Raw genomic sequence first — 130,372 nt, 5'->3', positions numbered from 1 at the left:
TACCCTTCGTATTAAAATAAAAGATGCTCCCCTATTTTGAGACACGCATCATATGCAATATTAATAATAAATAATAAAATACACAATTTATGTATCACCATTTTCGAAAAATACTACCTCTAGGGCGCTTGATTGTGATTTTATCGGGGTAAAGGAGATTGAGGAAATTATTTGGTAAATAAATGTGTTTTTAGTATTTCTTTCTAAAGATCATCTCACTCTTACTGTTTTTAATCACTGTTGGAAGAGTATTTTACATCATCGGCCCCACTACAGCAAAAATACCTTCGCCAAATTTAGAGGCGCTGGTTGCGATCTGGTAAATCACTTTACCCATAACATTTGTTGTAGCTGATCGAAGCGTAAGACGCCTATCAACCAATTCGTCTGAAGTACATAGCTCTTTGAAATACTATACAGCCATGTTATGTCCTGATTTATACATGAGTAGACAGAGATTATACTCAACCCTTTCGGGAAACCGTAACCAGTGCAGTTAGCGAAATAATGGGGTAATGTAAGTGAATTTAAAATTTTTAAAAATTAGTCTCGTTGCAGCGTTTAAAACTTATTATCTCATAACATACATGAATATTTCAATTTCCAAATCAAAATTCTACTTAATAATATTCTATTTATTAGCATATGGTTAAGTAAAAATGTATCAACCTAGCTTATATATTTTGAGATCTTCCTAATAAATTCACGTCTCAAAAGCTTCCAAACGTTTGATAAAGTTATCGTTAAGGGTCCATTTACCCTTTTATACAGATAAAAAAGAAAGTAACGGGAAACATTCATGACATATCCCAGAAGTATTTTTTTAACTATCCAATATATTTTATGATATAAAAAATAAAATACATTCTATACTTGTGTTAATAAAAGTGAATTTGATGTTCGTTTGTTAAAAATTTTAAGTCTCCAAAAGTTATCCATCGATTAGTTTGAAATATTGACGCAACTTTCCATTTAAATACATGCGTGTATATATTTGTATAGCAATTAAAATAATAAAATAAATATTGGTTTATAATTAAAATTGAACTTTGTTTTAAAGTCACTTAAAATTTTACAGTGATTTTAAAACAAAGTTACATTTAAATTATAAAATAGAAGATCACAAAGTTAGTGCTTCAAATATTAATTATATAAATATTGGTTTGCACAAAATCGTATATCGTCTAAAGCTATTCTTTAAAGCCATGTAATTTTAACACAACGTTGAATTTAAATTTCTGCTTAAGATGTTTTTACTTGTGACAGGTAAAAACATGTTTCTTTAATAGTTTTTTTACTTCAATGGCAACATTATCTGTTGAATGTAACGTCAATACATACAAAACTAAACATGACTTATAGTAGACAGAGTGTTTCTTGAGAGCTGATTAAATATTATAAACCCACAAGAAATGTAAAATTTATCACATAAATTTCATTTATTGATTCGGCAGTCACTTTATGGTACTTAACATTCAAATATGGTGTTTGAAAATGGTACAAAATGCATCGAAACACACGTCACAATAGATTTTAATAAATGGTGGCATTTACCAAGTAAAACTAAAATTAAAATATTAGAAATTGTATGCTGTCCCCTTTCTTTCTTTTCTGTTTATACAGATAAACTCATAGAAATCCTTAAGGGAGTAGAACTAGTTATCAATAATTATGAAAATATACATATGTAGGTACCTAATCATTGATTAATAAAAACGGTTATATTTCGCCTTACCTTAAAATTAAATATGTTGAAATAATTTAAAATTCTTTTTATCCTTAAATTACGGTACTTTACGTTGACACAATATATTCCTATTTAAAAACATAAATCAGGGACGTACGTTTTATCTACCTTTGAATTCCAGTTCGTTTCAATAATAAAACTCGTATTTTTCAATTTAGGTGGTACATTTTATTACAATACACGCAGGCTGGCGTAGGTACGCACCCCCGATCCTACAGTATACTCTCATTCAAATGATCCGCATTTCATCCTTAGGAAATCTCGATATATACGAGGCTCATAAAGAAAGCTTTTGAATTGTTTGCGGGGAAAAGGATTTCCAATATATGATTTATTAGGAGAGAGCGGAATATATTATCATCCAACCTCTTTAAAGATGACAACCGTTTTCAATGGACCTATATACTCTGATAAACGTATGGAAAATGAATCTTTTTCTTTTTAAATAATCTGAAGGTTATCCAAAAATTTTGTGAAGATTCTGAACGATACGTTTTTCGCGAAAAGCTTTTGAAAGAATTTTCGAGAACGAATATTATTCAGCGTTAGCGTCGTAAGCGTATGCTTTTGAGAAAAAAACCATATAACGGTTTGTCTGAAAAATCGGGTAATTTTTTTTTCAAAAATTTCTCAAAACATGAATTATAATGAAATTGTAAATGAAAACACTTGTTTTTTTATCACTTTATGTAATTTGGTTTATATTCAGTATACATGCGTAGATGTAAGCATTTCTAGGTTCGAAACTAGTCGTTAAGATAAATTAAAGTGATAAAAAACAACTCATTTAAGATTTTTTTTAGTTAATTATCTAGTCAATCAATTAAAAATAATTAATTAATTAACTGATCAAATTTTAAGCTAAAATAATAAATAAGAAAATGATATTTTCTGGCGTTTCTAATGAATGTGATTTTAATCCAGGATTCGTACCTCATATACTTGATAAAAGAGTTTCTGCTCAATGAAAAGCTTCTTTTCATCTCACCAATAAATGTGTAGTGAAGTTCTAGTGCTTCAAGAACAATGTTTCAAAATTAGTTCATATATATATAGAACTTGCAAAAATTTGAGTAGTGTGGTTGTCAATAATGGATAGAATTGGTGAATGTAACACGTGCGTAAAGTAATGAAAGCCAAAAACACTCATTATATAAATGAACTCATATTTCAATATTGTTTAGTTGATTGGTAGTAAAAACAAATCATGTTATAGCAGTAATCATATGAATAAGTCATATTTTGGCTAATAAAGTACCTTTAAGATTTTTTTTTATTAAATTGAGCTTTCTAGAAGTAATCAAAACGAAATAAAAAAAATTGGGTGGATAGGTATTATCCAATTTTCTCCCAATCGGCAAACAAAATTCAATTTGAACCGAAATTCAATTAAATTTCCACCTTCTTTACCGAATTGTGTAAACATTTTCACAAATCTGGAAACGTAAAAGGTTTTTTTCAATATTTTTAATATTTGAAGAATATCGGCAGTGTTTGTTCAATTTTAAATCTATTTGTGTAACGTGAAAATCCTTCATCAAAATATTCACAAAAAGTAATTCTTTTATATCTCAATGTCATTCGCAGTGAAAATAAAACGTATTTTATCGCTCAGCTTTTTAGATTTTCCCAGACAATCAGGAACAAAAAGCGTTTAGAATATTAAGTTATTTTGTTCAATCCCAAATATTATACTATTTACATTTTTAAATCTTAACAAAAAAAAATATGGAAGAATATCTTCATCTTTGGGATGTCAAGATGTAAGAATAACTCCTTACTAGAGAAACCCAGATTTGTGAACAAGTGTTTTACACACCGAAAAATGGTAAAATAAAATATAAAACTATCCAATAAAATATATAACTTGCAAAAAAATCATGTTTTCAGGCGTGTCTCATTATTTAAAAGAATCCGAGTTTCAGATCTTGCATGTTGTGCAAGTAAAAGGGTCTAAATAAAAGGGTCTTTGCCAAATAAAAGCTTTCTCAAACCAATCGTAGATGGCTATGTTGTGAACTCAATAATGAAGCGTCTTGAGATTAATAATATGTAAATAGCTCAGACGCCTTCATTAAAAATATCAACGTTAATTAAATTTCTTAGTCGCCGATATGTTTCAATGACCTTTAGTGACGTAAAAATTATGTTTCTTTATTCAATAAATTATCTTAAGCTCTGTGCTTAGGTAAAAGAAAAAAAAATAATAAAATAATATGTATACAAACTACAAACCAATACTCAGTTAATGAAAGCATTCGTTTGGTAATTGAATAGTCTCAAAAGTATTTTTTATGGAAAATATATATTTAAGATTGAAAATATTTTTAAGCGCATTTTAAAATCCGATTTAACCTTAAAAGGTTTTCTTTTGAAAAGATAAGCAAACAAAACGAAAGCTCTAAGGCGGATCTGAAACATTGGAGGTCAAATGTACGACATTTTAAATATTTCATCAAGATTTTTTTCTAGACAAGGGACAATAAGAGGGATTTTTTATCATCCCCATTTCAGAGGATTTCATTTTAAAAATATCACTTACTCACTGTTATATTAAACACTAGAAAATTTACATTTCATTCAGAAAAAAAACTCATTTATATTCTTATTTCTTAGAATGTTTTGTAATGACATTTCTCGGTGGAACTGAATTTAAACGTAGAATAAAATAACAACTTTAAAGTAATAATAATAAATAAATATTTGTGGGAAAACCCTTATAACTGTTATTTTATAATAATCTTATTTCTATTTTTTTTACCAGATGTTATTCGCTACGAAAATTTTTCGACATTGTCATAAAGTTATAGGAGTCAATGTCGGAAAAATTATGGAGTTATTTGGGTAGGAGCAGCTAGATCAAGTATTTGAATACTTGCGGTCAGGTAAGAAGTTGGAATTATCAGCCAGGAATGCACGAAGATGTGCATTAATGAGGATTAGGTGAAGAATGTTTGCAAAGAGAGAGTAGTACGGAAGTCAACCATATTCTCTCTGCCCACCCCTACGGAAAAGTGGCTTGATGGATGTTGATTAGGATATTAGAATATGTGTATATATATGTATATATATATATATATATATATATATATATATATATATATATATATATATATATATATATATTTTCATTGTTAAATGAATTTAATGAGCAAATAATTTGGTTTTCTGAATATTTTTTTATTGATTGGGTTGCTTTATTTAGAATTTAGAAATTAAAGTATCATATGTTTAATAATACCAATTTATTTTTATCATAATAAGTGATTATTCAACAATTTCGAAAAAATCTTAATTTTTAGTAATAACACCCTTTGCTGCGATTACAACCTCCAAACGTCAGGGCATACTTTTTAATGCAGATTTTTGCATTGTGCCAGAGATTAGGGTTATTATGCCATACTCTGATAAGAGTTTCTATCATTTGCCGCTTGGTGGTGATGACTTCTTTAGCAATCTCACGTTTCGTTAGTTCCCAAAGGTTTTCAATGGGGTTCATATCCAGCTAATTCCCCGGGTAAGGCAAAACACATAGGTTTTTTTCAGCCAGGAATGTGATAACACTCTTTGCTTTATGACACAATACCGAGTCATGCATTAACACATACTTTTCATCGCCAGGGAATTATTCTTGAGCCTCGGCTGGAGTCGACTTTTCAGTACTCGCTGGTACTGGTCTTGCCTCATGGTCCCTTCCATGATAAAGAGGCATCCCATACCCTTAAATGAGATTACGGACCACAACATTATGCTAACAGGGTATTTTTAACCATCTCCACAACGCAGTCTGGGTGGAATTTTTCTCCTGAGCCACGTCGGAAAAATGAAGTTTTTCCCACCAAAATTTTAAATGTTGACTCGTCCAAGAAGCAGACCTGTAATGTATTACCATAATTGCAATCATACATATATTTTTTATCTTCTTAATTTATCATGCGAATACAAACCATAAATATTCGAATCTAGTCCGAAACATTTACATTCCGGTGTTCTTTGGCCCATAGGTGTCGTTTTTTCTTCATGCCTCAGTCAGGCGTAGTTTTTTGGTTGGACGTCGACCCATTAGATTTACTTCAACTAAACGTCTCTGAACTGTCCTTTTGGATACGTTGATTCCTTCATCGTTTATCAACAGAAATCAACAACAATTAGACAGTCAACAGACTTTTTTACGATTTTGGAAATAGATGTCCCTGATTTTATGGGCACCAAGCGGAGTTTTGATGCTTTTTCTGCCTTTTTTTCCGACGTGGGCTGATTCTAGACGCAGGTTTTTATCAATTTTTCTTTAAATCCGATGGACTCCTGAATTCGAAACATCTGTAAGTGCTGCTATTTTTCTCTGGAAATATGTGGAATGAAGTAGTAAGGTTATAACTTCCCTAATTTTTCTCGGAGATATGTTTGAAGACTTGCCCATACTTAAATTAAGAATATTATGGTTCAGTTCAAACTAAATTGAATTTTATTTAAAAATTCATTGAAATTAACTTATTGAATTAGCAAAACTAATAAATCATTAAACAACACTTACGTTTTTATAGTCTTGAACTCAAAAAACTTACAGAAAAATGGTTTTAAAAAATATTAACTGAGCTCACACCAATATCATTTTTCACTAATCAACATCCAAATGAAAAAAAACTTACTTTTTTATATTTCACAGTATTGATACATCTTCAAAACAATAACTATGATATCAGCAACAAAAATACATAAGAAAAAATAGTTAAAACTTATTAATTTGACCAAAAAATTCATTTCAACTTGAAAATTACAAAAAAGTACAAGTGTCCCTAATAATTTGGCCACCCACTGTATATATATATATATATATATATTTATATACATATATATATATATATATATATATATATATATATATATATATATATATATATATATATATATATATATATATATATATATATATATATATATATATATATATATATATATATATATATATATATATATATATATATATATATATATATATATATATATATATATATATATATATATATATATATATATATATTCATATATATATATATATATATATATATATATATATATATATATATATATATATATATTTATATATATATATATATAAGAATATATATATATATATATATATATATATGTATATATATATATATATATATATATATATATATATATATATATATATATATATATATATATATATATTTATATATATATGTATATATATATATATATATATATAAGTGTAATGCTCAAAAGTATTTCTAACGAATAAGGGATTGACAAAGTAAAAAACAAATTGATATACATACAAATATCCAATTATCTTTTATAAAATTGTTTGCTTTCAAGGAACTGGATCATTATTATCAGAGCCTTAAATCTCTCTTCAAGTACCTATGATCTTTAAGGATTCAAATAATATCTCAGTACGTATCTGACATCAAAAGGCACGTAGGTTTTGACTCTTCATATCCGTACAAGGAACTAATGCTTATATATTTTTATAAGTAAAGAAAAAATGAGTCTTAGTTTGTCGCATCCCTAGGTGCAGCTCGTATCATTCCTTTGTTCCGTCCAATATAAGCCGTCAGCTTACTAGGAAACTCCAGGAATGGTAATTTTATAAGAGAACTCCTTCTTTCTCTAGGGCGCTTTATTTTTCAATTATGTTCAGCATTATTTTTCTTTGAAGACTCCTCCTGCCTCTGACGTTTGTTAAAAATTAATTCGGAGAAAAATCCTAAACATTTGGTTTTTATTTTTCAATACTAATATTACAAGTTAGTTTTTGAGTTGAGATTCGCTTCGAGGTTAGTAACATCTAGAAAATAATTAAATTATAACTTCATCAAAATGAAATCGAAAATTAATTTTGAGACTATAAATTTTGGCTTCAGTTTTCATATATTTTTAAATTAAGTTTTACTTTGTAAATGCCACTATAAAACAGTAGTTTTTACTTAGTAAAACTTAAAATAATAATGAATAGATTTTAGCACAAAGTGTCTGGAAAATCAATCAATAAAATCATATCATATCGTAATACATAACAGAAAAATCACCTGTTCTCTTATGTTTTTTTGTTTGTTGCTCCTAGTATAAACAATGCGATCTCTCTAACGAACATGAGCTAAAACAATTTATGATAGATGCTCGAATCGTGATATGATAAAAGATGCAAAGAGTAAGATAAGCATTATCGACATAATTAAGTATAGGGAATGAGTGAAGAAAGAACAGCGAAACAAATTTATGAGGCGAATGAAGTTGAAAATGTTAACAGAGGAACACCAAGGAAAATTTGGCATAATCAAAAATTTCAAATACTTAGAAGTAGTCCATGTCAGGAGTCAGAATAGTCAGCGGGTATATATGTGAGAAGATACATTTTTGTAGAACGAGCAAAGATTATTTGCGAAATCAGATCAGTGTGGCCTTCAATTCATTCTGCCTACCACAGGGAATCAGCGTGTTGGTTGGCTATTTTTTTTCTTAACCATGAAATGTGTCCATAGTTCGAGACATCCCAGTGATAAGAAAGTTATATATGTAATTAAAAATACGTTAATATGTATAAATTAAAATGAGTAAAAATTGAAAGCATAATATACCATAACCATTATTTATTATATCGTAGTAATCCCAAAAAAGAAAACTAGATCTTTCTAGATCCACATTTTATTGTTATCCCTATTCTTTCACAATAAATTAGAAAATATAATTCTAAAACAAAGGATTCTGTAAATTTGTGGCTCATTCTAGATATCCAGCAATCTGAAATTTACTCACGATCCTAACATGATAATTTATATTTCTTTTTTTCTTTTGTACGCACAAAGTTAATATTTATTTCAAAAATACAGAAAAAGTACATGCCAACAAAAATTAAATATAATAACGTGACATATTCATGAACCGTTATTAATAAATTTTGTATCTGAGTAATATTTATTCTAACTAGATGAACTCCTTAACTGTAATTGATTGAAAACTGTCAAAAGTGTATTTTTATATGCTACATTGGTGAAAATATTACAGCGTTCGGTAATTTATATTGTAAATATTTACTTAAAGTATTTAAGATAAAGATTTTTATTACTGTTGAATATATATTTTTTTATAAATATATTCTTAGCTAAAAAAATTGCAAAGTGTAGGTACATAACACATGTTTTTTGGAATCAAATAAAATATAAGATTGGCTATGATACACATGTTACGAAATTCTTTAAACGATATATTCCTGGAACAAATGCACTTATAAAACACAATATCACATTAACACACACACACACGCACACACACACACACAAATATCTATGACAATGGTTGTTATATCACCCGTCGATTCAGTATAAACGTTATGTTAGGAGAGCTAGCATTTTATATGAAGGTACGTGTTTCTTCATGATATGTTTTAAAATAAGACTTGAGAAAATTGATTCCAGAAAAGCTTGTAAAGAATGCACAAACGGATTAGTTTCCGTAGTAGTTGTCCGCAGACACATTAGTTCTAATTAGCGTACACAAGGAACCTAATGAGAATTTAATGGAGTTGGTTTGTTCATGAAATGAACGACCACAGTTCTAAAATGAATATTGCATTCTGTCCGACTGCTAGAACGCGTGCAGCTTTATAACAATATTATCCATGATAAGAAAATACAGACGTAGACTGTCCAAATAATTAAATTATCAATCTTAAAGCTTCGTTTTTTGTGATTTTATAATCATTATAAAAAACAATTAAAAGCTCATCTTTATGTTAGCAATATAACTTCATTTATTATTTCAATTTCACCAGGTAAATACCACGTTTTTTCCACATTCCGCATCATTATCAAACACCGTTTTAACGAAAATGATGCGGATACATCAAAACGCGAGTCACAACAAAGACAGTTGTATAAACCAAGTAAAATTCGCTTATTTGAATAAAACGTTGTATTAAAATTTCAACAAAACGGTAGATTACTTTAAGAAATTAAAGATTTTGAATGAACGAAAAATTATTTTTTTACATGGATTTGATTGGATTGCCTTTCAAATTTGAGATAAGAGTGGTCACATTCAGGTTTTAACAAACCATTATTGTCAATCGTTTATAAAAATATTCTTAAATTATACCGTAAAACCATAAAAATATAGAATTTAAAGGTCTATAGTATATTCCTGGAAGATTTCATATATTTCTGAATAGCATTTGACCGAATCCTTACCCATTACAAGAAAGTATTTTATATGGTTTGTAATTCCCTTAAGGTGCCTTGTTTCATATTTTTCAATTTAATATTATATTAATATTTATATAGAATAAAAAATATACCATCTAACCTTTTCGTCGTATATTGAAATGTATGTACGTATGGGGTAGGTTTGCAGACTCAAAATGTTGTAAATAAATTAACTGGTCAGATTATAAGCTAAAATAAAAAAATAAAAAAATGATATTTTCAGGCATTTCTCATGTATATGATTATCATCCAGGATTCGGACCTCACATACTAATATAAGAGTTTCTACTCAATAAAAAATTAATTTTCATCTCACCAATAGATGTCTCTAGTGAAGCTCTATTGATTCAAGAACAATGTTTCAATATTGGCTCATATATGTAGAACTTCCAAGAATTTGAGTAGTATAGTTATCAATAATGGGTAGATTGGTGTGTGTTACGCGTGTGTAAAGTGATCACTTTACACACGCGTAAACCAGCCGATGGCGGTCGTCAGCCCCGTAAATGCCCAGACTTACATATTCTTCTTCATCTTTGATGAAATATCGAAAAATAATACTTAACAAATTAAAATATTTGTGTTTTTGAAATTCATTACTTCGACCTTTTATTTTAAGGGTAGCAGAAGCGTGTTGGGAAAATTGAATGTTTTCAATAACATGGTAAATTATTTTTGTTTCAGATATTTTATTAGCAACGTTGTTGATCTCATCAACAGAAGAGCAGCTGATAAATAGTGACTTCAGACTGGAGATCATCTGTTCCGATGCCAACGAATATCATGGGTGAGTTACAATCATTATTCCACATATAAATTTCTGCTCAACAGTATTATTTTAGCAAATGAAGGAAATTTAAAAAAATAGAAATAATACAAAATAAGCTATGATAAGAGTTCTTAAGTAAAAAAGATGTAATAATATAGAAAAAAAGAGAGGAGAACTTAACTGGTTATCTATGAAAAAGAGACTAAAATTTAATATGCTGATCTTTATACATAATTTTTTAACGATAAATTACCAAAATATTTTAAGAATAAAATAGTTTCAAACAAAAATTGTCATGAGCATTACTAGAAATAAGGATAAAATAAGACTGCCATTGTTGAAAAAACTGAGTCGCAAAATTGTTTAATGAATAAGGGTTAGAAAATGTATGATGAGATGCCTGAATGTATAAAGAATGAAAAAAGTCTGAAAGAATTAAATTCTGAGAGAATATAAAAATAAATGTTTTGTTTACTCTAAGGAGATGTATAATAAAGAAGTAATAATAAATACATAACATAATTAAAAAAGAGCTGTGCATTTAAGATGACTTGGCTGATAGACGTCTCACATTTCGATCGAGGCTGATGGCATGGAATCCTCCTCCACCAGCAGTTAGGCACAACAAGAGTGAGATGGTTTTAGAGGATCTTATTTTGCGTTGCTGTCTTCACTGTTGAGGGTCGTGATCATCCTCTCTCTTTGTCGTCAAAGTATTTGGATTTATCAAATTTAAATTGAAAGACAATATTTTCAACCCATGCCATGCACATTAAATATTGTGAAATTGAAATAATCACTATGCCCAGACTTGGGGCCGCACGCTATCTGACCAGTTTTTATGATCCCGCGGTTCGGGCTATACAGACGGAGAGGTTAATGTAAAACATTCTGATATTGTAACATACTATTTGTAATATACAAGATACACCATTAACTTATACTAAATTTAATAAAAAGAGAAACAATTTTTAATAAGTAAGCATTTTCCTTAATACTGAAAATTTTCTTGTTTATTTATGATTGGAGACTGGGGATTTCTTTTTTGTTATAAAAAACGTTCTTCGCCCGCCTATACATAAATTAGGTATATGTAGCTTGTAAGCATACCAACGTTTCCCATCCCTTTATATTTTACCCCTTGATTTGATATTAATTTGAAATCAACAGTGCATGCTAAAATACATAGAAACGATATTTGTGTTCACTTACCGAAATTAATAGTCCTCTTATAATAATTTGCAGATATAATCGTGAATGTTTTTTGTGTATCTAAAAAATACAAGTTAATAATAAAATAAACAAAAATAAAACAATCACAGGATACAAATGAAAATAATCACAAAACACAATGATAAAAGTTACTTACACAACGCGAGATAACTAAGTTGTTCATATATAGCGTCTGACGTGTACATCTATAACGTTTGCATAACGTTACTAACGACACTTTCTTATTTTATTGTTTTGTATAGTTTGTGTACATGTCGATTTCTTTTGTTCTACCGTGGCATCAGGATGTATAGATCTCTTTCTTCTTCTCACAATATCACATCTTTCTTCTCTCTCTCGTCACAAAATGTGCCCAATAAACGTGATGCCTTTCCATTCTAGTCCAATTACTGATTATCGAATCACCGTCTAAGAAGTTTTACTATTTATTTCGCCCATTCACATACAAATATATATTACATCCATTGTATGTGCAAAGAAACGAAATTAAATGAAATAAAGATTGTTTCATTTCAACACACTTACCATTCTACTATAGCAGCGGATTGATAGCTTTTGTTGATATTAATATGCACATTACTTGCTATCGAATAATTTATATATTGCATGTTTCTATTTCTCCAGATTAATGGGTATAAAGAGAGATGCATTCATAGGAAGCAAGCAGATGACGAACGTGAAAAAGCTCAATGACAAGGACATTACCTCTTTATTGGAAAGGAAATATATCGTAGTCGTACAGGAGAAAGTGACCAACTACCAAAACGTTCAGAAAATGTTCAGGAAGGCCATTTAAGTCACTTTTGTTTGGCAAGAAAATAAACATCAATGCAGTTAGTCATTGTTACTAAGTCAATATATTACCAAGTCAATATTATACTTCTAAGTTTAAAATCCTTTGGGATTTTTCAGGGCAATATTAAGCTAAAAAGATAGCAAATAGTCAATGATCACGTTTTTGTTAAACATTGCACTTGGTCACTTTCTCCTGTATGACTAAGATATGAGGAATAGTGGGTACTATAGGATTATAAAATAAATAAAAGGGTCCCCGACTAAGAAACTCAGGACTATATATTCATGCCCGTGGTAACTTTTAGAAGTTGTGCACTGCTAATATGGACAAGCTTATAAGGCTTATACGGCTGTGAAACATGGAACCTTACAAGGGCCCAGACCAGCCGTGTACTGAACTTTGAGAATAGGTTTCTGCGGAGAATTTTAGGCGTGCGGTGGTTTGACTTTGTTACGATTGAAGAGATAAGGCGTAGGACGCAGAAAAAATAGTCACAACTGTCATCGAGAAAAGGCGATTCAGTTGGCTTGGCCATGTAATCCGCATGCCTCCTGAGAGCCTTAATCAAGCTTGCCTTTTTTACAAGGCATCAGGTTCACGCCGCCTAGAACGACAACTACTGACAATTCGTCAGCAGTTCTCGCCAGAACTTCGGAACGCGGATCTGAATTGGGAGGATGCAAGGGAGCTGGCAGCCTATAAAAAAGCCTGAAGACCGTTTATAGACTCCATATGCTCCTTCTAGGGAGCGGATATGTTGAGGTCCACTGCTGGACAAAGGCCTCCCCCTTCCACCTCCACTCCTCCCGATCCTGCGCCGTCCCCATCCACTGTCTTCCAGCAAACTTCCTGATGTCGTCCACCCATCTCATCGGTGGACGTCCTTGAGGCCTCTGGTTCCTCGGTCTCCACACCAGAACGCGTTTCGTCCATCTGTCGTCGGTCATTCTGGCTATGTGACCGGCCCATTTCCACTTCAGCCAAGCAATTCGCTCTACCACGTCACAGACCTGTGTCTGGCGTCGGATCCAATCGTTCCTTTTTTTGTCTCTTATGTTATTCCAAGCATAATTCGCTCCATGCTCCTCTGTGCAACTTGCAACTTATGGGAGGATTGCTTGGTCAGAGTTATTGTTTCCGCGCCATAGGTTAGGACGGGTAGAACGCATTGGTTAAACACTCTTGTCTTGAGTGAGTTGGGAATGGATATAGTTTAATATGGGAGCGGATGTAGTTTAATAATAATAATATGGACGAGTCCCTTGAGTTAAAATATATCATAATGATTTAATCAATTTACCGCGTACAAACGAACATTAAAGAAACATATTTTGATGTTTATATTTACGTAGCTTGATTCAATATGACGTCAGAAGGGTACCAATATTATGCTTTGATAAAGGACGAAATAAATTAAAGGTTTTTTTTCAACTTCTGGTATTTCAATCGAGATTGTTCGAGAATCTAAACCATTTTAATTAATTTGTCCAATTATGTGGAAAATGTATTAAAAATAATATTCAGCGTTTCGGAAAAAACGCATTTCATTCCTTAAACATTGCTTGAAATAATTAAAAATTTCCAGAAAATATTTTTGTTGTATTTCATTATAAATTTACCAACGAAACAAATTTTCTCAGCAGATATGCTTCCTGTTTATTTTCTGTTCAAAAAAGTTGAAAATGTTTTTTGTTTATATATTATTACATCAGTTCGAGGAATATCATTGTAATGAAAAAAAAAACTAAATTATAATTATTGATTCTTAAGTTATTTCCATCATGTAAAATCAAGAGCCAACTTTTTATAGGGAAATGACAGACACCCTCAAACATTTCAATAAAATCAAAGATATTTTTAAATAATGCGGTTTTAAGTTTATTTATCAGATTTTTAATTAACATAAAAATGTCTTATTGTGACTAAATAGGGACTCTAAAAAGAAACACATGGTGATTAGAATCATTATAATTACATTAATAAACTTATGTTAACTGTAATCTCAAGATAAAATGAAAATTCCAATGTCTGGAGTTAAAGCCGTCTTTCTCGCATAACAGTCAACATAACGATATCTTTTGAAAAACCATATAATCCAGTCCATTTCGCAACAGACGGATGATGGAACAAACATATCCTCGGATCTACAAGAAGAAAGAAGAAGAAGAAGAGAAAAACTTTAACATCAGTTTAAGAAGACGAAAAAAAATATTTTGAATGTCAAATCCTGTAGACAGTACAGTTTATTTATTGACAATTTAAAGTTATTTATTATGACATTTTACTACGACATTATTTTATTTACATTTTTTATTTTCAGGGTTCAAGAGACGAGCGATAACAAATTGGAAGTATCAACCATTGACGAACACACACCGGATGGAAAAATGTATTTTTGTTACTACACATTTGTCGACACGAGAAAATTGATTGAAAAAGATGGTGAGTACCTTTCCATTTTAAGGGTTGTTTTCACGACGAAAAATAATTTAAAAGGCCTTGTTTCGAATTCGGAAACAACAACAATATTTTTGTTCCATAATAGAAACTTAAACAAGGTGGTATGGTAAAAAAAGGAAGTTTATGTTATTTATCTTACAAAAAATATGCATTAAATGTATTGTTGTCGCATGAATCATAACATCAAATAAATAATATACTCTCGTGGTTAATGCCATTATTTAAAAAAATCTTTTAACACGTGTTTCGATGCATTTTGCATCTTTTTCGTTGTTTTAAAATTATACGAAATCCATCGAAACATGTGTCATGTCGCTCACTCCTTTCAAGAACGTCATAAATCAAAAATCGTCAATTTTCAGTTGTGCATGTTTTCGGAATACCCAGAAAATGTACTATATCCTAGCAAAAGAGGTATATTTTTTTATTAATATTTACCCGCTACAGGGTAGAAAGTGTTTTTTTTTTTGCATTTTGAAGAAAAGGTATTGCTTGATTATTTTTTTAAATATACTAAATATTTTTCAAGAGGAGAAAAAATCTCCAGGTTTCACCTAAAAGGATCTGTTGCACAGTAAAAAGTTCAATAAGTGGCTTACATTGTATTATATTTTTAATCTTTGAAAACGTTCTCCTGACAAATCAAGTTGTATGATTTATGACGTTCTTGAAAGGAGTGAGCGATATGTAAAAGATTTTTAAGAAATGGGGGATTTCCTGAGTGAAGTTTAAATTGAATATGGATTATTAAATCAATGTGAAAAATAATGTTATCAATATTTTTTGGTATCTCAACAAAGATGAGGAATGCTATTGATATGAGATATTGCATTAATATGGGTAACAATCTGTTATTAAGTAGATCGAGTTTGAGTTAAATCGAGGTTAGAATGGTGAATGTTACACAAGTATAAATTAACCACTTAAACCACTAAATAATTGGTCTGGGTATTTGTAATGTATTTTTAACATTAACCTTCCCTATCCTTACTATCCTACCTGCAGACAAGCATAAGCTAAAATAGACGCTTTGCGGGTTATTCCTTTTAAAAAAAACGGACTTATACCCAGACTTTCATATTATCTTTCATTGAAGTTAGGATTATCAAAAAAAACAACTAGGTATGTGGAAAGAACAGACAAACCCAGAATTTGTGAACAAAGACTTCTACACATAAAAACTAAATGAAAATTTTGAAATCAGCAATTTATACAATATTTTTCTGTGTGTGGGAAAATGGCGTTCAAAAATCATACGAGGGTTTATACAAAAAAAAAACGATTTTATCATAATTCACGTTTACGATACATTTTATGTTCTTTGTTCGAGTTAGGTGTCACTATATTCTGTTGGATATTGGTTTTATATCCATTCCGCCATCGGGCTGTATTTTCCGCAAGACTAGCATTTTCAATAAGAAATCACTTTAGCACAATTCTGTTCCTATTACACGTAGCGAAAATGCACAAAAGAATTTTCCGAGCCGCCAGGTGTTGATAGCGCGGGGGTACTAAATTTTCAATCTTCCCTTAAATATGTTCCAAATAATGGATGTTATTTCTTTATTTTTAAAGCGTAAATTTACATAAAAGCGCAAAGTAGGCTCTTATTCTTAGTTACTGCCCCATGAATGGTGACCATGATAATCATGGATTGTTTTAACAATATTCCTATATTCTCGACAACCTGTACTCCCGAAAGTCTTCCCCAAAAAATAGTCGGTGTGTTGTTACTCTGCCAAAAAAGTGATCTTTCTCTCTTGTCTTCAACTCTCCACACTGTTTACCACAAGATTCTCTGTCAAGATTTTCTGGCCAGATGCCCGAAATATTGCAGGATTCGTCTGCAAGAAGAGCAAACAATGTCTGCTCAATAAAAAGTTTTTTCCATGTCACCAATAGATGTAACTAGTGAATTTGTAGTGATTCAAGAATAATATTTTAAAATTGGTTTATACATTAGACCTTCCTATACTTTGAGAGTTATTTTACCTGTAGTTTTTTTTTAAATTATTTATTAGTCAGTATATATAATTAAAAAAAATTAAAATACACTAGAGGTAAAATAGCTGTGTACATTGTTAAAATTATTTATTTGGCAGTAGTGTATGCTGGTCGTAAGCCCCGTAAATGCCCAGACTTCGATATTTTTCTTCATCTTTGATGAGATGTCAAAATTATAAACAGACAATGTTTTATACAATATCACAGTAAGTCGTCTTTAAGGTAGTATTTTACTTATATTACAAAATAAATTATCTAAAACTATCATTATTTTTATTTAACGAGATGCTCTAGGTTTAAATATACCAAATCCTTTCTCTTTTTTTTGATCATCTAAAAAATGTTTCGCAAATGAGAATAATAAAAAAAAGATAGCTACAAAATCTATGAAGAAAAGAGAAAATAACTAAAAGATAGCTTAATCCAAAGCTTATCTTTTCTAAGCTTATCTTAACAAAGACATTGACAGTTCCTTGATAAAAAAATAAAAAAATAAATAAAAATACAGAAAACGAATATCTTCAGATCTAGAGTAGGTCCCGAGAATTTAAAAATGGCAAATAGTTTGGAAAAGTAATTTTAGCAGCGATTGATGTAACCAATCAAATATTTACTTTATATTATTAGGTTTCTTTACTTGAGATGAAGCATCTTTCATATGTCAAAGACATTTATCGAGAGATATTTATCAAACATTTAACCTAAAATAAAACATTAATTAATATTTAAGATTTGAATCGTGGTATTAGTCAAAACGGAAACAGTGAAAAAATACACTATCTCACTTTTTTTTCAGTAAACTGAGGTATTTCAGAATAATACATATTCTAGACACGCCTTACTGTAATTCTACCATACCCCCATAATCTTTCCCCATCTAATACTGTATTTTTCTCCATCATTTATGATTTATCTAGCTGTAACTTTTAATTATCTCCAAGCTTTTTTTATATTAAGAAGGCACGTAGGTTCTTTAGATATTAAGCTTGGTTTTATAAACCAGAAGGAAACGTCGAAAAATTATAATTCAAATTGAATTTAATCCTAGACGTTTCCGGGGCGAATCTTCTTCATAACTTAAAGTATTCATCGCGTTTTATTTCATAATTACTAAGGTTGCTGAATTTTAATTTCCTGAATATGAAAGATAAGTTGCGGAATTTTCGGCTATTTTTCATAGTTATGGTTGTTGTATTTTAAAATGTATGAACCAGTTTGGTGCTTTTTGAAAGTAAACTGGCCCTGACTTACTTGAAAGCCCTATGTTTTCTTGTCCGTGGTCTTGGGTGTAAAAAATGGGCGAAAAAACTCTCTCAATTTTTAGTTTTTCGAATGGAAATGTAATACGTATAATTTTAAATATCTTTGTAATTTTTTTTTAATTTCTTAAAATTTGAAATCTTCTCAAGTTATTGACCGATTGATTTGAAATTTTGACACTTGAATTGGAACATGCGCGTATTAAATGTGTTTTTACCTTTTTTTAAGAATATACATTTTAAATTTTTTTTTTTGGTTACAGTGGCAGTGCGATCTGTTGAATATAAGAGCAACATACGCAATACAAAACATTGTTCTACAAATGTAATGGCCACGGAAAAAAACTTTATTAAAAAAAACATATTTTCGCTTGTCACGAGTAAAAAATCCTCTCACAAGTGTACCATACATGTATGGGTGTAAGTGTATGTGGATAGAAGCTGACAAAAAGCACGCTATCTGCCATAAACAATGTATTTACTCCGTCTCTTGCAGTGATGTTCAACAGATCGCATTGCCATTGAAGTAAAAACACTATTTTACCTGTCACAGTTAAAACATACTTGTATAAAAACATGTGTGTATTGGAATGGAACGTTGTATCAAAAACTCGAAACAATTGGTGAATTCTTTTAAGATATTTAAGATTTTGAACCAACCAACATTTATATTTTGATTTATATACATATATTAGAAATGGCTAATTTCGGTAAATAATATAAATGGTTCATTTTAGTTGATTTTAGGTTGGTACCATGATGAATAAAACATCCTGCTGTATAGCAACTATACTCGTAACCGTTTCATAACTAAATTTCAATATGAATACACCAATCACTCACTTCTTATATATCAACAACGTCATATCTATATCAAAAATCATAAATTTTCAGTTGTCTATGTTTTCAGAATGCCCAGAAAATGTACTATATACCAGCAAAAGCGGCATATTTTTAACTTAATATGTACCTGCTAGAGGGCAGAAAGTGTTGTGTTGCATTTTGAAGAAGAGGTACTGTTTAATTATTTTTTTTAATATCTCAAATATTTTTCAAATGAAAAAAAAAACACTTTTACCTTAGAAGATCTGTTGCACAGTAAAAAGTTCAATAAGTGGCTTGATTTTTAAAACATTTTACTATATTTTTAAACCTTGTTTTAAAGTTTTTTGATATATGACGTTTTTGAAAGGAGTGAGCGAAATGTACAATACATTTTACCTGCTATAATTGCGAATGTTCTCTACGATGCAAAAACTTAAGTAGAATAACGTGTCTCGGTGTAACAATAAAACTAAATGTATGATTTGACATATTTATAGCGTCATAAAACACATTTTTGAGCGCAGCCATAGTGTATCGAAACATAGATGATTTATGTAATAGGCCGGTATCAAAACGTAGCATAAATGCTCCGGCTGGCACTGTAATTTATTACTTTTCCCAATTTTTGTTTTATAATCACAAAGACCCTTATTACTTATACGGGTCCCTGCGAAATCGTTCGGGGAAAATTAGTCTAACAGGGTAACTTATTATGCCGATTCTTGATTTACGATTGCTCTCGACATGGAGTCTTGCGCATAAAGATAGGAGAAATTAATATAGTCCAGTTGATATGTAAATTTGAAAAATCATTAAAATATTTTATAATTTTTTTTTATATTCATTAAGGTATGGAGGGTTGTTCTGATAATTTTTTTATTTTTATATTTTAAATTGAAAACGAAATCTTTTGCAATCCAATCAAAGATGGTTCCAGTGAACTCATATGTACAGTGTCACGAGATTAATAATAAATAAATGTGCTCGATTTTATCGAGTAGTGTGACTGTCAAGCATGGGTAGAACGGTAAATGTTGTGCGAATTGAAAGTGATCACTTAACCAATATAAGACTTGGTCATAAGCTCCGTAAATACCCAGATTTCCATTTTCTTCCTCATCTATATTAAGATGTCAAAATTATAAAATACATTTTTTACGAGTGCATACAAACATTTAAAATACTCAACTTTAAAAAAAGAATATTTGTTAATTTAATTTAATTTCTTGACACTTCGTAAATGCAATATATGAAGATTATATTTCTTAAGAACGACTTATTATTTATATTATTTTTTTGACATCTCATCAAAGATGAAGAAGAATATGGAAGTCTGGGCGTTTACGGGGCTGACGACCGTCATAGGCTGGTTTAAGTGATCACTTTACACTACTCAAATTCTTGGAAGTTCTATATATATGAACCAATTTAAAAACCTTGTTCTTGAATCACTAGAACTTCACTAGAGACATCTATTGGTGAGATGTAAAGAAGCTTTTTATTAAGCAGAAACTCTTATATTATCTCAGATTTTGTGAACAAGTATTTGGACACACTCAAAATGTTGTAGACTTATTATTTAGTGAACTAAACCCAGGTTTGTGAACAACTATTTGGTCTTACTCAAAATGTTATGAAAATAATCGTACTAATATGTAATACATAATAAGGCACTGTATACTCGAGAAACAGTGTTATCTTGATTAAAAAATTATAAACCCTGTGCTTCTAGTCCAGGAAAAATGTTAAATAAATATCTGACTTAAAAATAACTTACATTTAATTTTGTCCCCCTTCCAATGGGAATAAAACCTGGAACCTTATGTACGGTAAACATACACCCTTACCACAACAGTGTGGAGGCGGACAAACTAACTTGGTTTCTTACTACCAACAAACTTTTCTAATATTGACCAAAAAATTAAATACTTTTAAATATAAATTAATGTTATTTCATGGATTTTTCGGATGATGTCAAGTAACTGGGCTATGTTAGGAGAAGGTTAATTAATAATGGAGTTAAATTTCTAAAGCTCTGACAATATTGATCCTTCATTGATTTATTGCAGAATTATATTCTGCGTAGAAAGTTTAAAACGTTTTCCATACAACTTGCGTAAAATATTCAAATTAGTTATTGAAATTTCTTGGAAGAAGAATATTGAAATTTATATGAAATAACCGATTAAATTTTTAATCCAGTTAAGGATATGAAAGGGAATAGAAGGGATGGGGTTTATTTTGTCGATTATTTTGTAAACCAAAAACAATATAAAAAGGAGAGGTTTTCAACTGAAAATATAAAAGCTAGTGTTTTTGCTAAGAATTTTTTACTCAAGAATTCTATGAGATTGTAAAAAATTTAATCATTAAGACTAAACCAACTATCACTTAGGCTATATATATTATTTATAAAATAAATATAAAAAAAGACGATAAGCAGTGTTTTATTAGCCGTAGGTAGAATTCGAAGCCATTTTGAAATTAATAAATTGTAATAAGAACTGAAAATATGGTAATATCGAAGTTATGTAAAAAAATAAAATATCGTACTTGAGAATGTGTTGATAAATTTTCCCATACGATTGATTTCAAATCGTTAAAAAATCTGTCACTATGATTTCATTTTATTCAACAATAGAATTAACTCTATTTCGATCTAATCAGATGCCCTTTTCACCCCTAGGGTGATAATAGAAGGTAAAATAATAAAAAGTTGGGAAAATAATTCAATTTAATGTAAAATAATGTATTTCTTTTAATTTCTCTTGACTGTGTATAGTGAAAAGACTTTTTTTGAAGTACTGTGTAAATTTCAGTTTTCACCATTGAAATTTAGATGAAAAGATGAACTTGGCTGAGGAAAAAAAAAACATAAATTGGCGAGTTTCTTATTCAGGAATCGCACAAAGGACCTCTTTAAAAATACATTTTTCCTTCAAAGTAGAAAATACTCCAGAAAAGCAAGGAGGTTTCCAATAATAATAATCGAACGTTTCAACAATGGTAAAGACGGAATAAATACTGCAGTATTGGAATAGTTGGGAGATTAAAAACGGTTTCTTGGTGTTTAAATATTGTCATGGTATAAATTTTGTTTTGCTAGTTTTATACTTAAAAAAAAAAGAAACAAACTGCTTTTAGTTTAATTGACAAGGGAACTATATTAAGGGGTTAATTCCTTAAGGGAAACAATTCTTTAAGGGACAATCGTTAAGTCAATAATGGATTCTATACCTGCATCCTAAAATCATTAACATTAACTTTTCGCTATTATTTATTACGTATTACATACATATACGTAATAAATATGTACGTGAAGTAAATAACCATACATTTTTTTTTCAATTTCGATTTTACATTATAAGTGATGTATTTATTAAAAAAAAAAAAAAACCTGTCTGTCCACCTCCGCGGCGCGGTGGTCAGCGCGTTTGGCTGGCGTGCTGGAGGTCCCGAGTTCGATTCCCAGGAGGGTCAAAATAAATATGGCCGATTTTCACTCTCATATTTATTTAATATCACCGTGGACTGGTACAAGAAGCGCAGGGCTGATCACCTTGCCTTCATGCAATTTACGATCAAGATAACACTGCGTCGCTACGATGCAGTGCCCTATGCACCTTTGGGTGCAGATAAGGGTTAGAATTTATTTTAAAATTTGTAAATACAAATTCATGGGAATAAATATAAAGTAACTCGTGTTTCGTTGTATTTAAAATCATAAGAAAATAAATCTTTAAGGGATGAATCATGAATTTGTGAGAAGATGTGAAATTGGTTTATATTTTGTATAATAAAATTATGAGATGTCAAAAAATAATATGAATATAACTCCTGTAATTGGAGATAATCCAGATTTTGTGAACAAGTATTTGGACACACTCAAAATGTTGTAAATAAATTATCTGGTCAAATTATAAGCTTAATAATAAAAATAAAATTATTAATGTCGTATTACACGAAGTAAACGATGAATGATAAAAAGAGTGTAAGATCATGTTACACATGTGTAAAGTGATCACTTAACCAAGCCAATGACGGTCGTAAGCCCTGTAAATACCCAGACTTCCATATTCTTCTTCATCTATGTTGAGAAATCAAAAATTCATCATTGCTGAAATGTTAACCTTGCATTAAGTTTTATCTAATTTTAAGCATAGAGTCTAAGAAGTAGCTTACAAAAGATCTATTGAATTTAAGCATAAATATAACTTCTGAAATATATTTTTTTTTACCGTCAATCATGGGTAGAATGTCACTTAAACTACCCAACGACATGTTGTTGGCCCTATGAATACCCAGACTTTTTTTTTCATCTATTTTAAGATTCATCTATTTTAAGATTAAGTTTTTATAATAAAGCTCTCGACCGCGATAAATTCAATATGACAGATATTGTAAAACAGGTTTGCGACTACCTCCCCATATTATTTCTTGGCAACGATTCCTTCACGATGCTCTGCAGGCTGCAATCCTGGCATTGAAATTTTTCAATTTTCTCGAAGCGCTCGTCGGAATATGAATTTTTTTCAGCATTGAAAGGATGAAGGTAAAAAACCTGAAACAATTGCTCGGGATTTCAATAATATTTCCATCTTCCACCAGACAAATTAATCCGAACATCCTGAAGCTCGCGTGACAAAACATTTCCGGTCCGTGGGGAGTGGAATATGTTACCTTCGTATCACGCCAACCCTCACACAGGGGATGTTTTATGACAGGTTCAGGGAAAACGTGATGCAAGAAAGAAAATATTTAGTAATTTGAAATGTACGTCCAAAGCAAATTTATTTTCTTTTTTTACCTTTGTGGTATGGTAATAAAATACTCTGTATATCATCCATCGTTCACTTTGTGACAAAAAAATTAAAATCGAGTTATGTTTAATGTAGTATTACACTGATGAATGATAAATCTTCACTTCAATTCACCTTGTGTAACAATTATTAATTTATTTATACTTCATGAACAGGAAATAAATAAGTAAATTAGCGGGCTTATTGTCAAAAAGCAATATCTTTCAACCAACCAAAAACAGACTAGTGATATTGATTAAAACGTTTAATACCATATATAGCTGTTTGTAATCTGAGGTTGATAGTACTTGAAAATAATAATAAAAAATATATAAATTACAAGTTAATGAAATAAGGACAGCAAAGGAAAAAGGGAGTTTAGGGAATGAGGTAGAGGAAAAAACTAAGGGAGGAAAAAACTAAGAAGGTGTTATTTTTTATCTTTCTTTTCTTCTTCACTTAGTCACTTAAAACACAATTAAAGAGTTATTTATTGTTTTGAAACGAATTTATAAGGCCAGCTTAGTAAGCTACAGAAATTAAGGAAGATCCAGAGAATTTAAGCATGATCAAGTGTTTCAAATACTTGAAAGTGGTCAGGTTAGGTAGTGTCGGAATAATCCACAAATATTAATGAGAAGATGCATGAATGTGGAAAAGAAAAATATTGTTTGCAAAGACAGATTGGTGTGGCGTTCTATTCTCTCTACCTACCCTTGTAGGAAAACCCTGTGTTGGTTACTAACTTAGTTTATTGTTTAGTTTTTAAACGAATTATTTTTTTTTAAATAAAAAAAAATGTATTTATCTTTTTCTTACGTCCCTTTTAATATGAGTCACGTTTGTCACCTATAATTCCAAATATCTTAGACCGTTCAGAAGATTGTACCTTAAAACATTCGCCTTACAAAGTTAAGTCGCTGTCACTCTAACTAGCTCCTCTTGGGATAAACGTCCCTAATACAACATTTTCAAAACTGTCCCTCGCACGCCACGATCTCCTGCGCTCCTGTCCTCCGGGTACATTTTTTATAATATTGAATCAATAATGAAAAGCGCCATGGCTTAGTTGGGTAGACAAATATGAAATTGGCAACATGAGTTTGATTATAGCCGTTCGCAAAATAAATTTAAATATATATATATATATATATATATATATATATATATATATATATATATATATATATATATATATATATATATATATATATATATATATATGTTTATATATAATATATATATATATATATATATATATATATATATATATATATATATATATATATATATATATATATATATATATATATATATATTAATATATATATACATTTCATTACAGTAAAAAAAACATTTGTACTGGTCAATCAAATAAAAATGAGAGTGAAAGACTTCCAAAATAAATATAAAAAACAACTAAACAGGTTTAAAAATATTTTCATGTAGATTTGTAATATACTTACAGTTTATTAAACACAAAATTCAAATGTGTTGTACAGAAGCCAGTTTTTTATCATGTTAGTAAAAACATCATATTTTCCTAAAAAAATGGGATGATACTAGATAAAAAAATCGACAAAGCTGTCATTGAAGAAGTAACGTCACGTGTAGTTAAATATGATGTACGTCTTGAAACTAAAAGAGTACGAATCATGATTGTATTTGTATCCTAAAAAGATACATTGCGACTAACCATATTTGAAAAAAAAAGTTTTCGTACTTCTATTCAGGTTGAAATTGTTTGCACATATTCTCTGGAGTATTTAAAGCAAAACGGGTTTGAGAAGTTAGTCAAAGCTCGTCGTATTTGCTATGCTTCGTATATTTGTACGTTTCTCTCGGAAAAGTCAAGTGGACGCTACTCAGAGCTTTTTTTACGTATTCAGATTGTACTCGGAAAGCTCAGTGCCCGCAAGGCATGGAAATTCATACTGCATGTAGACCGAATAGGTTTATGAAAAATGTAAGTGTCTTTTAAGAATGTTGTTAATGTTTTATTTACTCCTTTTTGCAATTTTAACAACAACAAAAAAACAAAAGGGTTATCAAAATATGAAATGAGAGTAAAACACACTTTAAAGCACAGTATTTTCAATTAAAAAAATCATATTTCGTATAAACAACAATGTTGAAATATTGAAAAACCTGTTTAAAGTGACAACAGCTGACAAAAAAACCTTGTCCTCTATTATTAATGTTTAGTTCAACGTGTGTTGATGTTACGATCAAAAGATGGTGCTGCGATTACAATCAAAAATATGTTTTTCACCATCACACTGAAAATATGTAACACAGGTATAATATTCTAAAACACGCACGTATTCTAATGGAACGTTGAGAAAAAAATTTCAAAGCACCTAGAAATTAAAAATATTGAACAAACTTACATTTGTGGTTTTATGTTTGTTCAATATACAACATTTTGAGTGTGTCCAAATACTTGTTCACTAATCTAGATTTTATCAAATTATAGGATTTATTTTTTTGATCTCACCGATAGATCTCTCTAGTGAAGTTCTCGTGATTCAAGAACAATGTTTCAAAATTGGTTTATATAATATATATAGAACTTCCAAGAATTTGGGTAGTGTGGTTGTCAATAATAGGTAGAATTGGTGAATGTTACACGTGTGTAAAGTGATCACATAAACCAGTCTATGACGGTCGTCAGCCTCGTAAATGCCTAGACTTCCATATTCTTCTTCATCTTTGATGAGATGTCGAAAAATTGTTTGTTCAATCTTTCCATACGGAATTGTATCGTAGACCTTCAAGATTAGTACAATAAAATATTTTAGGCATTCGAAATGTGCTTGTATCGTAGAATGCTACGCAATTCATGCACTGATATGGTCAGAAACTCAAATGTGCTCCAAAGAACAAGAGTAGAACGACAGTTGCTGACTGATATCAGGGTCCGGAAGGTGTCCTTTATGGGGTATCTTACAAAAGGAGAGAACTAAGAGCTATTGCACGTAACAGAGGGATGATAAAGTGTGAGCAAAAGGCATATCTGGCTCTGGAATATACGAGATTGGACAGGGATCAGAATCAGTTTAGGTGTTATTAAGAAAAAACATACTCTCAGATGATAATTGGCATCGAAAAGACCTGACATGACACACAAAGAAGAAGACGAAAAATAACATTTTCATTATCATTAATTTAAAACAAAAATACAAATAATAACGAAATTGAAAACTCAGAAATTCAAAATCAAGGATTTTCTCCCTGAAATGTATTTAGAGAGCTAAAAGATATCAATATCCGAAGATTTAACATTAAATTTTGATATTACCTTAATTTTGTATTATTTTATAAATTCGTTCTATAAAATGATTACAATTATTTCATGAAATGAATACGAGTATACAAGCCTAATAAGAAATGAAGTATTTTATTTTGTACATCTTTACAATAACATAAAAATTATTATAAAATATGAAGAAAAATGTAATGCCTAATAATAAATCCCTGAAACGTATTTAGCAAACTCAAAAGATATCAATTTTTTGTTTACTAAATTTAGATATGACCTTTATTATGTGGATCGTTCTTTAAAACCATAGCATTTGTTTCAGAAAATGAATAAACAGGCTTAAAAATGGAAGAAGTATTACATTTTGTATATCTTTCATCTAAAATTACTGTAATGTTTGGGGTACGACTGGGAAAATATTGAGGTTAACTCCGAGAAACCGCGAACAAATCGAGAGATTCGTATCTCGATTTATTTGCGGTTCTTTAAATCGGAAATAGGGCTGAGCGTTGTATCATACCGAAACGGAACAACGCCACCGCCTCCACTCAGGTTAATAAGATTCTTGCAAAATTGCAAATTCGTACGTGTCGCTCTAATTCGCAGATTCAAGCGAATATAGGGTAAAGCACCCTAATCTTAACACTTAACCATTTATTGACATATTCACAATTTCAATAACATAACAACATTTTACCCCAAAAAATTAATAAAATTAAGTATTTATTTAAGACAGCATTATGTTTTTAACATAATGCTGTCTTAACACTACTGTCCCTTTTTATACTTTTCATATTACAAAAAATTTATATTATTTCTGTATAAAATATTTATATGTAAAAAAAATAAGAAACTCAAAAGAATCTTAAAAGCCAATGTTTTATTCAATACATTTATCCACAGATTTAAATTAAAACACATAAAATACTAGTTATGTGCGTCAGTATCAATATATGGTTAACACCGTATCAATATTACGATAACAGTGTCAATAATAGGACATATGACAGTTTTACATTTTTTGGAAAGTTTATTGATGTGGATATTTTTTTTTATAAGCAATTAATTTTAATTTATTATTAGATTAAAACCAATATTTTTAGCTTTTCCACTTTTTTATTTGACCAGCGACCGGGTTTCGTCGTTACCGACATCATCAGACTGGTAACGACGAAACGTCGGTAACGACGAAACCCGGTCGCTGGTCAAATAAAAAAGTGGAAAAGCTAAAAATATTGGTTTTAATCTAATAATAAATTAAAAATGCAATTCCATCACGAAGTGTCAGTGGATAATATAAATCTATCAATTAATTTTAGTAATGATACAGTTAAAAGTAAGCATCTTTTATAATCTTATTCAGTAACAAAGTATGGAAACTCCATAAGGTGTCAATAAATGGGTGGTTTACCCTACATGGTTTCGGGATAGGAATTAAAGCGATCTTTAATAGGATATTATAGTCGACTCCGGTTTATTGAATCCGGTGTCTCCGGTTGGTAAAATTTTACATACCAAGCCCTGATCGGAAATCTCAACCAGAATTTTGGAATCGCATCTTAACCTATTTATCATATTGTATATTTCAGTACACTATATTTTTATCATTACTTAAGTTGATAAGGGTTGAAGGATCATAGTCCCCTTAAGGTGATTTTGCAAAATGTATGCGACAGATTTTAAATATGATTCGAATGACTTTTATTGCGTATTTATAAGTGATCATACAAAATTTTTGATTTTTATTAAAAAAAAATACTTTGTCAATAATAAAAAGTGGTATTTTCCATGTTGAAATGGATACAAGCATGAAAACATTAACACAAACTGACTTCCGAATTATGTTTTTTTTTTAACATTTTATTTTTTAACAATACGAATGATTGATTTTAAGTGCGCGTAAACAATGATCTACAAAATTTATTTTATTGTAGTTTTAAGTATGTTGTTTTCGTAGTTTTTCTCTAAATTTTGGATTTTCGTAATTTTTCTCTAAATTTTGTTGTTTTTTGTCATACATATTTTTAAATATCATCTCACTAGGGTAACTAATATTCTAAATGATAAAAAGTTAAAATCTGCAGTACATTTACTAATTTAAATATTGAATAATAAATATTTTGAAATGAATGATGAAATGTATTTTTTGAAATGGTAAATATTGTTTCTAATGATAATATAATTATTAACAGTTTACAAAACTTGAAAATATTTTTGTCGTCGCCCGTCAGCATTTATCAACTTCAGCGATCTCAACTCAGCGATCCTTCTATGTAGTAATTTTAGGAACCAAATTAACAAAATATTTTCCTTAAAAGTTCTTTTATCTTTACAATGTTGCGGTATAAGGTTAAAAATCAACTTTTTTAGTTATTGTTTAACATACATATACACACAATTGAACTTTTAAAATAATTTTCTTTATTTCTTGTTTACGTAAATTTCTACCATGTTATTTCATTTTCTCTTGATTCTGAAAGTTTTAAACGAAAGCTTTAAATCGTCTAAAACCTTCAGGAGATTTTATATTCTTTGAAATTCGCTGAAAAATATTCACGATACAAGGCTGCAGTCTGTCAAATTTGAATATTATAAAGCCGGTTCAAAAAGGCGACCCGCAAATGCACAACGTCTCATATCTCGCGATATGGATCACGTCAGGGTTGAAATCTCTAAGGGAACTCATAAGAGAGTTACCCAGGTGAGAAAAGGCAGAGTGCACTACATCCCTATCCCACCCTCTATCCTTCCCCGTGCTTCCATACCACCATCCTTTCATAAATGCATGGGCTTTCAGAAAATGGATTTACCTTCTTTAATATGCTGTTTTCCTGGTATACAGATTTCAGTGTATTCATTAAATTAATTTTAATACCGTATGTTTATCATTTTTAAAGCTTGTTTTAAAAGCTGTAAAAACGTGTTTATTTATTTAAGTCTCAAAACAACATTATTTTAATTTAAAATAATTTAATTTAACGATTTTTAAAGTAGGAATATAAAGTAAAAATACAAAACAACATTTTGAGACTGTCCAAATACTCGTTCATAGATTTGGAGTTATTTTTTACATTTTGAAATTTCTACAAAAATAAAGAAGAATATGGAAGTCTGGGTATTTACAGGGATTATGTTCTGTAATAGGGTGTTAAAGTAATTACTTTAGATGCGTCCAATATTCATCATTCTACACATGATGGACAGCCACACTACTCAAATTTTGGAACTCGTACATATATGATTAATCACATTTATCTCATGCGAATTAGAAACAACGAATCAATTCAATGCATGAATTATATGAAGTTTTTTTTGTATAGTATGTAGTAAAACAGTTTAGCAGTTTATTCTGTTTATATTTCAAGAGCCGTAAAATCAATATAATAATAAACTTTAAATCAGTACAGTAAAAAATAAATATACAAAGTATTTAACAACAATACAAAGTCAATATAATAATAAGTATCATTCAAAGGTTTGCTTACTCATGTAGTGATCAGCGCATATGTCTACCATAATGGAGGTCCTGCGATCGATTCCAAGGAAGTTCAAAATAATATGTGATTTTTCAAGCTAATATTCACTAAATGTCATTGTTGCCTGTATTGTTGAAACTAATACATGGAATAACATGAATAAACTAGTAGGTACATGGTTCTAATGAAAGCTTTTTTTTTTCATTCTCCACAAACTAAATCATTTAGTTGACACTTGTATGTTATACTCTGCACATAAATAATTTTCTTTATTATAAGTATCTTAACTTGAGATGAAACATTTATCGTTTTGTTTTTATATATAATCCAGGGTATTAATAATATAATTATCACTGCCCTGGATTGGAACATGAAGCGCAGGACTAGTCACCATTCATTCATGTGTTTAACGATCGAGCTAACACTGCATATTTATTTTAAAACAAATTGCATACAAAAGTCACATATATAATATTCCCGATGAGTAATTTCCATTACTGATTTTGAGATTAAGGTTAAAAAGACTGAAACACAAATTATACTGAATTTACGATGTTTTGATTTCTGTTCTTTGGGTACATTTAATGGGAGAAAAATCAATGGTTAAATTTATTAAGTGAGTCTACGTTAATCGCCTTACAATCGATTACACTGAAAAATATTTTGTGTTCAAAAGGTTTACGATTTATCATAGGTTAAATAACACATGGTTTTTGTTCATATGCATATATATGTACATTGTATATGCACAAGTCGTCTACTAAAAGTTCCGTTAGAAACGAGAGAGAAAAATATCCCCCGGCTTACGGCAAAAGTATCGTGTGACATTATTTACACCTCATTGTCATCCGATATTTTCGATGGTGTGGAGTTTGTTTATCATCCGAACGGGAGATGGGGTTATTCCGTCTCTATTTATAGAACATTTTTGAATTTCCCTGGAAAAATGGCTAGCAAAACTTAACTCAAAGAGATTCGTAAAAAAACCATATCGATTGTAGTAACATCCCTTCGATCTGATGGGGTATACTTTGAAGTAGTTAAAATAATAATTTGTTTTTACTTGGTAAAAACTGCTATTTATTACAACTTATTTAAACATGCGTTTCAATCCGTTCTGCATCATGTTACAATCAAAACAAGTATCACAATACATTTAATTGAAAAGTTTTATTAATCAAGTAAAATTTAAATGAAAGGCGATAGGTAGTTACCACAATGTAGTAACCATAGTACCACAATGAGACTGTCGAATCAATAATTGAAAGAAATTTTGTATATTTTTATGTGTATGTTTCTAAGAGATTTATTCACTTTTAGTTAAAAAGGAATATAGTGAATATGGCAGTAAAGTATAAACATATGTAAAAGAGGACAGAAAGAAATAAAATCACTTAAATATTTTTGAATGTCACCCTATAGTATTGTATCTTTGCAATGTACTGCCCTATACACCATTGGGTGAGTGTTTTTAAGGCTTTTCTGCAGGGAGAAAATAAGAATAGGGAAATAAGAGGAAAAAAACACTAAATCGAGAATCAAGAACAATTTGAGAATAAACATAACATAGAAAATTGCAAATAAATCTTCTAATTCTTAATTTTTTACTTAAATTTTACATAGTAAATACCATTATTTCTTTAAATACATATATGTGACACATGTTCCCATGCATTCAGCATCGTTTTAATATACAAATCATTTTCAATAACAATTATTGAAAATGATGCAAAATACATCGAAACACGTGTCACAATAGATTTTTAAAAAAATAGTGGTATTTATCAAGTAAAACTAAAATAAATAATGGATTGATATTACCAAAATGTAATTGCCAAATAAATTAATAAAATTACCTTTTTCATTTTCATCGCAAACAATCGAATCTCTAACCCCAATTTAACAGTCATACATGTACCTACGTCACGATGTTTTCGTGATGTTTCCTTGCGATGAAATAACGCTTAATTTTTAATGAACACGACAAAAAACTACCGAAATATTTTTATTACGGGATGCCCACCTTAACGACCACACTAAAACGGTTCTAAGGACTAGCATAAGCCAAAAACGTACCTACATATTTTATTCATCCGTTTCCGCCATATTTTAATGTCTCCTTTGCCTAGATCCTAAAACGGAAACACATTAAAAGGACATAAATTACACAAACGCTAACATTATTATTTTTTTCAGCCGTGCCCAAAGTTGTCGTATCGGCACTGAAAACGGAAATAAAAAACCGGAAAGGGTTGGAAATGGAGCGAGTCCCACCGGAAGCGGTTATTCCTTTTGGCGAGAAAAGTTTGGACCCGGTGGCTGTCTGCGTCCAATCGGAAAATTCCAACACTCGTGTGATGCGAAACGTCAGAAACAGGTGAGTACATTTAGTTCGTAATATAATGAGGCAAAAGGTTTTGAATCCAGAATAATTAAATAACTTTGTTAATACATTTTCCCACCTGCTTCATATAAAAGTTTTTTTATCTAAGTGTGTCCCAACAATTTTCATTCATTATTTAAACTTTTCACTTAGTTGTTTTAAAATCAAATGTGTCAACTATATTTAATATGTTACTAAATACAATAAATAATAGTAGATTTTCCTGGTACAGGGTGAGACATATTATGAAATTTTAACAGAGACAAAGGTTTCTTTTATATTTGTTTAGACTTATTTTCATGTTTTTAATTTGTTTTTATTTTTTATTTTGCTGAAAATATTTATAATATATGTATAATATTTTATTGCAAATAATAGGTTTGCAAAGTACAGGTGAGACATATTTAGGAATAATGAAAAATACAAATGTTTACTTTTTACTTACTTTGAGTTGATTTTCATGTTTTCAGATTACGTATTTTCTTGCTTAATTTTGTAATCTGTTTTTTAAGTGAATATTTATGTCTGAAAACCTGTTTTAAATCATAACTAAAAATTTTAAAAAGTGAAGTGCATAACCATCTAAAATTCATATGGCATATAAATAAAATAACATAATAATATAATTTGAAAAAAAAAGGAAAAAAAAAGTTTTATATTAAATAATGTAAAATAATAATAATAATAATAATATAAATCCCTTATCCGCACCCCAATGGTGCATAGGGCACTGTGTCATATTAACGCAGTGTTATCTTGATCGTTTACACATGAAGAAAAGGTGATCAGCCCTCCGCTTCAGGTACCAGTCCATGGTAATATTGAATAAATATTACAGTGAAAAAAAATCTCTTGTATTTATTTTACCCCCCTTGGGAATCAAATTCGGGACCTCCAGAACGGTAGCCGAGCGTGCTGACCATTACACTACGGAGGCGGACATGTAAAATAAAAAAGATATAAATATAAACGCATGTATACACAAACACAAACAAATGTTAATAACAATATAAAAAATAAGATGGCAGAAAGTCGAGAAAGATGGAAGAATAACGTTTTATTATAATAATCTTATCGTTGTAATTATTGGATGTATAAATAACGTTGTTCTCATCTCTTCTATAGAATGATTAAACATCAAAGATATTGAATGAAGCCTACGATAAATCAATATATGAAGGGTCACAGTATATCGAACACCATCAAAACTTTAACCGTAATTTAGTCAAAACTTTATATTTCTATTATAAGATAAAGTTATCTACTGAGGTTGTCAATTACAAGAACATAATTAATGTACACATGCATAAACATGATTTTAATATTATAAATTTACCACTTTTTGAGTTTATTAATCTTAAAACGACTAGTTTCGAGAACATCTGTTATTCTCGAAACTAGTCGTGTTTACATTAATAAAAAAGAAACGTTGTCTTACTTCCTCCTTACCCTTATCCGCACCCAATGGTGCAAAGGGCACTGCATCGTAGCGATGCCGTGTTAATCTTGATCGTTAATTGCATGAAGGTAAGGTGATCAGCCCTGCACTTCTTGTACCAGTCCAGGGTAATATTAAATAAATATGAGAGTGAAAATCGGCCATATATTTATTTTGAGCCCCCTGGGAATCGAGCTCGGGACCCCCAGCACGGTAGCCAAACGCGCTGACCACTGCGCTACGGAGGTGGACTTGTGTTACTTAGTATTTAATTTTTATATGTAAATCATAATTTTTTTCCAAACCCGAAATTTTGCGATAAACAATATAAAATGCACTCCAGAAGACTGAAAAATATATTTAAAAAAATATTATTCAATATGGTAACACAACTCTTTAAAATAATTTTAATTAATTTTCTAAACATTTCTACTTTCAATGTTATAATTAAAAACGAAGTTCTCTCCAATAAAGAGACTGAGCTCTTGTGCTTGGAGAGGTACTTACACTTGTTAGTTATGTTTGTTGATTATACAATTTGTTCTATTTTTTTTCTTTATTTTCATTCTTAGATTACCATATGTTGCATTTTAATACAACCGTGTTTTAATTTATTCTCAATTTATTAATATTTAAAGCATTTTCTTGGTGGTTAGTAATTTTTACTTTTATATTTTTTACAAAAGTTTTCGTAATATTAGTATATGGCCACTTACCGAGATGTTTTGTCTACCGGTTTCGAGACGTACCCATCTCTTCGTCAGGACAATCATAAAATCAGCATGCAAACAATAGTACACGTCACTCTGGCAGTGACGTGTAGTATTGTTTGCATGCTATCGTAATGATTGTCCTGACGAAGAGACGAGTTCGTCTCGAAACCATTAGACAAAAATCTCGGTGAGTGATATATAATTAATATAATTTTTGTAAAAAAATATATTAATGCTTTAATTTAATCAACGATTTTTTGTCAATTACATCATTTCATAAATTATTCTTTGACATCTCAACATAGATGAGGAAGAATATGGAATTCTGGGCATTTATGACCGTTATTTTTTTATTTACGACCGACATTTACTTACGACCGTCATAGGCTGGTTTAAATGATCACTTTACACACGTGTAACATTCACCAATTCTACCAGCGATTGACAACCACACTTCTCAAATTCTTGAAACATCTTTGTGTATAGTTCAATTTCGAAACATAGTGCTTGAATCACTAGAATTTCACTGGAGACATCTATTGGGGATATGAAATATAAATACAATCATGTCAACGAATGTATAAGTTATAATTTAGTCATGTGTTTCGACTCTGATTCGCCACAACTTGTAGATGTAAATTTTACAATTTGAGCAGGTACTAAAATAAACGATTAAATGTCAGAGTAGCATCTTGTTTTTATTTATTTGACTTCCCGTTAAATATTTTATTCCTTTGAAAATTGTTCCAAAAAACAATCTTTGAGTAAACAAAATTCTGAGTAATACGGGTATTACAAAATGGCAATTAAATAATATTTTTGCTTTGTGAAACTTTTTTGCCAACTTGAAACACGTGTAAAAAAATACATCATACATTAAAATAAGAAATAAATATTATTAAACAAGAAAGTCTTTTTTCACCGAAATAGGAATTCATGTTTAAAATTGTTTATTTTCTTCTTCTGTTTCTTACCCTTATCAAAAATTATATTTAGAGCAATGGAACGGGAACTCGGAGTTACATACCTCTACCCATTAGGGCTAATGAAAGGTACTGCAAATGGGAACAAGTCCCTTTAGGATGTAAATAATATTTATTGAATTATTGATTTTTAATATCTGTTTTGAAATCTATTGAACACGTTATTTTCGTTTTTCCGAATGCACATTTAACAATTGTTGTTTATTACTCGTTAGTTACGAGTTTTTCATAAATTGTGAGCTGATGGATGATATGACTGAATATCACAATATTTTTCTACCCGCCTCCATATCATCTGACCCACCACCTTACATATCGAATAAAATAAATTATAATTTATTTCCATTATTAAAAGCTTGCGTTATTATATTTTTCAGGATTTTTTTAGATTCCATAAATTCACTCAATTTAAATTCATTTTGTCAGAAAGTTTGATAAAAAAAATATGGTTTTCAACCCCTGCCAGTTGTGTATAAAACATGAAATTTTGTCTTTCCTCCCACCAGTCTGATGATGTCAGTAACGACGAAACCCGGTCACTGGTCAAATAAAATATATGTGGAAAATAACTATGTACTTTCTTTCACTCTTATAAATGTGATATTACCAAAAGGTAAGAAAACTCAGCTTTCAATTGATTCGATTTCTGGCCTCTCGCTTATTCTCTCGCTCAGTCGGCACTCGGCTGCGCGCTGGAAAGGATGTAGAATCTGTGACTCTACGATTTCCATACAAATATGAACGGGGGTTTTTTGGTACCCCGCTTCGGATCTCATATAATTTCGGATGTATAGGAAAGGTTAATTTGATGAACCATAGCATTAACTACACGCAGAGTATGAATACTAAATTTAACTCAACCCACATTCGCTATTTATACCAAATAAAATGATATTACAGTTCTTTCATATGAATTCAAGTGAACATGTTGGTTCTCCTCACATTTCATTTGATTAAAAAATATTTTCTATTTTTCCGCATTCATAACTCCACTGCAAATGAAAAACTAAAATGTCAAGTTGTTTATATTCACTCGGCGTACATTTTCTACCTTTTCTTTTCATATGCCTTCACCAACTTTTCTTCCCGCCGAGACTCGTGTGATCCAATTAATACGGCGCTATCTGGGTCGTAGAGTGCATAAACAAAATATTCATAAAACGTGAAAACAACTTAAAAGAATGCAAATGTGAGAAAGATAAACACGTGGCATGCAATTTCTTGTTTTAAATTTAAACAAAAATATTATTGAAAGAGATACGAGATATGAGGCTTAAAAGAGAACATTTAAAAGAAATATGAGGTTTTGTATAAGTTAAAACATTTTAAATACTTGAAAGTGGTCATGTCAGGAGTTGGAATAATCGGCGTGTGTGTATGAGAAGATGTTTGAATGTTGAAAAGGCGATGATTGTGTATAAAGACGTTATATTATTTCTACCTATCCCTGCGGGAAAGCGGCGTGATAATTAGTTATAATATGTTTAAATAAAATAAAATTTATTAAGTATAAATTATTCTATAATACTGATACCAATGTCATGGTTTGAAAGAAATTGATGTACAAATATCTGAATGGAAAATAGTCGAAAATGTGGAGATTTTGGAACAGGTTAAATCTCGTATATTTAGGAAGTAGGTATGTTTTCTAGAGTTTGAAAGATTGATATAGACAGGAAATTGAATGCTGGTAACAGAATGAATGGTCCACAGAATTTAGTTAATAAAAGTGGTATTACACAAAGCAAACGATGCATGATAAGGAGAGTGTTTTAATAAAAATATATATTTGCAAAAAGCTTAACTGGAAGTATACAATGGAGTACTGATTACACCCCTTATAAATGGAAATGAAACATGGAACTAGCAAAAGAAGGAAGAAAGTAGTATCTATCTACTCAAAATATGAGCAAAACGATGTATGACGACAGATATTCGAATGGTGATATAAGGAAGGAAGCAAGGGAAAGATGAGCATTATCGATAAAATTAAGAGAAGTGTGTTGAGATAATTGTAGTTTGGGTAAGTGAATCAAATGAGTGAAGAAAAAAATTATAAGACAAAATTTTATGGGGTGAATAAAGTTGATAATAAAAGAAGGGGAAGAGCTAAGAAAACCTGGTTTGATTGAGTTTTTAAAATAATTGGAAGTGGTTAAGTGGTGAAGTGGTTAAGGAAGGGATAATTGGCGGATATTTATTTATTTATTTATTGAACGGCTGAAGCCTTAAAGATAATACATATATACAGTATCTAATATAAAAATAAAAAATACATTAATGAGTACACTAATAAGAAACGAAAAGTTTTGTAACAAATAGTCTTATAACATAAAATCATAATTTATTTACATTGTAAATAAATTATCTGGTCAAATTATAAGCTTAATAATAAAAATGAAAATGGTATTTTCTGGCGTTTCTCATGTGTGTGATTATAATCCAGGATTCGGATCTCACATACTAATATATGAGTTTCTGCTTAGTAAAAAGCTTCTTTACATCTCACCAATAGATGTCTCTAGTGAAGTCCTAGTGATTCATGAACAAGGTTTCTAAATTGGTTCATATATATAGAACTTCCAAGAATTTGAGTAGTGTGGTTGTCAATAATGGGTAGAATTGGTGAATGTTACACGTGTGTAAAGTGATCACTCAAACCAGCCTATGACGGTCGTAAGCCCCGTAAATGCCCAGACTTCCATATTCTTCTTCATCTTTGATGAGATGTCAAAAAATAATATAAAATCATAATTTAAAAAAATAAAATAACAAGTAGTAAGCACTAGTAAATAAATAATAATTAATAGTAAATAAATAAGTAGGGTATGGATGAGATGCATGAATGTGGAAAAGGTGAAAATTGGTTTGGCGTTATTTTCTCTCTACCTACCTCTACAAAGTAGTGGCGTGATGGTTAGTTAGTTTTTAATTAAAAAAAAGTAATATTTTCAACTTCATTGAATATTTTCCATGTTTTGTATTACGAGTATGTTAGAATGCAGTTGATTAATTTTTTTTTTATTTTTATGAACAAGTTAAATTTATAAATAAAATGCGCTCCATCAAAGCGTTTGAGTGATGCAATAGTAAATTCGATATACATATTTTAATAGTACATCGAAAATAATGGTCGGATTCGCAATATTTTATGTCTAATACATTAATTTAGAGAGAGAACTGCGCAATGCTCTAAACCTAAAAAAACTAACTACCTAACTAACCATCACGCCGCTTTTCCGCAGGGGTAGGCAGAGAGAATCGAACGCCACACCACTCTGTCTTTGCAAACATTCTTTGCCTCTTCTACATTCATGCATCTCCTCATACATACCCGACGATTATTACGACTCCTGACCCGGCCGCTTTCAAGTATTTGACATACCTGATTGTGCCAAGTTTTCCTCGGTCGTCCTCTGCTTCTATTTCCAGCTACATTCGCCTCATAAATTTGTTTAACCGTTCTTTCTTCACTCATACGCTCCACATGTCCAAACCATCTCAACACACCTTTCTTAATTTTATCGATAGTGCTTATCTCAGCCTTACATTATTTCCTTATTTCATCATTCGAACATCTATCAAACATCGTTTTGCCACACATTCGTCTGAGGGATCTAAACCTTCATTACTTTAATGCATTTAGTGATCTGAATCGGCTTTTTTTCTCTCTACCTACCCCTACGGGGAAGTAGCGTGATGTTTAGCTAGTTACTTAGTAATTATGTTTTGAATATTGAAAGCATTAACTTTGTGGATCATCTTGATAAATTATTTCGAGAAATAAAAATACTTTGTATTCTGATCCACTCACATTGTGAGTGGATCAGAATACAAAGTATTTTTATTTCTCGAAATAATTTGCTAAGTAATTATTTCAAAATAAAAGTAGTCTTTTCAGCTTTATTAATTATTTTTCCATGTTCCGAATTATGTCACAATGCAGTTGATTAAAAGTTGGCTTTTTTTGGAAAAGTTTAATTTAAAAATAAAATGCGCTCCATCAAAGCATTTGAGTGATGCGATATTAAATTCGGTATACATATTTTAATAGTGCATCGAATTTAATGGTCGGATTCGCAATATTTTATGTCCAATACATTAATTTAGTGAGAGGACTGCGCAAAGCTCTAAACCTACATTACTTTAATGCATTTAGTGAACTGAATCGGCTTTTTTTCTCTCTACCTACCCCTACGGGGAAGTAGCGTGATGTTGAGTTTGTTACTTAGTAATTATTTCAAAATAAAAGTAGTCTTTTCAACTTTATTAATTATTTTTCCATGTTCCGAATTATGTCACAATGCAGTTGATTAAAAGTTGGCTTTTTTTGGAAAAGTTTAATTTAAAAATAAAATGCGCTCCATCAAAGCGTTTGAGGGATGCAATATTAAATTCGATATACATATTTTAATAGTGCATCGAATTTAATGGTCGGATTCGCAATATTTTATGTCCAATACATTAATTTAGAGAGAGGACTGCGCAGCGCTCTAAACCTTCATTGCCATAATGCATTTAGTGAACTGAATCGTCGGAAATTACAATCTACATAGCTGCTTGTTACGTATAAATGCCAAATTGTTGAAAACCCCTTTGTGGGCAGTTAACCCACATTCGTCTATCGTGAATACGTGAACGCCGCTATAAACCAGCACTATAGCACAATATAAAATTCGCATTCAAAATAAATTGCATAATTTCGGTTTTTTGTCCGAGCTCAAAGCTTTCACGCTCCATGGAGTATTGATAATTTCCTGTTTCGTACGGAAAATGCATATTTTCCTCCAAAGGGAGCTTTTAAAGAAATAAAAGATTCAAGTCTAGTGATATTTTTATTCTTAAAAATTCGTATGGGAAATATTCATGAATTTAAATTCTACACGCTTCAAATTTTCTTTAAAAATAGGTGGGTTATCATTGATTTAAACGTTACCATAATCAATCGAATTTCATTAAAAAATCGTAGCACAAAACTATTAAAATACATACAGTATAAGAATTAAATATTTACATTATAATTAAAAATTAAATTCACGTCATTGACATCCAAACAAAGCATTGAAATCTGTTAGTACATTTTCATAATGTATATAAATTTACAGTTACATTACAATTTAAGATAAATACGGGTTTTCCGCCTTTTTTTTAACGATTTTCCATAGATTGTTTACAAATGTAAAATAGTTTATCAATGAGCGCCATAGTCTTAATAGAGCTGAAATATCTATTTTATGGGAAGGGAATAAGTCTCGGCATTAACAGTGCATAGGCTTTTGACCGTTGAAATGTAATGTAAAATCAAATTTTGTAGGACTCTTTTGGTGTAGTGGTAAGTGCATATAGCTACCGTGCTGGAGGTCTCGAGTTCGATTCCCAGAGTTCAAAGTATATAAGGGATTTTTCACCTCTATATTGATTTGATTTTCGTTTTATTATAACAAATCCATTAAATGTGTCAATATTTAATAAATAATCATCACATTTCTTATTGAAAAACTATCAGGATATCTAACTATTTCATCTAAATATTCGGTGATTTAATTCTACAATATAACTTAATATGTAACTATCCTTTGGTCGAAAACAATGTTTGAAACTAAATTTCAATTAACACATTTCGCGGTTGGACCCGAAACTACCGCAGAATGTTGAGAAAGTTGAGTAAATGCTTCAGATTTTGAGCAGTGACAGTTCTTTGTCGTACACTCATCCAACTAACTTGGAATACCTATTTTATTTCAATTCATACACAATACATACACACATTTATTCATACAGTTGTAGTATTTTTATATAGTAGAATATTTATAGTTTTTTTGGTTAGAATCTATTACCTAATAAAGAATCTTTATCAGAGAATCAACAAGAACATTTTCATAAGGATCTCTGCTAAATATTCTTTTTACTCAAATCAACCAGAAAAAAGTGATCATCAAAACCAGCTAAAGACAAGTTGTCAATACCCAAGCTTCCATATTTGTAAATAACCCAGATTTGTAAAATATGATTTTGACACACTCAAAATGATGTGGATAAAGGTATTTTCACGTTGCCAGCAGTTTGACGTTTTTGTTTAAAACAAATGGAATTAGGCTTTTTTTCTTCCTTCTACTCATAAGTTTTTAGTTATTACTAAAAACCAAAAATGTGAAAAGATAATTCAGCTGAAAATTTATTATTATTTGTGATTTCATAAGGCTTATTTCCCGTCGGTACCCTTTATGAAACTATCAGGTAAATTATTGGGAATCTAAGCCAATGAAATAAAGTTTATCCCTACTAAAATAAATAAGTTATCATCCAACCTTTCATTGTCTTCCAGAAACAAAGTAAGAACTAATATTTTATGAATATCTGAAACTATTCAATAGCCTTTTTATTGAAAAGAAATAATCCAGGATCAGCTTTCATTTCAACAGATAGCCAAGAAGAAAAAAATATTCTTTGATCTTTATACCATACAATTTTTCTTAGGATTGTTATATTTGTATTCAGATATAGTATATACATCAAAGCATTTATATAAAACCTTTTTTAATGCTCAAGACTTTATTAATATCTAAGCAAATATGACGACAATTGGTAGGACTATAAAAATCTGGGTTTCTACAGAGATTACGACTTATCACTGATTATATTTTACATGATCGAAATAAAAACTGATTGAACTAAGTTTAAATGAGCACTTTTAAAGAAAATGTGATTTGATTCGGTATATTTTTTAACATTCGATTATTTAAAACCATTTGATACTAAGTATAGGCTGCCATGTGTAGCTGTAATTAGGTCTAAATAAATGTAAAATAAGTCAAAAGGAAAGCTTACATTTTTATACGTTAATTTTCACAATTTTGGTGAATCGATTAAAACATAAAAAATATACGGAACAATAATTCAACCTAATACATTTAATGTGGTAAGCGTCAACAGAAATGTCAGGAAGCACGATATCTACCATGAGCAAAATTTAGTATTATCTTGACTGGATTCAGACTATGTTTTTTGCTTACTCTATCTAAATCTATTTATTAGGGTTTGTAACTAGGTGTATTGGCAGTTAAGTTTTCAACGGATGGTTTTTTACTTGCTTTATTCAGCATTTTGATTGCATTCAGCCTACTTTCATCCATATTTTTCAAATTCATGCTTCATTTTTAAGGATTACATTCACTTTATTTACAAACATAATTGATAAATTTCTACAACAATAAATAAAAGCCCTTTTGTTAATACCTAACTCCTTTTTTATCTCAGACGCGATGGTTTTGTAATAAATAATGTATGTGTCAACAATTGGAGTCCATTTATATGTCACAGCGCATTTCCAGCGAGAGGAGTCCTTTTGTTGTGTGGGTTAGTTGAAATGAAAACCTATATTTTTTTAAATGTCCGCACAATAAAAGATGCTTTGTGAAACTGGCTCATGAAATAAAATTGAGAAAAAAAGGAAGCATGATTTATTGTGGATGACGCTAGTATTCAGAATGGAAACGCGATTAGCAGTATGATTTCTTACCATACATTTAAAAAAAAGGAATAACCCGCAAAACCTTTAAATTATGGTAAGGATAGGGAAGGTTAATGCGAAAAATACATCAGAAACACACATGGCAATTCAAAATATTTTTTTAAAATTCATTTTGCAATTGGCGGGAATCGAACCCCCGACCCAAATTTCGCAGACGAGCGTCTACCCAACTACGCCACGGCGCCTATCATAAAACGTAGCATTTAAAAAAAAATCTAAGCAGTGTTTCGGACGTTGTATATAAAACATGATTTAAGCTTTTTGAAAGCTTTAAATAAATGAATATCCTCACAACTTCTTACCTGATCCTATCTTTTTTATCTTTTTAATAATAATAAAAATAATAGTTATTGATATCCAAATAAAAATGATGGAAAAGGCGGCGGAGGTAGTGGAGGATGTTGTGCTGACGTCAATTTAAGTTTCGGTAATTTTGGTTGTGGAAAATTATTTCCGTTGCCCATTGATTTAGGCAATCCATTCATTAACCACGGGGCAAATTTTCTCATGTCTATTGGATTTTTGAATGGCGGTAAAGGTGGTGGTGGTAGAGGGGGAAATCCAGCATGTACCGGAGGATGAATTACCGGAACGAAATGCGGTGCAATTGGGAGAATCGGTAATAGCGGTGGAGTGATCGGTAAGAAATGGGTGTTAGGTAATGCACCGAGATTCGGATTTTTTTGCTCGCTTAGTTCCTTTAATGCATCATCATTTCCATATATAGCTTGAAGACAATCCAGCGGACATGGAATTTCGTCAGTTATTCCCACTATAGGCATATCATTTGAATCAGCTTCATTAGCCTGTAAAAACAGATAAACAATTAAACAGAGCATATCAATGAGGGGTATTTATTTGGCGTTTAATTTGTATGACTCCATTTTAATTTACGTATTTAATGTTAATGTAATCAAACACTGATTTTTTGAGTCTACTAAGTTGTATTTTATTTTCTGTTCGTTTCGTCTGAAAATGCCATAACTAGGCGGAACAATTGTCACAAAATTTATTTTTATGTTTTTCTTTTACAATAAAATACAATGATTATTGTGAATTGATTTGGCAGTCACTTTGTGGTAAATTCTATCTATTTTTAATTAAAGTTTTACTTAGTTAATAACACTTTTTCTTAAAATCTACTGCGACACGTGATTCGATGCATTCCGCATCATACGGTGTTTGAAAATGATGCGGAATGCATCGAATCACGTCTCACAGTAGATTTTAAGAAAAAGTGGAATTTACATTAATAAAAATGAATAAAATACAACTAAGTAGACTCAAAAAATCAATGTTTCGTTAAACATTTAATACATTACTGGTATTTACTATATCGTTTGAAATATTTTATCGTTTTTATATAAATAAAACTTTAAACAATCAAACATATTTGTATACAAATACTTATTCACAAATTCGGGTTTTGTCCACATTTTTCTAAATTGACATGTATGTGTTATTTTTACATTTTCGACTGGCTGACTTAAATTTGGCTGGCAATAGATATTCTCAATCACTATATGATCACAAGTCAAAACACCTATAATATTGACATATCATCCGTAGGGTGTATAATCTTGTATCTGATAAAATAAATAATATTAAATTGTGGTTTATCAATTGGTCTAATAGAAGTCTCTAAGAAAAATGTTATTTCATGTTCTCTCTCCTAAAATGTATGTTAACTAATTTGGAATGAATTTAATAGACTGATTTATTGGATATAATATATATATTTCACAAATTTCACAGCTGATGGCCATTAGCTATACTTCCAGACCAACCAACTAAGAACTAACATGTGAAAGAAATTAGCTTTCGTTATATACATACGAGTTTAAAAAATAAATGCAATATGGATTATCATTATTAGACAAAATGGTGAACATTACACTAGTGTATAAAGTGATCATTTAAGAAACTAAATGCCAGGTCGTGAGCTTTGGATGGTCAGACTTCTATCTTCCATCATGTTAAAAAAAAAGATAGATGTTTCATCTCAAGTTGAGACACATATAACGTGTTAAAGTAATTTTATGGAAACATAATTATTCGTTTTAAAATACATCAATACTTTAATACTCCAAGTGTTTTCAATAAATAAATGCATTGAGACATAATAATACAACTTGTTTGTTTTTATGACATAGTTTTAATAAATAAAAAAACCTTACCTTGCATACCGCCAACATGAATAACACCAAGTAACCAAAATTGCTTACGACTAACATTTTTTATTATCATAGCAGAAGTAATAAAGTCCGTAAATTCACTTAATACACTAAGAGGAAAAATGTTTCATTGGTTTATTTATATAGATTTAAAACAATGAATACTAAACATTGATACTTATATAATATTTTATCGTTATTTGATAATGTTAATTTTATAATCTCATATCAGAGTACATGCAAATTGTTAGTGAGATAGCCAGCTGTAATTTCTTATGTATTTGATATATTTAATTAAAAATACGTGGAGATATGATTGACATGATTGCACGTTTCAGTTGCATATTTATGAACATTTTTTTCTATTGAGTTAATTTTTCACTATCGTTGTGGAACGATTCGATACCAATTCGTAAACATGCTTATATTTTTACATTTATTATAAGTATTTTGAAAATAATCGTGTGCTGCAAACTTTTTTATAACTCTAAGTACTCTCTTATGGTAGAGAAAGTCTAAAAGAAGTTTCTGAGGTATCTCTACATGAGAGAGTACGGGTTGGCTCTGCCCGACCGAGTTTATCCAGGGTATGCTTGGCTACAATGGACTAGAAGGAATGTGTGTTTGATAACGCATTTTATCTTTTGTTGCGTGGAATGATCGATAATTCAGGAATTATTCGGAGCATTGGTCTGTATGTTTCCGATTTTTAGCTAAGACTGAGTGGCATTAATTTTTTCCCCATTCTTTAGACTAACTATTTAATTTGCTTAAGCGACAGTGAAATGTTCAGGATTCTACCAACTATAAAACATCCATATTGCAATTATGTTTTAGCTTGAATGTACGCAATGATCCTGGATCTCTTTCACATGCAGGTAGCTATTCAATAGATTTGAAAGTTTGGCTGATTGTGGCACCATAGGTTGAGAAGTAAGTAAATTATATAAAGCATACTCCATTTGAATAAACATGAGATCCAAATTAGTTCATACACATTTATTATTATTAAATTTGTTTTTTTTTACGTTTATTTTTTAATGATTGAGATCGAAGACCCTTGCATATATTTACATGTTTCAAAAATCAGTGTAATATGGATATTTAATAAATTCAAATATCTATATTTGTCAAAAAGTGTGAAAGAAAGATGTCGTTTAAACGTGAAACACTTATAAATGATTAAGAAGCAATGAAAAGTTGTTTCAGTCATTCCTTTTAAGCTATTATCATAAGTTTTAATTAAGGTTCTTAAACAAATTTTCCGAATTATGTAACTTAATTGTTTTGAGACAACAACGCCTGGAAGTGGCAATGTAATTCATCAACTCTAATTACAATAACACTTCTTCAAAATGTTCAACAAAGTATGTTACTTCAATATGTTTTGCAAGTTTGAAGTATAATATGTACTATTTTCTTAATACTATGTACTAAACCCTCCCTTAGAGACTTTAAACGGTTATCCTTTTTTTACTAATTAGTACTGCTTACTTTTCCTCCATCATTTTCTTTTCCGCAAATCTGTATTATCCTACACCCTAAGCTGTTTTATGTCATATGTATCCATTTCAATAAAGAGTATGAAATAGATTACCTCTTCGTGTGAAAAAGGTACTATCTCAGATGACTTTCAAAAAACGTCTGACACATTATTATCTAGTATAAGCAGTGCAGTGGCGTGCACACAGAATTAATAAGGGTAGAGGTAGTTAGTAGGTATGCTAAGTACAACTTACGAGGGTAGGCAGTAGAGGTAGGTAGTAAGGTAAACTGGTACTATTTAGTAAGGTAGGGTAGGTACTGTTTGTGTTTTTATATGTCACGCGGGTAAGTTAGGATAGGCACTGCTTTTCTTCGTCTATAGAAGGCACGCCCTGTGCAATCATTTTATTTTTTTAGGTGTCTCAACTTTATGTAAAACATTTATGGTTCTTTTCCATTAAAAAAATATGGTAGTCTGAACATCTCAGGGCTAACGACCTGGCTTGAGCGATCACTACACACACTTGTTCACCATTGTCCCCATGAATCACAATATATTGCATTAATTTTTTAAACCTGTCATACGCAATGGTATTGGGTAGCTTTTACACGCGGGTAGCATTTTTAATAGATTTGGAATTTCGATTGATTTTGGACCATCAGCTGAAAAAAAATTGAAGTATTTAAATAGCCTGTTCTATTTTTAATCCACCTGTAATATTTTATCTGCGGGGTGAATAATCCTTCCTTTGATATTATAAATAATAATAATAATTTTACTGTATATACTTAGTACCTTAACTATACATCATATTATTCTTCCTTTCTTTCCTCTGCCTCTTCCTTCTTCCTCTGATTTCCTTGATTTCATCGATTTTCAATTGCATTTATAAATTATGATGTAATTTATTGATTAAGTTTTATTCGGTAAATACCACTCTTTCAATATCGAAAGAGTGGTGTTTGCCAAGTAAAACTCAAATTAAAAATGATTATTTTGTGGTTATCCACAATGTGACTACCGGATCAATTAATGAAAAATATAATTAACTGTCGGAGGCAGACAAAACTTATAACGTAATACAAAATATACAAGAAAATATGCAACATTTTCTGATTTGATGTAAAATTTCATAGAGAAAATTTGCTTAAAACCGAGATCCACCATCCAAGATGACTTTGTGGTTATCAAAAATGTGTCTACCGAATCAATAAATTAAAAATAAAGTAAATTGTCGGAGGCGGACAAAACTTATAACTTAATACAAAATATACAGCAACATTTTCTGATTCGATGTATAATTTTATGGAAAAAAAATGCTTAAAACCGAGATCCACCATCCGCGATGACTGTGGTTATCGACAATGTGACTTCTAAATCAATCAATGAAAAATATAGTTTACATATTGTCCGATGTGGACAAAACTAATAACGATGTACAAAATTTACAGCAACATTTTCCGATTCGATGCAATATTTCATTTAGAAAATTAGAAATTAGATATGAACTATTCGAGATCGCTTTGTGGTTATCCACAATGTGACTTCCGAACAAATTGATGAAAAATATTAAACAAAATGTTATACAACCACATTTTCCGATTTGATGTATAATTTTATGTAGAAAATTCTGCTTAGAATCGAGATCCACCATTGAAAAAGTGGCTTACCGCAAACCTCGGGTTCCATTTCCCCACTATCCCGATAGTAATAATCCCATATTTATAGCATCGTTAACTATAAAATACGTTAAAATCTCTTCAGTTGCACAGAAACTTTGAAAACACTTTAATATAAATTGAATCAAAAATGCTAAATTTAAAACCATTTTGAAGAGTTTTGCTTCAAGAGCACTTGGTAAAATATTCGTTGAACAAGCACTTTGTGATCCTTTAAAAATTAGCCGAGCTCCCGTTTTACATACCTGATTTTAGAGGTAACTTGTTCCGCACCGTTAATTCTGCTGTGCAGAAAGCACTTTCTGCTAAATGCGTCAATCCTGTTCAAAATTAATCTGCATTTTTTAAATATCCTTCAAAGCTCTCTTTTGTTTTAAATTGAGGCTTTTGATTTTTAAACTTAAACAATGTTTAAAAAAATGAAGAGAGTTCAAATGATAGATAATCAAATAATGTGTTAAAAAAACTATGAATTATACTTTGTCTGGTCAGACATGAAAAGTAAATGATTTTTTTTTTTTTTTCATTTCCAAATATTTCCTATATATTAATCATCTGATACCTAAGTTTAAAAAAATCCATTGGAGACAAAAATATACAATATTCATCAATCTCTTCCGAAAGTGTACGCAACCAATGGTGCATAGGGCACTGCATCGTATAAACTTTGTATTATCTTGTTTCTTACATGAAGGCAAGGTGATCAATCCTGTTCCTCAGATAATAAGTATTCGGGGGGAAAATAACAAATATTTATTTTCACCCCATTCCTGGGATTTGAACCCGGGGTCTCTAACACGGTAGCGACTCCCCGCAGGGGTAGGCAGTGAAATTAGTTGGCTACAACAATGTGTATGTGCAAACAATCTTCGCCTCTTTCATAATCATACATCTCCTCATACATACCCACCAATTAATTCGTCTCCTGACCGACCGCTTTTGAGCATAAATACTTGATCATATTAGTACTAAGGTTTCCTAGGTCCTCCCTTGCTATATTTATATATATATATATATATATATATATATATATATATATATATATATATATATATATATATATATATATATATATATATATATATATATATATATATATATATATATATATATATATATATATATATATATATATATATATATATATATATATATATATATATATATATATATACATATATATATATATATATATATATATATATATTTATATTTATATATATATATATATATATATATATATATATATATATATATTTATATTAAAGAGTTTTTTTAAATTATTTTGATGCTAATTGGATCTCGCAAAGTTAATCAATGGAAACCTTCACCATAAATTTCAAATCCAATCGACCATTTTGTAATTTTCTACGCAATAAAACCTTCAGTCTTCCCTTGCTGCGAACGGGGGAGGCTTTGATCCATGTAATTACAAAGTGCTTAATTTATTCATTGTTTGACGTGATTCTCTATTACTCTCCGAACGTCTGCCGGTATCCCTCATTACCCGATAAAGGTAGGACCTTAAACCCTTGTTACAATCAGTGGCGTAATACTCGATATAGGCCAGGACGACGCAATCAACGCGATACTAAAATTTATTGATTATGAATTATATGAATTAATTATTTCGCAAACGCTTTCCCCAGATCAACGTTGTAGGCACGTTATTTGCTCCAGTCAATCGGTAAAGTATCTGCATTTTCGTTCAATTTATTATTTAATTTTGAACGATTTGACTTATAATGATTTTACGCCTGTGAATTCATACCGTGATATATCATCAATAAAACATAAAATCCAGCATGTTTTTTTCATTTTTAGAGAAAATTAGTAGATATTACATTTTTTTTCATATGGACTTATATTCTTCTTCTTCTTCTTCTTCTTTTTGTAGATCCTAAAGATCTGTTTGTGTCTCCGCTTGTCGCTTTTAGGATGTGGACTCCCAGCTGTCTTTCCACCTTTTTGGAGGTCTACCTGGGGGTCTACGTCCTTCAGGGTTTCCTTGAAGGGCGATGTATGTAATGTATGTAATATGCTATGAAAAATAAATAAATAAGATACACCCGCCTTTCAAGTATTTGAAATACTTGACTATACCAAGTTCTCCTTCATTTTCCATTGCTTATATTACAAACCACATTTGCCTAATAAATTCGTTTTACTATTTTTTAATATAAGTCTGGAATGAGCATGTAAATAGAATGCCAGAAGAAAGACTTCCACGTATCGCCCTTCAAGGAAACCCTGAAGGACGCAGACCTTCACACACGTTGTTACACGTGTGTAAAGTGATCACCTAACCAGGCTATGAAAGGTCATTTGCCAGTATAAGCCCAGATTTCAATATTTTTCTTCATCTATGTTGAAATATAAAAAATGTTAATATAACCACTATGTGGGGAAACCTAGTTTTGTGAACAAGTGTTTGGACATACACAAAATGTTGTGAATATTATAGTTCATTTACATGCCTTTAATATTAATTTGAGTTTATAACAAAACAAAAGGAAATAGAACCCGTTCGGGGAGCCAAAATTAATGATCTGAGTAAAATACTTTATGGAAAGATATAGGTATATGTAGTAAAAAAAAAAAAAAAAAACTAACTAACCATCACGCCGCTTCCTCGCAGGGGTAGGCAGAGAGAATAGAGCGCCACACCACTCTGTCCTTGCAAACATTCTTCGCCTCTTCCACGTTCATGCATCTCCTCATACATACCCGCCGATTGTTACGACTCCTAACCTGACCACTTTCAAGTATTTGGCATACCTGATCGTGCCATGTTTTTCTCGGTCTTCCTCTGCTTCCTTTCCCGCTAACATTCGCCTCATAAATTTGTTTTACCGTTCTTTCCTCACTCATTCGTTCTACATATCCAAACCATCTCAACACACCTTTCTTAATTTTATCGATAATGCTTATCTCAGCTTTGCATTCCTTCCTTATTTCACTATTTGCACATCTATCATACATCGTTTTGTTACACATTCTTCTGAGAGATCGCATTTCGACTGCATTCAGTCTACTTTCATCCTTCTTTTGTTTTTCCTATGTTTCACTTCCATACATTAGAGTTGGAACCAGGACTCCGTTGTGCACTGCCAGTTTAGCTTCCGTTGATAGGTTTTTATTTGCTATAACTGATTTCAGTGCACCATTCACTTTGTTCCCAGCATTCACTCTCCTTTCTATATCTTTATCAATCTTTCCATCCCTAGAAAACATACTACCCAAATACACGAAATCATCTACCTGTTCCAGAATCTCTCCGTTTACCAATATTTCACATTCAGATCTGCATTCTTCTCTTTCAAAAACCATAATCTTGGATTTGCTAACATTCATCAATAAGTCACTTTACTTGCACACATTATACACTTTTGTCACCAACGCCTGCAGGTCTTCTGTGCTATCGGCAAGAAGAACAGCATCGTCAGCATACAAAAGGCAACAGACAGTCAAATTATTCATTCTGGCTCCAATATTTATCTTTCAGTTCTTTCATGCAATTATCCATGTATAGGTTAAACAGCCACGGTGACATTACACATCCCTGCTTGACACCTTTAGAGATGCTAAGCCAGGATGAAAATGAACCATTTATATGTATATGGTATATGTAGTACTTAATGATATTTTCTTTTTTTGTTTTTACCTTATGTTTTTAATATTTTCTCATTTGTTTATTTTAAATATGCTTCTTTTGCCTATTTATTAAACCTGTTTATTGTTTTTATATTTTGCCATCTATTTATTACTTTTGGTTGTTAAAAAAATCTTTTTTGTAACTTTATTATTTGTGTTCCAGTCTTGTTAACTTTAATCCCATGTCTCAAAATGAGAAATAGAAATCACTCATCGAGAATACTATATATACGAATGCTCTCCTGGCTTCAGAGGTTTAATTTGATTACGATACTCAAATTGAAACTAGTTTTATTATTGTAAGTGTTATAATTATTATAAAAAGCATTGTTTCGCGGTTTGGTTATAACTTGACAGTGCGAGTATTAATTAATTAACAATTGGATGCATACGAAATATTTCCGTAATCAAAAACTGCAAACTGGCCACAAATTATATTACGCGCTCTCGTGGAAAATGAATATAGCGCCGTTGAACGAATTCAAATTCAATTTATTCATATTTGTATTCAAATATTACTTATGTATTACCATATAAAATGGGTACTGAAATATACATTTTTTTTGTAAATAATTTATGTTGGATGCTGGAACGAAGTGGTAATGAATAAAAAAAATTAATGAATTATTTCATTAAAATTTTTGACATCTCAACATATATGAAGAAGAAAATGGAAGTCTGTATTTTTACAGGGCTTATGATCCGTCATAAACTGGTTTCATTGGTGATCACTTTACAAACGTGCAATCTTTGTGATTTACAAGCACACTACTCAAATATTTGGAACTCCTAGATTGATCTTATGGCACAGTACATATCAGTTCATAACATCTATGTATGTTGGAATGGCAAAAATAGTTTTTTTTTCTAATTTAGAGGACCCATTTTTTTGCAAGCTTTATATTAAAAAAACGGTAAAATTAAAAAACTTAAACCCTTATCCGCACCCCAATGGTGCATAGGTCACTGAGTCATATAAAAGCAGTGTTATCTTGATCGTTTACTCATGAAGGAAAGGTGATCAACCCTTCGCTTCAGGTACCAGTCCAAGGTTATATTGAATAAATATATTACAGTGAAAAATCGCATATATAATTATTTGACCCCCCCTGGGAATCAAACCCGGGACATCCAGAACGGTAGCCGATTGTGCTGACCATGGAGGCGGACAATTATAAACTGTATGAAAATTTGAAATCGTGTTTTCAGGTGTCTCCCAGTATATAAAACAATCCAGTTGAGATATTGCGTACATTTTAATAAAAGGGTCTCTGCCGAATAAAAGCTTTCTGAAACAAACCACTGATGCTGCCGTAAACTCAAACATGAAGCAATATGAGATTTATGATAAATGTATGTGTTCCAAAAAGTACAACCAACAAAAAATTGTGATTTATTTTTTCTTTCTTTCCCATTTAACCAGACTGAGTTATGGCGAAGCGTGCTCTGGTACCTACGCAAGTTCCGAAAGTGTGCCGAAATTAAAATAAAAATAATATAATTTTTTTTATATCCATACCACATGTATTTTTTTTAATATTTATTTTGTTTCTATAATTTGATAAACAAATTAAAAACTCATTTAACAGTATATTGTATTTCACATCTAAATAGTTCGGTAGGGTTGCATAAAACAACAAAATTGCCTTTTCAAAGCGTCTATAAGAGTGAAAACACAATGTCATTTAAAAAAATGAACCTTTAATCAAAGTCGCGTCGGCGACGCAAAAAATGCAAAATATGGTCTAGGTACCTAACTGTATATGAAATTGATGTCGCGTTTTATGAAATTAAAATGTACAAAGGCTGGTAAATGAAATGTATTAAAATCATTGATCAAACGCAAAGTACTCGTTGACTTTCCAATTAATTTTCCGAACCTATTAAATTTGTCGGTTCAATCAAAATATAAATTAAATATCGATATATTAAAAAAATCAATTAGCGTTGTAAAATAAAATAACATACTGGTCACTAGTCGTTACTGGTCACTAGTCGTTAGTGACATCAACAGACTATTCATGAGTATGATGATTTCAGTAAAAGTGAAACCCGGTCACTGGTCAGATAAAATAATACAGAAAAACATTGAAGTTGTAATTTTGTAATGTCAGTACAAAATTTTTGTTTGATGATTCCTAAGAACATAAAACATTTGTATATGTTTATACATATATTTATATACATATATATCTTTATAAATAAATAAATAAATAAATATATATTTATATATATATATATATATATATATATATATATATATATATATATATATATATATATATATATATATATATATATATATATATGTATATATATATACATATAAAAATATATATACATATATATATATATATATATATATATATATATATATATATATATATATATATATATATATATATATATATATATATATATGTATATATGTATATATATATATATATATATATATATATATATATATATATATATATATATATATATATATATATATATATATATATATAAATATATATATATATATTTATATATATATGTATATATATATATATATACATATATATATATATATATATATATATATATATATATATATATATATAAATATATATATATATACATATATATATATATATATATATATATATATATATATATATATATATATATATATATATATATATATATATATATATATATATATAAATATATATATATAAATATATATATATATATATATATATATATATATATATATATATATATATATATATATATATATATTTATATATATATATATATATATATATATATATATATATATATATATATATATATATATATATATATATATATATATATATATATATATATATATATATATATATATATTTATATATATATATATATATATTTATATATATATATATATATATATATATATATATATATATATATATAAATATATATATACATATATATATATATATATATATATATATATATATATATATATATATATATATATATATATATATATATACATAAACATATATATATATAAATATTTTTCTTGTTTTTCTTCTTCTATTTCTACCTTCCTGACTCCATCCCAACTTCTCCTCTTTGTCGACTGTTGGGGTTAGTTCTCCTCATCCTAAGGTTGTCTGTAGGTTTTTCCATCACACACAACTTCACCTATTTATTGCCTTCGAATCATGTTGTCTTCCTGTAGCATCCATGATTTTTTGGTCTTCCCCTTGCGGAAGATCCATGGCAATCGCCTGGCTTAAAATGTGTTCATGTTTTCTAAATCTTATGTGCCTATACCATCTCAATTGGCTTTTATCTTCCATACTATTGATGTCAGTTACACCCAAGCTTCCACAAATGCATGAATTCTTTATTTTATCTCTATGGGTCACTTCACCTAAGCATTGTCAAATTGGGGAACTTTACGCAAGTGCATAAAGTTATTAACTTGTCCAAACAAATGTCAGGTCGCCTTGGAATTATCAGACTTCCATCTTCTTTTTTATAAAAACGCTTCGTATTCAGTTAAGACACCTATAATATATTTATTGTCTTTGCAAACAGTTGGTAGAATTCCATATTGAATTCCATTTTGAACACTTCATGTGTTTGATAATGTCCTAAGAAGAAACATATTTACTTATACATAAATAAATGTAGAATTCAATCCAACAAACCTTGTTTTATTTTGGATATATTACCCAACAACTTATAATATATATGTTGAACAATAAAATAAGGTGAATAATCCAGCCTCTAATAAATAATTTAAAAATGTTATACAAATAACAATGCTCAGATAGTAGTCCCGTGATAACTTTAAATTTCTGTATTTATTTTAAGCCGATATTAATGAGTTTTTAAAATAATTACAAAAGTTTTGAAATTTTCAAGCAATTAATAGTTATTCGTACATTGAAAACCATTCGTTTGCGTGGAAGTAATAGATTAAATTATTTTTAAATTAGATTTTAAGCCTTCAAAGTGCAGCTTTGGGGAAAAGTGTATTGAATTGATAAATCAGGCAAATGGCTTTATAAAAATAATTAATGTTTTGAAATGGGTATTTAATAACGTTTTATATGTATGTTCAGTAGACAAGGTAATACTTTTTGTGCTCATTTTACAAAGATACTTTTTTACAAACTCGTGGTATTTTCACATATCGCTCACTCGTTTCAAGAACGTCATAAATCAAAAATCGTCAAATTTCAGCTGTGCATGTTTTCGGAATGCCCAGAAAATGTTCTATATACCAGCAAAAGAGGCATATTTTTAACTTGGTATTTACCCGCTACAGGGCAGAAAGTGTTGTTTTTGCATTTCGAAGAAAATGTATTGTATAATTATTTTTTTAAATATACTAAATATTTTTGAAATGGAGAAAAAACCTTCAGGTTTTCTCTAAAAAGATCTGTTGCACAGTAAAAAGTTCAGTAAGTGGCTTGATATTTATTTTTTTATACATTGTATTAAATTTTTAAACTTTAAAAACGTTCTCCTGAAAAATCAAGTATTTTGATTTATGACGTTCTTGAAAGGAGTGAGCGATATCTCATTTCCAATATGGAGTATCTATGATATTCAATAAATTGTATTTAAACAAATATTGATAATCAGTTAATACCGATTTTCACACTGGGAAGGAAATTGGTAATTTACATATTCATATTAAATGGCAGTTATACATATTAGTGACATTTTTTTTAAAACTGTATACTTATACCTAAAATGCTGGTTAAACCCCATTTGTATGGGTGGTTAAAATGTAATTCCCAGTATGTATAATATGGATATTTTTCGCAATCAAAGTAATTTTTTTTCTTCATATTATCTTGTAACACTCTTTAAGTGATTTTTTCACTCTAATATTCATTCAATATTACCCTGGACTGGTACCTGAAGCGGAGGGCTGATCACCTTTCCTTCATGTGTTAATGATCAAGATAACACTGCGTTTATATGATGCAGTGCCCTATGCACCATTAGGGTGTGGATAAGGGTTTGAATGAATGAATTTTACAGGGAATTTAATAATGAAAAATAATGACTATGATAAGAATTCTTACCTAACCGCCATAACTAATTAGAGATGAAATCGTGTCTTCTTGATATCACGATTTTTATGTCTCAAAATATAATATATGAAGACATCCACAAAGTGGAAACATGGAAGCCTGGACCTTTACTAGGCATTAACGAACTTTTCTTTCTTTAAATAATTATAATATTTGATCAGGATTTATATTAAGCGTGCCACCAGAGACTTTATATCTTTTTAAAATGACAACATTAAAGAATCTGGGAATTCAAGGAGTTTTCGACCTATCATCAACAGATTTAAGCGATCGCTTTATACACTCTGTAACATTCACCATCCTACCTGTGATTTACAAGTCGTTTATATAATACAGTATATTATTCACTTGAAAACATATTAACTTACTATTTTAAGTACCTTTTACTTCGTCTGCAAAATCTTTGGTTGAGATTAATAAGTTTTTTTACAAGTAAGACTTTTTTTTTTGTATGAAATTATTTCTTGAAAAATTTTACATTTTAAAAGAGGTCAGATAACATTGTTTGAAAATAAAACTTATTTTATTTCATTTTTTATTTAAAGTGTGTCAAAATTTGTTTTATATAAATAAGAATTACTGATTAGTCAAGCAAATTATGCATTTGTTTACAAAAATTGGGACACACTCAAAATTTTGTAGCTTATGTATTAATTTTAATATACGTGGCATATTTATATGAGTACAATTGAGTGTTGATCGAGATATGTGCACAGAATACTAATTTTCTATTACTAATTGAGCTTATTCATCTTCACGCTAATAATTCACTCAATCATGGAATCAAATATTTAGTTCCTTGATTTAACTGAAATATGTATAACCGCATGGATTAATTAACCCAGGATTATTTACCTACAGTATCTTTTAAAGTGATAAAAAATTAAATAATAAAAAAGGTTTTAATGAAAAAAATATTATATTGAATGTATATTGAAGGATAAATCTGATGTATTGAAATTTTAGTAGTCTGGTTGTAAATCATGGGTACAATAGTCAATGTTACACAATAAAAAGAAATCAAGCAAACCACCCTATGACGTGTCGTAAATCCTGTAAATGTCCAGACTTCCACATTCTTTTCATCTATGTTGAGATGTCAATATAAAAGTAATTAATGTATTTTTAACTTATTATAATTCATATATTATTTCGAGAAATAAAAATACTTTGTGTTCTGATCCACTCACATTTTTATTAACCAACCAGTTTTTACAACAGGTTGTTGCCAAAATTAGTTGGTTAATTAAAATGTGAGTAGATCAGAACACAAAGTATTTTTATTCCTCGAAATAATATATCAATATGATCCACAAAGTTAATGCTTTCAAAACAAATTATAATTCATTCCACATGTCATCTTAAAATTTAAATATTATTTTTTGACATCTCATCAAAGATGAAGAAGAATATGAAAGTCTGATAAAAAAATATATTAAAATTTAAATATCTAATGAGTATATTGTTATGCTTCCCATTCGTTCTATTGGATTACAGACGATATACTAGTTAGAGTTGTGGCTTGTAAACTATAATAAATCAAAAAGTCTTCAAAGCAGTTACGTAAAATTAATATGATATTATTATACAACCGCTTTTCTCTTTTTTCAGTAAAAACTTCGCTAACATACAAGAAATACTAGCAGACTGCAGTTCTCCCGTTCAAAACATTGTTGTGGAATTGCAAGGTAAGGAATATAATATGTGCCTTCCAAAGTTGGTAAATTATTGAATGAGGATATTTATCCAGTATTCATAAATCTTGCCGTAAGGTTACCCCCCAGTATTTCACATTTCTGGGTTAAATGTAACCATTACGTTATAGTTAGGCTTAAGGGCAGGTCTGATATAAGTGAAAATATAATATTCAATATTTTACTGCGCAAATCAGCAGAATTTAATAAATTATTAAAGTTTCATTTAGTCTATTTTAAGTACCCAGGTTTGGACAGTAAAATAAACATTACAATAACTTGATATCACCAAACACTGGAATGTAATATATTATATGGAGAAATAAAATGACTTTTTGTTATCCATTCACATTTTTACTAAAAACCTTGGTTAATTCATACTAAAAACTAGTTTTGGCAACAACCTGTTGCCTTCTTCAGGGTTTGTTTTATTACTAAACAGATTTATATAATATATATAAAACATTCAAAATACCAGAATATTACCCTAAAGGGATATAACTAGATATTAAATATTGATGTGAATAAAGAAGATGTTGCTTTTCGACCAATTATTATTGCATAAACTATTTAAATAGGAGAGATTGTAAATGTTACTATGGGTAGACCCTATAATTGCCCGACTTCTATATTTTCTTTGTATAAAAGGTAGGTTGTTAGAATTTGCTAAGATGACTTATTTATAATACCAAGACATTTTTTAAAAAAAGTTATCGCTAACATAGTACTAACATAGTTGCTACAAATTGAATTAGTTGATATTATCGAAAGATGTTTTGCGATCATTTATGAAACGTTTTTTACTTACATCAGTCTTGCAGTGGAGATCCAAACATTGAAGCAACTTGCCCCAATCTCCAGTAACTTGCTGAATTGACGGCCCACAATCCGGATAGCCTCATTAAATTGATCCTAAGTTGCTCAAAGTACTTTAACAAAGAACCTTTATCGACCTTTTATGCCTCTTCGCCCTACGGAACCTAAACTTCGGGGAAAATATTCACTAAATTTGCATTATATCAGGCGTTTTTATCATTATCCACTTTAGTCTCAGGTAATAAGAGTGGAGTATGAAGAGTTTTGATAACTTTTTTCGTTCATCATTCATTCAAATCCAATTTCTACATATGAGTATATCGAGTCCACAAATTGCTTCTTAGCTTTCTGTCATGATAATGTAATGCAAGGGGCTGCTAGCTCCCTTGCATCTTTTCAAACCAGGTCTACTTCCAGTAGTACAGATGAGAACTTGACGGTCGTTACTTGAGTTGACTTGCTTCTTCAATTAATGAAGGTGATTCCCTAATCTGGAATATCTTGAACGATTCCTGACTTTAAAGAAGAGATCCTTAACACATTGAATCCACTCACTTATGTTTTAAAACCAGGCTTCCTCCTTCTGTCCATATTTCTTCTACTATTCACTTACCCTTTAAATTATTTATTGAATCTGCATTAAATTTGTGGAATAAAATGTTAATATTAAAAAAAAATACATTTTTGTGTCGATGAAAGCCACAATAATTTTCGAAACTAGTCGTGTGTAATGAAATAAAACTCAATAAATGGTGTTGTGTTCAATTTCTCAAATTGAAATATTTTCCCCTTTTAAACATTTCCAAAAGAAGTTGATGCTGTATAGTACATATCATTTGACGAATCCTAGGCCCCCAATTTTTCATAGTTTTATCTATGTATCTCAAAACGATTAAATTTGCAAGTTCTATTATACAATAAATATACCTATAGTGTAGTAATAATGTGTATTATCCATTACACATTTGTAATTCGAGTAATTGGCTAATGGAAACGATTAAATTAATTATTACTGCGAGGGGCAACGAGCTGAAAATTAACATAAAACTCAGTTTACAATAATTGTTTAAGACAGAAGATCTTTATTAATGGCGTAATCAATTCCTGTTGAAATTCTGTATCCATGCTCCATTTTTTTACAAGCTTTTTGTTGGAAGGGTCATTAATCCAAAGGTTTAATTTGATAAAACAAACTCCTGAAACGGTAAACAATCTTCCCTCTGCTTGTAAATATTTTTTCACTCCAAACACGTTTTGAAGTGAAATACATTGTCCAATTAATTTGGATTGCCTCATCTCGGAACAGCTATTAAAAGTAATTTGGCGCATCGTCTTCATGAAGGAAAATAAGAAACTATACGAGACAAAATAATTACTTGCTTGTGTTACATTGTCTCGTAAGCTATGGTGTTTCTATGGTCATTACTCGAGCATTCACAGTATATAAATACTGCATTTTACACTATAAAGCTAGTAGGTAATTATCGTAAATTCTATCTTGAAACGACGCATCTAACTAAATTGGACTATTAACGTGTTTATCGTTTTTTGAAAAAGCTTAGCGTCTAATGGAAAACGATAAATTATAAAATTAACCATATATGAAAAATCAATTGTTATTGACATAATTTTTTGTTGATATTTCAAGAAAAATTAGAAGAATATGAAAGTTTGGACATTTAAAGATCTTTCAATTTGTCATTGGCTTATTGGTCTGAGTGGTCACCAATAATACTATTAAAAATAATATATTAGTAACAAATAATACTATTTATAATAGTATTATTGATTTATACGTAAATATTTAAATGTGAATTCACAGTAAAATCGGGATACAGTTTTATATTGTTTCACATTTTCAATAAATTTCGCAACTTAGTTAAAAAAAATTGCTTTGCAAGAGCAGATCTGTCAGGAAGCCTAGATGCTTCTGTATCAGATCTGGGCATGCGGTGGGACTGCTTTCAATACATACGTAAATATTAACCGTTCAACCCATGATTCACTATGAAACAATCCACAGATGTAGACTAAAATCTCAGTGAATTGTTATATTCGAATATTACTAACATTTTGTAAAAACGACTAATCACAAAGTTAAAGTATTTTGACATATTAGCATAGACGACAAAAAATATGGAAGTCTGCTTATTTTCAGGGCTGATGATCTATCATAGGCTGGTTAAGTGATCACTTTACACCCAGACATCCATATTTTTCTTGATCTCTGTTGAGATATCAAAATGTAAAAATAACTTCTAAGTGGAGAAAATCTAGATTTGTGAATAAATATTGGGATATACTTAAAATGTTGTGATAAAATTTATAGTTTTAAATATTAAAAACATCATGTAACTTCGTACCACGCCCATCAACCTTAAAAGGTTGATGGGCGCAATTTATAGACAAGGTATAAATACCTTGTCTATAAATTGTCTGATTTGAATAAAAAGTGAGCCTTCTATTTGATATCCTTTTAAAAAAAAGCTGCAAGAAAAGATCCTTTGTACAAAAATAGTATTCTATCAAAAGCATCCCTCTGTAAAAACAAATGACTTTCAAAAACACTGATCCGTATAACAAATGAATCCCATGTTTTTCTGATGCAGACGGGGCAACTGGCACCGCCTTCTGTTGTATGAAAAGTCATTTCAACTTGTCACAATCATCCCGCTCCTTTTATGAAAACAGCCTTTGAAATAATAGCGAGACATTAGATGTTTATGACTAACTATTCATTTCAGTACCTCCCTGCCACCCCCCTGCGAACCCCACGAACTTGTTTATTTAAAACAGAAAACGAATATGTACAGTGTTATAGTTGAAATACATTTCGCTTAGAAACTTCATCAGATTTATTTTACTCTACGTTATTTAACTACAACCGTGAAAGCTGTGTTCAACGGACTTATTATTTTCGTTACTAAATTTCACAAGCAGTCAAAATGGATGCATTGAAATAAAAATTGCTTTTGTAGCAAGGAATTACTATTTTTTACTACTTAAGAATTAAATGGCTTTTATCTGTCTTAATTATTGTAATACGGAATCATTATTAGTGTTCTCATATTTTAATATTTTTATTCGTTAGTTTTAATTTGTACCAGAACATGAAAACAATTGTCGTTTTCGAAACTAGTCGTAAATAAAAATAAAACTCGATAAAGTGGATTATTCAAGTGTTAAATTTAAATAAAATAATCATGTCATTCCACAAAGTTAATGCCGAATCAATAAATAATTTAATATACCCATATCTTCAAGATATCTAAAGATCGAAGAAAACAACTTATGTAGTCGGAAAAAAAATTGTTGGGTAATATATCCAAAATTAAACAAGGTTCATTGGATTGAATTCTACATTTATTTATGTATGTGTTAATACGTGACGCGTTTTGTCTTGTTAAGACATTATCAAACACACAAGAGAGTGTTTGATAATATATTAACATATACTTACATAAATAAATGTAGAATTCAATCCAAAAAATCTTGTTTAATTTTGGATATATTGCCCAACAATTCAATATGGAATTCTACCAACTGTCTGCAGTTACAATAAATAAAAAGATTTACTTTACTTTGATATGTCAATTCAAATCCACAGAAGTATGCTTTATATAGAGGGTTGGAAAGTATTTATGTTAATATTAACTTCAATTTCATATATCAATTTAAATCCGTAGAAGCTATTTTCGATAGCCTCATTACATGAACTTACGAATTATTTGACCCTTATTCTTCGCAATCGCGCCTAATGAACTCATTATTAGTTTTTTTTTCTCATTACAAAGTATCCTTATCTTTAGATTTTCAATCCTTTATCCGCACCCCAATGGTGCATAGGGCACTGCATCATATAAACGCAGTGTTATCTCGATCGTTAACACATGGAGGAAAGCCCTCCGCTTCCGATACCAGTCCAAGGCAATATTGAATAAATATAAGAGTGAAAAAAAAATCACTTATATTTATTTGACCCCCCTGGGAATCGAACCCGGGACCTCCAGTACGGTAGCCGAGCGTGCTGACCATTACGCTACGGAGGCAGACAAACATCTTTAGATTTATTAAAATAAATAGTTTATGTAGTTTAAGATTTACTTTACTTGACTTTACTGACTGAAATGTCAAGTCTTATCCATAAAATCTTTGTTTAACGGTCTCAATATATGTATGTACTTACAAATTATATGATCCTTAACCGTTTAAATTGCTTCAAATGGATCATTTTTTGTGTTCTCAAATATCGAACTTAAGAAATATCAAAGAAATACAGCTTATGTAGTTGATAAGTATTTAAGATAAGATCAACCTTGAAATATCAAATTGACTCCAGAAAAGCTAAGTTCGAATGACTCATTATATATGTAACCAAATTTTGAAAAAAATCAAAAAGGTTGTATCGGAGAAAAGGCGTTTTCTGAGTAGAGTTATAATCATGTCGCTCACTCCTTTCAAGAACGTCATAAATCAAAAAACTTGATTTTTCAGGAGAACGTTTTAAACGTTTAAAAATATAATACAATGTATTAAAAAAATTATCAAGCCACTTATTGAACTTTTACTGTGCAACAGATCTTTAAAGGTAAAACCTGAAGGTTTTTTCTCCATTTGAAAAATATTTAGTAGTATGTTTGAAAAAATAATTAAACCATACCTTTTCTTCAAAATGCAAAAACAACACTTTTTGCCCTGTAGCGGGTAAATATTATGTTAAATATATGCCTCTTTTGCTGGGATATATTACATTTTCTGGGCATTCTAAAAACAGGCATAACTGAAAATTGACGATTTTTGATTTATGACTTTCTTGAAAGGAGTGAGCGATGTATCCGACTTTAACTCTTATCAAATTTACCAACCCACTCAGAAATATGTGTGAAAACTTAAAACGTAAAAGCAGTGTCCAGTGAATTAATAATAAGTTTTTTAGATTTTTAAAAGCAATATCCAAAAACGTGATTAATAAAAAAAGCTTTTTGTTGTTGTTGTGCTTTCACAAATGTAAAAATTAATATTTATTAGAAGTTCACAATATATGTGTAATTGAATTATGGATATGCTGAAAATGAAATAATAATTTAAGAAAACATTCAAAACACAGTACCTACTTTTTGTATCGCTCGTTTTATTTTTTTTTAACAAAAATATGTGAAAAATTTAAAATTAAAAATACCTTATTATTATATTATATTATATAAAATCACTGTACAGAATCTCAAGATTTTATATAATTTTTTCGATAATTTATATGATGTTTAAATCTATTATAGTCGATTAGCTTCCCTTAAGGCTTAAGACGTTATTTTACCATTTAAATTGATTTAAGACGCAAAATATAGTATTATTTCAACAACAAAAAAAATCATCTTTATAAATAATTTTGTATCCAGATAATAACCGTGAAATGTAGAATTTATAATAAAATTTCAATGTCTGGCAATAACATTTTTTTGTTTGTTTCAGATAAAATTATATCAACATCACTTCAAAGGGAAACGAAAGAAGATGATAGTAAAACATATAATTTGAAAATGTGTATTTCTAAAAGAAATCCAATTATTATTTCTAAGTACGTAATTCACAATCTGTTTTAAAATATAAAAAGTGAAAAAAGAAATCAAAAACATTAATATCAGATAATAATATATGAAGACAAGGATTCATTAAAATTTCATTCTTTAATTACGAAAATACAAATTTATTTATCATTAAAAAAATCGTTATTATGAATACAATCATGTTTTGATCAAATAATTTATGGGTGTATTTTTTTTAATGTTTATTCTTTTGTAGACACTTTCAAAGCAATGAATTGACGATTTTTACTATCAAATTCATTAACATTGTAATTATTTTCAATTTGTACTCTTCATTCTCAATTTTACTGTGGAAATTTACGTAAAAAATACAACACGTTGACAGCAATATGGATAGTTTTTTAAGGACATAATCATCAATAATTGCTGAGTGAATTGCTGTTCTATTAAATTGACTTCCTTCCGGGACTCAAAAAAGCAAAAAACAAGTAGTCGAAAAGATATTGATATTGAAGTACTCAGTTCTGATATCATTCATACTTATTGAATAATATACTTTATAACATAAGTAATTGATTGGCTAGTAGGTACTCACATGCATTATTTTTATTTCAGAATTAATTCTGCGATGATGAAAAATATGAAAAAATCTCAAATTTCAAATAATGGTTCACTTTACAAAATATTTGATGAACAGAAAAATATGGAAATGTTTTGCAAATTTCCTGAACGTGTTTCTAGCAAATTAAAAACAAGGCGAAAGAGAGAATCAGGTAAATTGCCCTTTCTTTATTATTACTTAACCTTTAAATTGCGGTGAGTGGTCACAAAGGCTTTTACGTTTAAACTTTTTGAACCCTTTCCTTTGTACTTTGTCATAATATAATGAGTGAATATAACCTTTAACAATAAATACCATGAAATGTTAATTTACTGTCGTCAACCTAGAGCTTTCAATGATTGTTGTATTTTCAAACAGTGTTTTTTTTATATGCTTCCATCATTCTTTTAAATAAAGGATACACCCTACGGATGATATATTGATATGTATTATAGTTGTCTCAGCTTGAGAGTAAGCATCTGTCGTTTTAATGACAGAAAATGAAATCCTAAGCATTCCAGGGTTTAAAATTAACTTTTTCTGAATGAATCTCATCTAAATTAAATTGGAGTAAGCTTCAAATTACAAATTCTGAACTGAAGGCATCACAATGGTGATGCCTATGACAAACTAATGAGTTTAAAATCCAAATCACAACCAACATATGAAAGCAATCTACCAACAGCGCAAATATATGGTTCATCTATCAAAAATTAATGAAATAAAAATGTTCAATGATAGGCAGAATAATAAACATTATACATAAGATAAGTTAGCAAAATACTAAGTCATAATCCCCACGATGCTCAAACTCCAATCTTCTTCTCTTTAAAAACGATGGATGCTTCGTTTCATGTTACCTGAAATATTTAATGAAAAATCTTCTTAATTTATCTCAACAATAATTCATGGATTATTTTCCGTACAAATTTATTTCGTTTCAAAGAAACCATTCTTGTATTACAATGATTGAAAATTTATTTCCAAAAACAGAATAATTAAATCAAAATAAAATATCATATATTATTAAAAAGCTGTAAGGTCGATTAAAAGGTTGGAGTATTTTAATATTTTTTGTTCTAACTTTTCATTTTTTTTGCATCACTTTAAGGATCAATGCCTGAAATGATGTACAGTTTCATAGAGCAAGCAGTTCAACCCGGAGGTCATATTTCTCTCAAATGTTCCGCTACGGGTGATCCTCTTCCGAGATTTGACTGGATGCTAGATAATGAATACCTGTCTATATCAACTCACAGGTAAGCAATTTTACTCACATAAGGCTTTTTGATATTAAAATAATTTATGCTAAGTGAATATAAATATCAAAACAATTATGATTTTTTTACTCATTAATTTGATATTAACCTGGACCACAAACGTGAAGATAAGGGTTGGTAGTAATTGATATACAGCTACTGCATTATTTCATTTTTTTTGCATAATTTTCATTCTTGTATATTCAATTTTAAACTATCAGTAGTAGTATAGTGAACTTTTTATTAAAATATTATGCTAAGAGTTTTAAACGAAGTTATGGCCTAACGGGTAGTGTGGCAGACTCTAAGTCAGTTTCTGGGTTCGAACCCACATTACCACAACTTGAATTATATTTTTCGTAGTGCGCCGCTTAGGCCAACATATTAAGAAAATATTGAGGAATTTCTGTTTTTTTTAAAATAAATGACCACGTATAATGTAGATTTTTTGGTAACAGAAGTATAAGTATGGTATCCAAATAGTGTATAAGTAATATTTTCTTAGTTATCAATATCAAAATGGGGTATCATTTTATTGTTTCTTCTTTTTAATATTATTTAGTTTTAGTATTTCTCTTCTTTTAAACCGGCCGTTTACTTTCAGGTTTGCAGTAGGTCAGTTCATTGATCACTCGGGTTACGTTATTTCCCATTTGAACATAACAGGGGTAAGAATTGAAGATGGTGGATTGTATGAATGCAGAGCAAGTAACTCCAAAGGGCACGTAACGCATTCAGCAAGGCTCAACGTTTACGGTAGGTTTAATAAATGTTTGAAAGTATTTTCTAATAAAATATCCTGAATTGATAGAATATATATATTTTTACTTAAAATGCGAGTGAAGGGTAGCGGATTACTAGAAAAATAAGCTCAACATTTTTACGATTTTTATTGTGATATTTTTCAACAATAAATTATAGTTTTTTTTAAGTCTCTGTTTATGCTTAACTAATTTATACTAATTTTATGGTTATGTAGAAACAAAATGAGAAACATTTTCAAACCTTTATGGCACAGCAAAGGATAAAATACTCAAAGTTGAAAAAAAATTTTAATGAAGTCAACGTAGTTCAAGGAAGTACACAAAAGTCATAAATATTCGCTAGGTATTCCTGAAATAATTTATAATTTCAATCCAAATTAAACTAATATAATTTCAATAATTTATTTTTCAGTCACTTTTGGTAACATCTCTCCATTTTTTTATTTAAATTTCACATGGTAAATACTACTTTTTATTTTTTTAATGTCACGTGTTTCGCTACATTTCACATCGTTTTCGGTGTTTAAAAATGACGCAGAATGCATCGAAATACTTGTCACAATATTTTTATTGAAATGATGGTATTTTACAAGTTGATTACGTAAAAATTTACCTGAAAACAAAAATTTAAATTTCTTAGAGAACCTTTGAATTCATTAACTTTTTTTAAAATTTTATGTAAAAAAATGTTTACTGATTTTATTTCAATTGTAAGTTAGTTAATATTTAAATAATAAACGAAACATCATACATCTTTTGAGCTTACCAATAAATAATAATGATGAACAAATTATCATAAGCTTTAAGCTATATTTTTTACGTTATATTATCTGAATAAGGTACATGTATGTTTTTCTAATAATATTTACTTAAGAAACATGAATATTTACCCACTCAAACAGCTACTAAGTTTATTTTATTTTATCAAGCATAACGATTAATATTACTCGATTTATAGAATGTTGTCATAAGGCACATCCGGGATTTTAACAGATTTTGTTTAAATTGATTAAATTACGTGGAAAATTTTCATTTCCATATTTGTGTTGGTTCAAGTTTTGCTAAGGCTTCGATGTCTAATTAAGCTTTGATGGATTTTAGGACCACCGTATATTCGGTCAATGAACACGAAACGTGGAGTTACTGGAGGAGACATCACCATTTTATGCCCGTATTACGGATATCCGATAAGGTAAAACAATTTCATAAATTGATTTGGCAATTACTTAGTACCTATTCATTGCTTTATTTAAATTTCACATGGTAATTTACACTTTTTTCTTGAAATCTGTAGTTAAATATGTTTCGTTGCATTACGCAATCATTTTACATAGCAATGATTACTCTTGTTCAAATTGTTTAATACATAATATATGTATTAATTGTAAAATCAAACAAAGATTATTTAAGTCAACTACGTTGTATTTTATTTTTTTATTTTTTTACAAAAATTTTAATAATATTGGATTATAACCACTCATCGAGATTTTTGTAACTACCGGTTTGGAGTCATACCCATCTCTTCGTCAGGACAATCACTACCACAGCATTCAAACAATACTACCCTTTACTATCATAGCACTATTTACACACTCAAAACTACAAAATGTTTAACACATAAAAATTGATAATGTGACAATTTAGCTTTGGCATTTTTTAATAATATCCCATAAATATTTAGCTAACCTCCTTCCCCCCCCCCTTCTACTTTCCGGGATAATTGTTTTTTTCCGGAGAATCTTATCTTCAACATTCTAATTTGACTTTTTATTATGAGTTATTTTTCATCGTTTGATTTCGCATTGCAGACAAAATCAACAATTTAAAAAATCTTAACTTGACATAATTTTCCAATGAAAACAAAACCGCAAACTACGAGGTAATTTTTTTCTTGCCCTGTAAATGCCTAGACTTCCATATTCTTCTTCATCTTTGTTGAGATGTGAAAAAATAATATGAAAAATAACTCCTGTAATTGGAGATAATCCAGATTTGTGAACAAGTAATTGGACACACTCAATATGTTTCAAAAGTAATATAAGCTTGGAGGTTCACATACTCATTGAATTTATTTAATGTATTTTTTTTTGTATTGAAACGTTTGAGGGAACGTAGCCAATTCAAAACCCGTCAAAATCCGAAATTAATATCTGTGTTTTTGTAGATACAATTTGATTCATAGGGCGAGCGTCTCGTTAATGACCTTTTCAAATTTCCTGTTGAAAACCTGGAGATACTTTTTATGCTTTCATTATATCACGAAATTATTATTTATTAGCCGATATACTCGTCGTTTCATAGTACAGTACTTTATTAAAATGTACATATAAAGCTCGCCCGTCGAAAAATTTACGGTTGTATAGCAGTTTACGAAATACCTAATGGAGCTATGGTCGGCAAGGCGATAAATCAGTATTAATTGCATTACATAAATTTTCAAAATGATTTAGGCACTTAGCACATATTTATTATGATTAAAATTACCCTTACACTTTCTAGTAAGGGTAAACAAATATATTTTATACCTTGTCTGTTTTCCGTGTAGCATCTTCTACTGCATTCTGTCCAAATACAGTTTTTTACATGACACAACGCCTGACTTCTATTTCAACCGTTTAAAATCCTCATTTGTATTTCTTTTCCTGTCTCTTTCTATGTTTCCCTCTTGTGTGATAGTAATAAGATCATCGTGTGACAGGATATAAGGATATAAAGGAGACATTTTTTTTTCAATACAGTAATATAGTAATAAGGGTAAAAGATGCAGATGAAAACATGTCATAATTAAGTATTTCAAACACTTGAAAGTGGTCAGGTCAGGAGTCGGAATAATTGGCGAGTATGTATGAGGAGTTGCATAAATATGGAAAAGCCGAAGACATGTTGGTGTGGCGTTCTATTCTCTCTTCCTACCCTTGCGTGGAAGCGGCGTGATGGTTAGTGAGTTAGTTAGTTAGTTTGATTAGTTATATTGTTTACAAAGACAGACTGGTGTGGCATTCTATTATCTTTGTCTACCCCTGCGAGGAATCGGCGTGATGGTTAGTTAGTTAGATTAATAAGTTAGATTACTTGCAAAGACAGATATGTGTGGCATTCTATTCTCTCTGTCTCCTGCGCAGAAACGACGTGACGATTAGTTAGTTAGTTAGTTTTATACGAAAAAAAAGCATGAAAAATGAAACATTCCCTCCTTTTTTAATTCTTTTGCATTTCACAATATGATTTAATTACAAGTACAAAAAAATTAATAATATCGATACAAAAGATACGCACACTTTTTACGATTAACATTACCCCTACGCCTTCTAGTAAAGGTATTCAAATATACTTTAGACCTAGGCTTTTCAGTATGTAGCACCTTACACTGCTCTCTGTCCAAAGACATATTTTTTTACATACATACATCTGATTCCCAAAAGTTTTATGTTGCTGATTAAAGTATATTTTTTAAGCCATGTAAAATGGGAAACAAACGGCCTGGACATATCCTCCGACCCTCGCTATCAGCAAGACGGCGGGTACCTGAAGATCTCGGGCCTGAACCCATCCAGAGATGCTGGATCTCTGACGTGTTCGGTGACCAGTCCCGGGGGGGAACTGGCCCGGCGGGAACTGCAGCTGGTGATCAATAGCCCCCCGGTGCTCTCGCCCCTCATGTTCCCGCCGACCCTCAACTCGGGCCAGAGGGCGCAACTCTCCTGCACGGTGATCAGTGGTGACATGCCTGTATACTTCACGTGGCTCAAAGACGGAGGGCCTATCTCGACGTCCATGCAAGTAAGACCGAGAAGAAAATCACTTTAAAAAAAAAAATGAGTAAAATCATTATTATGGCGTGTTTCACTCAATTTTGGGTGGTTTGCCAATAAAAAATAATAATAATAAAAAAGGCGCAATAATACTCCACTTTCCCTCCTTCGTTTTTCTTTAAAAACGACGTTTTCCTTAAAAAAAAATATCTCTCATTATCATTTTCATATCATAATCCATATCTGTATAAGAGCCCTTGTGGTAGTATTTTACGAAATGGCGCTATATATAAATCATCCAAGGTTTTTATTATTATTAAATAATCTGGGCTTGTAACACTCTCCATATCATTTATCGTTCACTTTGTGTAATGCCATAATAAAACACTACTTCAAGACTACCGATTTCAGAATAATCATTTATCATCAGGTCGAATGTAAAGTATTTTATTATTATTTTTATTTCGTTTTTATAATTTCAATATTTCAAAACTATATCTTTATGCCAAGGGCACAAATTACAATACTTTTTTAGTAAGTTATTAGACCAATAGGTCTTGTTAGTAATTATTTTTCGGAATTTGCAAATCATATAATAGATACTAATCACTCATTTCACTCTCATAAATTAAAATGATTACACCTTGTTCCATAAAAAGGCCAAATTATGAATTATCTTGAAAATTTAGAAATCAAAAAAACCTAAATTCTAATAATAATTTATTAAATAATATATTGTTTCAAAATTCTTCACCATTGCTTTCCATTTTTCCTTTGTTTTCAAACTCCGTCCCTTGACTAACCTCTTCCCCTTACTTTCCCCTCTCCTTATTTATAGAACAATTTTATATTTTATATTTTAGTTACTATACAGACCTGAATGATGGAAGTTTAACTTCTGAAACATGTAGTCTATAATAAAACTCAGGTGGTAAAAAACGAAGTGTTTTCTTTAATCATTGTAACATGTCTTACCACAAAGTTAATGCCGAAACAATAAATAATATGTTCTTACTAATCTAGATAAATCTTTTTTTCTGAAAATCGTTTTCGTTTATGTAATGAAATGTCCGAAAAATTTCCATTACTTTCTTCTACCTTCGTGTAACCTAATTGTTTGCCTACTCACAAATGTTTATACTATGTGCGAGTCTTTTTTCCTTAACCTACGTAGATGTATACGTATTTTTTTTGTTTTGTTTAAATTACTTGGTTCAAGGATGGGTTATTATGGACTATGGATAACACGTACAAGACCGTGAAGAAATGAAAAAAAACGAAGGAAAAACCTTTTAGCTTTGTACCATAAGCTACAACGTAAAGATTATCTTTTATAGGATCGTTTTACATGTACACCTGTGTGGGTACGAAGTATGAACATACATTTTTGATAGTATTGTAGAATTAGAATTCCTTACTAAAGTAGTCTCTCGGATATACTCGCGCAAGTATAAAGATATATCACGAAGAAATATAAAACATTTTGTTTAAATACGTATATTTTTTAAATATTTGGAAAATTAAAACACAGTTATTTTAATAAGACATTAAAACTCAGTTTTAGAATGCACTTAAATTGAAAAAAAAAAATTTGTTATGTCAAGGTTATAATTACCATTTATTTAAGATTTTTTCTCTAAACATTTATTATGATTTCGTGATCAGAATAATTAAATAAATTTGGAACGATATATTTTTTTTTTAAATTAATCTTATGTCACAAATAAAATGGTTTCCTCGAATGATTATAATATTGGTCAAATAAAACGATTTTCTCTTTAGCTGATATAATGTTTCTTTATTTAAGAATTCCCTAGCATTTTCACGAAATATATATTATGTATCGTTTGTGTTTTTTTTCAGATTGAAGAAAGGAGCTCGGAATTCTTTAGTCTTTTAATAATAAAAAGCCTGTCAGCTGTTCATAGCGGAACATATACATGTATATCAACTAATTCTGCGGGAAAAGTAAACATTTCAGGAGAATTGATAATCAAGGGTGAATATTAAATTCAAATGAATTTTGATATTGATAAACTGCACTTATGAGTCCAAAGAACCAATAATTAAATATTGAAAACTATTTCCAGTTCCTCCGTATTGGAGGAATGAACCTCAGGACGTTTCAATACTATTGGGAAGTCCACTTACCGTAAATTGTGATGCTAAGGGTTATCCTGAGCCGAAGAAACATTGGTCGAAGCAACGAAGTAAGTATTCTCGTTCAATATTTTGACTAAGCGAATACTTAATGAGGAAAGTAATTATTATTTAGTTAACCGATATTACTTTTAATATTTAACTCGCTTACTAATTGACTTAGACCACTTTGATTTTCTTGGTAGTGTAAAGTGATGGTAAGCCAAAAATATAAAATATTCATTTAATGGAGAATTCTTCCTATATAACGAATATAAATATTTCAAACCCTTCAGCTCCCACTATTGATTGTTCACAGGAAATATCAAAATTAACCTTTTTTTCCTAATTTACAATTTTAAACGTTTTTAATGTTTATATTTTATGAAAATACATGACATTTTCTATCATTAAATCTTATACATTTTGTGTTATTATGTGTGTCCACAGCATCACAAATTTATCTTTTGACAAAATCTACTTGTACGTTAACGAAAAAAAATATCAAGGGGATTTAAAGGATTCTTTTTTTAATAATTAAAATTTGCTCTGATATTAATGGATTCCAAATATTGGAATTTTTAACAAGATCTTTTGTTAACGTGTACGTATTTTTAGAGTTAAAATAATAAATTCAATTCTGACTTTAGGAGAGTTATAAAATTAGGTTTGTGTTCATTACAAATTATATTGAGAAAAAAACTTTTAATTACAAACTTTACTTGGCCATGCGTTGCTGTGGCTCACAGCAACAAAAAAGAGAAAAAACTCATTTGCAATATTATTAATACCTTTAATCCATTGCTTAAGGGTATACAATATATAATCAGCTGTCAAGAAGCACGTTGTACACCCCCAGCAATGATTATTATTGCGATTATTTTTATTTTGTTCAACAGATGGCGCTGCCACTAGGATAAAAAACAAACATGTTTTTACTTGTCACAGTGTATAAAATGTCAAAACGAATTCCCGCGAATATATTTTTATATGTATTAACTATTTTCAATGTTCGTTTAATATTTTGCTTTGTAAGGGAAGTGTACATCGAGATTTTAAAACATTGTAATTTTGATTAATAGCTAAGGATGGAAAGGACTTTGACACGGTATCATCTATCAGCGGTCATCTGTACACGTACAGTAACGGCACTATGCTGATAGACTCCGTAATTAAACAGGACGAGGGAGTGTACAGATGTACGGCGGAAAATGGAATCGGTGCTATATTGTATAAGAATATTGTGATTGATGTAAACGGTGAGTCTAATTTATTTTTTAATATTTCATCTTAAACAAATAAAATTCCGAAAATATGCCCTCACTGAGCCTTGTTTTAAGCTGTAGGGCACATTTAACAATACTTATTTTCATACAGATTTATTTTCAATTGGTCTGGGTGTTTGTGACGCATTTTTCATATTAACCTTCTCTATACTTACTACCCTACTTGCAGACAAGCCTCTAAAAGTAAAAGCTTGGCCTAGTAAAAACTATTTTTTTAATGACATGCAATCAAATACTACATCGCCAAAAGATGCGATCTATTTCAAATCTACCTACCTCCATTATCTTTTTAAAAATAGCCCATGTATATTTAGTTTTTTTTATTGAATTTATTGATAATTTTTTATAGGGTTTATTGGGTTTATTAACAAGTTTTTTAGATCGTAATCTAAGTTTTTTTTTATTAAAAGAGATATATGTTTCTTGTGGTTCTATGTACGTTTTCATAAGGTACTACATATGTATTTTAATTATGATCTGTGAACTTTACCGGGTGTTTAAAATGTTAATTTATTTATTGATTTGGCGTTTAATTTGTAGAACTCCATTTTAATTTATGTATTGATTTTAAATCAAACACAGATTCTGTTGAGTCTACCAAGTTGTATTTTATTAACAAAAACACATAAAAAAATATATTGTGACAATTGTTTCGCCTTGTTAGGGCATTATCAAACGAATGTCGTTCGTTTGATAATGCCCTAACAAGGCGAAAAAATTGTCACAATATAATTTTTTTATGTGTTTTGTTAATAAAATACAACTTAGTAGACTCAAAAAATCTGTATTTGATTTGAAATTAATGTAAATTAATAAATTGTCGTAAGCCCCGTAAATGCCCAGACTTCCATATTTTTCTTCATCTTTGATGAGATCTCAAAAAATAATGTGAAAATAACTCCTGTAATTGGAGATAATCCAGATTTTGTGAACAAGTATTTGGACACACTCAAAATGTTGTAAATAAATTATCTGGTCGAATTATAAGCTTAATAATAAAAATGAAAATGGTATTTTCTGGCGTTTCTCATGTGTGTGATTATAATCCGGGATTCGGATCTCACATACTAATATAAGAGTTTCTGCTTAATAAAAAGCTTCTTTACATCTCACCAATAGATGTCTCTAGTGAAGTTTTAGTGATTCATGAACAAGGTTTCTAAATTGGTTCATATATATAGAACTTCCAAGAATTTGAGTAGTGTGGTTGTCAATAATGGGTAGAATTGGTGAATGTTACACGTGTGTAAAGTGATCACTCAAACCAGCCTATGACGGTCGTAAGCCCCGTAAATGCCCAGACTTCCATATTTTTCTTCATCTTTGATGAGATCTCAAAAAATAATGTTAATACATAAAGTTTAAAATGTTTCTTGCGTTACGTGAGAGTAATAAAAAAATCAACATGTTCACAAGTACAAGTAACGAGAACAGCATAAGAAAACCACGTTACTACAAAATAACGTATCTTTGGTATATCTATATATAATATTATACTACAGAGATGTTTAAAAAATATTCAAACGTTTTTTGTATTCTATTTTGTTCATTTCAGAGCCCGCACGGTTCGAGATAGCTACTCAAAATATAACAGTGAAAAGGAACGAACCGGTAACTCTCATCTGTGATATATTAGGAGATAGTCCAATTAGGAATACATGGAGTCTCAACTCAATGGATATTCATACGAATTATAGGTACTACAGGAAAATACTTTTTACCCTCATTTCTAATCATAACACTTATACACTGTGATCGTCAAATTTATAATATATTTTCAATGTATGATTGCTTTGTTGAATATCACAATGTACCAATACCAAGTAAAAATTAAATTAAAAATGGTCAGTTATTACAACAAATTAATCGCTTAAACAGCTTATGTATTTTAGAAATATGTATTTCAAAAAAAAATATTTTAAAGGTAAATCTGAGTCTACGTTATATTTTTTTAATTGTTAGCATTTTTTTCTGAGAGATACTAAGATTAAAACATATTGGATTCAATACGGAAAATATGATTTTACATATCAACGTTTTTCACAATTCATAAGAAAAATATGATGTTTATTGTAAAAAATAATATAATTTACTTGTCTTTCGTCTTTGTTGTATGTCAGTAATAACATTTAAGTTTTAAAACAAAACACGAACTACAAGAACTACAAATGTGCTAAACAGGTGATAGCACAAATTGATACAGATTTATTTTGATACAGATTTATTTTCAATTGGCCTGGGTGTTTGTGACGCATTTTTCATATTAACCTTCTCTATACTTACTACCCTACTTGCAGACAAGCCTCTAAAAGTAAAAGCTTGGCCTAGTAAAAACTATTTTTTTAATGACATGCAATCAAATACTACATCGCCGAATGATGCGATCTATTTCAAATCTACCTACCTCCATTATCTTTTTAAAAATAGCCCATGTATATTTAGTTTTTTTTATTGAATCTATTGATATTTTTTTATTGGGTTTATTGGGTTTATTAACAAGTTTTTTGGATCGTAATCTAAGTTTTTTTTATTAAAAGAGATTTATGTTTCTCTTGGTTCTATGTACGTTTCCATAAGGTACTTCATATGTATTTTAATTATGATCTGTGAACTTTACTGACTGTTTAAAATGTTAATTTATTTATTGATTTGGCGTTTAATTTGGCTTCAAGAACTACAAATGTGCTAAACAGGTGATAGCACAAATTGAAAATCTGTAGTTTTCGAAACTATTTGTAAATTGTAAACTCAAAGTGATATTATATAAATCTTTACTTTTTATATTTTAATCATTACGTAAATCCATTTAGTTAATACAAAATCTATAAAAAAAGTAAAAACATTAAAAATATAATACTCAAACATTTAAAATATAATTATAATAATAAAATAAAAAATTCTTCAAAATATTTGTTTTTGGTAAATATATATTTTTTTAATGACAATAAAAAATATTTAAAAATATTATTATGTTAGTATTTTACGTGTCGAATTATTTTGTGTGTAATCTGGTTTATAATTCTATTATCTTTTATCTTCGATTTATGTTTTCTTTAGAATAAAATTATCAGAAACAAAAAAGGAGTCTGGAACGCGTTCTGAATTGATTATTGATAGAGCAGACCGACAGGACTCAGGACTATATCGTTGTCATGCCAGTAACACTTACGGAAGAAGTGAACATTTCATCCATCTATCTGTTCAAGGTAAGTTAATTTTTTTCTACCTTCTAACGTCTTCGAGTAATCACCTCCGATCGTGTCGCGTTTTGAAAATTATAATGAAAATGCTTTGAATATTGAAGGCATTAACTTTGTGGATCATATTGATATGTTATTTTATTTAGTCATAAATTAAACCCTGAAGAGTTGCCGAAACTAGTTGGTTGTTAATAAAAATGCGAGTGGATCAAAAAAAATGTTTTTTTATTTCTCAAAACAATATATTATGAAAATCATTAAGATAATGGTCATTACATGATAATATTCGATTGGATATGGTCAATTTTCTAAGACGCTTGATGAAATCGGTAAAACAGCAAAAGTGACGTCAGATGGTCCCAGGTTCAGATTTCATAATTGTCAGTTAATATTTTTGAAGATTAAATTTTTTGATTATTACTTTCTTGCGTCAACAATTTGTTAAAAGTAATTTTTTTAAGCTTTTTGAATATTTTTTTATTCGTACAGGAATACGTAGTAAATTTCAGGAATTTTTATATATTCTTAGATACAAATCCTGTCATCATAAAAAATTCAAATATCGTATAAGAATATAATCACAGAATATTCTTTAGTTTCACAATATAAATTCCTGGAACTACAAAAATAATACGTGTACATTTACAAAACAAGGGTAAAAGGAAAATAACAAATGTAACATCATTCAAAACATCATTTGGGTGGAGTAAAAATGGGCAAATAAATAAGATGAACAGTGCCTGAAAATGCTGAAAGTAAAACCTGAAGATTTGAAAGTAAAGTTTTTTTTTGTTTTCAAAATTGATTTTGTATCAATTTTTTTATGAAAGCAGTATTCTATGAAATTGATAGACGTAAAAATTGGAAAAGTAGAGCGGAAATGGCAATGCAAGATGCCGGGAAAATCTGCTGGAAATTTCATTTTAGGGGTTAAAAGCAAAGCATGAAATATGATAAAAATTCCGTGGATGGAAAACCAACAAACATTTGCTGAGTTGTCCGCCCACCTGGGACCTCAACAAATGTTTTAAAGGCTTAGGAGACAGAACGAGGGGGATGATATACCAACATAAGTTAGGGAGACAATATTAAAATGCAAACCTTAAAGACAGTCTTAATGTGATGACATAATAATTATGAACTTGGGATTTTCATAATCAAAATTTAAATAATAATGAAATATACAATTTATTAAAATCACGTTCAATGATTAAACTGAACTCATTTTTGATACCATTGTTCCACCAAGTAAAGACATTGTAAAAGTATGAGAAAAAATAAAAACATGATATATTTAAAACTTTCAATATTATAGCAGTTTGATGATGCCAGACAAAACAGATGTCTCAAAAAATGTTTTTTCAGTATGGTCATGAATCAAGTTTTGATTTATATTACTATGAAATTCTATATAGAAAGGGTCAATTTAAGCTCTGTATCCATAATTTAGTGGTTACTACGTTTAGCCACCGTGCTAAAGGTCTATATTATAGTTGTCTTTACTTAATACAAATCATCAATCGTTTTTATACGAAAGAAAGTGAAGGTCTGAGTATCTCAGAGCTTACGATCTGGCATCACTTAGTATATTTGTGTGTCGTTCACCATTCTGCCCGTTATTGCAACATCTACATATATTGCATTATTTTTTTTTAAATACTTTTGTAATTAATTTTCTATATTACAAACATTGCTAACTTTGTGGTATGGTAATATAACACTCTCTTCGTTATTCGTCGTTCACTTTGTGTAATAACAAAAGAGGTATTAAAACAAAGTGAACGATGAATGATAAGGAGAGTGTTCCTCATATAATGCACTGTTGTTCGATTTCTTTCGTTTATTAGTCAAAGTTTTGATAAATGTAGAATATTCAGGTGGCAGTGGTCCCTATCCTTAGTTTGTGAATTCGGATTATTATCATATCACTTGGGTTTTATAACCATGATGGACTTCATAAATAAAGTAATTTTTTTTCAGAACGCCCAGATCCACCAAGACAAGTGGAACTCTTGCAGGTGGATAGTAGATCTGTGAAATTGAAGTGGAAAAAGCCCTTCAATGGCAACAGCCCCATTGCAGGATACCAACTTCAGTATCAGACTATAGCTCAGGAATCTAGAGAATCTTGGGGCTCGGCCAACGTCATCAATATTACCCTAACTAACATGACGAGTCATTCAAGGTAGGGTTTTTTAAATAAATATTTTATCTCCATATTTAAATTTTCATTGTATTTATTATAATTTATATTTGAAGCACTAACTTTGTGATTTTCCATTTTATAAATAAAACGTAACATTGTTTTAAAATCACCATAAATATTTTATTATAACTTAATTATTATGTCTACCGGTTTCGAAGCTAACCGCTTCTTTATCAAGACTGATTAATACTTAAGTATTAATCAGTCTTGATAAAGAAGCGGTTATCTTCGAAATCGGTAGACATTATAATTAAGTTAAAATAAAATATTTACGGTGATTTTTTTTTTTAAAGTTACATTTTAATCATTATTTTTTTTTAATTTAAGTTTTACTTAGTTATGATCATTATTTACTTAGTAAACCAAGTGGTATTTAGTAATTAAAACTTAAATAAAAAATAAATAGATTTTACCACAAACTGATTGCCGAATCAATTACTGAAATTATTGAAGGCCAGTATGATTAAAAAAGGCAAAATGTTTAGGAAGTTAATGACCGGATAAAGAGTTGAGTCTCTAAATATTCACTTCCATCAATCGTGTTTAAAACAAAGAGTTTTTCCGAAATTCATTCAAAAATAAATACTGGTATTTGCTAAGTAAAATTTCAATGAAAAATGGATAGATTTTACCACAAAGTGAATATCGAATAAATTAATGAAATTAATGAAATTTATTTATTTTGTGATTTCCATTTGATAATTATAATTTTAGATTTAAAAGTATTCTTTAATTTCAGTGCGGTTACTGAGCATTACGAATTCGGATTAGTAAATGATCTCCTGCCTGATACAACGTACTCCATGAGAATGCTGGCATTCAATCAAATTGATAAAAGTGTATACAGTGAAGTGCTTGTGGTTAAAACTCAAGAAGAAGGTAGTTATATAATAATATTTTCATTTTCAATATTGTACAATCTCACTGTGTTGTATTACAGCATTCTTCTTCATCTTCTTGCTCAATGCTGAGCGTCGTGGTCTTCTGGAATGTCAGGCACTTGGTGCACAAGTCCTCTCCATTCTTCCCGGTCCTGGGCCAACTTGATGGCAGCGTTTAGCGAGGATCCGGTTAATTCCTTTATTTGGTCTGTCCATCTTGTTGGAGACCGTCCTCTTGCCCGCTTACCTTCAACTGTACCTGTTACTACCAGTTTTTCAAGACTCTTCTCGTTCTTTCTGGCGATATGGCCAAAGTAGGACAGAATCCTTTTCCTGCAAGTCGTGGAGAGTCTTTCTGTCACTGACAGTTCGCGGAGAATGGAGACGTTTGTGCGTCTTGCAGTCCAAGGAATGCGCAGCATCCTCCTATATCTATTACAGCATATAATAGATATATTACAGCATAATTATAATAGGTTCATCTTGATCTTATTCATATTCAATGATTTTATCAAGTGTTCTTTTTTTATTGATATATTATGATTTAGGTTATTCTAAAACATATTGACTGATATTTTATATTAATTTTTAGCGCCATCAGAGCCACCTCAAAACATAAAAGTACAAGCTGGAGAAGCCGGAGAACTAATAGTCACGTGGCAGGTTCGTATCCTACGCATAACCCATTAAAATTTGACCTTAAAACGAAAAACTAACCAACAACGAAAAACTAATCACTATAGAAAACAAATAATAATCAACAACATAAAATTTTTGGGAATCGGAAGGGAATATTTCATTTTACATTCGAATAATTTAGTATAACTAACTAACTAATATTCCATTTTCCCGCAGGGATAGGCAGAGAGAATATAACGCCTTACCGTTCTTTCATAGCTACTTTCACATTCGTGCATCGTGCTCATTATGAAAGGTGCTCGTTATAAGAGGTGCTCGTTAAGATAGATGCTTGTTATGAGAGGTGCTCGTTATGAGAGGTGCTCGTTATGAGAGGTGCTCGTTATGAGAGGTTCTCGTTATGAGAGTTGCTCGTTATGAGAGGTACTCGTTATAAGAGTTGCTCGTTATGAAAGATGCTCGTTATGAGAAGAGCTCGTTATGAGAGGTGTTCGTTATGAGTTCTCGTTATGAGCGGTGGTCGTTATGAGAGATGCTCGTTATAAAAGTTGCTCGTTATGTGAGATGCTCGTTATGAGAGATGCTCGTTATGGGCGGTGCTCTTTATGAGAGATTCCACTGTATTATCACTCTCCGTGTCTGCAGGCCCCTCGGATAGGGTCGTGGCACGGCACGCTCCAAGGCTACACGATCCACTGGACGGAGGTGGAGGCGGGCGCGACGAGCCCCCTCGCCGCCCACTCCAGCTCCACCTTCGTGAAGGGCTCGTCGGCCAACAAGTTCACCATCAGCGGGCTGGGCCAGTACGCCAAGTACAGGGTGACCGTGACGGCCGGCAACAGGGCGGGCAACGGGCCGCCCAGCGTGCCGATACTCACGTCGACCAAGGAAGGAGGTTGGTTCAATGTTGGATTCTAAAAAACTAATGTAATGATGAGAAAGGTCCAATGTTGCATTACAAAAAAACTAATGTAATGATGAGACGAGAGGTTGGTTCAATGTTGGATTCCAAAAAACTAATGTAATGATGAGAAAGGTCCAATGTTGCATTACAAATAAACTAATGTAATGATGAGACAAGAGGTTGGTTCAATGTAGGATTCCTAAAAACTAATGTAATGATGATAAATGTCCAATGTTACATTACAAAAAACTAATGTTATGATGAGACAGGAGGTTGGTCTGATGTTGTATTTTTGAACACGTGCTGAATGATTGTAAGCAAACTTTTTCCAAATTTAATTTTTCATGTATAACTATAATAATACCTTTGGATAATTTATACATCGCCATTTAGTAAGATACAACCTCAAGGGCGCAATAACAAGGTATGATTAAAAAAAATAATTTACTCAAAATATTTGCAAAGCATTGCTTTGTTATTACATTATATTATACGGTTAGTAAATGTAAGATTTTAATTTTGTGCGATAATTTCGCTTTACTATGCTGGCATGGGCGTTTATTTAACGAGTCCTTTAATACGTTGGCGTTTAATTAACATTCCTCGCAACTGAAATATAAATCATAGCGTTCAATGACGACTATTTGTTCCAGTGCCTTCGTCTCCTCCCCAGTCGGTGAGATGCACCCCGCTGTCATCCCAGAGCCTCAAGATAGAATGGACCACCCCCCCTCGTTCTCACCACGGGGGAAATCTGCTTGGGTATAAAATACTTTACAAGCCCCTCACAGACATTTACAGTAAGTATATTCATAAATCCGTTCTCTACATACATATTTTTAGTAAACATACCTAACATACTAAAGTCACCGTAATGTTTATATTCTTAACTAACTTTATCCAACAACGTATTGCTGTGGCTTAGTCTGGTTAGAGAAAAAAAAAAGATTTCTTAAAGCTAAAATTTAGTAAATCATTCAGTACCAAAACAAAGATGTAAATTTTTTTATAGTTATTTAAGGTTTGATTTTAAAATTTGTCACAACGTTGCATTTGAATACGCGCCTGTTTTTATTTACCCGTGACAGGTAAAAAACGTTTGTTTAAAAAAAAACACACGTTTTTTTCCCGAAAATTTTTACCGTCTATTGGACGTAACAGCAACACACGGAAAAATAAACATAGCTCAAGGCGGACAGCTTGCTTCTTGACAAATGCTGTCATTCAGAAGTTTCAATGTTTGCGATTGAATCATTGATTAAAAGGTTTGAATATTTTTATTGTTTTGCTATAGTTGTGAACCAAAACATTTTTAAAATGTGTGCTTTCGATTTTATTTATATTTCATTTAACTTAACTAAGCCACAGTAGCCCGTAGCTGGGTACAGCTAGTACATAAAATATATAATTTAAATTTGTTTTTTTTTATCTCCATTTTCGGTGAAATATTTCCACTTTGAAATGATTAATTGATGAGAACTGGAGTAAAATTGAAACATTATGCTCATAATATCGTTCTGATAGGAATAAAAGTTAATTGGAAACATTTTACCGTAATTTTTCGTTTACTTCGTTATTAATTTATGTTCTCTTCAGTTGAAACTTGGTAATGGAAGACTGAAACTCTTCAAATAAAATTAAGCTGTCAGAAACATCGCCACAAATCACTCATTCTTTGTTTGTGACTAACGAGGAGTTAAAAATAGCAGTTTCAATTTATTTTCTTAATCAAAAATACAAAAGAATAATTCAACAGTTTTATTATTATTTGAACTTAAATATTTTAAGAAAAATGGATGATTTTAATTTCGAGTAGTAAAATAAAACCTTGATTATTCGGAATTTCAGCAAACCATATCAATAAAAATAAAAATTAAATAATAAAAATGTTTTTCCAGGACATTCTGAAGTTTTTCAATGTTAAGATGTCACTATGAAGTATGTAGTTAGAAAGTTAAGAGTTTAACTCAGAAACTCTTTTTTCTCAAAAGTATTCTGGATTTAGTGGTTTCAAAAATAATAGCTGGTTTGAAGCAAAATTTAACATTATTTTTTTTTTGAAAAAGATAATAATATAGTGATGTCATTTGTCAATCGTGATCTTTAAAAAAATATTTATATTAAAATAACGTTTCTTCTTTTTTCAATATTTTTTTTCATTTTCCAACCCTTATCCATACCCAATGGGGCATAGTACACTGCGTAGTATTGACCTAGTGGTATCATGATCGTTATATATATTTTGGCGAGATGATCACTCCTGCGCTTTGGGTACCAGTATTGAATAAATATTCAATATATATTTATGTATCAATATTAAATAAATATTGATGTGAAAAATGACCAATAATTTTTACCTCCCTGGGAATTGAATCTGGGACTTTGAGGCGCTTACCATTACACTTCGGAGGCGGACGGATTATATATTATAAACACATGTTCAATAATAAAGTACATATTTTATTTAATATATAATAATTTATTTCAAATATATCTTAAAGTAAATATGTATTGATAGGGTGTTGAATCAAAGTACCAAAATTTAACTAACAAACGAATTTTCAGTCAACGAAAACTTACTAATTGGAGAAATTTATATATCTGCAATTTTGGACGTGCAAGGGCTGAAGAGAGTAGTCATGAAAGCAGGGTTGTTATTGGCACTTATATAAATCCTTCAAGTTTCTCACTCGGCATTAATTAACCCTCCAACCCTTCAGCTTATGCAAATAACAATGGACCTTACTTCCCTTACTAAAGCAATACTAAACCTCGCTTGAATTCGTGGCTTTGAAATTAATCATTACTGAAATGTTTTTTTTTTGTTTTACTGGAGTCGTATTACTTAAGAAAATATTGTACTAAACAAATAACTACCTATAATGAAACGAGAAGCACCTTGGCTGAAACCATAACCGTTTTACACCAGTAATGAAGTTTCTACGGTTTTCATCAACTGAAACTTTATGTTTATCATCCCCTACGTAATATTACGAGCCAAGCCACATGATATTTAAACGCCTCGCTCTTACCCCTCGCATTCGAAAACTAATATTCAGTTACCCTTAAATTGTAACCATATTGACGAAACAAAATGATATTTTAATAGCACCAAAATAAATGAAAACATTTTTTTCACAACATTATGCGTGTTCTAAAATCCTTAACATTTCTGAATATAGTTTTTTTTTACATTTTTCACATATCAGCATTTATGAAAAAGAATGTTTAAGTCTAAGTATTTACAAGGCATACGACCTGCCACAGCTCTTAAGTGGAGAAAAACTCCTAGGTGAAGAAACCCAGATTTGTAACTAAGGATTAAGACTTAAAATAATACGAAAAAAATAACTGGTCAAATAATAAGCTTCATAAAATTAAAAATCATATTTTTAGACGTCTGTCAGTATGTAAAATGATTCAGGAAGTATCTTGAATACATTTAAAAAAATAAAGGGGTCTCTTCGAAATAAGTGGGGTCTCTTCTATGGCAAGTCGTAAGCCCTGTGATTACTCTGACTTTCAAATTCTTTTTCATGTGTTTGCCAAAAATATATTTTTATTATAAAAAAATCATAGCTTTTACTATATATTTAATTTGTTCAGAATACTGTAATGCTGACCTTTCGGTATAACTAATGGTGCACTGGATACAACATCTGATAAGTCTATTTTTTTTTCAAGAAATGATTATAAGTAGACAAGGTGATAGGTCCTACCTTTCGGTACCAATCCGGAATAATAAAAAAACTGAGTTTGAAAATCTCTTGCATTTGAATTTTTCTCCTGGGAGTCAATTCTGGGATCTCCAGCACTATAGCCCAGTGCTAATTGACAAAATAAGGAATCGAAATTTAAGAGGAGCACAACTTTTTACAAACTCAAATAAATCATAAATAATGACGAAATCTTACAAAGTTAATGCCTAAGCCATCAATTATCTTTTCACTATATATTTATTAAACGTTATCATTCTGGTAGATTTTGAATCTTCTTAGTTAAATTTTACTCGGTAAATACCAATATTTTTTTAAATCTGTTTTACACGTATTTCGATGTATTCAAAATATAAACACCGTTTGAATGCATCAAAACACGAATCACAATGGGCTTCGAAAATTAGGGGTATTTATCAAGTAAAATAAAAAATATGTATATTACCACGATGCGACTGCTGAATCAATCAGATCTCATGAAATTAAGTACTAACTTGTCTTTTATATTAATTTTTCAATTTTTAAAATATTTACTCTAATTTCGGAGTCAATATTACATATTACAAGTACAAAGACTATTTTGGTTATATTAATTTACATAAATCGTTGAGCGTAGGTGAAAATTCCAAGCGTTATTATTAAAGGTTTACAAAACAGGTATTGAAATATAATTGAATAATTAATATAACACTCTCTTTATCATTCATCGTTCACTTTGTGTAATGCCACTTAAAATAACACAAAGTGGTTTTAAGTGATATTACATAAAGTGAACTAACTATGAATGATAAGGATGATGTTTTATTACCATACCACACAGTTTACAATGTTTTTAGTAAGTTTATAAAATTATTAATATCCATATTTATTTTAGTGGAAGACAACGTGTCATCGGCTGAAGTAAAGAGAACCAGTAGCAGTGAGACGTACCTCCACGCTCTCCTGAAGTACACCAACTACTCCATACAGGTGCTGGCCTACACTGGAGCGGGAGATGGCATCCTCAGTCCTGCAGTATTCTGTACCACTGAAGAAGATAGTAAGTCATTATTACTTTCCTATCTATTGCAGTGGTGAAAGTACCCCGAACAAGGGGATTGAAATACCCCATTTATAATTTTTTTTTTCGATGACTTAAGATATAAGAGGTGCTAACTCCATATTTGTGTATTCTCAAAAATAACATTAAAGACAATTTTCCCTTTTTCTTATTTTTTGTCTCGAAATAATGTCTCGAAATATAGTTTTTGTAGGTACCGCGAATTTTACGTACTTATATCTCAGGACATATTTTTTTGTCAGCTAGCGACATGTTATTTCATTCACTTTAATTAATGTAGTATTACCACAAGGAGAGAGCGAGACAATTAGATTATTCCGATTTCCGATCTCTCACTTATCGGATGACCGCCGTCAGTCAACTTTTGGTGACTCGCTGGAAAGAAGATAGAATATATGACCCAGCAGCGTACTACGATTTCCATACAAATATGAACTGGGGTATTTTAGTACCCCGCTTCAGATCACATGTATTTTTTGTATGATAAATACGGGAAAGGTTAATTTATGCATTTTAGCTCATTAATATTTGTCTGCGCTGCTGCCTATAAACTATAGAATATCGCGTTAAGTGAATTCACACATTTGTATGTAACGCATACCTATATCTTATTTGTATTGGTGTAAGCATACTATGCTTTTCCATTTCCGTACCCAACGTAGAAAAACACAATATGTTTTAGTTCGCCCGAGATTCAAATATGAATAAGGGTCGAAATTTATTTAAAATGCAAAAACATGCTCGGTATTAATATCCGGTCCCACGAACTCGTGATGAAATTTAGTTTTTGGAAATAGCACGTAATGCGTAATAAGATACCTTTTATTCTTTGGGTTTTCCACATGGGTATGACGACCCAAATCGGGATATTGCCTTAAGATTTGGTTAATGTTGGTCATGCGTTAAATTCAATTCTTAATTGTGCTAAAATAGCTCCAAAAAGCTCTCGAAATCGTCGTTGTTTTTCAACGACTGTGAGCAAACGCCGTGCCAAATTCAAACAGAGCTTTATTATAGACAAATATTGGTTTAAAATGGTGAATATACTGCGTTCTTATATCTTCAAGGTATCCGCTAACCCACGCAAATTCAATTTACTACTAGCCACAACTACGTTTATTTTGTGGATTTATGTATCTTTTGAATTACTTAACGTCAAGTGACTCTGAAATTTTGCTACGGTTTATGCAACACTCCTTATTATGATCCTTCTTTGGATTCAACTTAATAAGAATTATAACCTTTTCCTACTCGTGAGTGGATTTACTTTTTTTGTTAAGGGTTACTTTAATTTTAATTGCAACATAACACACCATTGAATACGTTCGTACAATGATTTATTTGTGGTTGTTCGAACTTATTCAATGCATTATGTTGCAAGGGATAGTAAATTTTTTGTATGGGTAAATTTGTGAATGTTACTGCACAATAGATGAAGGATCACTTAAATCAGCCATTTCTTTATTTTCGTCTACAAATATTTCTTTATGTGTGTGAATTATCAAATTAATTGTATGGGTTTTTTTCAGTTCCTGGTGCACCGGCCAACTTGAAGGCCATTTCTTTGAATGCCGACGCTATTCTTGTCAGCTGGCTAGCTCCAAAAAAACCAAACGGGAAAATCGTATTCTACACACTTTACTATAGAGCAGTAGGAAGGTAAACAAAAGACCGAAAATTTATAGTTTAATGATAAAGTGTATTTCTGCAATATATCGATTTAGTACTGTTAAAACGATGTATCTCCTGTTTCTGAGATACATCGTTTTAACAGTACTAAAGTGACATCATATTATTTAAATGACACTAATACTCGGGAAAAGTCCGGCTCAGCGAACCATTGTGTATTTTAAACCCTTTTCTACATTAAGGTCACAACTTTATTTTCTCCAAATCCAGGAAACATTTTACGTACTCGATTTTTTTTAATACCGTCTTTGCATTGAAAAAATAAGTTTTTCTTCGAAATAATCATATGGTTTTGAAAAAAGGAGTTATTGAAACATTCTTCAAAATTTACTGTTAAATTAAATGTTACAAAATTGTTTTCAGTGAAATTACTTAAAGACTTGCTTTATCACTCAAAATAATTCTACGCAAACGACTAAAGGACGAAAATTCGATAGGTTTGGTAATAATTAAAGAAAACACTTCGTTTTTTACCACTTGAGTTTTATTATAGACTACATGTTTCAGAAGTTAAACTTCCATCATTTAGGTCTGTATAATAACAGAATAATGTATAATGTAGTTATTATACAGACCTGAATGATGAAAGTTTAACTTCTGAAACATGTAGTCTATAATAAAACTCAAGTGGTAAAAAACGAAGTGTTTTCTTTAATTATTGTAACATGTCTTACCACAAAGTTAATGCCGAAACAATAAATAAAATAGGTTTGGTAATAATGTAACGAAAAATCATTATTCCCGAAGTATTTTGAAAATTTCTATGAAAGTCATATAAAATCTGTATATTTCTAATATTATTACCATTTGTTAAATAAATTTTAACATTATTCATATTTGTGGTGCTGTTTAATAATATTAGAACAAATAAATATATTTTTTTAAATCTACAAATGTAATAAATCATAATTTTTATCATCTTTACATTTTTACAATCACACATTAAGCTCTCTCAAACACAAACAAGCTTCATATGAAGCCCTACTGAAATTCCTAAAAAATGAATTCCTTAAAAAATGCTTGGTGTCTACGAAAAATAAACAAAGGAGGTTTAAATGCTTATTTAAACCATTTTAAATGTTTTTTTTTTCAATTGACTTAGTTTTTCCGCTTTATGTAAATCTTTTTGTATGATTGACTTAGCTTTGATACTTTGTTTTCAAATACATTTTTACTCTGGACATTCATTATAAATGTTTTATATTAATATTAAATAAATCGTTTTTGGAAATACATCGGTTTGATCTATCAATTATTATTTTTTAATTATTTTTTTGGCAGTCACCTGGTGAAACGATGTTTCTGCCAGCGTCAAGTTTTATTTTTATTTTCTAACAAAAAATTATAGAAAAAAATAAAAACAATTAATACAAAAGTTCATAGTTTTATGCGTTTAGCTAAAGCTAAACGATAAAGCTAAATGATAAATCATTGAAGAAATTGTGCCCGCAGTTCTAGAATTAGGTTAAAAAAGAAGGGTGGATACTTGGGTGGGAAGTTGGATTCCTGCCCGTGTTAAGCTATTTAGAAATTTCTCCTTCTCTGTTGTCAGCGGACACTGAAAGAACGTATGATTTGCATCCCCTATATCTTGTCCACATTCGCAATCTATTCTTCGCTATCAATTCTAAAAAAACTTTTTAGATTTTTTTGTCGCTAACCCTCTATATCCAGCGTAGGTTTGTTCAATGCTTACACACTATTTTTTTCTAGTGACAATGCTCCTACTACCCGACAAGTCAGTATAGCCGAAGCGTCTTCCGCTAGCAAGGCTGGACTCGGAGGCTCTGTGGAAGTACGAGGGCTGGTGGAGAAAGGGCGATACGAGTTCTGGCTGTCCGCTAGTACCGGGGCTGGTGAAGGCAGTGCTACTTCTCCGGTCATTGAAACGGCGGTCAGCAAAGGTATAAAGATTCATCACTCTGTGATATGTTTATTTTGGAAAAAAAATTTTAAAACTTATCTTTTTCATAGATTGCTACGTTGCTCACGAATAAAAATACTGACTTTTTTAATGCAAATTTTCTTATGATCTCGATTATATTTTACTGGCGTATAACTTTTTCGAATCAAAGACTTTGAATACAAAACTTGATGCTAGTTTTTTTTTAACTAATTTTTTATACAAATTTTTTAAACTCATTTTTCTAGAACTTTTTCCTGGAGTTTTACAAACCCCTATCGATTTTTCATGGTTATCTACTTTTTAATTAAAAGCGTGACATTTTTCCTTGAATTTTCTTACTTACAGTGAAATTTACTACTACGGCTAGGAATCCATCAAACTTTTTAATCAATACGTGAAATGATCTTTAAGACTCGATAATCAAAACAGCTTCTATGTGCCAAAAATTGTATATGTGTTATAAAATAATTATGGTGAATGTATATATCAATTTTTATTTTTATTTAAAATGTACGTAAAAAATTTACAAAAAAAATGCTATTTCATAAATTTATCATATATTTGCGAAAGAAAAATATTTTGGAAGTGAAAACATTTATCCCACCGTTTTACAACCCACGTTTGTATATTGTACGTACAAAATTTACTCAAAATGTATGATTATTTAATTTACCTGTTTCTCATATTTTTTCGATACAAAATAGATGATTCAATTGGAATTATTCTGGAATCGAAAAAACGAAAATATTTTTTTACTCACGTATATTTTACAATGTATAAAATGTACTCTTTAAAATTTAATCTCCATACGAAATTAAAATGAAATATAAGATATTCAATATATTTATCATATATTTTCTATATAAAAACTGCTTACTTACGCTTAACATATTATTTATTCATAAGTTATTCAAATAACTACGAAATATTAATAATTATCCTATGATATATCGTACAGAATTTGATCCCTAATTCTTGTTGACTCTTGGTTGCTTATATTGCCTGTGTGTACTGATAATGTAGGTTGATTGTATCCATTGTTTATGGGTGGTATTCCATGGTAACTCTCGTGGTTTAGCACTAATGGCATGTCATTTCGTGTAATAGATTCTTATATTGTTTCACGGAAATATATATCAGGCTATAATATTGGAAAATTTACGCTCGAGATGGTTCGCATATTAGTATCACAATAAACCTCACATTACTGACAGACTTGTATAATCAAAACTCTTAATTATAACATACGCACGAGTATTTTGTTATATTTACTGTAGAAATCAAAAACACATGCAACGACATTGAATTCTTTTATTTTTATTTTGACATCTAAACAAAGATGAAGAAGAATATGGAAGTTGGTGTATTTACGGGGCTTATGGCCTGTCATAAACTGGTTAAGTGATAAGTGTTTGAATCTGAAGCCATCTATAGTTGGTTTCAGAAATCTTTTATTTAGCACAGATCATTTTATTTAGATGTATACAAGAATTTAACAGGATTATTTTACACACTTGGAGAAGTCTGAAAACATGGTTTAATTTTTTTTTTATGCAGCTTATAATTTGACCAGATCAATTTATTGACAACATTTTTTGGCTGTGTCCAAATCATTGTCCATAAATCTGGGTTTCTCCAGATAAGAGCTATTTACACATTTTTTTATCCCAGTATACTTTTGATTAAAAAATAAACTGTTTTTACAATAACAAAGATATCGAAAATGCTTGTCGGATTTTGAAAATAAAATCATGACATAAACTATTCTTACCATCAATGCATCCAATAGTGCTTAGGGCCTACATCAAATTGATGAAATTTTAAAATGATCGATTATTGTATAAAAGCAAAGTGATTAGTCTCACACTTAAGGTACCATTCCAGGGTAGTATAAAAAATATAAAGAGATAAAATACTGTTTATTTTTTTCCCCTCTGGGAATCGAACTCGAGACCTCCATAATAGTAGCCAAGCACAATAGCTACCACACTATGAAGGCGGACAAGATAAATAAATTACAACAGGCTCATTACATCTCAAATTCGTTTCTTTCTGTTTTGAACCAGTCTTAATTTTTGTTTACGAATGCTGGATAATATTTAGGCCAAACTGCGAGTAATTTGAAGATTAGAATTAAAGAACAGCGTAGCGGTCTTGTTAGTAATTATTTTTCGGAATTGACAAATCACATAATAGATACAAATCACTCATTCCACTCTCATAAATTAAAATTATTACACCTTGTTCCACATAAAGGCAAAATTATGAATTATTTAGAAAATTTAGAAATCCAAAAAAACCTAAATTCTAACAATAATTTATTAAGTAATATACTGATGCAAAATTCTTCACCTTTGCTTTCCATTTTTTCTTTGTTTTCAAACTCCGCCCCTTGACTAACCCCCTTCCCCTAACTTTCCCCTTTCCTTATTTAAAGAACTATTTTATATTTTATATTTTAGTTACTATACAGACCTGAATGATGGAAGTTTAACTTCCGAAACATGTAGTCTTTAATAAAACTCAAGTGGTATAAAACAAGTGTTTTCTTTAATCATTGTAACATGTCTTTCCACAAAGTTAATGCCGAAACAATAAATATAATAGAATGCTGGATTCATTAACAAAAATAACAGACCTTCAACACTTAATATGAATTATTACATTATCTATCAATTTTTGAAATCATGCAAATCCACATTTTTTATGACAATTTGAACAGTTAGTGAAACATGTGTTAACATGATTCAATTGTTTTAAGCTGGAGCACGAATCGCTTCATTTGGAGGTCTCGTCAGAAGCGGAGCAGGAAGACCATTAACTCTCGGCTGTCTGGCTGCAGGCAATCCTGCACCGCGCACCAACTGGGCTCACTCCAAGAAGACGATAAGCCATGGTCACCAGTACAGAGTCACGTCGGAAGGGAATCTCCTAATACACAGTGAGTTAAAGGCTTTATACTTTGATATTTTTAATGATATTATTGCAATAAGTTATTATATGCAACACAAAACAGTACCAACAAAATTATTCTTCTTCTATCAACCCTTATCCGCATCCAATGGTGCATAGGGCATTGCATCGTATAGACGCAGTTTTATCTTGATCGTTACTTACATGGAGGCAAGGTGATCACTGCGCTTCAGGAACCAGTCCAGGGTAATGTGAAATAAATATTATGGTTTAAAATCACTAATATTTATTTTCAGCCTCTCCCTGGGAGTCGGACCTTCAGTACGGTAACTAAACACGCTAACCATTGCACTACGGAGGCTGACCAATAAAATTACATTACATGTACTTAGAAATAATAAAAAAATCAACAGTCTCCCTTTACAAATTAAAAATATAAAAGACATAAACCCTATAAAAAAAAAGAAACGAAACGAACACTGTTAACATATACAGACTATACAATAAATAAATAAACTAATGTAGATAATTCCCAACTAATAAATAATCTAGATAAAAGGAACTGGGAGTGCGATTAGGACTCGCTGGGTCCGCATTTAACAGTATGAAGGCCGTCTGGAGATCGGATTTATACTCGGTGAAAACCAAATGCCGCCTATACAATGCCTGCATTGCTCCTGTTCTCTTATACGGCTGTGAAACATGGCACCTTACAAGGGCCCAGAGCAGCCGTGTACTAAGCTTTGAGAATAAGTGTTTGCGGAGAATCTTAGACGTGCGGTGGTTTGACTTTGTGAGGAATGAAGAGATAAGGCGTAGGACGCAGCAAATCTTGGTCACAACTGTCGTCAAGAAAAGGCGATTCAGTTGGCTTGGCCATGTACTCCGCATGCCTCCTGAGAACCTTAATCAAGCTTGCCTATTTTACAAGGCATCAGGTTCGCGCCGCCCAGGATGACCACTGCTGACAATTCGTCGGCAGTTCTCGTCAGAACTTCGGAACGCGGATTTGACTTGGGAGGATGCAAGGGAGCTGGCAGCCGACAGAAAAGCCTGGAGACAGTTTGTGGACTCCATATGCTCCACCTAGGGAGCGGATATGGTTATATAGATAATTCCCTCGCACCGTACAATAATATACTCGTATGTTTCCCCAGTAATATATTATTTTAAATGTTTAACACTGTATAAATGTATAACAATGGCAATAACAAAAAATAACAAGAGTATGTCCCTCTCCAAGCTCAAAAGCCCAGTCTTTTTTTGGAGAGGCTCAGCGCAGCTAAAATTATAAGATTATATTAAGGAGAAATATATAGAAATTGTAATAAATTGTATGAAAAAAGTATATTAAATAATCCGCCTCCGTAGTGTAATGGTCAGTACGCTTAGCTACTGGAGGTCCCGGGTTTGATTCCCAGGGGAGTAAAAATAAATATAAATGACTTTTTACTCTTACATTTATCCAATATTACCCTCGACTGGTACCTGAAGCGGGGGGCTGATCACCTTTCCTTTTTGTGTTGTAGAACTGCGCTTCAATGGTGCAGTGCCCTATGCACCATCGGGTGCTGATCAGGGTTTGAAAAGATATTAAATAAATAAATTAAATTAAATTTTTAAAAAAAACTGACTGTTTTGGTCACTTTATGGATGATATAATATGTCTCTCATCCTAAGAATAAACATTTTTCGTTTATATAGGAAAGAAGTTTGAAGTCTGAGCATCTCAGGACAAACGATGAATGTGTCATCTTCAGTTGATACACCTATGATATTCATAATATTACAAGTTTTGATTTGAAAGGGATATATTTGCGGTAGAATCTTTGTCGACCCAAAAGTTTACCTTTGTTGACCTACACGACCTTTTTTGCTAGAGGGAGATTTGGAAATGGGGGGACAATGGGAAAATTAAACAAATTATTCCATCCAAATTTTAAGGACAGTATAAATTAATAATTGTATAAATTAATTCAACAGTCATTGTGTGGTAATATCCATCTACTTCTCATTTATACTTTGCTTAGCAAATACCACTTTTTCTTCAAACATTTATTGTGACATTTGTTTTGGATGTAGAATTGCATTTATTATTTACCTTGCTGAATATGAACAAGGTTTATAGATTAGATGCATGAACGTGGAAGAGACGAAGAATGTTTGCAAAGACAGAGTGATGTGGCGTTCTATTCTCTCTGCCTACCCCTGCGGGGAAGCGTGATGATGGTTAGTTAGTTAGGTAGTTAGTTTTTTTTATAGATCATTAAGTCGATTTTTGTGTCTTCTAAATAAAAGAAGGTGTTTTATTTTATCAATAGATTTATATTATCCACTGACACTTCGTGATGGAATTGCATTTTTAATATATTATTAGATAAAAACCAATATTTTTAGCTTTTCCACTTTTTTTATTTGACCAGCGACCGGGTTTCGTCGTTACCGACATCATCAGACTGGTCGTCGTTACCGACATCATCAGACCAGTCTGATGATGTCGGTAACGACGAAACCCGGTCGCTGGTCAAATAAAAAAAAGTGGAAAAGCTAAAAATATTGGTTTTAACCTAATAATATATTATCAATATATTATTATTGTCAAAAGATTTAAGATATACTAGCATTTACCAAATGAAAAATTAATGTCATTTCCATGTAATTTATTGATGTATAATGGAATTGTTATTCCGAAACCAGTAGTCATGAAAAAGCGATTTTAAGTGGACCACAATTTTGTTTTTCGTAAATATCAGATTTTTTTTTTAATAATATTTTTTCAGGTGTCGATGAATCCGTAAGCGGAAACTACACATGTTCGGCTAAAAATCTATTTGGATCTGATGAAATCACTTATGTCGTGGTTTGCTTGTTACCTCCTGGACCTCCTGCTCTGCAGCTTCTCTATACAACGGTATCTAGCGTACACCTCCAATGGAACCCAAGCCCTTCCGATGGGGGCTCACCAATACTAGGTATTTATCTGGTCATAAAATTATATTCAGATTTGTTCTAATACATTATTTAGATAGATTAAAGTTCAACAATTAAAATAATAAAGCACGCTAATAATAATCTACATCATCAACATAGAACCACAAGATCCAAAATACAGAAGTCAACCAAAGCCTAACCCATACCTCATTTGGTCAAAATAACTTTGATCACTATGCAAGGAAGTTGTACGACCTATTTTCATTATCTTTAAATTCATTAAGTTACAAAATATTTTTTTAAAGGAATAACTCGCAAAGCTTCTACTTTTAGAGGCTTTTCTGCAGGTACGATAGTAATTAGTAATTAGATAGTAATAGTAGTTTCATTATTCATAAATTCATTAAGTTCCAAAACATTTTTTTAAAGGAATAACTCGCAAAGCCTCTACTTTTAGATGCTTGTCTGCAGGTACGATAGTAATAAGTAATTAAATAGTAACTAGATAGTAATAGTAGTTTCATTTTTCATAAATTCATTTAGTTCCAAAACATTTTTTTAAAGGAATAACTCGCAAAGCCTTTACTTTTAGAGGCTTGTCTGCAGGTACGATAGTAAAGATAGGTAAGGTAATTGTGAAAATGTATCTCAAACACCCTAACCAATTGAAAATAAATCTTATCTCATAAAAGAGCTATTCAAATGGATGGAATTCTCAGACCTTTATTTTTTTCAAGTTAAAAAAATGCTTAATCTTACTCGAGATACCTTAAATGTATGTAATCAATTATATATTTCCAGGTTATACCTTGAGTTACAAAAGAGCCGAAGAGAATATGCAAGTAATGGAACTGTCGCCTGAAGTAACATCTTACAAAATTGAGAGCTTGAAGTGTGGGTCAAGATACTCTTTACAAATTGCCTCTTATAATAGGGTAGGTAAGGGGGAGTTTAGCCAGCCACTTCACACCACCACCAAAGGAGAAGGTACGTGGAATTATATTGTACGTTTCTTTCAGTTCCTATTTTTACAAATCCCAAGCTAAGGGCTATTGAAATGGGGAAATACAAGACCCTTCGTGCTGACGCTTGAAAAGTGTCTTCCGGTAATGAAGATATACTAAAAAGGTGGGGTGCTTATACCCGAAAATGCGATACAAAGGAAATTATATTCAAATTGTTGTTTTCGTCAAAAATTTTAGCTGACTGAAACGAATTTTAAATTTATGTAAATTCAGCAAAAATATTTTATTTCAAAGTAAAAACTGAGCACTCATATTACCAATAAAAATCACTTCATTTTTTGCGTGAAAAGAATTTAAGCTATTCGAAAGAAAGCTTTGATGGATGGCCATTTTTTTTTTGTTGCAGTAGAAATATTGAAACAAAAACAAACTAGAAGTATTTAAATGTTTTTATAAGTAAATAAAATTTACCGAACGATATTTTATAATATTTTTTTATTTATAAAATTTACTTTCCAAAATAACGATATAGATATATCGCGTGGAAGTCAAAAAAAAGGATGCATAAATTATTCCTATATTGATGTCAATTTGTTAAATACATAGATTATTTTGAAGAAATTCCAGTTCAGATTTTGAAAGCATGAAAATATACACTTATTAGTGACGTTTAAATAGAAAGCGTCCTTGAGGTAGTATTTTACGAAAATGGCGCTTTGTAAATCATGCAAGATTATTATTATTATTACAAAAGGAAAATTTGATTTTGAACAAAGTTATGGGTTTTAAAAATTCACGAAGTTAAGTGAATTGTGTATAAAGTCATACGTTATCGTAAAATACTGAGCTTGGTCGTGATATTCTTTTTTAAATTTTGAATTTAAAGATTTTAGTGTTTCGCGTGTTTAGTTTCAGAACTCATATTTAAAGAAATAGAACTTAGTCCTTAAAAAAACACACAAACACGCATTCAACAGTCATGACCAAACACCTTTACATTTTTTATTTTTTTATTTTTTTTTTCATTTAATATATTTAAATTTTTTATAATAACAAAATACATTTTAAACATTTATACATATGGAAAACTTTTATATTTAGATTCGCTGTGCCTCTCCAAAAAAGAGACTGAGCTCTTGTGCTTGGAGAGGGACTTACACTCATGATATAATGGTTATATAATAAATGGTATAATAGTATTTTTTTGTATATTTTTTCAAGATTTTTTAAAACAGTGTTTCTCTTTTAGCTCCAAAATTAACCAAGGATTGGTCTTCACTCACGTGGAGTAATTCAACAAGCATCGTTGTCGACGTCCAGCGAGCGCTGAGTGGCAACGAAGGGTCGCTCTGTCCCCTTCTGTCCCTCGCTGCGGAGTGGCGGAAGAGCGAGGCAGACGGGAGGGTGACGTGGAACGCAGTCAGCATCCTCAACAAGGGTCCTCTTGTGATTACGTCCCTAACTCCGGCTAGCTGGTACCAAATAAGGATCACAGCGGAGAACCACGCCGGGAAAGGGGAGGCCATTCTAAGGGCGGCTACTACTACGCTTTCGGGGGGTACGTAATGCTTTTCACCTTTTTACAAATCTCTCAATTTTGACAAATTCACTTTTAGGAATTTTATGTAGCCCGAACTTTTTTTTTAATACAGAGAAAAAAAGTTCTTTCAAAATATATTCATGGAATCACTGAAAATTTTCAAACAGCAGGTTCTCTGGCATCTAAATTACCATCTCTAATAATCTTAAATAAACGCCTGAAACACCATTATCTATCACAAAATACCCATATTATATCATTGATTCCTTTTATCTCTTCCTCCTCAACTTTTTCACTCACTTTCACTTTGCGATAAACTTTTTTTTATAATGTTTACTAGGTAAACATCATAATTTCTTAATCTCTATTGCGTTTCGTGTTTAGATGCATATACCATCAGTGGTATTTTATAGTTTGCATCAAAACATACGTACAATAGTCTTTAGGAAAAAATGATATTTCCCAAATAAATTTAAAATAAAAAACAAACACATCACTACAAAGTATTTGACGAAAAAGAAAATAAATATAATTGTTTAATTTTTAGGTGAATATGGAAAAACGAAATACAATTAATTAATTAAAAATTATAGTTTTCTAATTTAGTTTTTTAACAACTTTTTAACATTTTTTTTATATTTTCAGCTCTACTGTCATCTGACTCATACATTCCTACTTCCAATCTGCCAAATGATATGGAAGGCTCACATGATAATATATTCAATCTCATCTCAATTACATTGGCATCCCTTGCAGCGATATCAACTCTGTCGGTTCTCTATCTGCTGGTGGCTAAAAGAAGGTACAAATTCAGATTAACTTTTAAAAAATTGAGTGATTATAATTAAAATATCACCACAATTTTACTAATGTATACAAGTGTTATTTGTTTTTTCAATAAAAACTATGGTCTTATTGGATAATCTTACTTTGGTAAAAATGCAGCCCGTCGCTATACCAACGATGGCGTCAGTGAATATTTCGACTGTCGGAATAGGAGGCTTTGTCACAGCGTACGCGTTTTCGATTCGTCAATTATATTCTAGAATTAACAAATTTAACGTCTTTAACTGAAAAATAGGTTTTTGTTGTTGTAAAAACGTTTTTTTGCCTACAAAATATCGGATTTGTCTAATGGTGATGTTTTTTTGTTTTTTTTTTATTATTTTTATTGATTTTTTTTTTAACAAAATACATATTAAAATAATACAAAATAGTTGGTGAATATACAAAACATTTTAAATATAACGTTTCTACCTCTATAATAAAGAAGATACTTGTGTTTAGAAAGGGAGTTCGTTTTAATATATTTTTTTTATAAACAAAGATAATTAAAATAAACAAAGTAAATTAAAAATAAAAATAAATATTCCTTGGCATGGAGTCTAGGCAGGGGTGAGTCTTATATGTTTTATAAATTTAGTTTTAAAGGTTTGATAATTGATAATGTTGAAAGACATCGTGAAATATCTTACAAAATGTTTGTTAAACTCAAAGTACATAGTCATTATAACGATGAAATTAGAATATTTATCAATCGAGGGATGCGCTTTCATAGTGAAAACTTCAAAGAAGAGCCGATTTCACACGAACTTGACATATTCTTGTGAATGAAAATTCTCTAACTGGACCAGTGCTGTATATTCAGGGTTGTGCAAAATAATGTTACTACTCCCAAGGGAATGTACTTTTATTTTAATAACATAATTACACACACTGTGTAAACAAGTCCAAACAAAGCTAGGGTAACCATGACTAATGCCCCTTCTTTTACAATGCCAAATGCTGTGGAAGCTTACCAAAAATGTAACTTAAAAACATTGATAACATTGTGGTATGGCAAAAAATCACTTTGTGTTAAACCACTTTTAAAAATACTTATTTGTGGTTACCGGTTTTGAAAGATCATTCCATCATCAGGTCATTAAAATAAAATTCTTACGATTTGACATTTCTATAAAAAAATCAATGTGAAAAGGAAGACAAAAAAATAAATTAGTTTTTTTTATAACCAAATAGAAGTTACGATTATCTACTTCAGTAACCGCGACATATAATCTCTGCCCAAATGTATAGTTACCAGATTTTAAATGTCAACATTAAATTCAAAAGATTTTGATAAGGTTGGGAAACTTGATTAATCTCATCTTTGATTTTCAACGGTTGTATTATATTTTTTCTAGCGTCATTTGCAACTGCAACGACCAATCGGTATACGGCGGGGACCGACAACGCAGCCAATCACAAGCCAGTGATGAGAAGACCATATGTGCTGAACAACAGAACACAAGGAACTGTCAACATGACTATTCCACGTCTCCTATCAAAGGTCCAGAGAAGATGAGGCGAGATCCTGAAGGTAATTATTGATTATCTTACTTATCGCATATTTTTATGTATATTTTTTTATTATTTCTTAAATTAGCTTATATTACATAATATAAACTATTTTGTACCTACACTTAATTTACTACATTTACATTTCCTTACAGTACACAAAACATTTATTTTTAAATTCTTTCAGACTCTTTTCATTCTTCATACATTCAAGCATTTCATCATTTTTAAACCTTTATACATTAAACAATTTTGCGACTGTATTTTTTTCATAAAAGTATTATTCTATCCTTTTTTGTTTAAAATTATTTTATCCTTGAAATATTTTGGTAATTTATGGTTAAAAAATTATTTTTAAATATCAGTATATTAAATTTTAATCTCTTTTTTTTTATAGGTAACCAGTTTAGTTCTTCTCTCATTTTTTCTACATTATTATAAGATTTTTCTTAAGAACTATTCTCATCGTTTTATTTTGTATAATTTCTAATTCATTTTAATTTCCTTCATTTGCTAAATATAATATTGTTGCGCAGTAATCTACATGTGGAATAACAATAGTATTTAACGATTCATATTTTAAACTTCTAATACAATAAAAATATTGGAAATGAAAATTATATTGAAAAAAATCTGCCCCCATATTGTAATGATAATCGCGTTCGGTTGCCGAACTGCAGGTTTCGGGTTTGATTCCCAAAGGAGAGGCATAATAAAAATCAGTGGTTCTATTCTTTGATATTTATTCCATATTCCACTGGACTAATGTCTCCGATATCTGAAGTAGTCTTAAACAATGGTTTTAGTTTTATATTACCCCCAATTTCATCTAATTTCCAGAATTTTCACAATTTAATTGTGTTTATATGATTCTGGTTTAATAACAATATATTGAAAAGTAAAAAAAAAAACGATATACATATAAATGTTTTGACATTGAGTATTAAGACTTTATTTTCTTGGTGCCCTAAAGGCGGCACTCGAGTAGTACGACAAACCATGATTGTCGCCTTTATGGCGGCATTCGACTGCTATGGGTTAACACTTAGCTCTCTAAAACAGTTACAACATTAAAATGGTAAATTGAACGATTTTTTGTTCTAGATATGTATGAAATAAGCCCATACGCCACGTTCCAAGTTGGTGGTCCCCCTAGACCGACAGCCGCTCCTACTTTGGACCACACTCTTCAGTTCAGGACCTTCGGACACATGGACAATGATGCCTCTCCATCCCCCTGCAAGAGGCATTATCCACAGAAGACTCATAGATATACCAGATCCAAAGGTTTATATTTTTATTTAAAAAAAATTACAATGTGGCTCAACAAACACGAGGTTTATATCGTTTTTATACTGAAAAGGATGGAAATCTGAATATTCTATTTCATAAAATCTGTATTTCGCTGGCTTAAGTGATCACTTTATACAATTGTGTACCGTTTACTATTCTGCCCATACTGAACATGCATATTGCTTTAGTTTTTGAAAAATGTGTGTTTGCACTGTTGTTAGATTCATTTTGTATATGTTGGCAGTAATTTTGATTCGTTGAAATGTTGACTGACGGTTAATATTATAGTTGAATATTTGCGAAATATATGGATGTTTAAAAATGAGCAAAATGGTTAACACTATACAAGTGTATAAAATTATTACTTAAAGCAGCCAATTGAAAATTTTAACACCGGGGATGCTCAAATTTTATCTTCTTTCGTTTGAAAACGATACTTTAACTCAAATTTTAAACCTTTTAAAAATATATTTTATCTGTAGTAACACGGTTGATATCTCGAAAAATATGTATTTAGACTTCTAAAGATACCTATCAAAATGATTAATTTTCAATTAACTTTTACCATTTTATGAATTACTTTGTAGAAATGTTATTCTAATACTTTTTTTGATTTAATTAATATAAAAATGGGTTCAATATATTTAATTCAATTTATTTTATTTATAGATAATATATACATTACAAACTTAAATTTAAATCGTATACATTAACAAAAATAGAAAAAATGTAAGGACACTATTGCTAAAGGTGTAGAAGAATCCAACTTCGAAAAACTCCTTCAGACACATGGAACTGATCAATTTCCAATGAGATATTGTTCAACATAGCCATCGGCAGGCTGGTCCTGTCTATAGGAATGTTAAACAATCTATGTCGACGCTGTTTTAGGTAACTATCGGGAACATACAGACCAATGTTCCGGATAATTTCAGGATTATCGATCATACCGCGCAACAATCGATAAAAATGCGTAATCAAATACACATTCCTTCTAGTCTCTAAACAATTGTAGCCAAGCCTACCCTGGAGAAACTCGGTCAGGTAGAGCCGAGGATAATAGCCGTTCTCTCTCATGTAGAGATACCTCAGAACATACAGATACACTTTCTAACGTACGTATTACCAGTATTCAACCAAAAAGGGTGATCTCTATGAATGAGATAATTATAGAGATATCATCAATAACTTCATTCTTGTTATGCTAATGAATGTATTTGTTTTTTTCACAGGAGAAGATGAGTTAGAGTCCGGATGTGAACTCCTGCAGCCTATAAGGATGAGAGGCAGACCAAGACAAGGATCTGGTCCTTCGTACTGCGTGCCAATGGCGGCACAAGGCGAAGGGTTCCAGGCAGTTTTACATATAAATAAGAGTGACGTTTGTTAGATATATTATTGTTATTATTAATATTACACTGCCAATAAAATACGTTCAAAACGAACTAAGTCTTTGTTTGAGTGTGTCCAAATACTTGTTCACAAAATCTGGATTATCTTCAATTACAGGAGTTATTTTCATATTATTTTTACATCTCATCAAATATGAAGAAGAATATGGGAGTCTGGGCATTTACGGGGCTGACGACCGTCATAGGCTGGTTTAAGTGATCACTTTACACACGTGTAACATTCACCAATTCTACCCATATTGGCAACCACACTACTCAAATTCATGGAAGCTCTATATATATGAACCAATTTAGAAACCTTGTTCTTGAATCACCAGAACTTCACAAGATACATCTATTGGTGGTAAAATCAGCCTATGATTCTTCTTCATCTTTGATGAGAATTAAAAAAATAAGTCTTTTTTAATATTGTTCCTAAATACGAGTAAAAGTCTTCACGAATGCATATATCATTCGATCCATTTCGTATTCATCTTTTGTTTGATATTCAACTCCTGTTTCCGTTTACTGTGCTTGTCTATGGACACGCCATAAAAAATCAGAGTGAAAGCTCGAAAGTTTTGAAAATATATCCTTGAAGCAAGAACTGTATCAGAACTTCCTAGAAAGGAAGTTCTTAAAGGAGATAATGGATATAGTTAAACACATCTTGAGACCAAAACCATATCATTTCTTATCTTCTAGCGAAGCCATGTTGCGCTGCAATTTATGTACATCGTGAAGTCATCCGTAAGTGTGTTCTAGAAAAAAAACATTTGTTTTCAAAAATACATTATGGAGTGCATATTATTGCATTTTGGAATATGTTTCAGAGAAAAAAAATGGTGACTTATTTTCGATGGTATTTTGAATCATGACATTTTCACAGTATTGATGATAAACACACATAATTGAAATGAAAATAGCATATTCATCTAAAAACAAAATAATGGTGGAAACGTTCAATATTTTAAGATTCAGAATAAATTAATAATGGAAATTTTTACAATAATTTGAAATAATTTACGAAATCCGTGACTGAATATAAACATGAATTATAACAAATTATCCGTAAAATAGTTTATTTTACATTTACACACAAATATATTTCATTTAAAGACTCATACAGAGATATCTACCTCAAGTACGAATAAGTTTTGTTTAAGTAAGGGTAGAAATATTACCAATCCTATCATATAAAAAAGGTTTGGAAGTTTGCTAAAAGGAACATCACCATCTGACGAAATTTTCTTTTACTAATTTTTCTTTCAGCCCTTAAAAGTGGAATCACGAACCTAGCGCAATTTTGGGTAAACTGCTGGTTGAAACTGTTTTATGACTTATATTGCATATTTCTGTCATAAATACTTTAAATAAATGACAAGAGATGTCTCAAGCAGGGTGCAGTTATTTCAAGTAAACTAAATTTTGTTTGCTTTTTAAATTTACTCCTTTAGTAATATATTAAAAATTTCATATGAATCTATACTAAATGGGAATTAATTAAATGAGCGAAATTTCCTATTTTGGATATAGGAATTAATTTTAATCACCCAATGACGCATAGAGCATGCATGGTGATCAGTTTTGCGCTCCAGTTACCATTCCAGAGTAATATTAAATAAATGTTAAAGGGGAAAAAACCTTTGTATTTATTTTGACCAACTAGTCAATCGAGCCCGGACTTCCGGCACGTTAGCCAAATGCGCTAACCGCTACACTATGGAGGCGGACAAAATACGTAACGATGATTTATTATGAAATACTTAAAGATAACTCTACTTAAAATCAAACCCATAACCTGATACATAGTAGACGAATGTTATAACCAATGTGAAAAAAATGTTGGGCATGGGAATCAAACCAGTGAAGAAAGAGCAGTAAAACAAATGACACAAATGTAGTTGGAAATAGTTGCAGTGGAAGACCGAGGAAGTCTTGGCATGATCAAGTATTGGAAATACTATAAAGTGGTCATGTCAGGAGTGGAGGAAGAGGCTGGGAAACGGCGTGGTGGTAGTAGTAGTAGTAGTAATATATATATAAATATATATTTGTATGTATGTATATATTTATATATTTATATATATATATATATATATATATATATATATATATATATATATATATATATATATATATATATATATATATATATATATATATATATATATATATATATATATATATATATATATATATATATATATATATATATATATATATATATATATATATATATGTTTTATTTATTGTTTCGGCATTAACTTTGTGGTAAGACATGTTACAATAATTAATGAAAATACTTTGTTTTTTACCACTTGAGTTTTTATTAAAGACTACATGTTTCAGAAGTTAAACTTCCATCATTCAGGTCTGTATAATAACTAAAATATAAAATATAAAATTTTTCTATAAATAAGGAGAGGGGAAAGTAAGGGGAAGGGGTTAGTCAAGGAACGGAGTTTGAAAACAAAGGAAAAATTGAAAGCAATGGCGAAGAATTTTGAAACAATATATTATTTAATAAATTATTATTAGAAATAATTTAATAAATAATTTCTAATAATAATTTATTAAATAATATATTGTTTCAAAATTCTTCGCCATTGCTTTCAATTTTTCCTTTGTTTTCAAACTCCGTTCCTTGACTAACCCCTTTCCCTTACTTTCCCCTCTCCTTATTTATAGAAAAATTTTATATTTTATATTTTAGTTATTATACAGACCTGAATGATGGAAGTTTAACTTCTGAAACATGTAGTCTTTAATAAAAACTCAAGTGGTAAAAAACAAAGTGTTTTCATTAATTATTATATATGTATGTATATTTATAAATATTTATATTTATATGAAGTTAACTTGCTTTTTTAATACTTTTAACCCACTTGAGAAAAATCTCACCTTACAAAATGGTTTACCGCACTAGTTCAAATATTACGCTGAGTATCATATTACTATTTCCGATTTTTATAAAGTAAATATAAAATTTCTATAATTTATTTTAAAGTATTAACCCCTTAAATATTTGATTCATTTAATTAATTTCGTTTCTGTTTCGTGATATTACTAGAGCCTTTGTGTACCCTGTGTAAACACCGCTTTATTTTCAACAGTACGGTTTATAAAGATACATGAATGGGTTCTTGAAACGTTCATATCTTGTGGAAATACAAACCTAATATTTATTTTGAAGTGGAGTTTCATTCACACATGATTAAACATTGAAATACCAAAAGCTCTCGGTTGAGAAATATTTGAACAGCGTATGAAAAGGAGGAAATATTCCAACCCTGATTAAAGTTTCGCTAAACCTTGTATAAAAAATATACGTATTTTCGACTGAGCTATTCCAGAAATCCTTAGTATAAATGAAAACAAGCTATTTTTCGATTTGTTTAGTTTGCTCACATTTCATAATAGAATATTATAGCATTTGTAGCATTTTATAGAATATTAAAGCATATGTTTTTATACTAGATATATTAAAAAGTTGTACATATTTTAAAGTTATTTTAATTTTATTAAGTTTATTCAAGAAATAAAAAATCGATAAACAATTAACATTTTTAATTGCTTAATAAAGATAAATATTTTTGTATAAAAAAATGTTGAGGAATTATACATGAGCGCTTTACTGATAGCATTTATTATTTTGGCATCAACTTTGTGGAATAACATTATGAATCAAATATAAAAATAAAATGCACCGTGGCGTAGTTTGGTACACGCTCGACTGCGAAACTGGTGTCGCGGATTCGATTTCCGCCAAAGGAAAAATAAATTTAAGAAATATTTTTTTCAATTGATCTGGGTGTTGTTGATGTATTTTTCACATTATTGACCTCCCTTATCCTTACTATCCTACCTTCAGACAAGCCTCTAAATGAAGAGGCTTTGTGGGTTATTCCTTATATGAAAAAAAAACGCTTGAATAATACCAATTTTAAGTTTATTAATATAATCACGACTAGTTTTGAGAACTACAGATGTTCTCATCTACAGGCGAAAATAAAACTGGTTTGTGGGCAAAGCTTTTAATTTTAAAAAGGTCATCAACAGATGGCAGCACCATCTATCAGTTCCACTCTCGCAAAAGAATACAATTGACACAGTAGGTACTGTATATATAGAACTCCTAACAAGTGAGAACCGCAACATCAGTAGCTGCTTTGAATTCTACAGATGGATGTCATCTCGAACTTGTTGAGGGTTATCAGGAAGATCGAGAGTTTTCAGGAATTATAGGAGATACAAAAATGTTTATGAATTTAAGCACCGACCCTTTTTTACGAATTCAACGAACGGGTACATACGTATGTTAATAAAACGTCAAAAATAATAAGGTTTTACGGTCCTCGTTCTTTCAAGAACGTTTTTTCTTTATTTCGGCTACGATAACATATCCTTAGATAATAACATTATGTTTCCAAAGTCACAAATGCGTTCATCTGTCACATCTTAGAATAGTAAGCAGAAGTAGACAAGACAGACATGATTGATTAGATGGTGGAAACCCTCACAGTTATATCCTATGAGCATTCACAACAGCCTTTTTGGGAAACAATACAATAAAAATGCGTGGAACGTATTTATATTACAAAATTTATTTTGCTTATAAAAACCTTCGGAGAAAACCTTTTTTTTAACAGTTAACCACCTTTCAAGGTTTTTTTTTTCAATGAATAAGTACTTAAGTTTTGTAATAATGATATTAAGGGGATTAGAATAAATATATTTGATTTTCACTCTTAGGTTTGTACAAAAATCGCAAAACTGATCATAAGTTATATCAATAACCCTCTCTGCCATTGTGTGTAGATAAGAATATATACATTTTTTTTATATGTTATGCAAAGTCAGGCATTTATTATTTATCTTTTTGTTTGTAAATCCGGCTGATGGTTGAAAAAATCATTTCATTTTATTCATTTTTCTTGATATTAAAACTTATTTTGTTCTTGAATCACTAGAACTTCACTAGAGACATCTATTGGTGAGATGTAAAGAAGCTTTTTTTTAAGCAGAAACTCTTATATTAGTATGTGAGGTCCGAATCCTGGATTATAATCACACACATGAGAAACGCCAGAAAATGTCATTTTTATTTTATTATTAAGCTTATAATTTGACCAGATAATTTATTTGCAACACTTTGAGTGTGTCTCAATACTTGTTCACAAAATCTGGATTATCTCCAATTACAGGAGTTATTTTATTATTTATATTATTTATATTATTTTATATTATTTTTTGACATTTCATCAAAGATAAAGAAGAATATGGAAGTCTGGGCATTTATCTCATGTGTGTGATTCTAATCCAGGATTCGGACCTCACATACTAATATAAGAATTTCTGCTTAGTAAAAAGCTTATTTACATCTCACCAATAGATGTCTCTAGTGAAGTTCTAGTGATTCAAGAACAAGGTTTCTAAATTGGTTCATATATATAAAACTTATTTTGATACCAAACTTGTTGACGAATTTTAATCTTCCTACAAAAGAGACAACAGCGTTTATGGAGGTCATACTAACATATCTTGGATGGCTTGGTTCCCTTTTTTCACGTTATCATGATTTAAAAAAAAACATTAAAAAATCAGAGCAGCATTATACTTCAAATATTTGATTTACATGGTTTAACAGTCGGTCAGCATACTATGAAATTATGAATTATCAAAATTACTTCATTTTATGTTGTATTTTATATTGTAAGAAAAAAAAGGTTTTAATCAAAAATTCAAAAATACACCCAACAAAATTAAACACGTATCTCGTTTGTTCAAAAGAACTTATATTTTCACATTTTTAAGCTTTTTAACATGCTTCCATTATTTAAAAAGCCAATGTATATCGAAACTATATTTAAAAGACCTATTCTTAATTGGATAATGAATGTGGGTAGATTTGAAATAGATCTTTTCGTTTGAAAATAATACGTGACTTGTGAAATAGACTAAACTAAACTAATAATAAAATGATTAAAGAAAACACTTGTTTTTTACCACTTGAGTTTTATTATAGACTACATGTTTCAGAAGTTAAACTTCCATCATTCAGGTCTGTATAATAACTATAATATAAAATATAAAATTGTTCTATAAATAAGGAGAGGGGAAAGTAAGGGGAAGGGGTTAGTCAAGGGGCGGAGTTTGAAAACAAAGGAAAAAATGAATTATCAATTATCTTGAAAATTTAGAAATCCAAAAAAACCTAAATTCTAATAATAATTTATTAAATAATATATTGTTTCAAAATTCTTCACCTTTGCTTTCCATTTTTCCTTTGTTTTCAAACTCCGCCCCTTGACTAACCCCTTCCCCTTACTTTCCCCTCTCCTTATTTATAGAACAATTTTATATTTTATATTTTAGTTATTATACAGACCTGAATGATGGAAGTTTAACTTCTGAAACATGTAGTCTATAATAAAACTCAAGTGGTAAAAAACAAGTGTTTTCTTTAATCATTGCAACATGTCTTACCACAAAGTTAATGCCGAAACAATAAATAAAATAATAATAAAATATTTTTATAAAGTTGAATGTGCCGTCGGTATGGAAAAACGTATTTTAAAAATATAAATTGTTGTAGGATTAAAAGTAAATAAATAAATTGGATTTATTAGATCGTTAAAGTTATAATTTACGACATTATTTACGCGTTCATGATCAGCCGTTACACCTCTCGAAACAGAAGGATTATAAATCAGAGATTAAGTGAAAGCCTTAATTATTAAATCGCCCCAGTGGAATAATCCCTGGACCTCAGAGCAGCAAATATGCTCAGTGAGAGATGGCAAATAGATCCATCGTACTGACAAAAGTAGAATGAGTATAGTGAGGAGATATAATTTACTAGCATCGCTATCAAAGGAGAAGTTTGTCGTTAAATTTTGCAGTAATTCGTCGTAATTGTTGTGGTACTAAAGGATGTTACCATGGGGATACGCAGTTGTTAACTCGAGCCACAGGTGAATTGAATACACATTGTCCTCATTACTTGTACATACAAACTTTAAGCTGTTTGTTCAAAACGGGTAATGGTTATCCCTTTGAGCTACCGTGACGGAGACCCAGGCTCGATTAAAATGAAGCGTTTGTGAGTTTTCATTATAATATAAATTTAATATTTTATTATATATATATATATATATATATATATATATATATATATATATATATATATATATATATATATATATACTGTAGTCATATAGGAGAAAGTGACCAACTACCAAAACGTAAAATGTTCAGGAGGGCTATTTAAGTCACTTCTGCTTGGCTAGAAAATAAACATCAATGCAGTTAGTCATTTTTAAGGAGTCAATATATAATACTTCCAAGTTTAAAATCCTTTGGATTTTTTTTCAGGCAATATTTAGCTAGTAAGATATCAAATAGTCAATGATCACGTTTTTTTAAAAAATGCACTTGGTCGCTTTCTCCTGTATGACTACAATACATTCATAATATCGTTATACTAAAAAGATCAAAACACAACTATTAAGTTGGATTTATAGGGCTAGAATACAAATACAATTATAAATGGCCCTGTGTATTTGTTTACCTGAGCTTTAAACCTTTTATTAATATTCAAGTATTCTCTTTAACTGTTTGTCAATATTGTATTTATTTATTCAAGCTTTGGATGAATTTTGTTATATGATGTAAATGTTAGATAAAATTATTATTTTAACATAGTTTGAACGACATAAGTTGGGAAATTTAGAATAGCCTTTAACAAATATTGTATAATGCTAACAGCCTACATATATTCTACCACATAATTGAAAAAGTAGAGCTTGATTTTATTCAAAATGTATGTTTGTATTTTTTATGTAAAGAAAGGGTTTTTTTAAGAAATATATGTTATTTTTTTTATTAAAATATGCATTATTTCAAACAAATCTATCATCATTTACTTATATATAGAAACATACAATAAATTTTGACAATATCATCCTGACTAAGAACGGCTGCTTTATTTAAGAAAATCTAAGCTTTTCATAATATACAATAGTTACCTCTATCAAGTTTTTTCTACTCAATTTTATCTGGCCAGTGACCGAGTTTTGCTGACATTATCAAACCAGTTTTTGTTTATATAAAATGAATTTCCACCAAGAAATATCAGTATTCTTTTGGATATATTTGGCTTATAATGAAAGTATTTATTTTAAATTAAGAAAATTTAATGCTTTTTTAACCTGATTTCAAGTATTAAACTGAAAACAATAAAATTCAAATATATTTTGGTACATCTTTTAATTAATTTTTACGTTCATCGAATCCGTTTAATTGATTTTTAAGTTCAATGATAAATAAATATAATGATAGTTGATGAAAATCCTAAGTCGTAAATAAGTGTTGAATAATTCAATGAATCCAATAATCGCCATCGGATACTCTCTGCACAATGTATGAAATAAACAATCAAATAATGCCTATGCACATCAAAATATGATTTTTAATTCATAAAGGAATCAAGTGGCTTGTACTGTTCTACAAAACCTCATTTCCATGTTTTGTAATTTATGTTTTTTTTTTAATGTTCAAGTACTATCTACTCTCTGATTGCAAACAGCTATATATGGTATCAAACGTTTTGATCAATATCACCTGTCTGTTTTTGGTATGTTGGAAGATATTGCTTTTTAGCAATAAGCCGACAATGTACTTATTTATTTTCCGCACCTGATGTTTAAATAAATAATTGTATTAGCAGTTCTCAAGCATTTGGTGTAGCAAAAAAATATATGTTGTATTAAAAAATATATCTATGTATCATATTTATTCGCGGGTAAATATCTTTTTTAAATCCCTTAAATCGTAATTTCATTGAATTTAAATGAAAAATTTAATTGCATTCAAAAATACACCATTGATAAAAGTAAATGGAGCTTTTATGGGAGTTATTTGCAGCTTTTCTGTTCACAACATGAGCCGTTCCTCCCCCTTAGTCTTCAACCCCTCTAAATAGATTTTTTTCCACTCCAACCTGTTTTTATGCACCATTCACGATTCCAACTCATTCGGAATCTCTCTCATATTTGCTGCGTACAGGTTTATTACCTATCATACAATTTAGAACAAAAACTCGAAATGCAGATTACATATGCAATTCTTCAATACGTTACCTTATCCGAATACAATGATGCATAGGGCAGTGCATCAATTTGATGCAATGTTAATTGGTAAAAGTTATATGTAGGCCAACTAATCAGTCCTGCGCCATAGATACCAGTCAAGGGTAATTTCAAATAAATATTATTCAAACCTTATCCACACCCAATGATGCATAGGGCACTGCATCATATAAACGCAGTTTTATTGTATCATTAACACATGAAGGAAAGGTGATCAGCCTTCCGTTTCAGGAACCGGTCCAGGGTAATATTAAATAAATATAAGAGTGTAAATTCATTTATATGTATTTATTTTAACCCGCTACTGGGAATGGAACCCGAGACCTCCAGCACGGTAGTTAAATACATTGACCATTACACCACAAAGACGGACAAAATAAATATTAGATTAAAAACACTTAGTAAGGCAGGAGATTTTAAGCAAGACATCATCAAATAAGTGCTAGAGTATAAATATGACGTATATCCATCATCGTCCGCCTCCGTAGTGTAATGGTCAGCACGCTCGGCTACCGTTCTGGAGGTCCCGGGTTCGATTCCCAAGGGGGTAAAATCAATGATTTTTTCACTGTAATATTTGGACTGGTACCTGAAGCAGAGGGCTGATCACCTTTCCATCATGTGTAAACGATCAAGATAACACTGCGTTAATATGACACAGTGCCCTTTGCACCATTGAGGTGCGGATAAGGGTTTTATTATTATTTTATTATTATATCCATCATATTTTAAAATTGGATATGAACCTATTAGCGGAAAATTTTCAATAATATATAATTATCAAAAGGTTAAATTTTTATTTACATCATTTATAACGGAACAAATACAACAAAACCGTGGTTTTCATTTCCCCCTAATTAATATATCCCTAATACACCCGCTTATATATTGCTCATATTTGTATAAGTATATTGGGTCGCAAAATAACTCTAGCGTCAAAATTCCTGTTAACAGAATTATTCGGCTTTTATCTGGTTGAGTAAATATCATATACCATATTTCTGCTTTTGTTTGGTTTATGCACAAATGATTTTTGATACGAAAAATTGATATCGATCACCCAGAACTGCAGCTTGCAACTAGTTCTTATTTGTGTGCGTGTAAAATGCATGATGAAACCACCACTACTAATCACGTGTTATTTTACTGTTTCTTACATACAAATCAAAAATTACTCTAGGACCTTCGCTAACATAGTTTGTCCTTCCCGCGAAATAGCCTCCATCCTTAAACTCTCCGTAGATATAAAATGCAAATGAATAAAAATCGTTTGAAAATATATTTATTGCAGGTACTTTGTGACACATTTTATAAACCTTTATTTATTTTTTTAAACACTTTTTTTTAATATTACGGAACTAATATTTGGTATTAAATATCTATTGCTTCGGTAGCTGAAAATTCATGAATCGACACTGGAATTTACAAATACAGTGATATCTATCCCTCTTCTTCTATTATATGCGATCGAATCGGTTTTCGATTAAGTCAATATGAAAATAAGCGAATTCTCTAGACCGGTATGTAAAATGATAAATAAAATATGAAATTTGTAGAATTTTTGGTTCATCCTTACTCTGTCACCCCCTGATGCATATTTTTAAGAACAAATCCATTAGATTAACTACATCTCCAAATATATCTCCATTGACAAAGGAAAGAGTCTCTGCTCAGTAAAAAAAAACGTATTTCATCTCACTACAGACGCTTCTAGTAAAATCCTAGAGATTTAAGCATTGTTAAGAATTTTCAAGTTCCAAGAATTTGAGTATTAGGGTTGTCAATCATGGATAGAATTGGTGAATTTTACACGTATGTAAAGTGATCACTCAAACCAACCTATGACTATCCTAAGCCCCGTAAATGTCAAGACTTTCATATTTTTCTTCATCTATGTTGAGATGTCAAAAAAAAAATTCATTTCAGATGAGGCTCAGACTATAATATATGTATGTATGTATCTTCGGTAGGGTGTATAATCGCAAGTCAGATAATAGATACTAAAATTTAATAAATTATTTTTATAAATTTTACTATCGTTGAAAACTAAACTAATTTTTATTTTACATGTTTAAATCTAATTACTCTTTTTTTACATACAACAAATTTGTAATCATGATTTTATCTTTTAATTTGTTAAAAATAATTACTTTTTATCATGAACTCTTACATTGTACATTTTTTCTGTTCTCTTTCAATTATTTCCCTAATTTAACCTTTCCATCAATCTCAGTTAATTGCGAATACTCGTTCTAGTTTCCTGGTGGTTAATTTGCGGGGTGGAACCACCCCTTTTTCTTCCTCCATACGTTTTCTACTGAATATATGACTCTCATTAGGTATAATCTTGTATAGCAATTCTTAACATGGTACACATACATACAACTAACAATATAACATCTCAAGAAGCTAATACATATTGTTATAAACTATATTGATATTTTTTCTGAATTACAAAGCGAATATTGTAAATGCCATTGTACAAGATAAAATTTATTATAAAAGTTGAGAATCAAATCTTATTAGAAAATAACAAAAAAAATCTTTTTATATAATTTGACATAGAAGTAAAAAAATACGAACTAGTTATTTTAATGTGAATAAAAAAATCTAACCCTTATCCGCACCTGACGGTGCATAGGGCACTGTACCGTATTGATGAAGTGTATCTTGATCGTTACTTACATGAAGGCAAGGTGATCACTCCCGCGCTTCAGGGTTATATTAAATTTAATATTGTTTATTTTTTATTTTTACCCCTTCCCCTGGGAATTGATCCCGTAACCTCCAGCACGGCAGCTAAACACGGTAATATATATATATATATATATATATATATATATATATATATATATATATATATATATATATATATATATATATATATATATATATATACACGCATATGTATCGCAATATAAATAATAAAATCATAAGTAAATAGACTCGTTTTTTTTTATTTAAGTAAAATAATTTTACTTTTAATTAACTTGAAAGTTACTTAACTCAACCATAGATGGTGCCGAAAACTCACAATTCAACATCCAAAATTCGAGTTGAGTGGTTGTCAATCATGGGTAGTATGGTGAATGTTACACGTGTTTCAAATTCTGAATGTTCTTAAAGTATGTCATATCTAAAAAAAACGTCCTGTAAATTCTATCTACAGAATCTACATCAAAACATCTACAATCAATCTATCTACAAAACAATTCTATCAATACTTGTGCAATACAAATTAAGAGACAAAAAAAACGAAAGCCGATATAGCATTTAAAAACATTTATGTAATAGAGTTATTGTAAAGTTAGTTCTACTCTACCGAGTAAGGTCAAAAGGGTTTACGTATTTAAGCCTCATAATAATTTGCGAAAATCACTTTCTCACTTTAATGGATTCTTTAATGACTCCAAAATAAATAAACGGGTTATAAAATACACCAAAATACATCGCACTACCTTTTAAGTAGATTTGAATAAGTGCCTCAGTTAAGAGTCATAATTTATTATGATATTTTTTTCGTTTCCTGTATAATATTGTGCGTTTGGCCTAGTATTCCATTACACCAAATTTCATGGAAATAATAATCGAGAAATAATTATTTCAATGGCAATCTATTACACCAAAAGATGTTTAATTCAAATAATTATCCAGAAATAGTTATTTCTCTAACATTCCATCAAACCAATAAATGTTTCATCCAAATGAAAATCCTAAAATATTTGTATCTATAACATTCCATTACAACAAGAGATGTTTCATCCAAATAATAATACAGAAATAGTTATTTCTTTAACATTCCGTTATACCAATAGATGTTTTATCCAAATTTTCTTCTTCTTCTAACTTTTATGAGCACCCAATGGTGCATAGGGCACTGCATTATATAAAGCAGAATTGTGTGTGAAGGAAATGTGATCAGCCCTCCGCTACAGGTACCAGTCCAGGATAATGTTGAAAAAAAATTATAGTGAAAAAATCCCTTGAATTTTTTTGCCCCCTCCAAGGGATTGAGCCTGGGACCTAAAGAACAGTCAGAAATGTAGAAACTAAATAATTTTGAACGGGAACGTATCTTTGAAATTCTGTCTTAAATGGTCTACCATATTACGAACATTCTTGGCTTTTGTCCTAAAAAGGGTTAAATTAGATAACACCACATACAGAATGCCAAATGTAATAAAATATGAATCCCATGTGCAGTTGCGTAACAATTTAATGGAAACAAGTAGGAACACCCGGTCGTGATTTAATTTTCTTTGCCTTGATACCATTATTTAAGGATCACCCTATCAAAGGATGAGGATCCTTTTGATGAGGGGCTGAAGGGAGGAACAACTCTGTATTATATAATAGATTACAGTTCCTTCATAAGGCCACTAGGACTGTTTGATCACTCGATAATATGATGTTCAACTACCCTTAGCAGAAATTTGTGAATACCAACTTGAATACTGATAACACTCAAACTATCTGATTTAATGATATTTGAACAATGACATGTTGAATTGAAAGTATAATGTTGAATTCACAACATTTTGAGTGTTGCCAAATACAAATGTGGATTATCTCCAATTATACGAGTTATTTTTCATACTATTTTTTGACATATAATCAAATTTTTTGACATATCGCTCTCTCCTTTCAACGATTTCATCTATCATAAATCGTCAATTTTCAGTTGTACATATTTTCAAAAAGTCCAGAAAATATATTATATCCCAGCAAATGGACATACTTTTAACCTAATATTTACCCACTACACACAGAAAGTGTTGTGTATGCATTTTTAAGAAAAATTATTGTTTTTTTTTTTTTTTAATATACTTAATATTTTTCAAATGAATAAAAAAACATTCAGGTTTTACCTAAAAAGATCTGTTGCATAATAAAAAGTTTAAAAATTGACTTGATATTTATTTTTAGTATATTTCATTATATTTTTAAACTTTAAAAACGATTTCCCGAAAAATCAAGTTTTTTTAAATATGACGTTGTTGAAAGGAGTAAGCGATATGATTCATGCATAATGTTATAAAATTTGATCATATTTAAAGAACTTCCAAGAATTTGAGTAGTGTGGTTTTCAATCATGAGTAGAATTGGTGAACGTTACACATGTGTAAAGTGATCACTTAAGCCAGCCTATGACGGTCGTAAGCCCCGTAAATGATTTTCATATTCTTCTTCTCCTATGAGATATAAAAAATAATTATGTTGAAGTTATTTTATTTTATAATAAACATACCTTTCAATGAGATTGTGTTATACAAAATGTATTAAAAATCGAAATGAATACACCCAGATGTGTATTTATTATGATTTTTCTTCTTCCATATATCCCTTCGTAAGTCATAAGGAAAAATATTTTTCCATTTTTTTTTTGTAAAATAATGTTTCTCTTTGACGTCTTCTTTTGTAGATCTATAACGTTTGTATTAGTATAAACGTATATAATAATGTTTAAATAATTTTGTCCGCCTCCGTAGTGTAATGGTCAGTACGCTCGGCTACCGTTCTGGAGGTCCCGGGTTCGATTCCCAGGGGGGGTCAAATAAATATAAGTGATTTTTTCACTCTAATATTTATTAATAATACCCTGGACTGGTACCTGAAGCGGAGGGCTGATCACCTTTCCTTCATATGTAAACGATCAAGATAACACTGCGTTTATATGAAGCAGTGCCCTATGCACCATTGGGGTGCAGATAAGGGTTTTATTTTTATTTTTTTAAATAATTAAAGTGAATATGGGGCAATGGTGACTTTTTCATACAATATTAAAAATATCTACGTTGCGATATAAAAACAACTAAATACATACAATAATTATCTTTGTTTTAATTGAGTATAACCGTAATTATAACCGCAATTCAATAACATGTGTGTTTTTCAGAATATATATTGAAAATGAAAATATATGTTTTTTTAACTCAATTTCAATAACTTTATTTTGAACAAAAACTTGTTTTTTCACTACAAAAACGGTGTTTTATGACAAAAATTCAATTACATCGAATGTTACCTTTGCTCAATTAAAATGGGGTGTGTGTGTATGTGTATGTGCGTTAAGGTACGATTTTGTACATAAATAAAATGTCAAAAAGATAGCAAGTATGAGCCAATTTTATTTTAATAAAATATGCTCGTCTTACAAGTATTAATATATGTATATGTGTGTTAATTATTTTGATGAAGTTTGACTTAATTGTGTTCATTTATTTTTTAACTGTTGCATGAAGAACTTTTTGTTTACTATCCCAAGGCAAATTAATTTGAATAAATACATTTTTTAGCAGTTTTTATAAACCTGGAAACCTATTGATTATATGGGGGTTGGTTCGGAATAAAGCTTAACGCTTCATTCCACTAATTCAACAACTCTGAAACAATGGTTGGCTGTAGGGTGAAGATAAGTGAATACACAGTTTATACAAACTGAACCGCGTCTGCGGTTCTCCGATAAATTTTATATTTTTTTAGAATAAAATGTTAATACAATAACTTCATGATAAACGGAAACATTATTAAATAAATAATAATATAGTTATCACATTTTCATCCTTCTTAAATTGTATTAGATTAAAACAACCCAGCAATTCATATAAACGTTTATAATTTACCATAAATGAATTTGTTATCGATAATTTGGACTATAGAAAGATATATAGATGTGCCGGGTTGTGGTCCCGTGGTTAGTGTCGCGGACTCTTAAGTCAGAGTTTCTCGGTTTGAATTAGCTCTACCACAACTTGATACCTATTTCTAATAATAAGCCGCTTAGGCTCACAGAAGTAGTGTGAAATTGAAACATTTGTGAAAAAATAAAAAACAAAATCATTTGCAATTTAATTTAAAAAAAAATAAGATAAACCAAATTATGATATAAACAATTGAGGAAGATGTAATAAAAGAAAAGTGTTTTGAAAACATTTTAGGTCACGAATTCAAATTTGAGTAAGGTACTATTTTTTTTAATACTAACAATCTTTAGGTGCCACAACTTGATATGAACCATGTATCGTTCTTTTTATTTGTAAGAAGATGGAAGTCGGAGTATCCCAGGGCTTACAACCTGACATTGAGCTAGTGATAGCTCGTTAGCCCTGTAAATGCCCAAGCTTCCATATTCGCACCTCAAATAGACTTCACATATATTAAGAGATGAAAAAAATATATTGATGTATGTACATGTAATTAATGTGTTTTTAAAATGCACTTTAATTTGTTATACAAATTTTGGTAATAATAATCACTTATTATATTAGTTAAATTTAGAAATTCAAAACGAAACGATGTATGATAGATATTCGAATAGTGAAAAATGAAGGAATGCAAAGCTAAGACAAGCATTATCGATAAAATGACGAAAGGTGTGTTAAGATGGTTTGGACATGTAGAACGAATGAATCGGAGGGTATGTATGAGGAGATGCATGAACGCGGAAGAGGCAAAGAATGTTTGCAACGACAGAGTGGTGTGACATTATTTTCTCTGCCTACCTCTGCAGGGAAACGGCGTAATGGTTAGTTAGTTAGTTAATTACTTTTTAAATACATTAGTGACCCAATAACTGAGTAAAATCTTCCGCAAATACATTATTTCCATCCGCTAGGATTAAGAAAACCCATTTCTTACGGCAAACACTTAAATGTAAGTAAAAAAATATGTTAGCTGTCGAAAAATAAGTCTTTCAATCAATTTCAGTCGATACTCCAACAGGGCAAATATGGGTACAAGTTACAACTCTACTAGGGGTTTGTCAAAAAACGATCAATCTATCATTTTCGAGCCTTTGATAAATCTCTTTTACAGTGTACACACAGTTTCATGGTGCAACTCCGTAGAGTTTTGTTGGTTAACACGTTTGTCTACCTTGCATAAGGTACTGAGATCGATTAATCAAAATATTTATTTAATATTAATGCAGAGAATAGAAAAAATGGTGCTTTGAATAGAGTGATTGCAATTATAAATATGTCCATGGATTTCTGGCGATTCACAACAAAGTCCAAAGATGTTTGGAAGCGAAACATGAAATCTGCAAAGTAATAATGAAAGCATAGTGAACGCTGTGTTAAATACGTTCCCTCAGACGAATGTGTGGAAAAATTGTTAAACGACAGAATTAAAAATTAAGATATTACAAAATAATGAAAGGCTGAACTAGGTGTACTTAAAAATATTACGAAAAGTTATTTAAGGTGGTATGGACATGTGGAGCGAATGGATAACATAAAAATTACTCAGAAAGCATATTTGGCAAATTTGAACGGGAGAAGAGAATAAGGATGGCCAAAAAATACTTGGCAAGACTAGATTAATCTGAACCTAAAATTTGATAGTGTCAAAAGTCTACGTAATCGGAGGGCATGTATGACTAGACGTATGGAGGTGGTGTTGGTGGTGGTGTTCTTGTCTCTCTGCTTACCCCTGCAAAGAATCGTCTTACGTTTTATCTTATATTTCAAGACTATTAAACTCTGAAAATTTTCCTGAAAATTGTCGATAAACAGCTATTAAAAATAATTGGAATATTTCCACGCGTTAGATGGAAAAAAAGATTCGTATTAAATTAAAAAATGGGTATTTCATTTTATTAGATTATATGGCATTAATACAAAAGTTTAAAATTTTCAAAAGGATTTTAGTAAAAAATTAATCAAATTGGTATTTATTCTCAAATGTTTTAAATACATTGTGGCACATTTTATAAATCTCATGAAATAAAACATGAGATTTATAAAACAACATTTTGAGTTTGTCCAAATACTTGTTCACAAAATCTGGATTATCTCCAATTACAGGAGTTATTTTCATATTATTTTTGTCAAAAATAATATGAAAATAACTCCTGTAATTGGAGATAATCCAGATTTTGTGAACAAGTATTTGGACACACTCAAAATGTTGTAAATAAATTGTCTGGTTAAATTATAAGCTTAAATAATAAAAATGAAAATGGTATTTTCTGGCGTTTCTCATGTGTGTGAATATAATCCAGGATTCGGATCTCACATACTAATATAAGAGTTTCTGCTTAGTAAAAAGCTTCTTTTCATCTCACCAATAGATGTCTCTAGTGAAGTTCTATTGATTCAAGAACAAGGTTTCTAAATTGGTTCATATATACAGAACTTCCAAGAATTTGAGTAGTGTGGTTGTCAATAATGGGTAGAATTGGTGAATGTTACACGTGTGTAAAGTGATCACTTAAACCAGCCTATGACGGTCGTAAGCCCCGTAAATGCCCAGACTTCCATATTCTTCTTCATCTTTGATGAGATGTCAAAAATAATAAGATTTATAAAATGTGTTGTTTTTGACCACTTTTTTTTGGTATATTTTTAAACACGTACTGAACCCTGATGATGGCAAGGTTCTTGTCAAAACTAGTTGGAGAAAAAATGTACCAATAAAAAGTGATTAAACACCAAGTTTGTTGTATTTTATAAATTTTACAAATTGGTATAACCGCGTCATATTCGTGAATTAAGAGCATATTTTTTTCAAATTATTTTCAAATTATCAAATGCCAAAAAATATTCCTCACCAATAAAAGTGTAAATGTTTATTTGTTCAAAATCTCAAAACTCCTTAAGCTATGATTCCTTTTGACACAACGTTGCATTCAAATACGCACATTTTTTATAAACCTGTGACAGGTGTTTTGAAAATGTTTCTGAACCGTTAGGGCGTTTGTGCACTACCCGTGATTTTACCGTCCGGCAGTCCGGTTTTGAAAAATGAAAGCGACCACGACAATTTAGCGTGATCGAATTTACGCACAACGTGTTCGTGCACCGATCAAGAGCACCGATCCGAAGAAAGATGGACAAAAGTACAAGCCAATCCGAGCCAATCATCGTTTTAAAACGCTAACTGACTTGCCAGACGGTAAAATAACGTGTAATTTCGTGTAGTGCACAAGCGCCCTTACCATGTCTTAAATATAAAAATGAAATACGTGAATACGACTATTTTTGTGAGTTTATTAATGTAAACACGACTAGCTTCGAAAGCACGTATAGTTCTCAAAACTAGTTTTGTTTTCAATCTTCTTCTTCTTTCTGTGCCACTTAAAACGAAGATCAGTGATCATCATGGGTATCTTCAATTTTGATGCTGCAGCTCAAAACAGAGTTTTGGTGCTTCTGACAAACCATTGTCGTAGGGTTTTCAGCCATGATGTCCTTCGGCGTCTTTGAGTTCTTCGCCCCTCAATCTTGTTTTCAATAATAAGCTCAAAAAGCAGTTTCATTCAAGAATTTCATTTTTAATTTGTATTATTATATTACTCTACAAAATTAATACAAAATCGATAAATAATAAAATTTTATCTGGCAAAAGCACAATTTTGTAGCCGTTCGGTTTTCCAAGTATGCAACAATATGTTCAAATACTTGCAGCCGGATGAGCCTTCCGTTAAATGGATATTCGAACAAAAAATCTGTCTGTTTCTTCCATGTGTGTGTATGTTAATGTGTGTTTGTGTGTGTGTGTGTGTGTGTTAGTAAGTCTATCAGTGTCCGAGTGTATTTGTATGTGAATACATGATAGGGGTGGATGGGGTATGTTTGAAGTAGGACATACACTGACCGATATACGGTTGGCGCAAAGGGAGGAACTACTGCTAAATAAATAATGGTTTATTCAATTACTGAATTAATTTTATCTAAATAAGGATCGTTTATATATACGTGCAACAATAGATTTAACGAAATGGTGGAATTCCGCTCTGGAGGTCCTGGGTTCGTTTCCCAAGGGGGGTCAAATAAATAAAAGTGTTTTTTTCACTACAATATTAATTCAATATTACCCTGGATTGGTAACTGAAGTGGAGGGCTGATCACCTTTCCTTCATGTGTTAACGATCAAGATAACACTGCCTTTATATGAAGCAGTGCTCTATGCACAATTGGGGTGTGAATAAGGGTTTTATGATTATTATTTATATATTATCACAACAAACAAATGAGTTAATGTAATTATTTTCTACTAGTATAATAAAAACGATGTGTAATCAGACAAGAATTTAAATTATAGTCTCTAGTCGCCCGTCAACACTCATTGATTCCTCAGTATTTCTCCGATCCATTCAACATCAAGATCAAGAATCTTCGTAGCTTAATGGTACATTTATCCATCCATTTTGTTAAAAATTGCCTTGCCATTACACATTTTTTATAAAAAATATTGTGATATGTGTTTTCTTTTTAAAACAATTTATCAAAATTGTTTTAAAAAAAAATGGTATGGGCACATAGGACGCAGAAAGCCTGATCATATTACAAACCAGGCAATCGCCATGGATATTCTTTGAAAATAAATTCAAAGTAAGACCAAAAAATTCATGGTTGCTGCAGAAAGAAAATATGGCTCGAAGGCCATGGTCCTCGACGATTTTGCCCATGGCAAAAAGATCTTGAGGATGACGAGATCTGTCTCCAACAGTCTAGTACAAAGACGATAAGTTGGGATGGATATAGGAAGAAAATAAATATGTCCAATTTATATAAAAATGGCATAATACAGATTACATATATACAATACATACGTCATAAAGACTAATGATCAACCCAGATTGCAAAATATACAATAATTATAAGGATGGTGTCGTCATCTGTTACACAAATAATGAAATTAGATCTTTGGGAGAAGTTTTAAAATTTGGATAATATGTATTTAACTGATTTACTTACTGAACAGGTGTTATGAAATTTATGTATCCGCATTGGAAGTAGATAACGTCACACACCAGTCAAAAAAGCGAGCATTTAGAAATTTGTAACAATAATGCATTGGAAGAGAAATATCATGAAACATTCAGATAATAATAAAAAAATAAAAAAAGTGTTTTGTAATGTTTTGTAATGATATTTTTTTTTAATTCATAAAAACAAAACTGTAATTTTAAAACGTTTTCAATTTTTCAAAGATTCGTGACTAGCATTTTTTTTAAATAAATGTAAAAATCAGAACAAAACAATCATAAAAGCAATTTTTTTTCAGCTTCTTCTTTTACTAACCCCTATCCACACCCAATGCATAGGACACTGCATCGTATTTACGCAGAATAATCTTAATCGTTATTTTCATGAAGCAAAAATGATCAGCCCGGCGCTTCAGGTTCCAGTCCAGGGTATAATCAAATAAATATTGGAAAGATCACATTTTTTTATTAATTTTTAAGTAATTTTAATTTATTAATTTGAAAAAAGAACAGTGTTTTTTTATAAAGATACGCAACACATACCTGTGTAACATATATTTCGCAAGTGAATGTAATAATTAAAAAAAAATTAAATGCAAAAAATATTACTTTAATTTTGATTGCATTTTGTTTTCAACTTATTTTTACTTCCTAATGAATATGGAAACTTTATATTTTTTTCGTTGAAATTTTTGCAACATCTCGTTATAAAAATCAAAATAAAGTCAACTTTCATAAAGAGGAATGAAACTTAGTCAACGATATTCATCGACCTTTTTAATACAATTTTCTTCGCCACCGAAACCTTTTAGGATATTTAATCAAACGGATGCTCTGAAGGAAGTCTTGCATTAATGAAAGTTGTAAAACTTATTTTATGTCTCAAAAAAATAATGTGTGCAAAATAAAAAACATTTTAAACGATGATAATTATGGACAGAAATATTAAGCGATAACTAAAAATGTATAATTTTAAATTTACTTTTTATATGTTTTTATTTGGTAAATCATATTTATTTGAATTTAGATTTAACTCAGATAATAAGGAAACAATTATTGTTTCCATATTTATTTGTAATTTTAAAAAAAAATCAGTTACTCACTACATTTCATCAGAAGTTATGAAATTAAAGATTGTAAAAAGTGATAATTTTCCATAATTTTGAGTTACATCTTTCAGTCTGAAAAATTATATATAGACATTTTTTTAAGTACAATATTTTATCTCTGCCAAGATATTGTTTTCTTAAGGCTCCATTTTTTTATTTTAAAAAAGTTTTCGCCTCCACTTGTACCGGATTCCGAACTGTTCGCGTTGAGATAAAAATCCGGCGCTCACATAACTCGAATCGTGTGTAAGCGCGGGCCATACACACAACGGGAAATGCCTACAGCCTCATATAGTAGGGTAGTCTTCAGTCCTCTGCTGACAGCGCTCCGGAGAGCACGCTCGGCACTGTACCGACCTCCCCTACTCGCGAAACGTCAAACGATTTCCCGCGCGTTTACCCAAATTCTTTCCAAAAGTAGGTACCGTTTTCTCTTTGTTCGAAAATAAAATAAATTTTAATTCGTTCTCTCATCCGCGGCCGCTTTTGTTTTATTGAAAAAAGTTTTTGATGTTTATTTAGCGGCTTTGAAGAATTTCAAGAAAGGTCGCCGCGAAAATATTTTTGTACTCTTCGTTTGTTTTTGTTTTGTTCGCGAAAAGATTCCCGGGACATTTTAATAGGTAAGAATAAATTTGATATACCTCGTAATATTTTTCGTAGGTTTTATTGATGTTGTGAGTTGCGGTAAGTTTACGCATAAAAGTATAATTTATTTATAAACTTTTACTCGATAAGCATTTTTTACACAAACTTACACTCAGGTAAATATCACACATACTTTAGTAAGATTTTTAATTATCATTGTAGTTACGAAGTTAAGTTTATTATTTATTGATTTACTATTTTTACCTAAAACATATTATAAATTTTAATATAACATTAACGTCAATTCGTCTTAGATAATGGAATGATTTTATAGGTTGTTGCCACGTATCATTAGAACATGTTACCATAGATTTTTAGAATCGTATTACAGCAGCTATCATCAGGGCTTATATTATCGTCAACATCGGCAAGATACGCTAGTAAAACAGGGTTTAATTTTTTTTAAATAAAAATTAACCTCGTACTTTTTTCACGTTTAGTTGAAACATTTGTAATATTTGATGTACTTAAGATTATATTTAAAACAAAAATTAAAAATATATGTTAAACCATGATTAAACCATGTCCCATTTAATATTTTTGTCGGGTTTTACGGATAATGTCGAATACCACGGACTTTGAGAAGATATTTATTGAAACCAAATTATATAAAACACTATCGAAGTACAAAGAGGTCGAAATGAAATACAAATATTTTTTTTCTCGATTTCTTTAATTCTCTAAAATTGTTACTATTTTTTCTAGTACAAAAATTTCAATACACTTTCCCCCCTTTTACGAGTGATTTTGGCTATTACAAAAAAAATCATTATAATATCAAAAAATATAATGTAAGAGGAGATAGAGAGAAGAATAAAAAAATAAAAACAATTATTATCTGAAATTAACGAAAATATAAAATTTATAATTCGATCTACATTAACTGAATCATTAAAAAATCTGGACTATTAAAAGAAATCATAATAAAATGTAGACAACAGAAAATATTGTTACCTTAAATTTAACGATGAAAAAATACTTTTCAGTTTTGAAATAGCCACCTGCAACAAAAAATACTTACTCAAGTACCAGATTTGTTTATGTAACAATAATTCGTTACAGACTCCATTTTTCAGCAACAAATTCTTGTAGTCTGAATAAAAGCGGAGTTATTTTTTCCCTGCTTAAAAAACTAATATTATGTAGCACAAAAAAATCATGTGGCCGTTCGTACGTCTTCCTTCACTAATTAAAAAAATAATATCGCAAAAATGGCCATAATAAACACAATTAATTTGGTGTAAATATTTTTTTCCACAATATTAAAAATCTTCTTAACATTTGAACACAAATATCGGACTAAAACCCTGAGGGTTTGTTATGAAGACTTTTTGAACCAGTCGATTACTCTTATAAAAAATTTCGTTAATATTTTGTCCTTATAATTTAATGTCTATATAAAATAAGACCTTAAGCCTTTCCTCACCCCTTATAAATTTCATTTTATTTATTTCATCATGCACATTTCCAAATTACAATAATATGCCCCCACTAAGATTTACCGTGCCGAGGACACATTTTACGATAGAATTATATAAAGAAAAATATATTTATAACATGCAACCAAACACGGCATGGCAATTTGTTTCAGATCTTTCTACTTCCATTATCCGTTTTTGAATATTTCTTTTATATTTAGTTTCTATTATTTGAATCCCTCCTTACACTCATTTGTAGCCAGTGGTGCAAAGGGCCCTTTATCAATTTGATGCCATGTTGATCGTTAATTTTAAGATTTTTTACAAACTTATAAATTGACCAGATAATTCACAATATTTGGAGTGTTTCCAATCTTTGTTCACAAATCTAAGTTTATCCAATAAGCAGCTATTTATACTGAAAACTCAACCTAGATGAAGAAGTACATAGATTCATCTATATGAAATATTATTATGATTGAATATAAAATAATATATTTGGTTATATTCCTTTATTTATTTCCCACCACATTCATTTTAAAACTCGTATTTATTTATCAAAAGTATTTTTTTAGAGTCATCCTTACCTCAGAACTTTTTAAGCATCTACCATTCTGAGTATAAACGATGTCCGTTTCTCAAATTGAATCCGGATCTTAGACCTATTCCTAGTTTTTTTTACGTGTAAAAATTCGTGAATGAATTCACGAAAATAAAAGTAAAATCCATTTATTTTTACAATAAGATAAGGAAACTTTTTAAAGCAAGTGTCTGCGAACCTTCAAAGAGCAGACAAGTCCGTGGATACTAGTATCCCCTCCTCGCATCTCTCGACAATTCAACCCCTCTCCTGCATCCAATCTTCTGCTATAA

The 130,372-nt window shown here is 30.2% G+C and overlaps 1 protein-coding gene across 1 annotated transcript; it reads left to right on the top strand.

Annotated features, from left to right (window-relative positions):
- Nucleotides 1-10,680: 10,680 nt before the first annotated feature.
- LOC148307854 (cell adhesion molecule Dscam2-like) lies at nucleotides 10,681-105,513 on the top strand (the record flags this gene model as incomplete). Its single annotated transcript, XM_088262769.1, has 31 exons — nucleotides 10,681-10,783; nucleotides 15,115-15,236; nucleotides 33,076-33,256; nucleotides 59,646-59,722; nucleotides 66,014-66,119; nucleotides 66,703-66,860; nucleotides 67,800-67,947; nucleotides 68,552-68,703; nucleotides 69,813-69,903; nucleotides 72,167-72,491; nucleotides 74,327-74,462; nucleotides 74,554-74,673; nucleotides 75,685-75,861; nucleotides 77,444-77,585; nucleotides 78,946-79,094; nucleotides 81,069-81,273; nucleotides 82,034-82,173; nucleotides 82,768-82,838; nucleotides 83,460-83,709; nucleotides 84,372-84,518; nucleotides 88,309-88,473; nucleotides 90,024-90,153; nucleotides 91,897-92,087; nucleotides 94,851-95,030; nucleotides 97,783-97,974; nucleotides 98,735-98,920; nucleotides 100,148-100,456; nucleotides 101,084-101,240; nucleotides 102,622-102,797; nucleotides 103,880-104,062; nucleotides 105,301-105,513. Coding segments are annotated over 31 exons (5,027 nt in total), but the record flags the coding sequence as incomplete, so codon positions are not given.
- Between the last annotated feature and the right edge of the window lie 24,859 nt (nucleotides 105,514-130,372).

This window comes from Brachycentrus maculatus, unplaced genomic scaffold (assembly GCF_059751285.1).
Source record: "Brachycentrus maculatus isolate JH-2025_06_01 unplaced genomic scaffold, ASM5975128v1 h1tg000188l, whole genome shotgun sequence".
Lineage (NCBI taxonomy): Eukaryota > Metazoa > Arthropoda > Insecta > Trichoptera > Brachycentridae > Brachycentrus > Brachycentrus maculatus.
Note: the sequence above shows the minus strand (reverse complement) of the source record. Positions and strands in the feature narration are given on the sequence as shown.